This window comes from Artibeus jamaicensis, unplaced genomic scaffold (genome assembly GCF_021234435.1).
Source record: "Artibeus jamaicensis isolate MK-2021 breed Jamaican fruit bat unplaced genomic scaffold, CSHL_Jam_final contig_327, whole genome shotgun sequence".
Classification (NCBI taxonomy): domain Eukaryota; kingdom Metazoa; phylum Chordata; class Mammalia; order Chiroptera; family Phyllostomidae; genus Artibeus; species Artibeus jamaicensis.
Window position 1 is genome coordinate 3901313 of NW_026521772.1, and position 121392 is coordinate 4022704.

The 121392-nt window shown below is 45.3% G+C and overlaps 4 protein-coding genes across 14 annotated transcripts; 2 read left to right on the forward strand and 2 right to left on the reverse strand.

Annotated features, from left to right (window-relative positions):
* Positions 1-5692: 5692 nt before the first annotated feature.
* Positions 5693-54543, forward strand: FAM163A (family with sequence similarity 163 member A). Of its 6 annotated transcripts, XR_008391272.1 has the most exons (5): positions 6861-6956; positions 46338-46432; positions 51001-51115; positions 51647-52361; positions 54137-54543. XR_008391272.1 is itself a non-coding variant. In XM_053663684.1 (4 exons), exons 3-4 carry the CDS (start codon positions 51023-51025, stop codon positions 52049-52051), a joined length of 498 nt encoding a protein of 165 aa, XP_053519659.1. In that variant the 5' UTR covers positions 5693-5786; positions 46338-46432; positions 51001-51022; the 3' UTR covers positions 52052-53267. The 6 variants fall into 6 exon arrangements, 5 of the variants coding, with proteins under 5 accessions (XP_053519659.1, XP_053519657.1, XP_053519660.1 ...); XM_053663684.1 differs by lacking the exons at positions 6861-6956; positions 54137-54543 and adding an exon at positions 5693-5786 and having other exon boundaries at positions 51647-53267; XM_053663682.1 differs by lacking the exon at positions 54137-54543 and having other exon boundaries at positions 51647-53267.
* A 4196-nt stretch (positions 54544-58739) lies between these two features.
* LOC119049586 (torsin-1A-interacting protein 2) lies at positions 58740-89270 on the reverse strand. Of its 2 annotated transcripts, none has more exons than XM_037145620.2 (5): positions 89180-89270; positions 69778-69956; positions 67201-67719; positions 64584-64685; positions 58740-63887 (listed from the first exon to the last, which is right to left on the reverse strand). In XM_037145620.2, exons 2-5 carry the CDS (start codon positions 69809-69811, stop codon positions 63133-63135), a joined length of 1410 nt encoding a protein of 469 aa, XP_037001515.2. In that variant the 5' UTR covers positions 69812-69956; positions 89180-89270; the 3' UTR covers positions 58740-63132. The 2 variants fall into 2 exon arrangements, with proteins under 2 accessions (XP_037001515.2, XP_037001514.2); XM_037145619.2 differs by lacking the exon at positions 89180-89270 and adding an exon at positions 79374-79463.
* LOC119049587 (torsin-1A-interacting protein 2) lies at positions 77001-79380 on the reverse strand. Its single transcript, XM_037145621.2, has one exon. The coding sequence runs from the start codon at positions 78910-78912 to the stop codon at positions 78517-78519; it is 396 nt and encodes a 131-aa protein (XP_037001516.1). The 5' UTR covers positions 78913-79380; the 3' UTR covers positions 77001-78516.
* Positions 89271-92535: 3265 nt separating the features above from the next.
* TOR1AIP1 (torsin 1A interacting protein 1) lies at positions 92536-119697 on the forward strand. 5 transcript variants are annotated; one of them, XM_037145623.2, is made up of 12 exons: positions 92536-93025; positions 95689-95766; positions 97577-97636; positions 98719-98763; positions 107377-107418; positions 108446-108532; positions 109462-109521; positions 110222-110323; positions 112715-112756; positions 113331-113399; positions 115025-115081; positions 117239-119697. In XM_037145623.2, exons 1-12 carry the CDS (start codon positions 92536-92538, stop codon positions 118024-118026), a joined length of 1920 nt encoding a protein of 639 aa, XP_037001518.2. In that variant the 3' UTR covers positions 118027-119697. The 5 variants fall into 5 exon arrangements, with proteins under 5 accessions (XP_037001518.2, XP_037001519.2, XP_053519655.1 ...); XM_037145624.2 differs by lacking the exon at positions 110222-110323; XM_053663680.1 differs by lacking the exon at positions 109462-109521.
* The last annotated feature ends 1695 nt before the right edge of the window (positions 119698-121392 follow it).

Genomic DNA, 121392 nt, shown 5'->3' on the forward strand with positions numbered 1-121392 from the left:
AGCTGAAGAGAACTAAAAGGTTGGCTAACGGCTTAATTTTTAAACTACAATATGTTTACTATCTTGTTAAAAACATCAAAGAGCTCACAAGTTAATAAAGAATTACTGGTTTTAAGCCCAAAGAGAAGACAGAAGTACAAAGAGATGAGCCTTCCAATGGGGCCACTGGGGGGCATTTGTTGGTCCTGGTTAAAGGTCTGCAGCTGGGGTCCATGGTTCCCCAAAGTGTGGGTGCTGCTACACCACCCCCTGCTCTGGGTTGGGATCCCCTACTCCAGGGTAGGGTAAATGGGGAAGGGAGCTGTGCTTGTATTGTACCTGTAAACATCAGTATTAAAAAATAAGAAAGCGCCCTGGCTGGTGTGGCTCAGTTGGTCAGGCCTTGTCCACAACCTAAAAGGTCACCAATTTGATTCCCAGTCAGGGCGCATGCCTGGGTTGCAAGTTCAGTCCCTGGTCCAGGTCTGTACAGAAGTCAAACAGTTGTTTCTCTCTCAGTATTGATGCTTCTCTTTGCCCCTCCCTTCCCCTCTCTCTAAAAAAAAAAAAAAAAAAAAAAAAGAAGAAGAAGAAGAAAGCTCTCAAATAAATTACCTAAAACTCCATTATAGAAAACTAGAAAAAAAAGAACAAACTAAACCCAAAGCAAGAAGAAGGAAGGAATAATAAAGATTAGAGTCAAAATAAGAACAACAGAAAATAGAAACCCAATAGACAATCAGTGAAACCAAAACTGCCTCTTGGAAAAGATAACAAAATTGATAACTTTTAGCTAGACCGACCAAGGAAATAAGAGAAGATTCAAATTACTAAACTTAAGAACAAAAGAGGGCAATCCCTACCAACTGTACAGAAATAAAATAGATAAAAGAATACTATAAACAATTGTACACCAACAAATTAGACAACCTAGATAAAAAGAACCAATTCTTACAAAGACACAAACTACTAAAACTGACTCAAGAAGAAATAAAAAATCTGAACACAACTGTAGCAAGTAAAGGGATTGAACTGATAATTTCAAAACTACTCACAAAGAGAGACTTCCGCCAAGATGGAGGCAGAGGTGGATAAGCCGTGCTTTCTCTCACAACCAAGTTTAGAGACAACTAAATATTAGCAACAGAAAACAGCCAGAACACAGAAAATTGAACTTTTCGGAAGTTTGATAACAACAAATTCTTCATACTGACCGGTAAGAGGGGTGAAATCAGCAGCTGTCGGAGCGGGGTTGCACAGAAAAACTCAGTCAGACGGATTCGGGCGCGCGGGGTTGGACCTAGTAAGCGACTCAGCGAGCGACCACGGGGAAACAGTGAGGGAGCAGGAATGCAGGATGATTGTGGTCGCACTTTCGTGCGCATATAGACAAGCGAGGGAGTGGGTGGTAAGACTACGGGACTGAGCAGGAGCGGCAGCGGCAGCGGAGGGTGCCGCCATTTCCCGGCTCTGACCCCGCCTCCACATACAGCGTCATAACCCAGCGACCTGAGTGGCCCCGCCCTGGTGAACCACCTAGGGTTCTGCTCCTCACCCAGCTGTGGGAATCAGCAGAGGGGGTCGCCATTTCCCCACTCTGACCACGCCCCCACATACAGCATCACAACCCAGCAACCTGGGAGTCCAAGGCTCACTCCTCAGACTTAAAGGGCGCGAACAGACCAAAAATGGCTCAAGAAGATCTCAAAGCCCCAGAGCCTATAAATCTAACCGATGAAGAAATAGCAAAACTCTCAGACGCACAGTTTAAAACACTAGTGATCAGGATCCTCACAGAACTGGTTGATTATAGCCACAAATTAGACAAACATATGAAGGCAAAACTAATTGAAATGAATGGAATTGCACAGGAAATCAATAGCGATGAAAAGGAAACTGGGACTCAAATCAATGGAGTGGACCAGAAGAAAGCAAATAATGGACGAAGAGAAAAGAGTGAAGAAGCAAGAATTCAAAAAAATGAGGAGAGTCTTAGGAACCTCCAGGACATCTTTAAACGCTCCAACATCTGAATTATAGGGGTACCAGAAGGGGGAAAGGCACAGCCACCAGTGGAAAACTTATTTGAACAAATAATAAAGGAGAATTTCCCCAATCTGGCAAAGGAAATAGACTTCCAGGAAATCCAGGAAGCTCAGAGAGTCCCAAAAAAGTTGGACCCAAGAAGGAACACACCAAGGCACATCATAATTACATTAGCCAAGATTAAAATGAAGGAGAGAATCCTAGAAGCAGCAAGAGAAAAGGGGACAGTCACCTACAAAGGAGTCCCCAATCAGACTGTCAGCAGATTTCTCAAAAGAGACCTACCTTACAGGCAAGAATGGGCTGGAAAGAGGTATTCCAAGTCATGAAATCCAAAGACCTACAAGGAAGATTGCTCTATCCAGCAAAACTTTCATTTAGAATGGAAGGACAGATAAAGTGCTTCTCAGATAAGATCAAATTCAAGGAGTTCATCATCACCAAGCCCTTATTACATGAAACGTTAAAGGGACTTATCGAAGAAAAAGAAGTTAAAGAAACATGAACAGTGAAAGGACAACAAACTCACAGTTATTAACAACCACACCTAAAACGAAAGCAAACTAAAAGGACAGCTAGATCAGGAGTGGAAACATAGAAATGAAGATCTCGAGGAGGGTTAGCAATAGGGGAGTGGGAGGAGGAGAAGGGGAGAGAAAGTACAGAAAATAAGTAGCATAGACAGTAGATAGAAAATTGATGGGGGGGGCAAGAATAGTATGGGAAATATAAAATCTAAAGAACCTGAGACACATGGTCATAAACTAAAGGGGGGGTAATGGTGCGGACGGGGGGTAGGGTGGAGGGGAAGGAAGGGGGGAATAGAACGACTGTAATGGCATAATAAAAAAAAAAAAACGAAACAAAACAAAACAAAACTACTCACAAAGAAAAACCCAGTCCCAAATATCTAATTAATTACACTGTTTAAAGATAAATTAACCCCAATCGCTCACAAACCCTTCCATCAATAGAAGAGGGAACACTTCCCAATTCATTTTATATTGGTGTTACCAGACAAAAAGAAAACTACAGACCAATGTCTCCCATGAATACAAATGCAAAAAAATGCTTAAAAATATATTAGCAAATATTTCAAGCAATACATAAAAATAATTATATACCATAACCAAGTAGGCTTTATTCCAGGAATGCAAAGCTGGTTCAATTTTCAATTGACGTACCATATTAACAGGCTAAAAAAAACATTACATGATTATATATCCTAAAATAAAAGAAGTCAATAACAATAAAGAATTCAACAAAATTTAACACCCATATATGACAAAGACTTTCACAAAAACAGGAATAGAAGGAAAATTTTTCAACTTGATACCTACAGCTAAATTTTTTGGATTTAAGGCCATGCTGAGAGTTCTTGGATTGGCACCAACTGCATGACTCATTTTAGGAAAAAGTGAAAATTTGGACCTTATTAAAATTAAAAACTTTCTCTGCAAAGTCCATGTAAAAGGGATAAAAAGGCGAGTACAGACTGGGAGAAAATATTTTCAAACCACATATCCACAAAATGGCTAGGATCTAGAATAATGAACTCGTAAAACTCAGCAGTTAAAAAACCAAACAGTCCATGCCCTGGCTGGTGTAGCTCAGTGGACTGAGCACAGGCCTGTGAAGCAAAGGGTCATGGGTTCGATTCCCAGTCAGGGCACATGCCTGGGTTGCAGGCTGGGTCCCCAGTAGGGGACACACGAGAGGCAACCATACACAGATGTTTCTCTCCCACTCTTTCTCCTTCCCTTCCCCTCTCTCTAAAAATAAAGAAATAAAATATTTTAAAAAACCACTTCAATTAGAAAATAGTCAAAAGCACAAACAGATCATTCGTTCACCAAAGAGAACACATTAGATGGAAACAGATAAGTAAGGGGAAAGGTGTTCAACATCATCAGCCTGTAGGGGAATGGAAAGTAAAAGCACAGGGAGGTACCACTCTGCACCAAATGTACAAAATAGTGAAAGCTGGCAAGGATGTGGGTCACTTAGACACTGCTAGCGGGAATGCAAAATGGTCCAGCTACCTTGGAGAACGGGTTGGCAGTCCCTTAAACAAATAAGCAAACAACTGCCACATGATCCAGCTATTTTACTCCTGGGCATTTATCCCAGAGATATGAAACTCATGTTTACACAAAAACTCATACAGGAACATTTATAACAGGTTTATTAGTAATAGCTCAAAACTGGGGGGAGAAAACAACCAAGCGTCTTTTAATGGGTGAGTGAATGGTTAAACAAGCCATGAGATGTCTGTGCCGTCATCCAATACATAAACCTGGATGAATCTCCAAAAAAAATTGCATTGCATGGGAAAAAATCAAAAAGGTTACCTACTGCATTATTCCAATTTTAGAAATGGAAAACAGAGAAGTGGTTTCTAGGGGGAGGGGTGTCAAAGGGAAGTAGGTGGAACTATAAAAGGGAAATAAGCGGGATCCTTGTGGTGATGGAGATGCTCCGTATCTTGAGTGGGGCAGTGTCGATATCCTGGTTGCGATACTGGACTGAAGTTTTGCCAGATGTTAACAATGGGAGAAACTGGGCAAAGGGTACCTGGGATCTGCCTGTCTTATTTCTTCCCACTGCGTGTGAATCTGCAGCTGTCTCCAAATGGACATTCCGATTTTAAAAATTATTCTTGTTCAAATGATCAAGGTTCACAAGTAGGAACAGACACTTGCTGCCCATAACTGACAAAGGCATGGAGCCGGAATATACAAAGAGCTTTTCTGAGCCAAGAAAAAGTCAGACAACTCAGTGGAAAAGTAGAGGAAGGTTTGAACAGGTGCTTCACAAAACAAAATTCAAGTCGTCTATACACACATGTCAAAGGGCACCACCTTATTAGAAATTGGGGGTGTGAAATGGAGGATCACAATTTGATAACCACTATACATCTACCAGACCGATAAAAATGAAGAAGTGGGCAAAATCCTTGCCAAAATCCTTACATTTTAGCAAGGATGTGGAGCAACTGGAATTTACCACCTATCTCTGGTGGAACTGTAAAATTTGGCAGGCAATTTGCTATTATCTAATGAAGGTGTATAGGCACACCCTATAGCCCAGCAATTCTACTGCCAGACACACACCCTGAAAAGTTGGCACTTGCATACTGGGCGATAGATACAAGAACCTTATTAGCAGTATTATTTGTAATGGCCCCAACTACAGCTGCATACAACAAAAACAGATGACCTCACACACTTAACCAAGTGAAAGAGGAGGCCAGGAACAACACGCACACACACACACACACACACACACACACACACACACACACTTGTGCTAGATAGTAAAACTAAACTGTCATGTTTAGGGATGCTTACCCATTTTCTAAAACCCTAAAGCTATAGAAGTGGTAATTACTATGAAGTGAGGCTTGCTATGAAGTGGTACTGCAAAGCGGTTGCTTTAGAGGGAAGGGAAGGACTGTTTGAGGAAATTGGGGGCAGGGGAGGCCCTGGGGTGGTGGCGATGACCTGGGTGCTGATCACCCAGTTTTGGTTCCTGATGTTGGGCGAGGCTGGCTGCACATGAGTCTCGTCTTCACTTTCCATGTGACACACCTCTTCGTGTTTCGGTTTTGTCTTTGAGAAGAAATGAAGCGAAGGAGGAATTGGGTGTGAAGTTGGGCTGAGTGAAGAGAGGCAGCACATGCAAATCCGAGGTCGCAGTGAAAAACCTGTGATGACACCTGTGATGACGGAGAGGAAACAAGTGGAGCATGGAAGCCACCGGTAAACCTGCTGCAATGGCGAGGGGGCGGGTAGCTTGCCTCCGGGTGGTTGCTTTGTTTTTTTTTTTTTAAACGAGCAAACATGCAAACAAACGGTGCCTTAGGAATAACACGGGTTGCTCCAAGTGCTCCATTTTGGACTTCCTCTACTTTACAAGTTGGGCCTGGGCTGAGGGACCGAGGTTTTGTTTTACTTTGTGTTGTTTTGTATTTATTGGCACATTAGACCATTGACTTGCAACCAACCTGCCGACTCTCCGGGGTACGAGAAGGAAAACATCTGGTGTGAACACAGCTCTTTGTCTGAGCATTGCCCTGGGACACCCCGTTTCTCCCCCCTACGCCCCTGCCCTCAGTCCAGCTGGGGTTGGAGGGCCGGCGCGGGCAGGGAAAAGTCCCCCACGGAGATGCTTTGGAAGTGCCCAACAGCCACAGCTTCCTTCCACCTCGTCCGGTGCTGTTCTCCAAGCAGACGGAGGTCAGAAATTGTCGTTAGGGGTATAGAACAGAAGCCACCGGCAGACTTAAAATATTGTGAAGGGCTGATTTTAGACAAGAAATCCAGAGCGCCGTTACCTGGCGGTGGGGGCAGGGAAGGGCTCCAATTCTCCTTTCCCGCCAGATCTCGCACCCCAGCTCCGATGACACACGGTCTGCCTCGCCACGAGGACGGGCTGCCCCTCAATGGCGGGGACAGCAGGTGGCATTGGGCTTCTGGGGACGCGCAGGCCGGACACAGGAGAATATGTGAGCCTTCCCAGGCAAAGTCCGGAGGGGACAGCGACATACCCTGGTCCTTGTGCTTGCGGGGCTTCCCGTGCGGGACCGACCCCTGTCCCAGGCGTTCGCAGGGCGCCTGACTCCGAGTTTCTTGGGCAGAACGGCAGTGGAGCTGAAGGAAGGCTCTTCCGAGGCACCAGCCCGCGCCGCGGTTGCATCTCTTCCCCTCGCCCTCTCTCGTGGGCAGTTCTCCCAGGACCGGGGCCAGCGCCAATCAGGTCGCTCGGCGCTCGCCCCCAGCACCGGCCACCTGGAGGGGCGATGAGGTTCTCGGGCCGCGCGCGCGGCCGGGACTCGGGACTCGGGGACTCCAAGCGCCACCGCAGCCCCGGGAAGGACGCGAGCGCAGACCCGGCGGGAGCCGCGGCCGGCGCAGAGCCGCTCAGCCTCGGTAACGGGCTGGGGTGCTCCTAGGCCCCCGGGCTCCGCAAAGGGAGGAAAAGGAGGGAGGGGCGGGCCGAGGGTGCCGTGGGGCACCAGGCTCCCTGCGTGCGTGGATGTGCCCGGCCAGGGCGTACTTTTGAGGGCGGCTCTGCACCGAGTAAGCGCCTCGCCTGCCGCCTCCCACCGCGCATCTCGCTCAGGACTTTAGCGCCGGCGGGCGGGGGCGCCACTGCGGGGGCTCTCCCACTTCGCGCCAGCAAGCCACTGGCTCTGAGGGGCGCGCCTGTGCTGGGGGAGGTGGGCGAGTCTGGCCTGGAGGCCAGGCTGCAGGTTGCGATGTCCCCGCCTCCCGGCAAGACTCTCCGAGTCCCTGCCCCGGAGCGCGCGGTAATCTCTTGCCTCCACCCCGCCTTGCGGATCTGCCCAGCGGCGCCTTCCTCCTGCCGGGCCCCACACGGACGTGGCTGCTGCGCCTCGGTGCCCACGACCACCCGAGGACAATGCAGTGGCCGGAGCGCGATCTCCGGGCGCGCGTGAGTGAGGGGCGCGGGGACCCTCATCAGTCTGGGCGGCCAGTTTGGTCCGAACGTGTGGTTACCTCTGGACCCACCTGGCCACCGCAGCTCGGTTTGCGGGTGATTTTCCTAAAGTTGTGCACAATAAGGAGGGAGGGGGTGCATGGGCGGGGTGGGGTCCGCATCTCTGCCTGTGTGTGGGGGTCCAGAGCAGAGACAGCGGGCGCATCCTCCTGAAGCCCCAGAGCTGGCGGCGCGCAACCCCATCCGGTGGGGCCGATTTGGCCAGCGGGGGTCACAGCACCGACCACAGCAAAAATCGCTTCTCAGTGGCCTTGGAGGAGGATTTGACCCAAGTAGAGAGTCCAGGGAGCGAGCAGAAAGCACTGGAATCAGCCTCATGTTCTGCTGCTCGCGTCCCCTTCACCCCAAATCTGGCCCTGATGGGGCGAAGTAAGTGGGGGGCTCCCGCAGGCCGCCCGCAGGGGTGGCTTCCTGCGTCCCCCAAAGCAGCGAGAGAGGAAGGGGTGGCGATGTCTTCTCCATCAGCGCCCTTGGGCAGCATACACCACCGATGTTTTTCTGCCACATTCGGGCATTCCTTTTCCCTGGGTGGGTTTGTGGGGACCTGGAAGTCTGCTTTTCTAGCAACTTTGGGGTATTGGGGCAGGTATGCAGTCCGGAGTCTGGGCCTGCCGGCCGTCAGTCAGCTAAAATGCTTTCTCCTGTCCCCAGCCCTGGCCCACGCTCAAGGCCTGGCTGGAGGGCAAGATCTGGGAGGAGGAGGAGGAGGAGGAAGAGGGCCGCATCGGCAGGGCTCAGGGCTCCCGAAGAGGCTGCCAGCTGTAACTGGCAGGGGCTGACTTCCCTCCGCTACCTCCTCCAATGTCAAACCCAGACTCGCAGTTTATGCGGGGGCGTGAGAGACAGTGATGGGGGGCCTTGAGACCCCACAGGGTCACTCTGCCAGAGATTCGCTGGGACTCGGTCTTCTGTGGGACAGGCACTTGTTCTGGGTGCTGGTCAACTTCCCCTGAGTACATTCAGATGCTGCCCCTTTCCTCCAAGGGGAAGACAGAGCAAATGAATAGTCTCTGAAAATGCTTATACTTTCTCAGCTCTCCCTCCTGGGTTCCAGCTCCCATCCCTGAGAGGACCTAATGCAGCATATTATAGAGGTGGGGGGTCATGTGGGCACCCAGGCAGGAACTACAGTGTGCTCCCGAGGTTCAGTCGGGACATGGGCTGGGTCAGCAAGCGTAGCTTCTGCTCTCACATATGGCTATGGCTGTGACTTGTACATCCTGGGGGAGAAAATGAGACAGGACCAGGTGTGAGTGGGAAAAGCCTCTGAAGTCCTTTGGGGTGTGTGTGTGGGGGGGGCACATGCATGCATCGAAACCTTAGTTTCGGGCATCACTGGTATTCCTACCAGACCTAGAAATCTGTGTTTTGTGATCTCGTGGAAAATTGTGCTTGGGAAAGGCTTTGGTGCTGGTGCTAATGAAGGCAAGTCCCTCCCTCAGGTTTTGCCCAAGGATTCCTGTCTCGTCTCCAGCTTGCCCATCTGTAATTGGACATGAGAGAGCTCTGCTTAGTACAGAGAGCGCCTCTGCCTGAGTCAAACATCACCTGGAAACGGGAGATCCTGGCGCAGGCTCACCCGGCACCCCAGGCACAGGGAGGGGTTTCTGGGAGAGCTCCTGCGAGCTTGGGAAGGGTGCTGGGGCAGATCAAAGGATGAGCCGGGCATCCTCTGGGTAACTTCTTACAAGAGAATGATTTGGCCTTGGCTTGGTTCCCCCCAGGTCTTGCCCATTGTGGAAAGTGCCCTGAGGTTTAGGATCTGGCCTGATGCTTATTTACACTAAAGACAGGTGCTGCCACGTATTAAGTGCCTTCTAAGTGCCAGACACAAGGCTTTGTGAAGTCAGTATTATTATCCCCGTATATCACATGAAGAGACTGAGTTTGGGAGAGGTTAAGTAACTTGCTAAGATCATTAAGTTGAGCTTGGAATGCAGACCTCTCTGGTTCCAAAGTCTCAGCTCCTTCCACAGAGCTGCTTCTATCCTCCCATGAAGAACAGACACACAGGCAGTAGCTGGAAATCCAGAGCCGTTGTGAATGAGATTTGTGATTTGTAGGCACAAGGCATGTCTGTGACCCCACTAGACTTCAGGAATCATGCTGGCCTAGGAAATGAACGCTCTTCATTCCCCGTTGGGCTCAGGGGTTTAATCCACACCCAGAGCTCAGTTCCCTCACACGGAGAATACTACTTCTGTAACACTCACTTACCAAACTTTCCTGTACTGCTGGTGTGAGAATAAATTGGTACAGCTTCTCTGGAGGGCATCCTAGAGACACCTCTCAAAATTTGAAATGCCCGTGCTATTGACCCAGGGGTTCTGATTTCAAGAATTTAACTTGCTGTTATGCTTGCCTGGGGGCATAAAGACACACGTACAGTTAGTATTGTCTGAGCTGCGGAAGGACAAATTGCATGTTCAGCACCAAGGGGCTAGTCAAGTAGCTGCTGGTGCTTCCAGATAGTCACATACTGTCCTATTCACCCATAAAAAAAAGGAGCAGGAGAAACTGACTCTGAAACTGGCATGGCACAATTTCCAAGGTCCATGGCTAAGTAGAAAACACGCGTGGAGCATGTATAACGTGCTGCTGTTCGTGGAGGAGGAAGGAGAGTTCCAAGCTGTTTGCTTGTCAGTGTGAGTAACTATGTACACAAGACCGAGTCGTATCTGTTGCCTCCAGGGAAAGTGGACCCGTAAACCCTTCGTATCTTTCCAATTTCAAACCACATGATTACATTAACTAGTTTGAAAAATCCTCTCCTTGCTCTGTGCCTGACGCTTCTCTTGAGCTCCTCTCCAGCTAGATGGTGTGCAGTCACCCCTACCCCAAACTGCTTGAGCGGTTCCCACCGGAATAAAAGCCAAAGCGCTGTGTGACCGCTCAGGACCCATAGTATCCAGCCATCCAAAATCCCTTTCAATATGCAGGCTCAGAAAGCCGGGTGGAGGGGGTGTTCTTAGACCTCTCTGTAGACAAGATCTGCTCCTCCAGCTTTGAAAGCAAGATGGAGAAATGGAAACCACCCCTGTTTTTATTGCCCTAATGTTCCCTGTGCAGGCTGAGCCTCAGGGGCTGGAGGGTGTCAGTAAGGGCACAAGAGGAGCACTGCGGTTGGGCACCTGACAGGGCGGAAGGTGTGTTGGAAGCTTCATTTCTAGTGTTGTGTTTGGGCAGAAAGAGAGATACACTTGAAAGAAAAGGTTTGGAAATCATTCTGGGGTCGAGGGCTCTATTGCCCCCGAGGAGGAGCGAAGGTTATTTATGTGAATTGTCATGCCATCAATCAGTGGGTCCCTGAATGCCCCTTTGGGTGCTTTTCATGAGCACAGATGCCGGGCTCAGGTGTCTGACCCTCCCCCCTCCTCAAGGATTCCCTTCTGTTGATCATTCATCCTGGAGACCAAGGGGATGGAGGCAGGTGTCAGGCACTGCTGTCCCGCCCTCAGGTAGGACAGGCTGTTCTGGAGCAGAAGCAGTGGAGGAAAGGCTTGCTTCCAGCCACATGCCATGGGGCTCCCCCTCACTGCTAGGTGGTTAGCTTTTGGGGGGAGGGTTCTCTGTTGCACTTATTTTGCTAAGCCCTCTGCCTGCATTATGTCATTTAATCTCTAGATCGGGTAGGTGGGGGAGCCCAGGCTCATTGCCATCCAGCAACAACGCCTTTCTGCTCTCCCTTCAGTGACTCTTCTGTCCCCTGCACATTAACCTGCAGCAAGGCATGGTGGCATCACACAGATGCTCACAGACTCGGCTGGGGTATAGCAGCACATGGCCGAGTATTTTGTGCTTTGGTGGATGATCTGGGACCTTGGCATTCCAGTAAGTTTGCACAAGGCATGGTCCAGGGACAGAGCAGTCAGCCTCCTGGGTTTGGATTTCCGTCTCTCTCTGCCTCTGTCTCTGTCTCTGGGTGTGTGTTGAGGGCTGGGCTGAACGGACTGCGTGTGGGGTGATTCCCCGGGGTTGGAGAGAGGGAAGGAGCGGTTGCCTCTGTGCTGATGAGGCCCTGTATCTGCACCCCAGGAGCAGGGTGAGCAGGGTGGTCCACGAGCCCCAGATCTATGCTGGGAGTCTCTCTGCTGTTGGGGAAAAACAGCCTGAGAGCGGAGCTCAGTGCAAACCTTTCTCCTCCCACGCAGCTCACCCGCTGGGGTTCACCTCTGACTCCCATTCTGCTTCAAAAAGAAACAACTTGGATATTTTCCCCCAAATAAATTCTGGAGCACACGAGGCAGCTGCTTGTTCTGCACGCTGCTGTTGCCCACAGCAGCGAAAGCAAAGACGCTAGACCTGGCTCTCGGCTCCAGCTGCCATAACGAGCCAGGAGCAGGGAGGCCAGATGCCCCAGCTATTTTTTGTTAGAGTCAACTTATGACACAGAAAGTGTTTACATACTGTACTGGTAGGGAGTGATTGGTGTAACCACTTCTATTTGGAAAATAATCTGTTGTTCCAAGCACTGGGTGGGCAGAAAGACACACACAACAGCACGGCCCTGAGTTGCCCAGAGGCAGGGTGGGGGAGGACCGTTCACAGGGCCTGCAGGGCTCTGCAGAGAACAGGAAACGCTGGGTGGAGGTACCAGCAACGTGCTGGCTCGTGCGGAGGGGCTAAGGTGAATCAAAGGCTGCCCCTGGTAGATTAGTAAGGTCCTATTGGAGGAGGTGAGTTTCTTAATTGGGCCTTGAAGGTTAAGTAGCATTTTGATAGACAAACTCAGTAGAAGTGGCTAAGAGAACAGCTTGGGCAAAGGTACAGGGTTACAATAGAATAGAAAGTATTATAATGGAGTAATATAAAAGTAAATTAATATCAGTAAATGCCATTACTTACCCAACTTCTGCCACAGACATAATACATGGTATTTTTAGATACCGTATTTCACTGTGTATAATATGCTCCCATGTACAGTGTGCGCCCATGTTCCTGGCCCAAACTTTCAGGAAAAAAATCTTTTGTTTTAATTTTTTAACTCAGTTTCTTTAATCTATTTATATTTAGAAATAAAACCGATTATCATATTCCAGGGTATTATTTTGCATGTAGATATCATTGTTGCTTTCTAGAGTTACACTTTTCATGCATAAGCAGAAATACAGGAATTAAAAACATTTGTGTAGACACAGAATTAGTACTGCCCATGTATAATGCCCATCCTTATTTTTCCCTCAAAAATGTGGGCAAAGAGTGCACATTATACACAGCAAAATATGGTACTTACAGAATGAAACTGTTTATATCCCCATAAAATAGTCAATCACTATGATTGTTTTGGGTGGTAAAATCAACGGGGCTTCGTCATAGATGAGATATTAAAAACAAAGTCCACAAGTATAAGACCCATAACTAAAAGTTTATAGCAGATTCATTTTGCTTTAAAAAAAAACCACAACAGATGGTATTTGCCAGATGTAAAATCAGCATTTCTGTGTATGAAACCACTGTGTCACCATGAGTGTTCCAGTGGGACAGCAGCAGAGCACTGGGGACGAGGACTCAGTTCACCTCACCACTTTATGCACGTTTGTTCGCCCATTCGTTCACTCCTGCATTCAACACCCATGACCCGTGCATCTGGGCCAAGTGCTCAGCTGAGCAGGGACAGACCACAGGGGAAGCCACGCTTCCCGCGTCGTCCAGCACCTCAGGCTGACCTCAGAGAGAGGGCGGCCAGGTTCCAGACCACTGCAAAAAGTGAATGTTGCAATAAAGCGAGTCACATACAGCAGTTTTGTTTATACTATAATGTAGTCTATTAAATGTGCAATACCACATATCTAAAAAGTTTACATACTTTTAAGTAAAAACTATTGCTAAAAATGCTAACCATCATCTGAGCCTTCAGTGAGTTGTAATAGTTTCATTGGTAGATGGCTTCACCATAGCAACACCGCCCTAGCACTGATCACAGATCAGCATTCCAGATATAATAATAATGAAAAAGTTTGAAATATCATGAGAAGGACCAAAATGTGACATAGAGACATGGAGTGAGCAAATGCTGCTGGAAAATTGGTGCCAATAGACTCACTCAACACAGTTGTCACAAACCTCCCGTTTGTAAAAGTCGTGGTATCTGTGAAGGCCCATAAAACCGGTATCCCAGCACCTGGAAGAGCTCATGAAAGGTGACAAATGCCACAATGAAAACAGGGACAAAGGGCTGTGGGGAAACGTAGTATGTGTTCAATAAATGCTGGTTGCTAAAATAAAGAATCAACATGATGAACAGCACCAGACACCCCCAAGAGAATAAACCAGAGAACAAGAAATCATTTCTCTGGGTTTGGCCAGTAAGTATTAACTACTTTTGTTCATATCCTGAAATCCCTGGGAATTGTGGCATTCTCTGGAAAACACTGTGAAATATTTACATATTAAAATGGCCAATTAGATGATCATTTTGAAATCAGAGTGCACCTGATGCTAGATTCCAACCCAGGCACTAAGTTTTAAGGAAGAAAAATATATGGAACAAAAGGTTTCAAGTGAGAACATTGTGTCAGCTCGTTTTTCTAGGAACTGGGGAAGGTCTGCCAAGATTCTGTTTTGGTGCAGGAAACCGTCCGCCCAGCTGAAAGAGCGCCAGGATTCCCCAGGAGGACAGTCCCAGTGTTCTGAAGGTGGTGATGATTTGGGCAAGGATGACTTCAGAGCAGTAATGAGGCCAAAAGCAGCTAGAGTTGGGCTGAAACATAAGGATCGAGTTTTCAAGATGTCAACACATATTTATTGCATGTCACGGGGGACACAAGGTTGAGGGGGGAAAAAAACCAAAACATTCAGAGCCCCTGTTCTCATGGGGCTTGAAGTCATTCAGCGGAAATGAATTCATCACAAAGTAAATGCAAAGTGACCCTGTGGGAGAAGCTATGAAACAGGTTCTTGGCATGGGAAGGATGCGTAAGGAGAGGCCCGGGGCTGTTTGGGGAGGACTCGGGAAGGCGTCCTGAAGACCCCTGGCTGAGCCAAAACCTGAGGAATGAGTAGGAGCTAAGGAGGTGAGGGGAGCTGGGAGCTGGGGGAGGAGGGTCCAGGCAAAGGCCATGGCTAGAGAGAACGTGGCATGTTGAGGTACCCAAAGGCCAGTGGACTGGGGTTCAGAGAGACAGAGGAGGAAATACCAGGTGAGCAGGAGAGGTAGGCAGGAGTTAGGGCCTGCAATCTGATCGGCCACACTGGGAATGTAGACGCTGATTTTAAAGCCATGGGGAGTCACTGACGTACTAGGCTGGAGGGTGAGGGTCAGAGTTTTCCATTTCAGGAGGATCACCCTGACTGTCTAGTGTGGACATTATATTTGAGGTGGTCAAGACTACACCCAGGGAGACCTAGTAGGAGACTTTTGAAGTAGTATGGGTGACAGTGGTTTAGAAGGGGACGTTTATAGTGGAGATAGAAGTAGATTTGGAAGGTTTAGAATATAAAATGGACAGGAAGCAATGGTTTGGATGTGTGAATTGAGTGTGAAAGTAAAAAAAAAATTTTTTTAAATTTATTGATTTGAGAAAGAAGGAAAAACATCAACTTTGTTGTTCCACCTATTGATGCATTCATTGATTAATTCTTGTATGTACCCTGACCAAGGATCAAACCTGCAACTTTGGCATATTGGGACGACGCTCTAACTGACTGAGCTACCCAGCCGGGGCCTTGGGTGGGAAGTTTTGAGGATGAGTCTAGGCTTCCAGCTTTGTAGCAGTGAGCGGCGCTGCCATTTCCTGAGACAGGAAGCAGTGAGAGAAGACCAGACTTCGGGATAAGCATCCTGAGTTTAACCTCAGCCACACTGTGCTTGAGCAGCCTTTGAGCCATCCAAGTCAGGTGCTGAGTGTTCCAGGTGGACAGGTAAGCAGGATTTTGGAGGAGAGGGCCAGGTGGACAGGCAAGCGGGAGTTGGGAGGAGGGGGCTGGCAGAGACAGGCCTCAGTAAGTCACCAACACCAGGCAAAATGGACTCCCTGGGATGGATGACGCTGCCCAGGGAAGAGGGGGGAGGGAGGCTCAGAAGAGAGGCCTGGATGGACTTGCAGTACAGGAGGAGAGGCCTGAAAAGAGCACAGAGAAGGACGGTCCTGGGAGAGAGAAAAAAAACACACAGAAGGTGGAAATAGCATGGAAACCAAGGACAGAGTATATGATAAAAGAAGAGAAAACGTGGCTTCTACCGAGAAGTCAGTTAAAATAAAGACTGATAGAAGCCCCTGGGAAGAAGACAGAAGGACGGGGGTGACTCAGGCAAGCGCCTCAGTGATGCAAGGGGCCCGCAGACTGCAGGTGGGGGAGACAGGAGTGTAGGAAGTGGGTCTTGCCCGTGTGAGTAAGCCTCACCAGAGGTTTGGCTGTGATGGGTATAGTTAAGGTGGCTTCATGATGCTGTTTTTCTTTTTAATCCTCATCTGAGAACATGTTTTTTCATTGCCTTTAGGGAGAGAGAGATAGAGAAATATCGATGTGAGAGAAAGACATTGGTCGGTTGCCTTCTTGTACACACTTTGACTGGGGATTGAACCCAGAACCAGGGTATATGCCCTGACTGGGAATCGAACCTATGACCTTTTAGGCTGCGGAATAATGCTCCCACCAACTGATCCACAATGGCCAGGGCTGGTTTCATTACGTTTTAACGGGAGATTGAGCACATGTAAATACCAGTGGAAAAGATCTAGTTGAATGGAAAAGTTATAGGTTAAAGGAAGGATAATTCATAATGTAAGGAGGGTGTTGCCTTCGAAGGAAGGGTGGGTGTCTGAGAGACAGGATGGAGGAAGGAGTTTGTGTAATAGGGGTGATGAGGACAGTGAAGGGAAAGAGGGAAGAAAGTGGAGAAAGGTGATGCTATTGGACCACTTATTGGCTATGTGACATTGAGCCCATTTTCGTACCTGTAACATGGGATAGTGACGATGTTGCCTACTCCACAGAGCTGTGCCTGGCCCATAGCGAGTGATCAGCAAATGCAGGCTGCCGTTTTCATTTCCGTCCTCACCATCAGCGCAGTGCTGCATGCAGAGTAGATTTTGGTGTGAGACAGTCGTCAGAACTCCCAGACTGTGAGTACCTAAGAAGTGGATGGACGTCTCCCCATCTACACTGGTCTCGTGTCCCATCGCTGAAGCACCGATCTCTTTCTTCTCTAAGCACTTGGAAGCTTTTCCAATACTTAAAGCTGAGGGATTTGTACATGGTGCTTAGCCAGGGCAGATTCTATTAAGGGATTTAATCATTCGGGCAGGGCACTGGGCCAGGGTGAAGAGAGAAGAGGTTCAATTAATTCAAGAGCCCAATCTCTTCTGACCTATTCATATACAGAGGACATTCATTTCTTTATTCCTTTCAAATGCCTATTGAAGCCAACTTTGGGCCAGGCCCGCACCCGGGCTGAGATACAGAGATGAAGAGGAATGGTTCCTGCCTTCAGATATTAATCTGGTCATATAAAAATTGTTACGATTGCATCACGTGCTGGGAACACAGGAGAAAGAGGCTCTAGGGTGTGCAGACTGGGCAAGGCAGGTGTCCCAGAGCGGGTAGTGTTTGAGCTGGGCTGTGAGGATGAACTTCTCCGCAGACAAGGGGAGCTCCCTGGGCATTCTAGGCAGAGGGGGCCAGAAAGCTCAAGAGATGGCAGGGGAAAATGAAACTACACATGATCCAGTAATGTCAGAACAGGAAGTGTCCAGTTATGAAGACGAGATGAGAGACTAGACAGCAGAGTGACTGGCGAGGGACCTTGACTTGACCCTGTAGGAGGTGTGCAGCCACCGCAGATTTTTGAAGAGAGCAGAGTGACTGGTCAGGAGACGGTGGTGCTAGCGAAGGTGAGGGCTGACCAGAGACCATTTCTAGGGATGTGGGTCCAAGGTTTGGCCATGGGGGGGGCATGAACGAAGTGAAAGTAAAGCCACTGGCTGGCACTGAGGAGGGCATGGATATTGGGGGTATGGTGATAGAGAAGTCACCGTGGTGCACGTCAAAACTTTTTGGGTGATGGCAGAACCTTAGATGCAGGGGAGGCGATTGCTAGAGTCCTCGGTGAGGGAGAGTCAGCGACAGGGCAAGGTTCAGAATGAAGAATAATCGAGTAGCAGGGACTTCAAAGGAATAAGGATTTTCACAAGATAATGAAAATAAAACACCCCCCTCCTCTAATTCTGGAAAGCAGAACAGATTCATGAAAGTTTTGAACAGTTGCCTCTTATTTCCAAGGTCAGGCAGCCACCACAAAGCAGGTAGGACAGATTTCCAAGATTCCAGACCATCCAGTACTGCTTGAGGACACCATATGACAGGTGGGTGCCAACAGAGTCAATATCTCAGACAGCAGCTGAGTCCTTGTGGTGATTCCACCATCCCTGATTTTGTCCTGGGCACAGTCCCTTCCCCAGGCCCCTTAGAGAACTACTTCCAACCTCTTTGCCGGGGTCTTAATGTTACTGAGCACATCCTCTCGCTATGGCAAAGGAGGCAGACAAACGGCATCTTTCATCTCAGAGAGACGCTCGTTCAGCATCACTCTTCTCCTAGCAGGTGGGTTTCTTTGTGGACCCACTTTATGGGGCATCGACTCTACACTCAGTGCTGTGCTGGGCACACTGGAGGGTTCAGAAAAATACTAGACATGTCCATGCCCTCGAAGATCTCATAGTCTAATCAGAAGAGCTAGAATAGAATACCTGGAATAGTAAGAGTCAATAAATACCTTCCATGGTTTAAGGTAGGTGGTTCGGTACCGTCAGGGAAGGAGGTAAATGCAGGGCTACAGGAGGAAATGCACTCTGGGGGAAGAGCAGGTACAATGATGGATTCTGTTTGGGACCATTGGAACTGTAGGCTCCCATGGGATAGTTTAGTGTACAGCGTCTGGGGCCACTTGGCAGTATAATTCTGAAGCCCAAAAAGAGTTCGGCCCAGATATATAGCTTTGGGAATCACCCATAAACAGGGGGAATGCCTGAGGCAGGCAAGCCGGGCAAGGGTGGAACCCTGGGAAGGACTCACGTCTGTTAGGGGAGTGGTCTGGAAAGAGACACAGGGGCGAGTCAGGGCAGCCTGAGTCAGACCAGGAGAAGCAGCATTGTGAATGGTTGAAGAGGAAAGAAAGTTAAGGATCAAGAGCTTCACGTAGGAGTGAATAGTCAACAGCAGATGGTTTCGGACGGGCAATACGGTGTCATTGAGGACCTTCGTCTCAGTTACAGAGTCACGGGTGGGAGTTGGAAATGAGATTTCAGTGAGCTAAGAATGAATGAGTTGTGAAAAAATAGAGAAGCAAGTATACACAAGCGTCTGAGAGAGAGGCTTTGCTGCAAAGGGGCTGAGAAATGCTGCCGTGGCCGGGTGACTGCGAGGGTGTGCGGACGGCAAGTGTGGGCTTTCGGTCCCAGCAGCTTCGCTGGGAGGAAGGAGAGAGGCAGTTGGGGTGGTAGCTACAGGGACGTGTGAGGAGAGATGATATGAAGAGTGATGGTAGGAGTTTTAAGATTTTATTTATTTATTTTTACAAAGAGGAGAGGGAGGAAAAAAGAGGTGGAGAGAAACATCAATATGTGAGAGAAACATTCACTGACTGCCTCTTGCACGCCCCCAGCTGGGGACCTGGCCCACATCCCAGGCATGTGCCCTGACCAGGAATTGAACCAGCGACCTTTCAGTTCATAGGCTGATGCTCAGTCCACTGAGCCACACCAGCCAGGCCAATAGGTTGTTTTTAAGAGCAGAAGAAACTTGATTGTGTCCATGGGCTGAGGAGATAGAGCTGCAAGTGGGAGGTACAGGCCGAGAGTATCCAATGGAGCCTGGACTGCAAGCGGAGGGATCAGGTAGGGCCACGGCAGGAGGCTGGACTGACCAGGAGGAGGACTCTTTCTTTAGCCTTTAGGCCTGGAGCGAAGAGGGTGAAGTTTGGGGTCATCCTAGACAAGATTCTGGGTTAGGCTAGGGATGGGGGCAGGGAGATCAAGTCGTTCACTCCAACCCCAGGGGTTGCCCCAGCATCTCCCTTAGGGCACCCAGGCTTCCCCGCAGTCTGGCAACCGAGGGTGTAATGCCTGGTACAGTGGGGCCTCTTCTCTCCGGTTCCAGGGCTATGGTGGGCTTAGTTCCCACTGTCGTGACATGCCCTACCAGTTCTTAAACAGTTGTAAGAACACCCCTGCGTTCTCACCTATTTTTTTATTCAGTGACATATAAGGCTTACTGGGGGGTCAGATACTGGGCCGGGTGCTGGAGACAGGACGGCGAAAAGGCAGGCAAGTCCCCTGCCCCTGTGGAGCCTCTGGGCTCATGTTCCTCAGTCCAGTCCCCCCGGACATCTTGGGCCTGCTCGTTCTTTCTTGTGAGAGGCTGTGCTGTGCTTTCTAGGATGTTTCGCAGCATCCCTGGCCTCTACTCATGAGATGCTAGCAACACCACCCCCGCCCCCATTGTGACAACCAAAAACATGTCCCGTCATTGCCAAGTGTTCCCTTGGTGGACAAAATCACCCCTCCCCAGGGAGAGGATAAAAAGTGTTACCAAATAAATGGTCACAAAAGTAAAAGTAAAATTCCCAAGTATGAAGAGGCTCTGAATAAAAACAAGCAGGTGCCATGACAAAGAATGAAAGGAGCCTTACTTTGGGTATGATCATGAAGCAAGGCCCCATGGGTAAAAGGACACTTAAACAAAGGCCCGAGGTACGAGAAGGAGCCAGTCACGGGGCTGAACTTCCTGGCCAGAGAAAGTTCCCAGGGCAAGAAAGGGGGCTCTGCAGTTGGAAGAACAGAAAGAAAGGCCATTGGCTGGGGCCAAAGGGAAAAGTGCTGTAAGCTGAGATGGGAGAGGCAGGCATTCTAACGGTACTCCAAATATTTGTGCCGTGTTTTCAGTAGGAATGAGATATGCGTGGATTGTTTGAAGAAAATCGTCCTCTGCTGAGTGGCAGTCGGTTGGGAAATGATTATGGTGGTTCGGGCAAGAGACGGAGGTGGCAGGGAAGGTCGAGGGATGTGGATGAGCCGGGGACTTGCCTCCGTGTTCCTGATGCCTGGCGTGTTTTGGTGATACCCGAGCACTGATTCTGGGACCACTTTTACTTTATTCAGTAGCATTTATTGGGCTCCCAGGGTATGCCTGGTGTGTAAGACACTGCCCCATGCAGCTCCAAGTCTGGGAGGGAGAGAGACAACGAACAGCATCACATGGAGGTGTGTGATTCTCCAAGTGTGAGATGTTATAGAAGCCTGTGGAAAGGGTGCTAACTAGCCTGGGGGAAGGAATAGAGTCTGTGAAAAGTGGAGGAGGTGGCACCTATGCTGAGTTATTGCAAATTCAGTTAACCAGTGACGTGCAGCAGAAGGGGCATGCCAGGCTGGCCCAACCCTGTACAGACCTGGTGAACCCGGCGAGGGCCAACAGCACAGCAGGGCAGAAGCCTACGACACCCCAGACAGGGACAGGTGAGAGGAGGCCCGAGGGGTTGGCAAGGGCCAGATCATGACAGCAGATGCAACCTTTGGGTCTCAAGGGGCAAGTGACAGTGTGGCGGAAACAGGGGTATATGAGAGGTGTGGGGTCTCCAAGTTCCTAGTCTAGTCTCTTCCGGTGCATCCCTCCTTTGGCCACCACAGGTTCTCTCTGAAGTCTGGGACTGCCCAGGACCGCTGAGTGTCCCCACCATGGCTCCTGAGGGCCCTCACCCCACCCCACTCCTGGCGCACCAAGCACTTACATTCATAAGCCCAGTGCTCATTCCCCCGCGCTGGGCTCTCACCACTGCTGCTCCCTGAGCCCTGAAAGGAAGTCCCCAAAAGAGAAATCGCAAGACTGTTCTCACAGTCAAAATAACTGCTATCCACTGAAGTGCTGAAAAATAGGGGATTTTTTTAGTCAACCAGCAGCTACTCTCAATAGTGTAGAAACACATTTTACGTGAAAAGGTATTCGTGATCTGTTGTTAAATTATAAAGCAGCGTGTACACAGTATAACCCCTGTAAGTACTTGTATGTGTCTCAGAGCAAAACAGAATGTTAATGGTGCTTATCGGCAAGTGGGCAGAGTTACCAGGGGATTTTCGTTTTATCCTCTGACTTCTGTACTCTCACAATTTTCTAATGCACAATTATTACTTTTATGACAAGAAACAAGCAGCAAACAAAGCCGCTTGAGGCATCTATCTGGTTCCCCCACCCCCAGTGACTGACCCTGGGCTCCTTGTAGACACCGTAGCGTTTTCTCCAGGACTGCAAGCGAGACTAATTCATTAAGTGCTTTCAGCCCCGAAGATGACAGGAGCCAGGAAAGCATCAAGTCTGGTTACTACGACAGCTGGTAGCCTTGATGTCTGTGCGTTTATTTATTAGCGGGACTTGGTGTTCCATCTTCCCCCAAGCTCCAGGACCTTCCCAGTGGACTGGGATAGAGATCACATTCTCAACCTGGTATAGCCCATCAGTCAGCATCAAGTCAGGGCCGGCTGACCAGAGGATTAAAACAACCTTGACCAAGGCCGCAGAATGAGCTTGAAGGACTGGGGTCGGTGAGGTGTTAGGTGAACAGAGGGCTTAGGACCAAACTAGATTCTAGGGTCACTTTCTTTAAGTTAACAATTGCTGAATGCCCTTTTCCTGCCAAGCATTGAAGTATTGTTCTTCACATGCTTTTTCTCCATTTACACTTCCCAACAGTTCTGTGAGGGATTATTCCCATTTTAGAGCTGTGGAAACTGAGGCTCAGAGAGTGTGAATAACTAGTCAGTAGCAGCGCTTAGGTTTTAACGTGGCTGTTTCTCCACTGAACGCTGCCTCCCTATTTAATGGACACTGCTTTAAGTCGGGGGATTTTATGGGTGAATATCCTATTGATTTTTGGCTTGGAAGTTGCACAGCATGGAGAAGGTGCCATTTGCTATTGTTAAGTGGATGGATGGAGGGATGGGAATGAGTGGATGAATGAATGAAGAAAATGATGACTTTTAAAGATCACATAATCATATAAAGGCAGAGGGGTAATCGCATTAGTGACTGATCTCATAGATAATTGCTACAGATGGATGTGATCAGGACTCAATAGCTCTGTCTGTTCCCCATCCAAGGTTAACAAGTATGTGCCTTTAGTGGAAGTCAACACCAGGTGAGTCATTTTTTTAAAAAGATTTCATTTATTTTTAGAGAGAGGGGAAGGAAGGGAGAAAGAGAGGGAGAGAAACATCCATGTGCAATTGATTGTCTCTCATATGCCCCCAGTTACAGACCTGGCCTGCAACCCAGGCATGTGCCCTGACTGGGAATCGAACCAGCGACCTTTCAGTTCACAGGCCAGTGCTCTATCCAATAAGCCACACCAGCCAGGGCTAGAGAGGCACGTTTTGAGTGCCAGAGAAAACTGGGATCATGCTAGGTATGGGGCTCAGTCAGCCCTTGCAGCTCAGATGGAGAAGCGGTATCAGTCCTTCCTGTGCACAGAGCTGGGTAGGTGTTCTTTCCTTTTGCAAACTGGTTCCCAGGTGTCCTAGCGCTTTGCCTGCAGCGCTTCATCCTCTGGGTCTAGGGACAGACACAGAGCAGGAAGGAAGCCCACACAGTGCGCTTCTGGGGCCACTTGTGAGGGAAGCGCTTTGTTATTTTTTTTTCAAGTTTGTATCAAACCGGCAGCCATTTCTTGGCTCCAATGAAAAGATGCTTTTCTCCATGTGTGCGCTGTCTGCTTTAGGAATGCTCAAGGTTGGTTATGGGGTCAGTGAGTACAAAGGGAGGGACGCTTTGGTGCTCATTTCTTATCTCCTTACCTTCCTGGCTGGGCTAGAGCTCACATCATCCTTTTCCCAGCTCTGTGTTAATCAGCCAGCAACAGGAAGGAAATCCGCTGTGTCCAGGCTGCTGTATCCAGGCCGCTGCGGGAGCCTGGAAGAGAAATATCTGGAACAGCATGCTGGCGCTTGTCTCCCAGGAGCTCACAGCTGCCTCGGAGAGAGAATGGGCGTCAGCGCTAGATTACAGGGCAGTGCCGTAGGTGTGACCGTGAAAAACCCAGGAGCAAAGGGGCTGCGGGACACTGGCCTGGCCAGTTTCCTCTTCTGAAAAATGAAGGTTGTTGGGTTGGACTCTGCTTTTTCCTATTTGCCTTCTGCTCTAAGAACGTGTAGTTCTTCCATCACTAGTCTAATGAAGTTCATCAGGGAAGGCCGGAAGGAGCTGACTTCTTCTGAGAAAGGGCACTGGACCCTCGGGAGAACTGCATCTCTGCCTAGGAGCAGATTCGTGGGCCCTGGCAGTAGGCTGTAGCAAGTCCCATTTTACAGATGTGGAAACCGAGGGCCAGGCCCCTCTCCCCGAATGGCAGGGAAATTCTAATGCAGCCTTCGCTGTCTGAGAAGAGGCGCTTTCCCAGAGGCCTAGCCAGGTGTGTGGAGGAGTCAGGCTCCCTCTCCTTGACCTTCCCCCAGACTTTGCCCTTGGTGCTTCCTTTGCCAGCCCATCCAGTTTGGTTTGGGGAACTTCTTTTAAAAATTATTTCTAAGAGATCACACGCATACACACTGAGTGAGCTCTTTGTATTTTATTTGGGAAATCATAAATGGCTCTCAGGCTAAATGAAACCTGAACCAATCAAAGAACTTCCCAAGGGCCTCCAAAGAAACAAGAGTCACAGAGCTGGTGGGAAACTGAGCTGATGGAGACACATGTGGGTGCAGGGTGACCCTGACAAGGGAAACACTGGCCGGTGTTTTTATCTGCCTCTGTGTGTTAGGACATCAGTGCTGTCTTGTGCACCATCGGCAGGCTCCTGATTATTCTCATAACATCAGGGCAGAAGGGGGAGAAGAGAGTGAGGTGTATAAAAGTCTTCACATTTGAGGTGTAGGGAGACGCAGCCACACACGGAGAACGAGCATTGGTTAAAGTCCCATGGGCAGGTTTTGGGCTCCTCCAACTGGAAGCAATTGTCCGCACTCTGATTCAGTCCTCCAACAGCTCAAATTCTATGAGCGCAAAGACTCCCTTTTACATTTCATTCCCTTCCTTTCTGTTTCTCTTCTGTGCAAAGCAAGGTGTCAGGTATTGGTAGGGCAACAAACTTTCCCAAGATTTTCCCCAGCTCCCACATCGAAAGTCACATCCAGGGCGCCCTCCGAGTTCCAGGCAACCCAGGATGGTTGGTCACCCTGATGGCATGCCATAGCTTCGAGAGAAACCCCTATTGGGGGAGAGTGTTCCCTTCTGAGGTGGTCTCACATGGTAATTGAGAGTATGGGCTCTGGGTACCTGGCCAGGGTGCATGCAGATCCTGGCTCTGGTCCCCATCCATGCCAGACCCTGGGGCAAGTCAGTTGAGCTTCTGGGCCTCAGTTGCCTCATCTGTACAGTTGGGATAATGCTAATCTCTACCTCAAGAGATGTCAGTGTGAAATCATACAAATCAACACATGTAAAGCACTTTTATTTAGAACAGTGCCTGTCTCATAATGAGAACTCAGTACATGTTATGTACAATTGTCATTTTGTCAGCTTGTGCCTGTGACAAAGATCATAGACTTTCGGAACTGATGGGACGTCTTCATGGATGACATCTCAGTGCCCCCAGATTTAAAGCACTTCACACATCACAGCGACACTCCCTTCCATGCCCCTCTCCTGCCCCCTTTTTCTTCCCCCAATGGTGGTAACTGTTGCAGCTGGTGGAGGTTTGTTGAAACGGCCTCAGAAGGGACGCCGCTTCACCTGGAGGCAGGACAGGTCAGGTGTGACGTCTAAGCACCTCTCAGACTTGACTGTACTCACAAATCACCTGGAGATCTTGTTCGATGTGGGACCTGATTCAGCAGGTCTGGGTGGGACCCAGGATTCTGCATTTCTAACAAGCTCCTCAGTGACATCCGTGCTGCCTCTCCAGGGACTGTGCACTCTGACAGCAAGGCCACACCAAGGGACAGCCTGTGTGAGTCTGAGCGGAAGCTCTGAAACCCAGATCCAGCTGAAGTTCCTCAGATTAGAGCATCAGCGCCGGAGGCAGGGTGGGAGCTGCTCAGGGAGCTGGAGGAGAGCGGCCAGGCCCTGGTGCTAGGCGGTGCTGGGATCTCGTTGAGGAGCGCTGCAGCTTGTTTCAGCTACCAGAGCTGGTCCAGGACGAGCGCTTCAGTCATCCCCTTCTCGCCCACTTGTGTCCATGGATTTGCTCTCTTGAATGGTAGGCAGAGGAGCACAGTGCTCCACCCGGCCCAGGGGTCACACATGGTGAGTGCAGAGCCCAGCGGGAGACTGCGGAAAGGTTCAGAACTGCTGGCGGGAGGAACTGCTGGTCCCAAAGCTGGGCCTCCAGTCTCCCCACGCCAAACGGCCCCAGAACGACCTGGCCTGGGAGAGATCTACTACTTCCTCGGCCACTCAGAACGCGGGCTGTCTCTGCTTTGAGTGGATGAACCCAACTCTCCCAAACTAACAACCTGAGTCCCAAAATAAGCATAAGCAGTGGAGCCCTCACACTCAAGGCACCTTTACTCCTCTGTAGAAGCCCTGAACTGTGGGGTCCCCTTGCCATCCCTCTCCCTGGCAGCGGAGTGATACTACTACCCTCGAGCGCAGGCACAGCGAGTGTGCTCTCCACTCTCTGGCCTGTGCAAGTGCCAGAAACCGCGGGAGAGGTCAGAGACGGAGCTGGACCACCGATACTGCCTGCTGCTGCCTGCGTTCCCTTCGGCCAGGCTTGTGCTAATTTGAAAAATGGCTTATGGTAACGAGTGCCGAGAGCCCTCTGTAGACCCCAGTGCGGCCCGGGGAGAGCTTGGAGCTCGCAGCCTCTCCAGTCTACGCCCCTCCACATCCGTGCTCTGCAGCTCTGCAGCCGTACACTGTCAACCCCCCACACGTCTGCCCGGTGTACTGCACATTTGTAGCTGTCACTTCAGATTGCCCCTGCATGGTTGCTCCCTGCCAACTGGGCCTTCTCCTTTCTTCCCAGAATGTTCCCCAAGGACAGCCCGGGAGTGATAAAGCCTTCCACTTTCTTTTGTACTCGGTGAACCCCTGCCCCAGCCCCCAACCCCTTCCTTGCAGAGCCTGCCCAGCTCCCTGGCGCCCCCCTCTCTGTGGCGCCCGCAGGGGACGCAGCCTCCTGCTTCCCAATGGATTCGGCAGCAGCTGAGGTTCCAAATACAGCTGCCGGTCCCAGCCCGTTCCCCTGAAGGAGAGTAATGGTGTTCTGATGCACCTCCCAACAAGATCAGAGTAACGGCACCCCAGAACTGTGCCATGTCCCTGCAATTCCTACAGCCAGAACGGACCTCGGAGGCCGTTTGTCATCTGTTTGATTGTGATGAAAAACAACGTAACATTGCCGTTAACATGCAGTTCAGTGGTTTTCAGTGGACTCACATGGCTGTGCCACAGATCTCTAGAACTCTCCATCTTGCAACAGTGAAGTTCTTACCCACTCACTAGGATTTCCCCTCCCTCCCCCCAGCCCTTGGCAACCACCTACTTCACGTTTCTGTGATTTTGACTACTTTAGATACTTCATCTGGGTGTACTCGTTCGCTGTTTGTCCTTTAGCGACTGGCCTATTGTGCTTAAGCATATGTATGTCTTCGAGGTTCTGTCAGGTCGTGTTCCATGACAAGATTCCCTTTTAAAGGCTGCATAATATTCCACTGTGTGTGTATACCACCTTTTCTTTATTTGTTCATCGCTTGATGGACATTTGAGTTGCTTCTGCAGTTTTTTTAACCCCTTATTTCGCATCTGGTCACCCACATTAGTGAAGTGACTGGCCCCAGACCACAGAGCCAAGCAGACCCCTGCTCGTCCAGGATGTTTATTGCTGTCTCCTGGGCTCTGGCAGGAGCAATCGGGGGCTCTGGTCTGACCTGAGGGTACTGGGATGGGCCCGCCTAGATGTCTGCAGGCGGAGAGGCAGGGAGTGGCATCCAGGCAGGTCCTGGGGACCATCTGCCTGGGAGCACATCGCACTCCGGGTCGGGTGTGGTCAGATGTCCTGCGTGGGTGCACACTGAATTTTTTATATTAGGGAATTGTTGTTAGTTTTTTTGAGGTGTGCCAGTGGTATTATGGTATATGTTTTTAAAAGAACTGCTTTTAGAAATGCATACCCAAATGTTCATAAGTTACATGTGTGATGTCTACAATGTGCTTCCAAATAATCGGTAGAAAGTGTGGAGGAAACATGGCTGGGGACTCATCATCCCATCCTCTCTACTTTCTGTGTTTTATATTTATCATAATAAAGAAGTTTTAACTGAAAAAACTTTCAAGCTTACATCTGGGTAGGGCCACACTTTGTTTTGTTAGGATTAGGGTCAGTTGGCTATAACAACTTTTAACAAGTGGCTTAAACAAGATAGAAATCTATTCTTCTGTCACGTAAAAGAAGTCTGGCCATGGGCAGTGCGGGGCAGTACAGCAGCTCCACAGTGTCATCAGGAGCCCAAGGTTCTGGTTTCTCTTTCAACCCCTAGAGCATGGCTCTCAGTCATCCAATTCACCTCAAGGTCCAGAATGGCTGCTGGAACTCTAGCCATCACATCCTACTACACCAGGAAGAAAAGCAGAGGAGCCAATAGGAGGACTCTTCTGTCTGAGTCAGCTCACTTTCAGCATCCTTCCCAAGAAATCAAATAACACTTCTACTTAAATCCAGTTGGTCAGAATTTGGTGATGTGGCCACATGAGATTCGAGGGAATCTGAGAAATAATAGTTTTTTGGGGGGTGGCAAAATGCCCAGCTAAAAACTGAGGTTCTCTCAAAACACTACATCCCATACTATTTAATTTATGTAACATTCTCGAAATGGCAAATTAGAGATATGGGTAACAGATGACTGGGTGCCAGGGTTGTGGGGGGGACAGCGGTGGTCATGGCTATCAGAGGGTAGCCCTGGGGTCCTCAGGAAGGGGCTTTTCTGTATCCTGACCATGGTGGTGTTCACACGAGTCTCCCCCGTGATACAGTTGCACAGGACTAAATTCACATATGCAAACACACAGGCACTCCTGTAAAACGGGTGAGAACCAGGTGTCACTGGAAGCGGGGTTCTGGTGGAACACTGCAGGGTAGTGTCCCAACGTGTGACCACTGGGGGAACCCGGGGGAAGGGTCTCATGGGAATCCCTATTGCTTCTTATGAGCTGCATGTTAATCTACAGTCTTCTCAAAGGACTGAAGAGACAAAAATGAAACAGGGTCCTATAGCTAATGAGGAAGGGGAGATGTAATAAGTAGTCTGTGTCATAAACCTAACTCTCTGCTGTAAACCATCCAAGCCTCTCAGTGTGAGCGAAACTCCAGCTTAAGCAGTAGGGTACCTCCCAGGTGGCCTATACTTGCCCATGGAGGGAAGGAAAAACATTCTCCCTGAACTCCCAGGTTCAAGAGCTGGCTCTGTGAAATGAACTGACAACAGGCAGATGAAGCAAGAGAAAAGGTGTACGCGTTTACTCATTTTTAGTATTCTGGGCACCAGAGGGGGGAAAGTAAATACCCCAAAAGGCAGTGACATGTAAGAGTTTATATATCATCTTAATAAGGGGAGGGGAGGAGGAATGTCGGAACTTAGGGTAAAGTAAGTGATTTTTAGGAAAGACGAATGGTCCCTTAGAAGAGCAGGTAGGAGGTATGATCATTTGTGACAATGTTTGGCTGCGTGTGACATCGACTTTTCATCTCCTCTGTGATGGGAGTCAGTCCCCCCTGGGTGATGGATGACACTCTTGAGAAGGGACTTGTGACCACTGAGTTCCCTTAGGCCCACGAGGGGAGTTCAGAGACAGCCCCCTCCACACATTTGACGTTTTTCAAGTGCCTTCAGCTCAAAGTAGTAAACAGACCAAAATGATGTATTTTAGGGGGGTGTGTCCTGAACTCCTTCCCCAGGCTGATGTTATTCCCATGAAAGCATAAACTTCTGCAGGGCCCAGACCCAAGGTGTGTCCTGCACTTACGAGGCATTTACATCCTCAGCTATATGGTGTTCAATGGAGCCAATGAAACAGATCATTTCTACCCCCCAGAAGCTTCAATTCCGACAAAGTGCCAACACCTTAGCAATGTCCCCACACCAACAGAGAATGAAAATGGGTCTTTGTCCAGTCGGAAGGGGCAGTGAGCACAGAGGGCCTTTTGGATCCGTAGTGGCTGCAGTGCCTACACGAGAGGCAGAAGGACTGAAGCATGCTGAAATGACTTCTAAAGAATCTGGCCAGGCATCTCCCTCCGTGTTCTGGTGCTCTTTCCTCAAGGCATTGCCCAGCAGCAGCTGCTGTTTCTCAGCCCAGGGCTGCTTTGCTGAACTTGACTGTGCCCCCTTGGGGAGGAAGCGACCTGCCTGGCAGGAGTTCTGCTCCAGGTATCCTCCCAGAGGCTGTTCTGAGCGGCCCCAAGGACCCCAGGGACGGGGCTGAGTGGGCTGTGAGGGAAGGAGGGTAGTGAGGGCCTGGAGCAGAGCCTCGCCCATGGGCAAAGGCCCCTTGGTGGCAGAAAGATCCTGAAGAGAGAGAGGGGGGCAGGGAGAGAAAGAACAAGGGGTTCAGGCACAGACCTGGGAGAGTGAGCAGTGGCCCGGAGTCAGGTAGAACCAGCACAAAAGGACCTGGAAAGAGAACATGGGAGCCCCCTGGCAGGAGGCCATCAGCCAGGCCTAATGGCCTGGGAGTGGCCTTCTGGGCTACTGGTCAGGGCTCTCAACTCTGAGTTCATGAACTCCCAGGGGTGTCCTGGGATGGGCCCTTGGGGGTCCCACGAGTCCCCTGAACCACGGGCAGATTCAGTGAGGATGGTTTTATTTTTCAGGGGGAGTGTTCACGGCTTATGTCTCACCAGGGTCCATAAACCCCTAAAAGCTGAGAATGATGCCCGATGATACAGAGAGGGGGCTCCGGGGAGAAGTGGGGAGGGAGTTACAGGCAAAGGGCCAGAGTGAAAAAGCCTGTGGAAACGAACTTAGCTGTGGCTTGTGGGCTGAGCTGGTACCAGTAGCACTGATTGTCCCAGTTCCTGGTGGGGTTCGATGTCCTGACCTGCCCTCAGTCAGGGCGGAGGTCAAGGTGGAGGTCATGGCCAGGGTAGCCAGGACAGCTCGTTTCTACTCCCAGGTCCTGGAGCAGCCCTGCTCCATGCTGTCTCCTACTGGTGTAATCCTTTACTTCAGTTCAGTGAATCCTTCAAGCTCAGAACCCCCAGGCCTGTCTGCTCTACGGGGAGATACTCCCATAAGCCCCTGCATACTTGTCATTGTGGCTGGGGTCCGCACTTCCCTCTTCAGGGACCCCTGCCTGGCTTGTCTACAGTTGAAGCTCCAATAGTAGGCTTGCTCGGTGCTGGGCACATAATGGACACTCGATATTCAGTAAATATCAACCAGATGAATGGAGGGATGGATGGATGGATTGATGAATGGAGGGGTAGATGGATGAATTGATGGAGGGATGGATGGAGAGATGAATGGATGGATTGATAGATGGAGGGATAGATGGATAAATTGATGGAGGGATGGATGGATGAAAATGTGAAAGAGCATGTTGTCTTATGTGTGAACACATGACACCCAGGGAATATTTTGAGGCCCCTCAGAAAAGCAGCTGAGGCCGACCTTCAATCTAGCAGGGAAGAACAGAAGAAAGAGGAGTCTGACTTTGTATCTCCATTGAGGTTAAGTCTAATTCCACCCACAAGATACATTCTGTGGGGTCCTCAGCAGGAAGGATTTATTCTCATTAATTCTTTGCTATAAATTCAAAAGCAGGTGAGGCCCAAGGAATAGATGGGGATGAAGGGCAGTAGGGAAATAGTTACACATTCAGGTGAGTTAAATAGGTAAGTCAGGGACTGAAAATTATAGGGCCCACACCCATCGGGGGTCTAGTCAGCATTCCCAGAGTACTTATTGTGGGCCTGGCGCTGAAGAGAGAAAAGCAGTGTGAGTCCCAGGCAGGAACCACATGCGAGGAAAGCAACCTGCCTCTTTCCCACCCAACATTCCCTCGTGGCTGCAGACCCTGCGCTGTGCCCTGTAAGGAGGAATGTGTGTGTCGGTGCAGACGGAGCTCCTTCGTTCTCATGAGGGTGTCAGCTCTACCCTCTGCTTGGCTGACTGTCACATTGTGACACAGCCTGTAATCGACAGAGTTGGTGATTTGCCCTCCAAGCTTTTCTGTTTAATGTATTGAATTGAAATAACATAAAATAACCATCTTAAAGTGCTCAATTCAGCAGCATTTAGTACATTCACAGCGTGGCGCCATCACTACCTCCCTCCCTCTCGTCCCAAACATTTCCATCACTCCAAACAAAACCCCACACCTGCCCCGCAGGTTCTCCCCAGTCTGCATTCTGTCCCTATGAAGTGACCTAGTTCAGCGATCTCACATAAATGGAAGCATGTAATATGTGACCTCTTGTGTCTGGCTTCTTTCACTTAACACCACGTTGTTGAAGTTCCTCCATGGTGCAGAACGTTTGAAAATGTCATTCCTGTTTACGGGTGAAGAACATTCCATTGTATGTATATGCCACCAGTTTTCATCCATTCGTCCACGAATGAACGTTTGGTCTGTGTCTGCCTTCGGCTGTGGCGAGTGGAACTTCTGTGAACACAGCTGTGCGTGTACTTGTTTAAGGACCTGTTTTCAGTCCTTCTGCATGTGTTCTTACTGATGGAAACCTTCTCAGTTTCTGCCCCCAGATGTAAACATGAACTTAAATTCTACTGGCAAATGCTTGTCAAAAGGTCAGTCAAGAGAAATATTACTTACGACAGGTTGCTAAACTTCAGTATTTTGATGCAAAACCCTTGTGTCACGCAGCTGACCCCAAACTCGAATATGTGAGATGGAAAAGCAGAGATGCTCTGGGCGAGGTGCATGAGAAGCCTGGGAAGCCAGCCCCCCACCATACTACCACCCCACTCTGCCAGCCCCCTAACACTCCTCCGCCCGAGAGCTGTGCATGTGGACGCTCTGACCCTCTAGCACACGCCCTGTCGGAGAGTTGTACTTGAGCGTGAGCTCCTCGGGCTGCCCAGGAGACACAATAAGAAGCTGCCTTTTTATGTTGGTGATGACGCAGTAGCTAACAACCTTCCTCTGCAGATCTCAGCCTCTCTTTGAAGGGGACCCTCAGGAGAATCCTTGCAAGGCCTGGTGCAAAGCAAGCCTGAGCTCCTCCTAAACCGTGACTCGTTCCAGCTGACCATACTTCCCTTTTCGCTTTGGTTGCTGCACAGCCCAGAGTCGGATTTGGAGCCCACGTGCCGCCGTTCTGTACACCAACGTTACGGCCGGGCCCCCACTGCCATGCTGCTCTCCATGCCATCTTTATCTATTTAATTTGTTTCCTACTGAATTAAAAAAATTTTGGAAGCACCTAAAATCTTCTGTGGGTTGAGGTGACATCTAAAGAACCACTTTCTCACCCTGGCAGCCATGACTACCCATGTCTGCCCCCCATGAACTCTGAGCACAGAACCCCAGCTGGCCCAGGGAAGGTCATGGGTGGCCAGAGCCGCCGCCTCATACCCCACTGGCCGTGGCTACAAGAAGGAGATGCCCCCCAGGACAGATCAGGTAAAGGGGGGAGGGCCCAAGGTCTTATATATCCATTATCAATTTCAATTTAACTGACCCTGAGCACCTACCTGTGAAGAGCACTTTATAAAAGTAAAAGGCAACGTAAGGATGATTTCAGGCCTCCTGGAATTCTAGAGAGTGAGACAGTGTGTGCCTAAAGGGCTGTGGTTAGTACCTAGCCCTGTGGTTAGTGGAGTGGATGATCACATGCCCCAGGAAGACATTTCTCATGCCATGAAATCCGAAAAAAAAAAAAAAAAATAAGGCCTTGATCCATGTTTTCTATCCAACAGGAAGGACAGTAGCATATTCCAAACAGGGTTGTACAGTTAACATAAAGTCGTGTGTGTGTGTGTGTGTGTGTGTGTGTGTGTGTTAGTAGGTACCAAGGGTCTCGCAGCAGAGTCTGGTACCACCCACTCCCCTGGTAACACTGTCCTTTCAAATACTTCAGGGACTAACAGACCAGCCAGCTGGACACACAGACACACACTTGATGCCTGTATGTCTCAGGCTCCAGGCTAGAATTATAGAGCTTAGGAAAGAGATTCATAGGCAGAGATAAGACCCATCCAGGGAGGCAAGGAATATTAGGCTTTCATCTTTATCTCTGAGATAAAACCTAAATATTTCCATAGAGACTCCCGTATTGAAAAATGATAGAAAGTATTAACAGTGACTGTCCTGGGCTGTGAACTGGGTGGTTTTTAGTCTCCTTAGATTAAAAAAAATCTTTATTAATGCTTATGTTATTAAAAAAGAAGTCAATAAAAGTTATATCAAAATAAGCATTTAGAATATTATATACTGTCGATAGTATGCTGGGGACCCCTAGGCTCTGACCCAGGTACTGGTGGCAGAAGTAGAAAAAGGAGGTTGGATCAGAGCATTTTAGAAGAGGGACTCAGGGATGAAGCAGCCCCAGAAGAGCCCAGGTGCCCCCCGACCTGACGATGCGCTGACCTCCCAGTACTTTAAAGAGAAAGAGAGAACTTGGTGGACTGGGGGGCAGCTCTTGGCTCGCACAGGGATGCTCACACTTGGGCATCCTCCCAAGGCCTTAAAAGCCCCCGTGGGACCTGGTTAGTGGGTCTCACAGAGAAGAAGCCCAGGCAGTGACAAGATGATGTTTCTTCAGCTAAATGAATAGACTGAAATGTTCCAGGGAACATGGTTTTGCGTTTTGGCAGCTGAGACTAAAAATGGAGTAGCAATAGGCATTCGCATTTCCTGCTTATCTGCTCCGTTGGTTTTTGCTCTCCCACTGTAGAGGAACTGATAGATTTATGTTGTTTTCAAGCGGAGGTCCCAAGGCCTCCAAAGGGATCCATGTGAATGATAAAGTGGTGATATGTTGCCATGGCCTTGGTCAGGGGCCTGGCTTCCACCGGCTGGGGGACCTTGAGAAAATTGCCTCAATAAACTGAGCCTCAGCTGATGTGTGTGTTAAATAGAATAACAGTATTGTCCCACCTTATGTCACATCACAGCATTGCTTTGAGCTTTATATTAGATGACATGACAATACTATATAAATGATAAAGGCGTGTGTGTGTGTGTGTGTGTGTGTGGAGTTGCTGGGGTAAATATTATCAATTCTTTTAAGAAAAGATATGGTTGTTTTTGCAAAGCGTACATGCCCGGAAGGATTGCCTGGCCCTGACCTGAAGTCTGACCTTGGCTCCAACCCCTGCACAGGTTCATATGGATGTTATGAGACAAGCCAGGACATATATTTAATCAAAAGAGAGCCATACAGGTGATGGGCCAAAACAGCCAGGACTAGGCAAACGTGTTTTTGTTATAGTCCAGGACCTCAGACGCGACCGTAACTAGCAGGAGAATGTAATCTGTCAACTTATAGTCACGGCTCTCTTCAGCATGAGAATCATTTACAATTTGATTATGCCCTTTGCAAGCACATGAAGGAGTTGCTGAGCTTGACTGCCTCAAGCGAAATGGAAAATTTTGAACGTAAAACATACTAATCAAAACCCAAGCGATGTTATTTACCAGTGACTATAATCAATTAGCTGGAAGGAGTGACGCAAGAACGGAGCCAGATGCAGGAGAAGGCGATTGTTCTTCCGTGCGGCAGCCGTCCATCAATGCAGGGGTGGGGACCACGCATGTGCTGGATCTGCGCTTCTTCCCCTGCGGCCCGCAGCACAAACACCACTTGGGAACCTGTCAGAAGTGCATGTTTCTCCGCCCACCCCAGACCTGCTGTATCCGAAATCCAGGGGCTGGAGCCAGCAATGCATTGTTGCGACCCCTTCCGGAGGATTCCGATACTCGCTGAAGATTTCGTGAGCCTTGTCCCACTACCTGCCCCAAAACAGTTTGCAGTAACTATCTTTGTGGTTTCTCACGTTTGCTTAAAAGGCCTTATTCTTCAGGCCAAAAATAACTGAGGTTCTTCGCACTGGTTAAACGTCTAACAGCATCTGGTTGTGTGGGCTAGACTACAGCTGTGTTCCCAGATGTAAACCAGAGACCCAGGAGTGTGCGTCTCAGCGTCTTGGGCACCTGTCAATCACAATGTGGGGCAAGAAGCAAGGAACCTGTAGTTTTTAAGCGCTTTGAGATCTCGGAAGTACAAGCATCCACTGTGCTTCATGCAAAGGTCTCTCGGTACCGAGTTAGGAAAAGAGAGTAGAGATGGGAAGGGGGGAAGCAGGAATGCAGATGACTCTTAACCCCTGTGATTTCATAGAGACAGAAAGGGGATTCATGGTCCCCCCACCCCCACCCCAGGGCAGGGGAAAATGGACAGTAACTGCCTAATGAATACAGGGTTTCTTTTGAGGTGATGAAAATATTTTGTAATTAGGTGGTGATGGTACTAAAGTCCCCCTGAATTATACTTTTAAATACTTAAATTTTGAATGTTATGTGAACTTTATGGCAACAAGTTTTTTTAAATGGTGTTTTAATGAGGAGGAGTGACTGGCCGCCTGTGTTCCCGGCTCCCATCTCTGGCCCCAGGGAGTCTGGACCAAAACAGCTGCTCAAAGAGCTCCATGTTGGCTGGCTGGCTCCTCTGAGCCCCAAGAAAGGGACTCAAGTGAGCGGGCACCTGGAAACTAGGACACGGTTGTACTGTGGTCCCCCAGGATGGCTCCCTGAGGCAAGTGTACATTTTGTGGGTGTAAACCTTCCCCCCCTAGTTAGAGATTCCACTGGGATTGTGGAGGGTCAGGTTAGAGAAAAAAAGACTCTGCATTTTGAGGGCGAGTTGGTTCCAGTTCCCTGTGATGAGCACAAATTGGTTTCTGCTGTCAGAGGCAAAGCCTTAGGAGGCCAGCTGCTGCCCCTGGGGGTGGAGAAGGCGCCTCCCAGGGCAGACTCCCGCAGCCTGCCGGTGATCTCACGGGCCTGCGAGGGGCATGCAAGCCTGGACAAGGACCAGGCCCCTCTGCTCACAGATGTAATCAGCTGTGATGCGCAGAGGTTGAAGCTGTTTTTCCAATTAGGGCTGTTAGAGGATTCTGGCAGGGCAGCAGTGGGCTTAATTTAACAAACCTAGGACTCATTGAATTAGCAAATGGAGGGGGGATGAGAAGGGCGCTAATGTGAGGGGTGCTGGGGCAGAGATGGAGGGGAGAAGGGGGTCGGTAGGCACCTGTCAGCAGGGACACGGTGAGGCCAGGCCACGCCACGCGTAGTCTGGGGGTGCTGCATTTGAAGGTCTTCTCATTTGTCGAAGGAGCTGAGCCTCCATCTTTTTTGTAAGGCTGCGTGGGAGTCTTTGCTCATGGAGACCCGGATTCTTACGGGCTATCGCCCTGCCCCTGGACAGCTTCTCATGTCTGTCCGCCTCCCTGGGGGGGGGGGGGGGGGGGGCGGGGATGCTGCAGCTACTTCTGCCTCTTCCCCTTCCTGGAACCCAGCGTTCTAGGCCCACTCCACCGGGCAGTGGTAGAGGGGGTCAGAGTGGGGGACCCAAAGCCATGTTGCTTCCAAGTGACCTGGGTAAGTCACTTTAGTCTCTCTTGACTGGTCCAAAAAACAGAGTCAATTCTGTGCTGTGGACTTAGTCCTGAGGTCGAACTATGTGCGCTGTTAAGGCAGTGCCTGGCACATAGGGGGCGCTCCTCTGCGTGACCTCCCGCACTTCTCCTTGGACTCTGCCTCCAGCATCGGCTTAAGTACCATTGACCTGGAACACCACGGGGGGTTGGAAGCGCCACCCCTGCATGGTCAAAAATCCACGTATAACCTTTGGTTGCCCACAAGACTTAAATTCTAATAATCTGCTGTAGACCAGAAGCCTTATCAATAACGAAAAGTTGATTGGCACACAATTTGTATTTTATATGTGTTAGATACTGTATGTTAAGAATAGAGCAAGCTGGAGAAGAGAAAATGTTATTAAGAAAATCATAAAGAAGAGAAAATACAGCCCTGGCTGGTGTAGCTCAGTGGATTGATTGAGCACTGACTTGTGAAAGGGTCCCTGGTTTGATTCCCAGTCAGGGCACATGCCTGGGTTGTGGGCCTGGCCCCCAATGTGGGGGGGGGGCATATGAGAAGCAACCACACATTGATATTTCTCTACCTCTCTTTCTCCTTCCCTTCCCCTCTGTCTAAAAATAAATAAATAAAATCTAAAAAAAAAAAAGAGAACATACATTTATAGTACTGTACACATGCACTGAAAACCGCCTGCATGTAAGTGGACTTGCCCAGTTCAAACTGTGCCGTTCGGGGGTCCGCTGTGCCAACATGGCCAAGCCCAGAGAAAAGACCACATGGCATCGTCCCTAGAGGGGCTGATCTTGTGAAGGCGAAAACCTTGCACTTGTGAAACAAGGAATTAGAAGGGCAAATAGACTAACGTTTGCTGTGCCTGAGAAAGAGAGAAAGATGCTCCGTCTCGGCTCTTTTATGTAGGAGATGGCCCAGAAAGGAGCCATGGGGCAGTGACAAAAGCTGGCTGCTGGGGGCTAGGGCATTCCTTCCACTCCTCTTCCTGTGGTCACTTTCTTTCTCTGACTTAAGGAGTGACTTGCATCCTCCCCATCCCTGTCCCTTCCATGCTGCCAGGCAAGCTGGCCTCTTCTGTTGCCTGGCTACCGGACAGGTGGTCCCCAAATATGGAAGAAAAAAGCTGCCTAACCTTCGAGATTGGCCACGGACGTCACTGCAGGAGGAAAAGTAAATATAGAACATCAAGAGCTAATTCACTCAGAGCCCAGACTCTCCGGCCTGTCCTTGCTGTGATTCACCAGATCAATTAAAGGCAACATAATTCAGCGTGGCAGGGAGGCTGTGAACGGAACAGGTCCAGCCTCTCCTGCTAGCCCCTCACCCCAGCCCCAAATCCCACCCCCAGCCCGGGTCCACCAGCCCTCCCCGTCCACCCCCAGGCCTCACCCAGGCCTGGGATGGATTTGCTCCTCCCTCTACTGGGACATAAGTCACCAGCGCCTGTTTCAAGGAAACCAATTAAGAAAGCATAAATTGCTGTTGACTAGAAAGGTCGCTGCACAGGCTATAAATACAGGCGTTTCTAAAGCATGTGTGGGAGTCGGTAGCACATTCCCTCCTTCACGCCCCCGTCTTCCAGCTGAGGTTTTTCTTGGACACAATGAGAGGACGCCCCATTGGGGACCCAGAAAGGCTCATCCTGCAGCCTGCCATCCGGTCTGGGGTGCAACTGGGGATCCTGGGCCTCTGGTGGGACCGCAGGCTTTATTTTGTTTCTCTTCTTAGCGAGTATTTCTTCACAATGTAGCAAAGGTGTGTGAGCTCAAGGTAAAAACTTGGAAAACACTGAAAAGCAAAATGGAGAAATAATAACATATAGTCCTGCCTTTAAAAGAATCTGTCAGCCTTTTTGGATATATTATTCCCACCCCACCCCAAGCTGCGTGGATACATAATTGTTTTTCTTTACATAAACATGCGTGAAGAGTGTCAGTTAGTGATGCTGTTTTGTAGGCTGCTTGCTCAGCAGTATTTGTGTTAATATAATTTTCCCTGGATGTTCTACATGGACCTGACGTATTTAACTTTTCCCTTGCTGTGAAGTGTTTAGATTCCTTCCAGACTGTCATTCCTATATAAAGCTGCAGTGAACGGTATTGACTGACGGTTGGCAGACAGCCATAACTACTACTTTTTAAAAAGAGTTTATTTTTTATTTTTAGAGAGAGGGGAAGGAAGGGAGAAAGAAGAGCAAAACATTAATGTGTGAGAGATCCATCCATCATTTGTCCTTGGCCTCTCTCATGCCTCTAGCTGGGGACCTGGCCTGCAACCCAGGCATGTGCCTTGACTGGGAATCGAATTGGCAACCCCTTGGTCCGTGGACCTGCACTCAGTCTACTGAGCCGGGGCAAGATGTTATGTTGTTTTAACCTAAACTGCCACTTAGCACTTCTTCACATGCCATGGAAGGCTCCAGAACAGCCAGGAGCCTAACCTGGAGTGGGTGCTCCTTCCCCCACCCTCAGCTAGGCCCTTCTGAGATCCTTCCCCTCGGGAGGGTGGCAGAGACAGCACTAGGTGTCAGGTAGATCCAGAGCCAGGCACAGAGTGGCTGGAGGGTCCCTGTCCAGGGCCCTTTCTCCAGGGCCCGGTGGATGGGCTGGCGGGGAGAGCGGGTGCCTGCGTTCCCCACTGGCACCCGGCTACCAGCTCTGCCTGCACAGTGGCTGCATGAGGCCTGCTGCCAGGAAAAGGGAGCGAGACCTCCCTGACCATCAGGAAGATGGGAGGGTGAATTAAATCAAGTCCATTAGGCGAACTTGACATCCTTTGACTTACAAAGCAGTATTATTAATAATGTGGGAAATGAGATTATTTCAGAAACATCAAGTGGTCATGAAATAAGTGGTATCGAACCCAAAGCAGAGTCGTCCAGCTCCTAGGCAATCTCTTTAGACTCGTTAGGCTCCACTTAATTTGTGGTAAATAAAGAAACTATGCAGCCGCACTCTGAGGCCTTTGAGCAAGGTGTGCTCACCCTGAACACATCTATTCTGGAGGCTTGCTTCATCTAAAGTGGACTTAAATGACAGCTCAAGGTACCTGCATACATGTGTCTATGCACTCGCTCATTCACTCATTCGGTGTTTGTAGAGCTCCTGGCACATGCCGGTCCCTGACCAGACACGTGGAATGCTGAAATGAACAGGACACGGCCCCATGCCCAAGGGCTCCCTTCCCCAGTTCTTTTGCCGTAGGATGGATCTGTAATCAGATAACTACAAAACTGAGAGCAGTGCTAGTTGAAGACACACAACACCTCTTCCAGGAGGGGAGGTGAAATCAGAAAACACTCCCTTCACAGAGGAGCTTTGCCCAGGGAGTAGGGGTGGGGTAAGAGTGAGGGCTAGTATTTCACTCTACTGAGCACTGAAAGTGCCAGGCTTTAGCCTGGGGGGAGGTTGGAGAGGGGGCAGGGGAGGCACCTGATAAGATGTGCTTTAGGGAACTTAGTCTGGTGGCAGAGAAGGACTGGAGACAGGAGGGCACTGCAGGGCCTGGGAGAGAGCCCCCTGGAGGCCGCGCTTGCTGGACCCACCGAGATCAGCTGTGCCCAAACCCAGCTCCCTGTGGGAAGTCGGTGGAAGCACAGAGCTTCCCGCCTGCAGAGATTCTGATCCTCCCCCCTCATTCTGGAATCTGGGCACCCGGATGGTAACGAAACTCCCCAGGTGATGCTGGTGCCAGCTTGGGAACCCCTGGTCCAGGTGTCCTCCAGGTCAGAGGTTCTAGAAGACAATGAGTTAATCTATAGGCTTTGTAAACAGTAAAATGCCATGCAAATATGAGCGATGTGCTTCTCAGGATTTTCCTCTGTAATTTTGTCAGCTAGCACCCGATTGCTTCTCTTGGTGCATGTCATCTGCGGCAGGTTTGACCTTCACTGTCTGACACTCCCGGGTCTGCTTCCCTGATCCTCCAGCCTCCCACCAGTCACGGCCCCCAAGGGAGGTGAAACGGGGCCACTGTGGAGCTGACCAATCCTTCCTCCTTCCCACTATCCACTCGCCTGCTCCTCTATTAGTAAACCCAAGGGGTATCCCTCTGGTTTTAAATAAGACGGTTACCCCCACACTGCACTACTAACCATTCAGAGCTCATCTCCCTCCTCCCAGAGGGGCCCCTTGACCTGAGCCTCTCAGGGAACCCCGCCTTCCATGGACTCCACTGCTCTCCTGTGCATCAAAGCCCATGAGGACCGGTACAGGCCTCTAATGGGCTGAGTTCAGATAACCTTGGTGTGTGGGGGACCAGGGGGGCGGGACTTTCCGGACAGGCGGGGGCGGTTGCAGACCCTGGCCCTGCCTCTCACCAGTTACGTGGATTTGGACAAGTAATTTACGTTTCAGAACCTCCATTTTGCCATCTCTAGTCTTAGTAACGAGACCTCCATCGCGGGGATCTGGCCGGACTGAAATGAAACGGCGCACACCAGGCACTGGGTATGCCTTGTGCGAGAACACTGAGCAATGGAGTCGCAGCTTCTGCAAAGAGACATGTCACAAAAAACGGAAGGAGCTCCAGAAGCCTGCAAAGCAGGCCGTCTGGCTCTGGACTGCCTTTCAGTGCCACACCCCGCCCTCCAGCCGGCCTCACTTACTGGGCGGTGCGCTCGCCGGCACGGAGCACTGTCTGCGGCTGGCTGGGCATTGTGTCCAGGGCTCAGCCCTTGCTGAGCTCCGCCATCTCTGAACCAGCCTCCTCAGTTAGCACATGTCACCCTCCGGTCCCTGCAGACACAGCGCTTTCTCCCTGTGCACACATCTGTCACCGGACCCCCTTCTGTGACCCCAAAGATGGCTCTGGTCAGGCATCAGATCAATTGAAAGACATGGAAATACCTGGCCCCTCCCTCTACACCTGCATTCTCAGGAAGGGGAGCTTTTCTCTCCCCTTCTACGGCCCTCCTTCTTTCTCCTCCTTCTGCCCCTTTCAGAACAGTGTTCAGTTCTCCATCTGGTTATCCAACCAGAAGGAAGTTTGCCTCGAGGTGTCCCTTAAAAGGGAACAACCAAGGATGTCCTGGGCCAGAGCTGCTAGGACTAAGAACTTAAAACTTGCAGGATTTAAGTTTACAAAGTGTGTGGGCACATTATCCTCGTCGGTCCACACGCCCACCTCGGGAGGAAGGTCAAGTCGTTCGATAATGAAGTAGCATTACCACCCACTCTTTGCAGGATGAGAACACAAACTCGAAAAGCAATGAAGAGCCCTGTCCAGGGTCACACGACCCATAGATGGCACAGACTGGGTTAGAACCCAGGACATCGGACTGCCGGGATTCCTCAAAGAGACCAGTCTGTCTTGAATTGAAAGCTCGTATTTTGGATGGTGGGAAATAACGGTGCACAGATGGCGGCAGCAGACACAGAGAGGAAGCAACAGATGATTAATAACATTCAAGAGACAAGGAAAAGGTGTCAAAGTTAATGCCGAGGTTCCAAGCCTTGGGGCAGAAGGAGCACCACCAATAGCGGGAGGAAGTGTTCGTAACTACACTGTCGTTAGTGTAGTTATGAACTACACTGACATGTTTTGAGGGACTGTTGTATGTGAGCCATTAAGAGTTTTTTATGGATTTTCTCATTAGGTCCTTCTAATTGGTCCTATGATGTAATTACTATTGTCTCTATTTTAGAGATGTTTGAGATGGAAAATGGAGGCCAAAGTGATTGTGTGATTTATCCAAGATTACAAAGCTAATACCCAGTGGAGCCAGTATTTCAACTCAGGTCTGGCTGACAGTCTTCAGAATCTACACTTGTAACCCAGCAACAAACAGCCCTTCTGACCCACCTGCACGTATGAGCCGGGGTGAGGGGAGAGTTAGCTGGGTGGGCGAGGCAGAGCCAGCCCCTGTAGCTGCCATTTCCCTTGAGGGGCCAGATTCTCCTGGGGAGATGGTGGCCTTTGGAACATCAGAGAATGAGGAGACAGAAGAGATAACATGGAAGAAAGAGGTGGAATACAAGAGAAAAATTCCCCAAAGCCCAGAAGAGTCATAAATTAGGCATGTTGTGTAGGCAACCAGCCAGGGAGAAACGAGCAGAAAACAAAACGAATCAGAATCCCCACCAGTTATTTTGTCTGTCTGTCTTCCTTTTAAGGCTGCTGTGCCCAAAATCAAATAGCCCAGCAAAGCCCCCCTAATCCCCCACTCAGCCTAGATGTCTTTGTCCCAGACAGAGGATTTTGGTCTTTAAACCGGGTTAATACATTATCTCTTGATAACATGACTGCCCCAAGGAAAGGGAAGATGCAAGGAACTTAACATCCTGGAATGTGCACAGAGAGGCCCTGCCCAGGGGCTCCTCACTCAGACCGTGTCCTCCCAGGGACCGCAAGGTTGTGCCCTCCCTTCTAGATTACACGCTTGGCCTGTGCAAACAGTCGTGAGCTGCTTCCAGGGCCTGTGCAAGCCTCTTGCGCAGTCTGTCCTTCCTCGGGGGACGCCCACTCCTGCACCTCTCCTGCTGAGAGGTAAAAACTCCCTGGGGACAGGGAATGGAGCCTGGGCATTCGGGGTGGAGTGGCCACACTCAGATGCATAAGGTCAAGTTCATTGGACTCCTCGGCATTGCATCTCAGATGCTCCACATGATCATTCATCATTAGTCTGTGCAAGTCCCCTCTCTTATTTTATTTATTTTTCTCTATTATTCTCATTCTTATTCTCATTCTCCTCCTTTCATAGTCAGCCTTCCTAACACATTTAATGCGCACTCACTTTTTGGTCTTTGTGTTTGTTTCGCTTTATTTATTGAGAGACATTTGGCACTCAACATTATGTTAGTTTTAGGGGTGCAACCTGTTGATTTGCTATGTGTCTGCTTTGTGAAGTGGTCGCCATGGTGAGTCTAGTTAACATCCAGCACCTTGTATAGTTACAAAAAATTTACTTTTCTTGTGATGAGAACTTTCAAGATCCCTCTTAGCAACTTTCAAATATATAATACAGTATTATTAACTGTGTTATGCTATGCTATGCTATAACTGTGGTTATCATGTTATGAGGGGGACCCCCAAAATAGGAATAACCTTCCAGAGGGCGGGCCGGTTGTAGTACAGGCTTCCCCTGCTAGATGAGGGTTCTAGGAACCCATCTGCATCAGTGTGCCAGCTGGCATTGTTGTGAGAGGCTGCCTTTGGCTTCAGTGAATTTTTTTGAAGGCTCTTTCAACATGTCTGCCTATTTCATGATGGGTGATTTATGAGTACACGTGCCCACACCATGCTGAATTTTCAGCAGTTTTTGGCCAAAAATGACATGACCCACCACTCCCTGCCCTCCCTATCCACTTGATCTTGCCCCGAGTGACTTTGTTTTTTTGTTCCCCTGGATAAAAAAAGTCCTCGAAGGGAAATGTTTTTCTGATGTGGAAGAGGTGAAACAGAAAACAGTGGAAGAACTAAAATGCATCAAAATAGATGAGTTCAAGGACTGTTTTGAGTGGTGGAAAAAATGTCCCAATAGGTGTATTGCATTAAATGGAGAGTACTTTGTAGGTGACTGAAGTTTAAACATGTAAGAATAAATACACAATTTTTTATAAATACATTTGGGGTCTTTTCAGTCCTCCCCTCATATACATTACTTCCCCATGACTTATCTATACATGAACGTTTGTAACTTCAGTCTCCCTTCACTTATTTCTCCCACCCCCCACGCCCTGCCTCTGGCAACCAAAAATCAATTCTCTGTGCCTGTGAGTTTGGGGTTTTGTTTGATTTTGGTATGTGTTCTTGAAAATATGAATTGATCTGTATCTTATATATTTTTTAAGATTTTATTTATTTATTTTTAGAGAGAGGGGAAGAGAGGGAGAAAGAGGAGAGAAACATCAGTGTGTGGCTGCCTCTTGTACGCCCTCTACTGGGGACCTGGCTTGCCACCCAGGCATGTGCTCTGACTGGGAATTGAACCAGCCACCCCTTGGTTGTCAGCCTGCACTCAATCCACTGAGCTACACCAACCAGGGCTGTATGCTTATATCTCAAGTTTATGGAAGCAGTATTACACCTCTCATTCTATTTTGTTGTTGTTGCCGTTTGTTTTTATCTTTGTCACTTAGCACTGTGCTAAGGCTGTGCTTGCTGCTGTGTGTCACTGGTTCCTTGCTTTCGACAGTTGTGTTCTTCTCCCAGGTGTGCACCTCCCTGGTTTTGCCTCCTCTCCCACCAGTGAGGGTCACTGAGCTTGCTTTCAATGCCCTGCCCGCCCCTGTAAACACAATGGTGAACATCTCATGGATGACCCCTCATGGGTGTGTTGAAAAATTTGGGAGACAAAGGCACTGCTCCTCAGACCTGCTCAACTCACAGGGCCACCAGTCCTTGGAGCAGGCTACTGTCTGTCCTCAGCTCTGTCCCCACAGAAGGTGCCTTTGCCGGTCCTGTTTATGGTTGGGCTCCTTCCCTGATCAGACACATGCCCAGCGGGGCCCGCCTTCCTCAGGACGATGAGCAGAGGGGGCATCAACGCCAGAGGGTGTCCCTCTGTTCCCCACTCCCCAGTCCCAGTGTGAGGCTCACACCCCCTCAATAATGCTGAGTGCATATTTAAAGGATTTTGGTCTGAAGGGACCCCCACTAACTAGCCCACACTGGGCTTCTACATGTTTCGGTTGGGTCCTGCCTCCCCATCGCCAGGAGCAGGTCATCAGGATGATCTTGCCATTTCATAATGATCTTGTCAAACTTGTTTGACCACCGTCCAGTGGCCTTGCTGGCCTGAGGGGAGTTGGGATGTGGGGGAAAGGGGAAGGAGCATGCAGCTCGGGGCACTGGGAATGGACAGGCCCAGGGAGAGCAGGGAAGGGAGTGGGAAGGGGGGGCGGGGCCACCGAGAGAGGTGTCAGCCATGCAGGCACATCTCAGTCTCGGGGGAAGGGTCAGAATTCTCCAGTGGCGCATGAGAGAGGCAGCGGCTCCCTTCCCGGAACAGACAGCAGCTCTTGCCCAGCGCCCTGCTGCTGCTCTGGGCAGAGGGCTCTGCACAGTGGCACTGAGAGAAGGGAACAGGATGAGACAGGTGGTGGCCTAGAGTCTGTCCTGGGGTTCCTAGGCAGGGGACCTCAGAAACCCTGGCAGCTGTGGAGGTCAAGAAGGAAGCCCTTTTGGGGGCGTCTGCTCCAGAGGCTTGGGGTCACCACCTGGTGCCAACGTGAGCCTGTCTGTCCTCTCAGCCTCTCCTCCAGCTCTCTCTGAACTCCCCCTCTCTTTTCCAGCAGGGACTGATGCCCTTGGCCATGACGCACCCCCAACTGCTGTCTGCTCAGGCTCGGCCTGTGTGACTGAGTCATTGCTGGCCCAGCTGTTTCACGTAAGTAATGTGAGGCTCAGGCCAACCCCTCTACCCGCCAAAGAAGGTGAGGGGTGTGGGTGGGGAGGGAGCTCCAGAGAGTCCTGGTCACAGAGGGCAGGCCCTGGGAGTGCTTAGTTGGCAGCGGGTTTGTCCTTTTTGGCTATCATCAGTCCATGAGTTGGCCACCACTGAATCCACTCTGCCCAGGCCTGCTTGGCTGTGGGAGGGCACACGGGGCCTCTTCTGTCCTTGGGGAGCTACTCAGGAGGAGGCTGCTGTGGCAGAAACCCCACGGCACTGGGCCCTGGGTCCTCACTCAGACTCTTGCTGTGTGGCACCAGGCAAACCACTTAGTGGTCAGGCTTCCCCCACCCCGTGTGTGGGGTTTTTGTACAGTACAAAGAAGGTGTTAGTTCTCTTTAGCTGCATAACAAACCACCACAAACCGAGCAGCTTAAAATGGTATACACTGATGGTCTCATAGTCCCTGTGGGCCAGGACACCAGGCGTGGCCAGCGGGGTCCACCGGTCCAGGGTCTGACATGGGGCTGCATTCAGGGTGTCCCCTGGGCTTGCATTTGCACTTGAAAGCTCCACTGGGGAAGAATCCACGGCCACTCTTGCTTATGTGATCGTACAGTTCCTTTTGGGCCATTCCATAGAAGGGCTCGACTCCTACTGTCCCGTGGACTGAAGGACAGAGGCCACCTTCAGTTCCGTGTCACATGGGCCTCCCCAGCATGGCAACTTGCTGCATCAAGACCAGCAAAGGAGAACGTGGGCCAGCGAGAGAGAAGCCAGACTCTTCTGTCACCTATTCACAGCAGTGACATCCCCTCACCTTCGCTGTGTTCTGGTGGGTGGTCGCAGGTCCCAGGTCACATCCAGCCCTGAGGGGAGGGGAGTGCACAAGCCTGACTGCCAGGGCTCATTTGGGGCCATCTTAGAGCTGGCCCGTCGTAGGAGGGGGTTCAGATGAAAGCATGCTGTAAACTGTAGAGTCATGTTCACGTGCACTGAGTTACTGTTATCATTTGCATCTCATTGCAATGAGAAAATGAGCCTATGTGAAATACTGGAGAGCCATGTAGGATGCGGGAATCCCAAGGCTAAATTGAGCCCTTAGCTCCGGGCCCTCAGGGACACGGGCAGGAGCTTGGTGAGCTCGCTGCATGCCTCTACCCGCACCTTCTTGGTTTCTGGTTGTAAGGCCAGACTTAGGCAGCCATAGAATGTCTGGGTCTGCCTTTTCCCCTCAAATAACTGTGTATGAAGGATCTTTTAGCTTACAAGGGTCCCTGGCAAGCATGAGTCTCACTTTTCACTCACAGTCGTACCTGTAAACTCAGTTTCTGGTTAACTCTCTTACAAATGAGAAAGGTGGTCAGTTTCCAAACTTGGGTGGCTGGTAAGTGGTAATTGAGCCTCAAAGGGGCCTCCAGACCGACCCCTGACTGCCTGACTGCCTGCCCTGCCCCGCCCCCGCCCCACCCCCTGCCCTTCCCAAGCTATTTCTGCTCTATAGCCTCCAAGGTGCTCAAAGAGGGGAGGCCAGGCATGGAGGGCAGAAAGGGGGAGAGCACGGTTCTCACATGGCTTCATAATTCTCTGTCTCTGAAACTGGCTGGGCACAGCCCAGGGGGGCCAGACCAGGACTTCCAGCAGAGTGGGACCCTGCTGCTTCTCCCACTACCGGTCACTCCATGGGCTCTCATCAGTGAGCAGGGGAAGATGGAGTAGTATTTTAGTGAAGGTACACAAATCCTCCCAAGGCCATGCTTTATCCAACACCAAATATTCAGCTAACCCCTGAAGCCTGGCCCACCAGGTACCTGGGCAAAGTCTGGTCTTAAAGGATGAAGCTCAAGTCTGCAGAGAGGATGTGAGCTGAGAGCTGCAACTTGCTGCCCCCTGGTGGTGGATCAGAGTCATAACCTCCAGGCCTGTGGAAGCAGTAGTGTACCCGGAGATGATTAGCAAACTTTTATCAAGTACCCGCTGCTGTGTGCAGGGCACTGTGTATAATGCAGCAGGGAGATAAGCATAAAACAAAGCTCCTAATCCCAGAGGACTCATAATTTAGTGGAGGAGTCAAGATGTTCGCATGTGAGTGTTGACAAGCGTCTTTCCAAGTCAGGGTTGGAAAAATGGCACGTGGAAAGGCATTGCGGGGGGGGGGGGGGGGGGGAGACCAAGAGAGAGAAAGAGAGAGAGAGACCCTCCTAAAAGCCCTTCCGGAGCTCCGATCATCTCCAACAGAGTTAAACCCCTTGCCTGACTTGTAGGGTCTCCAGCTTTGCCCCTCCCCCACCCTGTCTGGGCCTTTCCAAACCCCTTAGGGGTCCTGGACCCCCACGTCCTTTCCTCCTCCTGCCCTGCCCACCATGTCCACTGGACAAGCTCCTGCTCAGCTATCAGGACTCTGCTCCAGCACAGCGTCCTCACTGGTCTGTGTGTCTCCAGTTGTGTGTCCTACACCAGATCTAAGGTGTGCTAAGTGTCTTTGCATCACGAGGCTACAAGCTCCTTGAGAACCAGACCTGCCTGAGGGGCAGAGGGCTCATGTGGGGGGGACGACGGAGGGTGAGGAGGGGAAGCATGGACGGAGTTGAGCCTGCAGGGGAGTGGGGCGGGGCAAAGCTTTCGATGTTTGCTCTACAAGTCCGTGCCCTGCAGGCAGTGTGATACCAGGAAGGCTCTGGGGGAAGACAGGGGCGTTGGGGTCGATGAGAGGCTAAACGTGGGTGGGGGGTGGTGCTCAGGGACAAACCAGTGAGATCGATTCAGAAGCCATTGCACTGGGGAAGGCATGACACGCAAAGTGTCTTCACTGATGCGTGGGGAACAGAAGGCTGGGGGGAGCCAAAGAAGAATTTGAGGATTTGAATGCCTGGGCAGTTAGGGGAACATCCTGTGGCCTTGTCAGACTCTACTATGCAAACTGATCCTCTGGGACCTTGCTAAAATGCAGATTCTGACTCCTTAGGCCTGTGGCAGGGGCCCGAGATGCTGCATTTCTAACCCACCCCCGGGGGCTGCCCGGGCTGGGGTGTGAAGCCTGCTCTGTGAGCAGGTCGAGTGCATTAGAAGCAGAGCCGGGTGCGTGCTGTGCTCTAGGACTCACGGTGAGGAGCAGACGGTGTCTTTGGGTGCAGAGAAAGGTGCCCCTTCTGCCAGGCAAACACAGCAGGGTGTGTGGCTCTGTGAGCAGAGTGCAGCTCGTGGTCCTGCGCCCACTTGCCCTTTAAGTAATGAACAGCCTGCAAAGCCCTTCACAGTGGCTCAGACGGAACCACTAACAGAGGCTGGAGGTGAGGGAGCCTGTGTGCAGTGCAGCCGAAGACTTTGCCTGAGTTCAAGCTGCCTGTCTGCCCACTAGCAGCCAGAGACAGAGCCAGAGCCCCAGCTCAGGGACTTGTAGGCTCATTGCCTACTTATTGCCATCACTGTGTGATGAAGCACACAGTGAGGGGAGCACAATGAGGTGAGGTGGAGCTCAGGGACCCATTGAACACGTGGGGCCTTTTTCAGGGGTAACACCCTTCTCCCAGCGTCTCTGCCCCTTCTGTTGTCTTGCAAGTCACCATTTCCCTACTGAATGTAAGTGCTCACAATCTTTCTTCCATCCTCAAGATGCCAAGGCTCCTCCCACCCTGCTGCTCTCTTGGTACCACCATCCCTGGTCCCCATGAGCCTGGGCCACTGAGAGAGCCCATTCAGTAGCCCACAAAGGGAGTCGGCCTGAGGCCAGGCTGCCTTACACCCAGAGCTGTCCTCTGTCCCATGAGCCCACATTAGCCAGGACATGGCTCCCCAGACCCACCGCAGCCTTCCTGGAGCCAGACGGCCACCTTCCTGCTTCCTTCCACCTTCCTGCTTCCTCTGGGCTCACCTGGCCCCCATTTTCCATGAGAGTTGGAAAGAGAGGAGAGACCCCACCCCTGCCCCCAAAGGAATGTGGGTTTGAGCCGGGACAGAATTAGGCAAAACTTTTGAGATTCAGACTGTGTCCCCTTACCTGGGTCAAGGTCAGGGACCCTGGCGTTTGCATTCTGGAGGGCAGTGATCGAGAGTGCAGCATTGGGGTGAACCAGGCTGGGTGGGATCTCAGCCAAATCAATCAGAGGCTCATTCAGCTCGTGCAAAATGGGGGTGATTAAGAACCAGCCCAGGGGTTTTCAGAGGATTAACTGAGATAACCAGGGGCTTGCTTAGGGCTCAGCCTCACAGACTAAGCCAGCCACCAGCGGAAGCCATTTTTCTTTGTGTCTTAGAGCCTTGGGTGGTGGAAGGGGTACAATTTAAGCAGGGTGTGAGGAGAGGGGACAAGCAAAGGAGAAGATAATTAAAGGAGAAAGATAGCGAAAGCCCTTGAAGCTGGGCAGAAACAGAAAAGCAGCGTTACGCCTTCACTTAGCACCCTGCCTCCTCTCCATGCTCTCTGCGCCATGAGCCCCTGCAGGAGGCTGGCCCTGGACACAGCCACCCCCTGGTGTCCCAGTGCCCGGGACCCTCCAAACCTCCAGCCGCGGGAAGAGCTCCAGAAGGGCCTCCGGCCCCAACCTAATCCCCGCATCTCTCGGCAGAGTTGGATGGGGCGTCGGGCGGATGACAGCGGGAACGGTTGTGATCACGGGCGGAATCCTGGCTGCGGTCATCCTCCTCTGCATCATCGCTGTCCTGTGCTACTGTAGGCTCCAGGTCAGTCCCGGGCCGCGGCCAGCAGCCACCAGCAAACGTTGTCCCCCCTGTGGGGACGGACACTGCAGGCCACTTCGGCCCAAAGCCAGGGAATGGGGGAGGTTTCGATCAAGGGTGCTGGGGTGGGGGGCAGTCCAAAGGGAGCTCTGCAGGCCCCACAGGGCACACTCAGGGCACCCAAAGAGAACTCGCAGTGCTGTGTCTCCGGCGAGGCTGAGATTTCAGGAGTGCTGGGAAGGGCGCCACTCTGGGGAGACGGCGAAAGCTGCTCCCGGCTGCCCCTCACCCCAGCCCTGTGCTCAGTATGGTTGTCTGACCCTCCCTCCCTCCTTCCCTGCCCCCTTGCCTCACCCAGCCACCACCAAGCAGTACACTGGGAAGTAGGGGAAGAAAGAGGGAAAGTCTTGCGAGGGTGGGAATCCATACTCGTGGGGCGTGGCCTCTGGTGCTGAGTTTGCTCAAGGGGGGGCGGGGGGAGCAGCGGTGCAGTGCGGTGCCACTCAAAGGGGGCCCTCCGCACTCTCCCCCCAGTATTACTGCTGCAAGAAGAGCAGAGAGGAGGATGCAGATGAGGAGGAGGACCACGACCGGCCCACCTCCCCTGGGGCGCCCCCCTGCAATGCCTGCAGCTCCCAAGTCCTGGACGGCAGAGGCGGCCTGGCGCCTCTCACCAGCGAGCCCTGCAGCCAGCCATGCGGCGTGGCAGCCCGCCATTGTGCCACTTGCTCCCCATACAGCTCCCCTTTTTACATACAGACGGCCGACATGGTGCCCAACGGGGGCGGAGGCGAGAGGCTGTCCTTCGCTCCCACGTACTACAAGGAGGGGGGCCCCTCGTCTCTCCAACTGGCAGCACCCCAGAGTTACCCGGTGACGTGGCCCTGCTCTGGGCGTGAGGCCTTCACCAATCCAAGGGCTATTAGTACAGACGTGTGACCCTCTCCCCGCCACCGTCCCCAACGCCTACCATCACTGAGACCCCAGCCGGAGGCCTGGGGTGAGCGGCCCACCCCTCCAGCATGCCACAAGGACTGTCTCCTGCGCAGGAAGGCTCAACGGGACTGAAGCCATCACGTGCATTGACAGCCAGGGCAGGGCCTGGTCCCCTGGCCCAGAGGCGGACTGACAGGTTGAGCTGGCAGCTTTGCTGTTTCTCTGGTGGGACTTTCCTCCGGCCAGCTCACACCCCGCTTCCCTCACTGCCCCAGCTTCACCAGACTGCGAGAAGAACGGAGGCTCTGCAGAGGTCTGGAGGCCCCCAGAGTCCTTGGGGGGTGAAAGAAAGGGGGACAGGGGACAACTAGGATGCCACAGAATTTGAGAAGGAAGAGGAGAGCTAAGGGGACCCCTCCAGGACTTCCTTGCTAACACGAACCCAAAGCCAATTTACAATCTCGTTTTGTGTTTTTTGGTTGTCATGGAGACCACACAGCCCCGTAGCTGCTCAGACACACATGTGGATTCCTGAGTCCATCACAGCTCTGCCCCTTTCTTTGTGGCATGTGCTGAGTTGGCTTTAAAAGCATAAGGTGACTGCAGGGAATGCACCAAAAAGTGGCTGCCTGACCCTGTCTCCCCACGGACCCTTGCTTTGCTGTGGGAACCAGCTGCCTAGCTGAGAACCTTTTCCACGTTATGTTGCCAGGGTTCAAGTAGCTTCGTGAGGTCCTGCTGACGGCCTCCAGGGCCGCGGTCCCCCACACCAAGCAACACGCGTGGCTTCAATCCTGTGGGGGCGTGTGCATTCTCAGGTGTGCGCACACACACCTGTCACCACCCGCACACAGGCTTTGCTGCCTTTGGGAACCGCAGAGAGGGAGGGTCTCGGATGTAGCGACTAGAAAGAGCAATCTGACCCCCAGGCAGCAAGGGCAAAAGGTGATTGAGGGACCGACCCCCGCAGCAGGTACTGGATGGGCCATGACACAGGAGAGCCAGACCACCCCTCCCACCAGGGACAGCTGTCCTCCCTCCTGAGGACAAGAGGGATCTGACTTAGCAATTGGATTCAGCTTGCTGCCCCCTCTCAACTCTCAGTGGCCCCCTGCTCACCCCCCTCCATCTCCCAGTGAGGGCCTGCTCATCTCTGTCCCTTCCGAGCCCCAAGTCCAGCTCCCTCTTCCCACTGATAGCTTGGCCATGGCCTTATGCCTCCGATGTGAATGCATCCGATGAGTTTTCCAGTTGCCTGTGCAGTAAGGGGTGGCAGCACCCCCTCTAAAAGGCATAACAACCCCCTACCCACTCCTGAGTCACTGAACACTGCAGAGGGCAGGGTGGGTCAGCAGCTGGCCCCTCTGCTGAAATCTCCGTTTCGCATCTGAGAAAGAGCAGGGTGCAGTCGGGGCAGGGGGAAGAGAACCCACCACACCTCCACAGCACTCCGCTCAGGCTCCTGTCACCCTGCAGCTCAGTCTGTAATGAAGGCGCACTGGGTTGAGACTCCAAGGACCTGTCTGGTCACACTTGGGTCATCAGCTCTCAGACCAGTCTTATCTTCTCTGAGACCCCATTTTCCCCAGGAAACCGAGAGCTGGCCTGATGGACTCCGAGGGACCGTGAGTGCGCCAGGAAGCCAGGGTTAGCTGGACTGCCAGGATGTGCTCTCGTGCCCTGGCCCTGTGCTCTCGCCAACTGCACAACCCTGGGTACAGGCGTGCGTGCTGGGGGATGAAGGACAGGATTAGCACACACAGGATTAGCAGGCAAAAAACCATTTTAACTGTCCGTGAAAAGCACACGTTTGTCTGACTCTCCTGTGGGTGACCTCAAACAGTAGCATTTCTCTTATACCAGGAGGCAGCTCCAGGTGGAGGTAATGAGACCTGTCCCCGAGTCCAGAGGGACCAGCTAAGGACAGCAGCTCTGACATACCCCTGCCACAGCCTGTCCTGACTGGGCCGAGTGCACCCCAGCAGCCCTCGCCACCGCTTCCTGGCGACCCGCCCCGAGTCACCTCCAGCGAGGGCTGTCCCTCCTTCCCCCAAAACCACAGTGTCAAGGTACCTCTTGCCTTTGCAGAAATCAAGACAGCCTGGTCAAGTCATCTGCTTCTCACCCCTGATCTCTTGGGGGTCCCTACGTGAAAAGCATCTTGCTGGGCCCTGGCTGCTTACCCTTCCCAGCCTAGCACCGCATCTACCCACACATGAAAATCTGTCCAGGGCGGTGGAGAGCTGGTGGGCCCAGGCTCTCCCGCACACAGGCCCGTGTCGCTCGGGGCCCAGGCTTGAGATCGCCCATCACCCTCCCTAGAGCCTCAAGGGCCGCACCTGTGCAAGAGCCGGCTCACCTCACTCACCTGTGAGGCCCTTTCTAGCCATGGGACACTGGACACTTTACGAACTGCACCCTCCGTGGGAAGAGCGAGGCCGTTCCCAGCCCACCCTCCCCGCCAGCCCTCCACTGCTCCTGCCGCGGATTTCTCCTCCTGCATCTTTGATAACTGGGAGTCACAACCAAGTTGATGTCAATAAATGAGTTTGAAATAGAAATCCCACAGTCTTTCGTTCGTCACCTGGGGTGGGCAACTGGGCACGGATTGAAGCATGGAAACTCTTTTTCATCACCCAGAATATCCATTTTCAACACCAAAGTTGTCTACCAGCCTCCTCTCCCTTCCTGTGTCCACACCAACCGATCCCCTCCACCACATTGTCAGCTGCTCTCCCTGCCCCCATTGCCTGGGTCTGAGCTCCCACCCAGGGAAGATGTGTGGTTCGTGGGAAAGGGCTCCCGGAGGTGGCAGTGGCCCTGCCGACGATGGGGCGCCTCTCGGGGGAGCAACCCAGGCATCAGCCCCTCCTGCCCCCACTCCACCTTCGCTGTTCAGGCCTCTGGTGTCCCCACCTGTAGCTCTGGGTTCAGTCACCCCGTCCGAGGAGACCCAGAGTGTCACATGACCAGCCCCTGCATGTGGGAAGGGAGGGAAGAGACTTTGGGGACCAGATCCTCAGCCCTGACCCCGGCAGAGACCACAGGAGCAGGAGCAGTGGGTGAGGACCGGGAACCAGGAGTCAGCTTTGTGTGGAGAGTGAGGGGGAGTGGCAGAGGGGGAGGGGCAGCGTGGATCTGTGTGGGTGCCGGGGAGTGTGTATGAGAAAGAGAGAGAGAGAGAGATGCTCTCTCTCCACCTCGGGGCCACCGGGAGCCCTGCCTACAGCTGGCTGGGCAGCAGGCGGCCTGGGTTCAGCAGTCCAGCACACCCCTCTCTCCAGGGGGCCGCCCCCCACAGTCTCAGGTAAGCTACTTCCCCACGAGGTCCTTCCCCAAGGGTGGCTGGTCCCTCAGGGAAGACTCGCCCAGGCCCCAAGGGGAGCATGCAGTCCCCACACTTCCTGTCTCTCCTGTCATCGACTTTCCCCGCCACACACACACACACACACACACACACACACGCTGCCAGCAAGGGACCCCAGGCACAGCTGGCAGTTGGGGCGTAGGTGATGCAGCCCTCTCTCCCCGAGGGTCCTAGGCCTGCTCCACCCAGTGGGCAGGACCATCTGGGACTTCACAAGTGTCAGCGTCCAAAGGCTTGGTGGCTGACTCACGCTGGGCATCCATCACCTTCCCTCCAGGTCTCCTCGGAAGATCACAGGCTCATCGGCCCTGGCCACAGACACCTGGTCACCAGGAGGAACACGTGGCTTCAGTGCTGGTTGCTGCAGGTACAAGCCAGGTGCTGACTCCACCCCACCCCACGCTAATACCAATGGATCCTCCTGGGCTGGGTGTTGCCTTGGGCCAGAGGTTTCCTACCTTTGGGAATCGCATGAAGCACCGCTGCCCTGAGAGGGGGTGTGTTCTGGGTCTAATTCAACCTCCCAAAATGAAAGCAGAGGCCTGACCCTCCTGATAGCGTCCTCTGAATTCTTTCTCCAAACACAGTCCCTGACCAAAGGGGTCCAGAGTGATCAGGAGACTCCGAACCCCAGACCCCTGTGTCCTGAGGGTCTCACCAGCCCCTCACCCTTCCCTCCTTTGCCTTTGCCTCCCTCCCCGCACCCAGCCACCAGGACCCCATCTCATGGGGAGTCATGAGCTGGTGACAATGAGTGAGAAGGAACCTAAAGGAGAAAAATTAAGAATTGAGAATTTTAATTAGGGGAAAAGTGGTCATATAAAATATGCCTGAGACAGACGTTGGAAGAATACACAAAAAAACTGACAAAAAATGGTTTCCTCCTGGGAGGAAGTGGGCAGCCGATGAGATGGGAGGAGAAAGAAAGCCTTTCAGTGTCTCCCTTGTCGTATTATTTTCAATGTCTAACTTTCACATTGGTATTTTTCTCTGAGTTAAATTCCACCAAAAATGTGCCTGAGGACAGGGCGCATTCCTGACGGTCACAAGGGGTCCCCGTGTCCACCTGGGAGCAGAGCCCCGGGACGACGCCCGCAGAGGCCTCTGCTCTGACCTGGGACTGTGAGAGGCGCCGCATTGCCACAGAGCGGCCGGCTGGGGGTGTCGAGCCCCCCTAACGTGCCGCCACATTTGAGTCCTTGAAGCTTTGAGGCTGGGACCTGGCTGCCAGGGGTCCCCTCCGGGGAATCCCCACAGGCACAGGGTCCTCTGGGACACAAGCGTGACGTGGTTTTCTCCCCTTGAGGCAGAAGACTAGAGGCAGAAGACAGTAATAATTTTTTGTTATGGTAAGATGTGGATAACATAAAGTTTACAATTGTAACCATTTTGAGTTGGAATTACATGCCCAATGTCATGCAAACATCACTGCTGTTTCCAAAGCTTTTTTGTCACCCCCAACAGAAACTCTGTAAACACTTACGTTTGGATTCTTTTTAACTACTATATTTTAGTTTTATATTAAAACAAACTTATAAGGGAGGCTGCTCCTGCCAGTCCTGCCAGAAAGAGGGGGCTCTGCCATAGGGGGGGTAGGGTGATGGGGGGTCCTCTCTTCCCTCCTCCCACGAGGAGATGCCTTAAGCACAAACTGGCTTCAGGTAAACTCCAGAAATAACAGCGTTGGAATGTAGCTTTGCAGCTTATTCTGAGGGAAAGGTGAGGGGAGGCCTGAGCAGGCAGCATTTTTTAAGGTGAAAAGGAATAGGATTTGGACCAGCCAGGAGGAGCAAGACCCTCTGGGCAGGCAGAGTGGAGGCCAGGCCTCCTTGTGCCCCAGCTGGCAGCACACTCGGGGGCCCTGCCAGTCAACAGGATGCAAGCGAGGTCTCGGGCCGACACTCGTGCATCCCCAGGCAGAAGCCGTCCACCAGGGCAGCCCCGGGATTCATCTCCGCAGTGGACCTCACTGCACTGGGCATGCTCCACGGGGCAGCCACCTGTCCCCGCACGGTCCCCCAGCTGCCACAGTGAGGGAGCACTGGCTGGAGAGGAGGAAGGGGGAGGGAAAGGGGAAGGAGAGCCGACCAGCTGCAACCCAGATTGGGCACAGGAACTTCAACCAAACAGATGTTCCAACACGCACGGGGTCTGCGAGCTCAGACTGCAGGATTTGAGTGTGAATGCATGTGCATCAGGTATCCAGAAAGGGTCCATGCCTGCCCCTGCAAAGAAAAAGAAGTAAAAAAACAAACCAGGAATTTTCCCAGTCCTGCTCACCCCCCCCCAATGACTTTTCATTTACAACTCTAACCCTACACTCCAAGCTTCAACCCAAACCTGACATGTTCTTCAAACCTTTTCTGTGATTTAGTGACTTACTCCTGGGCCACCCCTAGAAGGCGCCACTCCCTTTCTGCCCCTCTGTGGAGGGTGGAACACTGGTATTTGGTGTACCCCTTATCTTCCAGGGTACACAGGCTGTCCGTGGAGGGTGGTTTCATTGCTGCCCCCTTCCAGCCCCCCGCACAGTGCTCTCTGCATAGTTTGCAGTCAGCCCACCTACAGAGAAAGGAGGCGGCAGCTGCTGCTGCAACCTGAGGTGAGTGCTTGGAAAATCCTTTGGGAAAATCCTTTGTTCTTCGTTCTCAGGCTCCTCTTATCCTTGGACTTGAGCCTATTCCACTGAAAGCTCATGTTTTAAGACATGCAAGCTCCTGAGAATTCCTATTTTTCTAAACTAAAAAAAAAAAAAAATCAGATTTCCAAAATTGAATTCAGATCTGATAGAAAACTACTCTAATGAACTATACCAATCAATTTTCTGTGTTGAGTTGAGGAGAGACTAGCAGGGACGGAAAGCCAAGGGAAGGGGTAAGAGGCTGAGACTCCTGTTCGGGTGCTGCTGCTTGGATTCTTGTTTGACAACACTCTAAGGCAGAAACTGTTGACACGCGCTGGACTCCCCCACCCCCAATGCACCAATGAGCAACAACCACATTTAAGAACACATTTTCTATCAGCACACCCCAGGTTAGGAGCAGTTCCCAAGCCTCTTCTTACAACCCCACTCTCCCTCTTACCCAAAAAGCCTCATGAAGTAGGACTAGCACCCAAAGAATGCGCAGCCCAAAGAACAGCAGCTTCTAGGCTCAGCATCTGCACTGTATGCTGTTAATTAGGGCCCCGAGGCCACCTGACCTACACACACAGCATTCCTGGCTCCTGAATCTGCCAAACGAGAGCAGTTTTTCCCACCATAGATGACCACAGGCCCATCTCTATAAACTCGCCATTTTTGGAAATAGAACAAAGAATCAGTCAACAGAGAAAAATCAAGATTTATTTTTGGTAAAACCAAACAACTGCTTTGAATAAGGCACATTCTTCAACATCCCTAAGAAACAGATGCAAAAGCAACCCCATTGGACGTCCGAGAATGCCAAGAACTTGGACCCAAATACTGGCAAAAGTCCACTTTTTTGTTAAACAGAAAATAAAAATGGCAGCTGTGTTTCAAAGTCAGTGTGCTGCTTCTTTCTCTGATGGCAGGGATGGCGAACAGATCTGCACCTCGAGTAACCTGATCAACTGGGAGCCGCTGTGACTAGCTTCCTGCTGATGAGGCTGGGGCTCAAGGGAAGGCAGGCCGGGCCTTACATCCTGCCACTCTGCCCCACCACGACGGCGGTGCTCCTGAGTCCAAAATGGTCCTTTTAATTCAGGTAAGTGCTCTTAGCTAAGGGCAAATTTCGTTTATGAGCCCCGATGAGGAAACGAGGGGAATCATTTCCCATGGCAGGAACCAATCTCTGGATTTTTAAAGACATCGAAACAAGCTGATAGAGACCATGGGTAATACTGGAAGGGAAGGCACTGAAGACTCATTTATCTTTACAGATTATTTGCAGGTTAGGGGATGCTGCTTGTATTCTCAGGCCATTTGGGTAAGGCCAGTGCTCTTTCTTAACCTACACATACATTTTTAAAGCCAGGTAGAGAAGCAAGCTGTGATAGGGCAGTTTATTAGTTAGAAATGAGTTTTAATAGTCCGGTCTCAGTCTCAGTGAGGCACACTTAGGCCACAACTTAACACCAAAACTGCCAATAAATAGGAAGAAGGCGTATTTTAAAGTCCTCTGGAGAAACTGTTTTACACGGATATTTTAGTTTAGTTCTCTCTAGAATTGGTAACACCTTTTCTGCAAATTTGTCATTATTCACAAGTGTGTGACTCTTAAGGCTCAGTATGTGATCATCTCATAGAAACCTTGAGAAAAAAATTTAAATAAACATTTTGTATTTCCTTGGGTTGTGATTAAGGGATTGGTAATCAATGATATCCTAAATTCTTATATAAAGACAAGTATGAGCAGTGGTACACAGTGTTGAAGGTGCTTTAATTTTGAAAACAAAATCACTATGACTTTTCAAATTAAAAAATAAAATATAGTATGCTCAGACTGGCAAACAAAATATTAAAATGAACACTGATATTAACTACATATTTGACTTGAAAAACAGATTTAAAAACTGCTTTTATGAAATAATATATTGAGCACTTTACAAATACGTACTGGCTTATTTTTTTAATTGTTTTATTTTCAAATGACAAAAAGTTTTCATGTTGCTATTTGAAAGTACTTCTTCACAAATAAGCTACATAAATATAAAATCATTCCCATTAAATGATAACCCTAATCAGATACAAAAATTACATTTTCTGTTCAACATTCATTTTTGAAGTCCTAGATGCCTGTATATGCCGAGTAAACATTTTGGTTGGAGACGTGCCCATATAGTTCTGGTGAAGATCACATTGCTGAATCATCACATTCATGTGTTATATTTGTTATTGTCAGTGCTCATTATGCCACCTGCCTTTAACAGATAAAAGTATAATTCAAGCAATTAAAAATTGTGAAAAGGTCAAAACCAGCTCAGCATCTAGCACTGTTCACAGGGGTCCTTAGCTGGGTAGGGGTAGAGATCACAGAATGCTGAGCTTTACCACTGTAAGCTGGGAGGCTTTCAAATGAAATTCACTCAAACTATTTGATTTAAAAAAATAGAAACAATATCATTACTACCTCTAGTGATATGAATCCCCTGGAACTTCTTTGCCAACCCTTAGAGACTAGCTGGGAAACCTAAAATTTATCCCACAGGAGCAAAACTCAAGTCCAGAGACAATTTCCCATTCCACCAGTTGCTTCTAGGATGCTGGTGTCAGTCAAAAAGTGTTTATGTTAATACATGATGTGATGAGAGCTATTCTGCGATAGTAACTAAATGGTGGTGTCTGGGTGTCACGTGCCCACAAGTTTTTGTTCTAAAGTCAAATAAAACAAAACATCTATTATAGGAATGAAAGATGAACTATTGGACACACAAAAGAAAATCTGGAAACTTGAAAAATGTGAAAATAGAAACAATCAAGTAGAAATTAACCTAAGAGTCTATTAGATATGCATTTTATTTGTTCCTTTAAGAATATAAAGTTTTATGCTTTAAAAATAATAATTTTTCCTAAGAAGACCCAGAGCTAATAATATACTGCTTCTTTTCAGTGATTTCTGAAGTAGTCGAGAGAGAACTGACAAGTTTCAGATGACTGCCCTCATCCATGGAACAGGTTTTTTTTTTAACAAAGACTGAACAGTAAAAAAGTTGTAATTTTTTGAAATTTCCTTTTCTAAATTGTATTTAAAGGAAATAATGAAACACCATGTTCAACTGAATGAAGACACAAGAGCCTTTGTTTCAACTCTGACCTGAATCACTGACATTAGACACACACAGATCACAGGGTTCCTTCGAGATCTGAGGCAGCCAGGGCAGCTGGCCCACGAAGCAGTTTTGCAAGGCACCATTGGTTTGGGTATAATGCTAGCATCTGAGATCTAGAAATGCAGGAAAAGATTCGACTATGGTATACAGATCTTTCTTCAGTTTATTTCCTCTCAGTGTATGTTGGATTGATATTCTATTCACCATGCTTTAACTTTTTATTCAGGTAGGCCTTTCCTCAACTCTGTTAGAAGGTTCCTTCATAAAAATCCCAAATGAAAGTAGTTCCTTTAGGTATGTCTCTACTTTGGTTAGAAGATTTATCTGTTTTTCCTGCAACAGATATTTTCAAATAGATTCTTCAATAAAGATACCAATATCTTCTTACCGTTTCCAAAATTCCTTGCATTCTTTAATCATATGACCTCTCTGCTCTCATACCAGCAGGGAGGCCAAAACCTAGCTGAAACATTCCAGGAGTAGTTGAAATGGCCCAGGAGCATGGTGGTAGTTTCCAGGACTGCCATGTAATGGGACAGACCCTTCATTAGGTCAAGATCATTTCCTAGAGTTCTGCTTTCAGAGCTGAAATTTAAACAAACAAGAAAATCTACTATCTTTGTAAACGCTGTCTCAATCTTTCTAATAGTCACAGAACATAGGTCCAACAATTAATATTGACCATTAGACCCTCTTGGAAATTATCTACCATTTTTGCTTTCTTTCACTAAGCATATGTCTCTTGCATTTCTTTAATTCTTAACTGAATGGTACTTCTAACTAGCAGATAAATAAATGAGGTGCATTATATAATGTTCTATTACTGCTTAACAAGTAAACTGTGGTAAAGGCATGCTAATGTACCTATGTAAATTTTACTATTCATTTGGTTATTAAATTTTTTTCCTCTTAAAGGACACTCACACTCTCATTCTAGACCATTATAAAATTCCATTCAGGGGAGAGAGAACTGATGACCAACAGAAATTAAGAAAAGCATCAGAAATATGCTAGTAGATACTACTTTAAACATTCTGCTGTTCATCTGTAGGTCTTTGACTTCTATAAAAAATGTGTCTGTGCAATAAATGTATATCGTATCTTCTTCCTACTCATAATTTTAATACATTCATTTTTTCTACCCATTTCCTGTCTTCTAAGATTGTTTCTTGCTCAATCAGGGGTTTTCAAACTCCACTATCAGCGGAACTCTCTGTTCCCACAGAATCTTATAAAGAATCCCCATGAAAGAGCTGAAGCACTGTTTTAATACAAAGGGGTCGGGGGTCTGGGTGGAACAGTAGACACAGCGTGAAAATCACTGCCCTGTACAATTCAGAAGAGCTGAGGTAAAGGTGCAGCCAATTAAAATTCCTTCATTCCCAGTGATTATAAACAATCCCCCACCATTTCCCATGAAAAAAACACACTTTTTGAGTACAGCTGCTTTTATCTCAGCTCACTAACAGAAAAAAAAAAAGCACAGTGACTTACATAAAGCATTTAGCTATTTGAATACAAATTCCCTTTTTTCATACTGTTCAAAAAGTGCAAATTAGTATAAAATGTAATCCCACCACCAGGCTATTAAAATTAGCTTTTGAAACATTTCACATATGATACAAAAATCACTCTGTAGTTACTCTGCCAAGATTGTTTTCCTGTGCAATAATTCTGCTGCTGTATTTTTAGATTAAAAAAACCCGCAGTTATATATATCATGCTATATTTCAAACCCGATTTGCTTGAAAGGCAAGGAAACAAAGTCAGGTCAGCTTTTAGCTTGGCCATGCTTAGCTTGTAAGAACTGCAAGAAGTGAAAAATAAAAGATTATTTTCCCTCCAAACAGCTCCCCTGCACTTTTCAGGCGGCGTCCTCGCGCCCGCCCCTGAGGCTCCCACGGCCTCGCGCGCAGGCGCACTGGGCTCACAGCTGGCAGCCCTGCTCCTCTATGCGCTTCACCGGTTGCACCGGCAGCACCAGGTGGGAGATGCGGCTCCACAGCCCGCTCAGCTTGTCCGAGTCCATGTGGTTGAAGGAGTGGGGCGTGTTCGAGTTGGTGAACCGCGCCCAGAGAAGATCTCTCACTTTTTCTTCCGTTTCCCTCGGGCCGACACTCGCTTCTAACGTCTCGTCCTCGAGGAGAACCGTCAGCACCAGGGCCACATCCTTGAAGGCGGCGTTCTCGTGGTCGCAGTACTTGTAGAAGATGAGGGTGGAGCCCGCGGGAAGGGACTCGAAGCGGTGCACCACGGCGGCCTTCTGGCCGTTCTCGAAGCCAGAGCTCAGCTCCATGTCAACCAGCAGCTTGACCGTGTCGCTATCCTCCGAGGTCCGCCCGGCCCCGTCGATCTGGATGGCGGAGACTTTCTGGGAGGAGGTGTAGGCGTCGGCGACGCGATGGCTGAGGCACTTCAGGGTCTCTCTTCCCTCCCGAGCTGCCGTGAAGATGATGGTGGCCGGCTCGGTGGGGTTGGAGGCGTTGAGGTGCTTCTGGAGGAACTTCCGGCCCCGCTGCCACATGAAGGAACTTTGGCCCGGAAACGCTTCCTTCAGCTGACCGAACTGGGCCAGGAAGGCCTCCAGGGCCGGGTTTCGGGACACGTGCTGGGCCGGGAAGTAGCTGTGAACCGAGTTCAGAACGACAACCATGGCAACCAGGAAGCCGAGAATGACGGGGCCTGTCGGGGAATGAAAAGGATAAACGACAGGGAGAGATCATGAGTCGGAAATCAAGCCCGCGCTGAGCTGACCGGAGGTGCCTCCTGTCGGGTTCACTGGCCGTGGTGAGTGTGTTTGGCCGAAATCCTTTGAACGTTCTGCTCTTAAAATCTACTGGATATAGCTTCCCTGCCCCACCCCCCCACCCCGGCCCATTTCTTAGCTTTAATTATTTGAAGATACAATGTCTTGGTTCAAAAGTAAAAGGTAAGTTTATGTATTTGTGGCTCAGATCTTTGTTGCTGCAATACAGGATAGAGAAATGATTCAGAAATGAACTATCAGGATAGTCTACCTTCTCAGAGCACCTACACTACCTACAACAGGCCATTTCTTGTTAAACGGTCAAGCTGTAACAACGGGGCTTGGGAGTTCATTGTCACTGAACGGGCAGTTTGGGTTCTTGTTTAGAATCGCCTTTCCTCCTGTGGCGCATGCCCATTTCGTTCAGGGTGGTGAACCACCGCCAGGACCCCCAAAGGGAAGCCCCCTAAAGCTCTACTGCTATCTTACTGCTACCTACTTTCTAACTAAAAAAAAACAAAAAAACAACAAAAAAAACCCAACACGATTAAGCTGTTAAACTCTGCAAGTCTTCTAGTATGAGGATTTCTGAATGTGAATCAACACTATACTAAGACCAGCTGGGTTCTCACCGTAGCTCAAAAAGTCCTTGTTATTAATCTTCCTGATGGCGCCCTGTGCATTCTCTTTGTTTTCTTCCAATGGGTGTGTTTCTTGTTGATGACTTTCAGCTTCTGAGGGGAAAAAAGAATGTTATTTTTGGACTGTACACTAATGAGAGTGTATATACCTTTACACTTCTTACCAAACCAAAGAATTATTTGACTGAGAGGATTTCTAGCCTTTGTAAAATTTTCTTTTGTACAAGGCTAACTTTTTTCCTGTATTTTCCTTAAAGTTCACTATTTTATTCTGCCTAGAAGAATAAAATGCAGTGCTATAAAATTCCTTTGAGGATACTGTTGCTACTTACATAATTCCTCACTGGCCCTTACTTCAGGGACAAAGAAGCAAGGATCCTAATATTGCAGCCAAACCTATCTATATAAGTCAACAAAAAATGTACAAAATTAAGAAGTGATTTAAGAACTGGCAGCTGTACACAACACTCAGCATCACAGGGCAGTGATGCTCGAATTCCGGTGCTCAAGTCTCACATGGCTCCTCGGCCCCAAGTACACAAATAACAGAGGTACTAAGTTTAGAGCTGGGAGAGATTACTGTACAGTTGCAAAATAGCTTACAAAAGCAAGTCTGAAACTCTTAGTGAAGGAGGTAGACTCAGCAGGGGCTACAAGGTTAAGAACGCTTATCAACTATATAAAAATGTAGTTGTGGGTGAGAAACCAATCTTAAAATGCAGGGTACAAAGGAGCACAGAACTTTGTAGCACTCTAAGGTATTTCGCTCGAGGGCAGGGGTGTCAAACTCATTTTCACAAGGGGCCACATCAGCCTGTGGTTGCCTTCAAGGGACCGAATGTAATTTCAACTCCTTAACTGTTAAGTAGTTATATATACACAGTCCTGAAATTATTTTGGCCCTTCGAAGGCAACCACAAGACTGATGTGGCCCCTGGTGAAAATGAGTTTGACACCCCTGCTCTAGAGTGTAGAGGTGTGCCTGACCCCAGCAAGGTACCTCACTCAACAGTGAAAGCTGAGCATTGCCCATAAACCTTCCTGGAAAAACAACTCAAATATTATATTGTATTAAGTAAAGAAATAAAATCATCTTCACTTGCAAAGGATAGTTCATTTAGTCATATCACACCAAAAAAAAAAGATTTAAAAAATATCCTATCACAGAATTTAAGGACTGAAAGGATGTTTTTAAAATATTTTTTTCACATTTTTTAAAACTGTTCAAGTACAGTTGTCTCCATTTCCCCCCATCACTGCCCCGGACTGAAAGAATCTTTAATCATCGCCCACTCTGGCCTCCCACCTTACCTATTATGGCCAAAGGTCCAAGGAAGTTAAGGGTTTTGCCCAAGGCCACACAGAGAAAATGTGGCTGAGATTAGAACAAGGTTTCTCATCTCCTAGATTAGTTCATTACATTATATTAAGTTGCTTCCCACAAATAAACTACATTTTAAAACAATATTTTCTTCCCCTCAGTGAACCTGCACACTGGTGAAATTTTCTGATGGCATTTAATGGTCTCATTAAATTATAGCTCTCATTCATTTTTTCAATTAACAGATATTCATAGAGTTGCTTCTCTGTGCCAGGTGCCACGAAACACAATGAATGAGAGAGACATAGTCCCTGCCTTCAATGAAGTTACAGACCATCCTAATGATTAATGAATGAAACATATATTTGAGATCAGTCATGGATTTATAGTGAAACATAAATTTCTAGCCCTTAGGTCCCTGAGGAACAGAGTGTCTTACATTTTATATTCCTTTGCACTGATAAATAGGCATTTCGGGCTGAGCTCTTCAGAGTCTTTGGAAAATACAAATCCACACACGCAGTCACAGAAGGTGAGAGCTACAAGAGACCAGCTGGATTCCATTTTGTTCAACTTCTTCATTCTACAGGTAGGAAACTCCAATAACAGGAAGCGAAGAGATTTGCGAAAGGCCACAGGGGGAAGACCACAGGTAGGCCTTCCTACCCAAGGGGGAAGGCCAGGCCACAACTAGAATCCATGACCCTTGAGTTCCAATAAGAACTTAGCACACTGTAAGTGGTCTCTTCATAAGGGAAGATATGATGCTTGTTCTTAATATACAAGTCGGGGGAGGGAACTAGGAATCAGCTAGAGAGAAATTAACTGATTTGCTCAAAGTCCTATAAAACTGAAATGACTGCATTAACGGTACTTACACCATAAATGTTGGTTTTTAAATTTCTCATCTCTTGATTTTTGTAGTATTTAGTTTCCCAAAATACAAAAGATTTAAAAAATTTTAAGTGAAAACATGCTCATGAGAAATAAAGGCCAGAGGTGAATTTTTTAAGTCATGTCCTTTTTTTGCCATCATACTACACTAATACAATCAGTAAATAAATGAAACCACTGTTTAAAAATGCAGTTTGTTTAATGGAGTGGAATGAGCTCGTCCAGGAGAGAAGAAACCTCATTCTAATTCCAACTCAGTCATATCTCTTTATGTGACCTTGGATGAGGCCCAAGGAAAGAGATGTTCTCTGGAAAGGACCCTGACCTCTGCTGTGTTGTCAGTAGCAGAGCAATCAATACAACACGGGACAGAAGGTCAGTGGGCACTCTCACCTGGCTCCACCAGTCGCCTCCTCAGTGTCCCCTGGCTCTCCAGCCCTGCACTGGAAGGACCAAGACTCTGGGCACCCAGGGAGTCTGCAGCAGGTGACCCCTGGGAAGCTCCGGGTCTGCCGCTCACTTCCTCAGGGAGGTCCGAGGAGCTGCTCCCTATTGGTGCATCTGCTCTTTCTGCCTCGTCACCTGGAGAACAATTGGGTTCTGGATGCAAGGGCTCTTCACCCAGACTTTCCGAAGAGAGTTGATGCTCTTGTTCGCCATCTTGAAAACTCTGGTTGGTCTCAAGTTCTGTTTCATCCTTTGGGTGTTGCGCACAATTTGTTTCATCAGGACTTTCTGATGGATCAGCTGTACCTGTACTTCCTGAACCTACTGTTTCAACCTCTTGTGGGTCTTTGTTGAGGCCAGAGGCAGGACTCAGGGTATGAGCTTCTTCAGTGGTACTTGCTGTGACCATCATCTCCTGTGCCTGAGAATTTATTGATGAGTTATTTTCCAAATCCTTTTGGGAGTCTACGGAGATAAAAATGTATCATTTAAAAAAAAAATTCCTTTTTAGTATTTTAACAAGGTACCCAAATAGTAAGTAACATTTATATAGATTTTTATGGTTTACAAGGCATTCTTCCTAAACATTATTTCTCTTGACATCCACTAAAGGAGATTAAGACAAAACAAATTTTATTATGTTAATGAATTTAAGAAATAATACTAATGTAAAACTATTCTGAATGACAGAACCAATGTTTGCTTGCATTAAAATATCCTCTTCCCTAATGAAATAATGGATCTAGGTAACTGTCATCAACAATGACTACAACCATTCCACAAAAAGCTAATGAGGAGTTTTATAATGGATGACCAGACTGACAACTGCTGAACCAGCTGATCAATATCACACAAAGAGGGAAAAATCAGCCACCATTAGCCTCCTGAGTCAGTGCAACAGGAAGTATACCACCTGGGAAGTCTTCCTGCACAACAACTGAACCTGAATCTGATCATGCTTCTAGAGCTAACTACCAGATTCCAAGAAGTGTAGGGATAGAGGAATGTATTAAATTATGCCTCAGGAATGCAATCAGTAAAATCCAGAATGTGGGACATTCCAAAGAACAAAAGACTCTGTTTGTTTAGTAACAGCAAGAAATAAAAATAAATGTCAAGAAAAGGAAAAAAAGGACAGGTGGCCTGCTGATTAAGAGAGACATCAGAGACACATCAACCAAATGCAATGTGTGGACACACTGTTTAGATCCAGTGTCAAAGAAATCAATTGTTAAAGGAATATTTATGACATAATCAGGAAAATCTGAATGCCAGATATTTGATGGTACTGAGAAATTTTTGTTCACCTTTCACAACAATAAAGGTATTGTAGTATTTTTTAAAAAGCATCCTCATCTTTTAGAGATAAGTATTCCAGTATTTATGGCTAAAATTATAGGTCTAGATAGAATTTGCTGCAGTTAAATGGTATGGGGGAAAGGAGAAGGTAGGCTAGATGAAACAGTATTACCCATATGTTGACAGCAGATAAAGCCATTTGATGGCTCCATGACATTCATTTCATCCCTCTCTCTACTTTTATGTTTGAAATTTTATGTAATAAAACTTTAGCCCTCCCGGGAAGGAACCAAAGATTCTCCCCTCTCTCCTTCCCTTCCCCTCTAAAGATAAATAAATAAAATCTTTAAAAAAAAAAAAACTTTAAAAAATTAAGCAATCTAAAAGATACATCAATTAAATACAGTGTGTAACCCTAGTGCAAAAAGAGAAAAAAAATACAACCCAACTGTGATCGAGACAACTGGGTTAGAGGTGAGTAACTCACTAGATATGTAACCAGTTAAGGAATAACTATTAAGTTTTTTTAGGTGAGATAATTCTATTTTGGTTATGTTTTTTAAATATACTTTCAAGAGAAGAAAACTGTTCACCAATAAAATAATGTAATGTCTTGGATTCACATTTAAATATTCCAAGGCAGGCCACAAGTTCCACATTATGTACATAATAGTTGAAGTTAGATGTTGAGTACATGGGGGTTCATGATCCTGTTCTTTTATGTTTTTAAAAAACATTCTTAATAAAAGATTTAAATAAATATGACATTCTTCTCTTCTGAAAATCTACTTTATATTTTGCCTATTTTGTATATATCCTCTGTATATACATATGTCACATGAATTTAAATTTCAACTTTCCCTGTAACTTGAAAATCCCCTCTAAATATATAGCACATCACTGTTTTCTTAATTTTTATAACCATCTTGATTTTTTAGATAAATAAAGACTTGTCTACAGTCTTTTTCTGAGTCATTGCATTTTTCCAATACTGTACAGGTCCCTATCAGAGTTTCTGAAACATTAATTATACTTACAACTAAAGTCTGCTATTATGGTAAATTCAATAAATGTGAAAGAATAACTATAAAAAATTAATGAGTTAAGTTAATTTCTGTTCTACTTCCATGCTTCATGAAGGCTTTAGTCAGTCTTCAGATTTTCTCTCAGCTCAGCCCTAGTTTCCTGCAGCACCAACCTCAGAGCGACACAAACTCATCTTACCCTCCGGAGGATCCCCAAGTCCTCTGTCCGCCATGTTTGTCTTCTGTCTCTTCAGACTTTGGGATATTTGTTGTTACTGTCTGGTTTTCCTTGTGAAGATGTCTTGTTTTCTCCTTATCCTAAGTCCCAACAGACTCATGCTTCCCTTGGACCCAGGAAACAAGGCATATATACAGTCACTAAAATAAAATGAAACAAAAAAAAAGTAAATGGCTTTTTATTCATACATGGGAGAAATGCCAATTTCAACTTATCTGTTTAGTATGAGTAGTGTGTCCTGTCTTAAATGATTTCTAGTGAAGAAAAAAATGTTTCCTGCCTTTCTTGAGGATCACATTCCGTATTCTAGACTACAAACAGAAAAAAACTTCAGATAATTAACTTTGAATGCCATAATCTCCTAATACATCCCCGTGTGGCTGAAAGGATAAGACCAAGTGACCAGAATCTTACAGAGAATATATGAAACTGAAGGAAAAAGTAATTCTAAGAGTAGAAATTTAAGTCACTGCTGAGTTACTCATTGCAGATGTTCTTTATGTCTTCAGTTTCTGTCCCATACACATTCCTCAGACTTTGCCTGTCCGGAGCTTATGCTTAACAGGTGACCCTGCATGGGGGCGACCTGTAAACTAAGATAATTGCCTGGTACCTGGAGTAGGAAATACACATTCGGAGTTCCATTACCGCCATCTTAGTGGTATTCTTTTGGAAAATATAGAGAAGTAACCCTTTATACAATGCCTTTTTAGGCAGTACTCAAAGAAGACTGATACATAAATTATGAACTACATATAAGAGGAATCAAAAGCAGAGGCAATTTATAAGCAATAAAAACAATTATATCATTTTATAGTCAAAATCTTATTTTTTTGTCAAAAACAATATTATCTGAAGTTACCTAGCCTTCAATATCTGTAAAAATGATTAAAGACTGCTATGAGGATTAAAAACAAAAATATATGTGATCCTCAAAAAAATTAAGAACTACCATATGATCCAGCAATTCCACTTCTGGGTGGTTGTCCAAAGAATATGAGAACACTAATTGGAAAAGATACAGGCACTCCTCTGTTCATTGCAGAATTATTTACTATAGCCATGATATGGAAACAACCTATGTGTCCATCAATGGATGAATGGATGAATGGATAGAGATGTGGTACATACACACAATGGAATACTACCCAGCCATAAAAAAGAATGAAATCCTGCTATATGCAACAACATGGCTAGACCTAAGTGAAATAAGTCAGATGGAGAAAGACAAATACTATATCATTTGACTCATACATGTAATCTAAAAAAAAATGAACAAACAAAAAACAAAACTAGCATATGCAAAGAACAGATTGTTGGTTACCAGAGGGTCATGGGGGCAATTGTATGGTGAAGAACGGTAACAAGACCGTTAGTGGTGATCACTTTGTCATGTATACAGATGTTGAATCATAATGTTGTATGTATGGAGCTTATATAATATTATACACCAAGTTTAACTCAATAAAATAACAAATATATATGAAAGAGCTTTGTAAAGTGTTACATTTTGACAGGCTAGCCTTCTTTGTATCTTTCTCAGCACAATTTTATAAAATGTAATCTTAAAAATTAAAATAGTGATCCCAAATGCCTAGCACAGTGCCTGGTATAGAGCAAGAACTCCACAGTTTAACTGAAAATAATATGAATGAACAAGTGAATGAAGAGTGGTGCCAATTATCAACAGGAAGGGAAAGGAAGAGTTAGGGACAGGCCTCCTTTCTGTAAGTATAGACCTCCAAACTATGTGACAAAAATTGGATCAGTTTGTTCCTGGTAGAAGAACTGACTGGAAAAGGGCATGAGAAAACATTTTGGGGTCAAGAAAATGTTTCATATGTTTAATTGAGGTCGTGGTTACAACTGTCATCAAATTTAAAACCTACATTTTGTTGCATGTAGAATATCCTCAATAAGCTTTATAATGGAATGTTTTCAAAATATATTAATTGGTAACAAAATGTTTTACTGTAGGTCGCAGCCAATAAATAATTTGCATGCTTCTGGCCAAAATGGAAGTGTAGCTAGATATGCTTTACCTACTCATACAACCAAAAGGATAACAACCAATTTAAAAACAAGAAACAACCAGAACTGCTAGGAAATCTAACTGTATGGAAGTCCAACAGCCAAGGAGTTAAAGAAGAAATATTCATCTAGATTGGTAGGAAGGGTAGAGATGGGAAGCCAGGGGGAGAGGAACAAAGAGAGGTGGTGGCTGGCGGACTGGGAAGTCCCACATTCATGCTCAGATAAAAACTGTGAGGAGCAACTGGGGAGCGAGACAGACCACACAGCCAAGGGTTCCAGCACCAGGAAAATACGGCATCCAAACCTCTGGCTATAAAAATGTGTGGGGGGGGGTTGCTGTGGTGGGAGAAACTGCCAGTCTCTCAGGAGAGTCTGTTGGAGGGCCCCATGGGGTCCTAGAATGTACATAAGCCCACCCACCCAAGAATCAGCACCAAGGAAGCACCAGAAAGGGCCCAATTCACCTGTGGGAAGCAGGGGGAGTGACTGAAAAGCAGGGCAAGAGCCATGCAAGCAGCACTGTTCCTTCTCTGACCCCTCCCCCACATAGAGCGCAACAATGTGGTGGGGTGTGTTGCCCTGTCCTAGTGCGTACCTAAGAATCTGCCCCTTACAACATAACAGGTGTGCCAAGACAAAGAAATTTGGCCCAAATAAAAGACCAGATCAAAATTCTGGAAAAATTACTAAGCGATGAGGAGATAGCCAAACCATCAGATGCAGGGTTCAAAATACTGGTTGGTAATCAGGATGCTCAGAGAAATGACTGAGTATGGCTGCAAAAATAAAGGAAGAAGAGAAGGCTATACAAAGTGAAATAAAGAAAAATATTCAGGGGACCAACAGTGAAGGGAAGGAAACTGGGACTCAAATCAACAATTTGAAACAAAAGGAAGACATAAACATTCAACTGGAACAAAATGAAGAAATAAGAATTTGAAAAAACAAGGGGAGGCTTAGGAACCTCTGGGACAACTTTAAACGTACCAATGTCCGAATCACAGGGGTGCCAGGAGGAGAAGAGGAAGAGCAAGAAATTGAAAACTTATTTTAAAAAATGAGAGAAAACTTCCCCAATCTGGCGAAGGAAATAGACATACAAGTCCAGGAAGATCACATTTCCAAACAAGTAGGACCCAAAGAGAGCCACACTAAAACACATCAGAATTAAAACGCCAAAGATTAAAGATGGAGAATCTTAAAAGCAGCAAGGCAGTAACCTACAAAGGAGTTTTCATAAGACTATCAGCTGATTTCTCGTAAGAAAACTTGCAGGCAAGAAAGGGCTGGAAAGAAGTATTCAAAGTCATGAAAAGCAAGGACCTGCACCCAGAATTACTCTATCCGGCAAAACTATCATTTAGAATGGAAGGGCAGATAAAGTGCCTCCCAGATAAGATCAAGTTAAAGGAGTTTATTATCACCAAACCCTTATATGAAATGTTAAAGGTACTTCTCCAAGAAAAAGATCAAAACCGAACAGTAAAATGACAACAAACTCCACTATCAACAACTGAACCTTAAAAAAACCCTAAACAAACAACTAGAACAAAAACAGAATCACAGAAATGGAGAATCACATGAAGGGTTATCAGCAGGGAGAGGGAAGGGGGAGAATGGGGAGGGGACGGTTCAGCAAATAATAAGTATAAACAGTAGGTACAAAATAGGGAGAGGCTAAGAATAGCATAGGAAATGGAGAAGCCAAAGAACTTGCATGTACGACCCATGGACATGAACTAAGCGGGGAGGAATGTTGGAGGAAATGAGGGTACTGAGCAGAGGGGAATATAGGGGAGAAAAACATGGGACAACTATAATAGCATAATCAATAAAATGTACTTCAAAAAATCTTCAAAGGAACTGCCACAGGTATTCCTATAATCTTACAAATGCTTGAGATGTCTTCCTCGCCTCAAGGCACAGGCCATTCCTGTAGCTCCTTGCATTCAGGCCCTTTGTAATGTGTCACATGTTATGCTGTGGTATCTGGGAGATCTGGAGGCCAGTACTTCAGAAGCACGTCAGTCTTTTGAATGTGTCTAATCCGTACCAGGAAGCGTCCTCATTCAGAACCTCCAGGCTGCGTAATGTAAGCAGGGCGTAGCCTCATCCTAATGGAAATGGGGATATTGGAGACTTTCTGCAGTGGTAGGAAAAACCATTCTGTACTTCTGTCCACCAGCAGACACCTTGGAAGGCATCTTTTGTAAAGATGAACTGAAGACCCTGTGTACTTCTCGTGGCAGAAAAACATTTATGTTTAAAGAAATCCTTTCAAGGTCAATGGTGAAATGTTGGTTTCCAGTGGCCAGTATGTGGAAGTAATAGATTCATTTTTCCACTAGGGAATCTTAGGCTCATCACTGGCAGTCATTTCCACTTCCCCGTGATTCTGAACACTTATCGTTTTGCTTTAACTGTCTCCAGGAGGGCCTGAGACAGGTTGGAGCAGTGAGGTTTCAATATCCTGGGACTGCCCTAAAGAGCTACACAAATTTGCCTCACTGCTTCCTCTGCAGATGTGGCTACCCTTCGTGCTCCATCTCGGACCAATGGTGGTGCTATGACAAACTGGCAGGTGTTCACTGTCAGGGGCACTGAGTGGGCTCCAACCTACATGTAAGGGTGCTCTTCAAACTGATGCATATTACATATTTTTATACATATAAAAATGGTATGAATAAAACTTGAAAGTATCCAATTCTCTTTATTGCCCTGTACAGTTTAATGCATATATAAAATTAATGAATAGAAAGGATGACATAACCTTCCACTTAGTGCTTGCTTCAAGGATGGGATTCAACTATATCTCTAAAGTATCTTAAAAGAAAAAACAGATAAATGTGGCAAAATTTTCACATGACCTGGGTACATAGGTGTTATTTTCTGCATTTTTCTGTATGTTGAATATAGTTATTTTTTAAATGAGTAATTAAAATAAAATATATTGGCTTCTGTGGGGAAAAGAATCAGAAGAAAAGTCCTGCAGTGGTCACTTTATGAGCCCTGCATTCCTGAGATACCATCCAACCACAGGCCCCCGTATGTTTTGTTACAACCAGCTGGGGGAGACAGGAAAGGAAAAGCTGCTGGGAAGTGGCAGGACCTCCCCAACCCCTGCTCCATCCTGGCCCAAGGGACCAGGCAGCAGGGGGGGAGGGGATGGAGATCCGGAGGGGACCTGGAGAAGAGGCAGGTATCAGGACGCACTGGTATCCACAACACCAAAATGCAAATATTTTAAAAAGGAGAGGGAAATGAGAAGTTCAGCAGCTGGGAAGAATGTGCGAGAATCGGATGGATATGCGAGGATGGACGGTTTAGACATAAATGCCATCAGGACAAACGTGGCAGTCAGAGTCCAACAAGCATAAGTCTTTTCTTCTAGCTTTAAAAGCTTATTTTAATGAACGATGTCATTTTAGGCTCTAGAGATAAAAAGCTGCAGATTACCTTGGCCCTCAATTATAATCCCGCGGTGGAAACAAACCCCATAAAACGTACACAATGACAATAACTGCTAATGTTTATTGAGCGCCTTCAAAGCACTGTATGTATTAATTCAGTTCCTCTTCACAACAGTCATGATATGTGGGTTATGACGATGCCTTCTCTCTTCCAGGTGAAGAAAGTGGACACAGAGGTTAACTTGCCCATGGTTGTTCAACAGTCAGCATTCGAAGACAAGCCCAGGTCAGTGGGTTGCAGGGCCTCCATGGTTCCTCTACAACAAGCTGTTTTCAAGTGACATGCCCGTCATTCCACGGAGAGCCAAGGGCTGCTAGGGGAGACTGCAGAGCGGAGGGGGTATGACTCATCTCGCTCTACAGATACCTGTGACCTGCTGATGGCCACGTACTCTTTGGGTGCCACGGAGTCCTTTGCCTGGGACTGCCTGCCTGTGGGGGATTCCTTCTTCTGTGACCAAGAGATGAATCTTCACCCGGTCACCCACAACCTAGGAAGCTTTCTCTCGAGGAGGCATTTTCTTCCCCATGTGCCCCAGCACGTTTCCATTGACCTTCCACTCCCAGGTCCGCCATCAAATACCAGGAAGCAGTTATAAAAGTCATCTTGTAAGTGTCCACCATCACATGTAAGTGGTGTTACCAACTCCTCCACCGCAGGGAGGCGCAGAGTGGTGTGGCTCACATAACCCAGGAGAGTGGTTGATCCTCCAGAGCATTTGTCATAGGAATTAATTCAAGAACATTCTTATACTTTAAAACTCATTATTCATTAACTCTGGAGTATTCTAGAATAGTCTACAATATTTTAAGCCAAGTGTTGTCTTACTGAAATGACCTAAGCTGAAAAGCTACAAAGCTTTCTAAATTTCCTCCCTTGCTCAATTTTATGAACTCTCCCACACATTATTTCTGGGAGTGAACCATATAGCAGGTAACTACATCTGAGCGCAAAGTACCCCTTTTAATGTAATATTAAAATTAGTTTTCTTATTCTTTTGTGTATACCGATACCTTACAGAACTAGAACTGTTTGTAACGAGGGCTACATTAGTGCAATCATTTTAATTAATGAGAAAAAGTGTGACTGAGTTGTAACCTGAAATATCAAGTGACCTTCAGTCTGATGGGGAATCGTGTCACCAGCAAGGTACAATAACAGTCACTACCTTGCAGCTTTATGAGCACTCAATTCCCATGCTTTTAAATCAGTAATGAAACACCATGCCTATGCTGCTGTTGTGTCTCTCCAAGTACAGCCCACAGAGCACCTGCACAGGTCTCCTAAGGCACTATTTATAAATGGAGATTCCTGGGCCCTGTGAGCAGCTCAGAAATCGTAATTTCTGTAAGGTCAAGAAATTCCCCATTTCTGACAAGCTCATCCAGGTACTGATCTCAAAATCAATGGCATAAATCTGTCTAACTTATCTTTAGTACTAAAAGGAAAGATTGGTTAAAACACAAGACTTTTCCTCTATTTTGCTGATAACTATAATTTCACATATATGGAGTGTTTCTCAGTATATATCTGAAAATATTCAGGGGACAATCATGTTGAACCTAATACCATCCTCAAAAGCAGTACCTCAAAGCACATGCTCACACTCTGGAGCAAGCTTCAGGATGGTGAAGGAGTTCTTAACCAAAGGTTGTGATAAACTACTAGACTTCACTCGGTTCAGCAGTCCACACAGTTTATTCAGCAACTTAGCAGGAGAGAACTTGCACCAGGACAGACAGAAGGCAAATAGATACAGGCAGATCTCCGGGGTACATTCTTTATACAGACTAACACATCACCTCAGGTTTCACAACAGGTGGCGGGCAGGACTTCTTACATAAAAACAGTCATTCACTCCTCCCTAAAAGTGCCCTCCTTTTCTTAGGGGAGACGGTGGGCCTCACCCAGGCACTGCTAGCCCCATTCCCCTCTGCCTGGCTTCCCAGGCCCTTTTGTGAACCAGTACCTTCTAATGAGATGTATGAAGAAATCGGTGAGGGACCTTTGAGATTTTCTTGCCAATAAGACAGGGTCTTGAAAGGAGAAACCTTTTTGCTCCCCCCTACTTCCAGCCTCTGGGACTGAAATGCCTGAAGCGGCAACAAGCCACATTCCAATCACAGAAGACACCAAGGACAAAAGCCAGTGCGATAAGGAGCCCAGAGGGGTAAACAGAAAGAACCTGGGACCTTGAGAACATTGTTGAGTTGCTACACAAGCACTGCTTAGTTATCTAGCATCTTAAGTGGAATTTTAAACTTGTTCGGTGGCCTCTGAGATGTTTTCAACCATTTCTTCCTAAGTTTCTTAACCCGAACTCTGGTTCTGAGGTTCTCAGAAACAAATAAAGGCCAGAATGTGGCTGAGTCTAGCAAGACCGTCTTAGTTTTAAGAAAGATGCCTCCCTTAGACTGCTCCTAAGGTATATGGAGCCGAGCTCAATAACTCCTTTTGTTACTTTTCCATTTCCTGGGTAGGACACTTTAAGTTCAGTCACCACAAAGACAGGACAGACTTTGTTTATCCAGAGCCAAGTCAGTGTAGATAGTGGCATTTCTGCATGTCTTTGTGTGTCCCTATCAGGTACTGCCTGGTAGAATGTGACTACTCTAAGGGACCAGGTATCAATAATGTTGATGCCACACTGAGGCCAAACTGAGGCAAGGATGAATACATGGTTATATATGAATAAATTATAGATATATATATACACACACACACACATAAAATTGCTGATTAATGAAGAAGCGGGGTTTAGAATAATGTAGTGTCTTATTAAAACACATAGTTCTTTTACCAAAATAACCTAGAATCCAGCTACAATGAAGATGCTTTGCCACAGAAGTCATCACTAGAAATATTGTTCTGGTGGACACAGGGGCATCTCCTCCAGCACTACCTTGTTGTATGTCAATGATTAGGCTGTGGGGCTTTTTAGGAGGGGTCAGCTAATTCCAAAACACAGGGAGCATGAAACAGTCTGGTTCTGGATGAACAGTCTGGCTGCAACACTGATTAAACTCATGCCGAACAAAATAGGTGTAGACCATGGTAACAGAGCCAATGATTTAAGTAGTTCCCCAAAGTAGTGACCACATGGACCAGATTTAAAAGGACTCATTTTTTTCATCTTCCTTGGGTTACTAGTACAAAACCCTCTAGACTTGCCATGATTTTAACTGGTTTAAGAAGTTACTTGCTTTGGCCAAGTTTCTTGTTTAAGGTCGTGTCGGTTCTGGTCAAAATCAACTGTAATGCAGGGTTAAAACCAGCAATTCTAGAGTCATGTATCCTTTTTCTAACCAGTGGAGGACCCAGAAGAAATGGGTGGCAAGCTTTTTCAAAGGTCCACCTGGTAAGATTTTGAGGAGCCCACTCAAGTGGGAAAGACCAAGGAAGAACAAGGCTTCTATTAGCAGGATTATCGGGATAACACTCAGGGCAATAATCAGCCCTGTTAATACGGTCCAAGAATACCTGGTAACATTCATTTTCAATAAGCTCAGTTTGGTACAACCAATGGCCCAGTTCTAAACTGGGGAACCATTGTTGTCCACAGTCGGGGCAATGGGAATTATCTGAGAACATCTCGGGCTCCAGCGGTAACAGAAAGCAGAGCAACAGTAAGAGAAAACAGTGACAAAGACACCCAAATCACGTCCTAGCACAGGTGTGGTTTAGCAATTTCTCAGTCCGACTAATACTACTTGGAGAGAGTTAAATTTGGCTTGCACCTCCGTGCAATTCTTCAAGACTTCGTTGTCTGTTTTTCACTCAATCACAACTCAGTTTCTCAGCTCAGCGACTGATCTGGTCTCTAACGTATTCAGTCACTTGCTAGGAGCACAGATCTCAGAATAGCTCCTTCTAATCCCAGCTAAATTAGTTACTTTTCCTTGTGCGTTAGTCAGCTGATGATCGCAGGCAGAGGCACTTGGCCCACTCTGCTTTGCCGGTCAGCTATTAGGTCTGCTTGGTCAGAGAGAGAAGCTGACAAGTCCAACGGCTCTTTGTGGGCGCTGGCACTCCTGCCGCTGTGATTCACGTACCCAAGTCTTAAGGTCTTGGCACTTTATATCGATGTAGGGGGTCAGGAAATGCAGGGAGAGTCCTCTTGAACGTGGATCCAGTGAGGTCTTTCTTGGAAGGACCTTACTCAGGACCCCGTCAGAGAAGTAGCTGACGCTGAGTTGGCTGGAGGGTCTGGGAATGCTTCACACACCTGTAAATGATAACACTTCAGACGACTCATAATAGGTTTTGAGTTGCTCACAATATTATTATAAACATGCACTTGGAAAGCATTTGGGTTCACACAGTGTATCTGCTGGGGGTTATGCTCATGCTTACTTGGGCACAGGAAAGGGTTTTGGTTCATTTAAGATTTGTACTAGTGTAATTTTTTTTTAAAGGACTGTTTCCTTTTTGTACTCCTTTCTACTCTGGGAATAATCAGGTCCGTATAATCATGTTTAACCTGGTAGAACTTTGAGATTTCTTGTATATCTTTTGTGAAGTGGGTGCCAACTCTGGTTCTCCCACCATGTGGGAGAATGGTAACAATGGTGTCAGCCTTTCTATAATAGACGTCCATCCACCCAGGAAAAAGCTTACAAAATTATCAAATAATATTCTTACTAGGCAACAACAGGAAGTTGGATGGAATCCTTTTGAAGGCTGAAAAAGAAACCAGGAGGGGCAAGTCTCCTTGCCCCCATCTATTCTAACAGGGCTGTGCATACTGTAGGTTTCAGAGGGCAGGTAAAGGCACAATCCAGAGCAGTTCTCAGAAAACATGCTGAGTCGGTTGGAATTTGCAGATGTTATCATCACCTTTGCAGTCCTTGATGGAATGGATGTAACAAGGAAACAAGGCAGGTAGGACATGGAACAACCAGAGAGCCACCTAGGGGGGTCCCACAGATCATCAGAGTACAAGGCATACCTTGACTTTCTCCGGTGTTGTTCTATGAATTTCGAGGCTTGATGCTGCGAGAGCGCTAAGGGACACGGGGAAGGCACGGGCGTTAAAATGGTATGAAGACGCGGCCTGTGTAGCAGAGGAAGTCACAGCCTTAGTCGTGGTAGTCAAAGCATTTTCCTTACAGGCTATCAACAGTAGCTGTACCTCTCAGGTTTTAAAATGGCAGGCTTAAAAGGCAGCTGAAGGGCAGCCTCCGACAGGGTTGCAGCATGGGGTCAGTATTTTGGTAGAAGCCCCAGATGAGGTGCAGACAGCGTCAGTGTAGAGGTGTCAGTGTGTTCCTTGAGGTTGGGTAACAATGTACAGCTGAGAGCTACCAATTCAACTCCTTAGGCAGAATACACAGATGGCGGGGTCCCTGGCTCAGTGACCTCTGTGCTGACCACAGGGCATATGGCCTTCCCTGAGGGTGTACTGACAAGAGCCATCAGAAGTTTTAGCTGTACAGGGAAATCTTGGGTGTCTAGTGAGTGGAACTTGTACACGACAAATAAACCCACATGATCGTGGGGTTTAACTTAGAAATGAGCAGTAAAGTTACATGACTGAATCTGACATTGAGAAGATACAGAATTTTTAGAGTAAAAAAATGAAAATTCAATTAATACCACAAGAGACTATTTTAATAATGAACAAGTCTGACAACAGGGGTCCTATAGACTAGACAAAAGCACCCCTCCCCCCAGACATCTCCATTGTCAGGGTCAAGTGGAAGCCCTAAACTTAGCCCCAAATGCTCAGAATAGATACTCTTACCCCAACCTTCATTTCTCCAGCTTCAAGAGTCAAGCAAGCATTAGAGCTCCAAGTGTTCCTTTATCAAAAGAACACCGGCATTCCAAAGGCTCCAGACAAGACCGCTGCACCCTGGTCCTTTAAATCATCATCTCTGGGCAGGAGTCAAAGAGGGCCCCAGAGCACTAAGGGCTCAGAGTAAAAGCCACAATGACCAGCCCCCTCACTCACTCCTTAGCCTCACATCACTGCTGGATGAGCAAAGAGGGCCTCCAAAAATGCCCCTGGTAAGATTCACAAATTCCACGCCCCCCACTCACAGCTCCACTACCAATACCTGCTTGAAAGCATCAGGACCAACAATCTCACCATACCTCTGTCTTTTTATGTCCTTACAACATGAAGCCCAGAGCTTCCTAGTCACAGTTCACCTGTTTCTCTAATCCCCGTAACTCTAACAGCAGTGAAATAACATCTCCTCCCCTTGTTTTGATATTTTTTCCTATAAAACATGTCCTGTTTTGATGTATTAACTATCTCAGTTATTAGCCCCTACTGAAATATTAACTTCCTAAGATTAGCACTTTTTGTCTATTTACTGCTGTGCATGCCCAAGTAAATACTTCCTGAATGAATAAATAGCATCCTGAATCCTCAGACCCTAACAACAAGAGCATAAACTGGTGTACCTACTTTGGAATTAATTTGGTGTTATCTAGCAAAGCCAAAGATGTCATTTCTCAGAATTCAGTACTTCTACTCTACGCTTTTATACTCCAGAGAAATGTGCATTGAAAAACATGAATAAAAACATTTATTCATGGTAGTACTGTGTATAAGCCCAAATGTCCATGAACAGCAGGATGGATAAATAAATGGAAGCACCACCATACAGTGGAATACTGTACATGGAGACACAGATGAGACTCAAGAATAGAACATCGAGCTGAAAGAAAGAAAGAATCCATACACATGCATTCCATTTACGTAAAGTTTCAATATACTGTTTAAAGTTAAAAAGAAAGAGATAAGCACAAGGATAATTATTACCTTTAAGTGGAGAGGGAAGGGGATGCAATGGAGAGGACAATTTTTTCCCCACTGAATCATAAATTCTAATAGGTTACATAACCTCTATTCAATCTTTTATAATTTAAAAAGAGTGAGAATAGCAACAGGCTAGAAAAAGAGATTAACAGGCAAAACCCAACTCTCACCTGTGAACAAGGAGAGCAGCTGCAGTCCTCTGCCCAGAGGACAAGGGGGTGGTGGGCAAGTGATACAGTGATGCAAAGAGGAGCCTTATGGGAGGGTCTGCATCTTTGTTTTTCTCATAAAATTGTGAGCAACTGCCTTCATAGGAGTAAAGTAAAACAGGCCTACCCAATGCTGCTGTGGGAAAGACAGTTCATCTTGGCATCCTCCATCGAGGCACACATCTGCAGAGGGGATATCTCACAGGGTACCATCCAGGAAGAGACGGCCCAGAGAACCTCACCTGGCCAGGTATTCAACAATAATCCTGCCTGTGGCATAATACTTAGCGACAACAGCTAACATTCAAATGAAGTATCACTATCTATTCAAAGCACTTTACATGTATTACCTCACATAATCCTTACAATAATCCATCTGAAGAAACAGAGAGGTTGAGCAACTTGCCCAAGATCACACAGGTCATAAAGAAATCGGTATTTGAGTCCAGGCAGATGCTTCTGGAGCCTGTACTCTTCGCCACTACAAAATACCACCTTTCTGAAGCAGTGACTATTGAGCTTAAAAAGTCTTCCTAAACTATTTGCAAAGTTAAAAGAATACTCTTCAATTGTGTATCTATACTGATTGAGGTGGATGTGGGGGAAATAATCTCTCATAATTTTTCACTTCCACACAAAAAGATTGAGGATAGATTTCAGGGAGTCCCGAACCTCCTGAAATTACGTATAATTTTTTTATGTACACATATGCATTTTTTTTCCCCAGGAAAGAGAGTACTATGTACTTGTAGACTCCCAAAGGAATCTGAAATGGCTCAGAACCATTAGGTGCTTCCATCCTCAACTCTATTAAGTGAAAAGCAGCTGATTTGAGGCAAGTATATGATTATGATCATAAGACTTGTAGAAATGCTGAAAACATCTATAACTGCCATTACTCTTGATTATTAAACATAATTGTTTAAATTATTAAAGAAACCACTGTGTACCAGGCCCAATGTAAAGTTCTATGGATATAGAGAGAAGAATCTTACAGGACTTCTAGTTGACCAGGGTGTCCAGACTGGAAGCAATTTTAGGTAAAAGCTGAGGGTTTTTACGTGAATATAAAAAGACTGGAGAGATCTTAGGGAATTTAGGAAGGCCCACCCAAGAAGCTATGGAATGCCTTTATTTTCAAACAAACCTAACCAACAACAGTGGGCAAAAATCAAAAGTTTAAAGGGTTTTCCTACTGCACAAATACTACACAAAAGAAAAACTCAAACCAGATTTTTCTGTGAGAACTAACGTAAATTTAAGATTCTTCCTGAAACTTTATTAGAAGATTAGAAAAATAGTACTTTAACACCAAAGTGGAAAATGCAGTTTTATTTAATCCATTGAAATTTACATACACTAACGATGGCAGCTTAATACATATTAAATAATTTACCTCCTTTAATATTCTGATTATATTTCATTCTTTGCTATTTCTTAAACAGACATTAGTAAGCAAATTGAAATCTACCCTTGATAGACCAACACTAACCCCTTATTGTTCTTGGCGGTAGGATAATGTAAGTTTCGGAATGAGTCAGGATTGGTGATTTCTCCAAGAAAACTGTATCCCTTACACTTCAGTTCAGCCAACTCCTCATAAGCTATATAAAATCAAAGACAGGCACACAGAAAGAACTTAAGTGCTTTAAACAATCCTGAATTCCCATTTTAAATATTTTCTTCCATAGGAAGGCTAATTGATAATCAAAAGTTGATTTTTTTTTCTGGTACAAGACAGTTTTTCTAAATTTCAAAACCTCTAAAGTGAAGTTTTTTGAGTTTCATATTTCACAACTAGTTTGGAATTTAGATGATGGGGGATTAAGGGATATGAAAAAAGGAATCACTCATCTTTTAAAATTCATATAAACTAAATTCTATGTCAAAATATATTATGAAAATGAACACTCCTGAAAACAAGCCTTCGGCCTAAGTGCTGTGAAGCACCGCTACCAACGGGGCTGAGTCCTGCGGGCGGGAGAAGGCTCCGGATGACAGTCTCCAGCAGCATCTAGTACACAGGCTGTTCGCTCTTACCAAGGACAGACAAGCCAAAGGGAAAAATATGACCCTGGCTTAGGCAACAGCTGCAGAATGTTCTCCTCTCGCCCCAGGAACTGACAAAACAGGTGTGTGCACGCATTGCTAGCATACCACAGAGGGGAATACTGGCTTCGAAATGCTTTCGTGTACTGCCATCTGCCTTGCCCTAAAGGCCTGACAGTCCAGAGTTCAAATTCTGTCTACAGTTTCGATTTAAAACATGGGCTGCTAAACCTTTCATTAATATGCAGCTTAAAACAGGGAGACCTAATAACAAGCTTAGGTTTTTCTGTACATGTACCAGCTCTTTGTGTCTGTGTTTAAAGCTAGTTTCTAAGTCTTGCCCACTTCCTCTCACTATGTCCACTGTTACAATATGCCAGTATTATTATTTTCACCGTTTTCCAGATGCTGTATATATTTTCTGAGTACAGAGTCTTCCTTCCCTTCTTAAGTCCTCCCAGCTCCCTTGACTTGGATCTTGGGTCTAGGTTGACCAGTAGAGGCAAAAAGCAGTGCACAAAGGATCAACGAATCTGCTAAGATTTCCCACAGTGGGAAGCCTTCCATTCCCCCAACCACCTTTAGTGTCTACATCATTCCAACACATTTTTATTGAACGTTGTAGTTTGAACTACAGTCATGAGCCACGTAATGATGTTCAGGTCAACGACGGACTGCGCACAGGACCACATATAGGCCTGTGGTCCCATAAGGTTGTAATAGAGCTGAAAAGTCCCTGTCACCCACTGAAGCCCAAAACATTAGTCCTGTGTTTGTGGTGATGCTGGTGTAAACAAACCAACTGTACCGCCAATTGTATAGAAGTAAAGCACAGTTATATACAGTACATAACAGTATGTTACCGGTTTGTGTGTTTACTATACTACACTTTTTAATCTTTATTTCAGAGTGCACTCTTTCTACATATAAAGAAATGTTTGCTGTAACACATCTCATCTTTACTAAGACTCTTGATTGCATCATGATTTATTGTGCTTGATTTAACCTCAGGCTGTTTAGTGCAGAAACATGCTACACAAGCTTTGCAGCATAGAAGTAACAGGCCATATACACCATGTAGCCTAGGTGTGCTGTGGCTGTATCGTGTAGGTTCCTATAAGTGTTCTCTGTGAGGTCCACATGACAAAATCGCCTAATGGTGTACCGCTCAGAATGTGTCCCTGTCATTAAGAGGCACATGACTGTAATTTCAAAGGTGGCAAAAATATGCAGGGTTCCCCTATACCTTTATCCAGTTTCTCCTAAAGTCAACACATTTCATAAAATTTCAGTACCATTATAAAAACACAAGAAAGTAACACTGGTACAATGGTATAACTAACTAAACTACAAACTATTCAAATTTTATCTGTTTCTCCACTAATGTCCTGCTTTTGTTCCAGGGTCCAACCCCACATTCCATTTGGTTGTTAATTCCCGAGTCTGCAAGGTGAGTTTCTCCAACTTTACCTGTCTTCGGTGGCCTTCCCTGGGGTGTGCGACCTCGACACGTTTGAAAGCCCTGACCAGTTATTTGGTAGAACATCCCTCAATCTGGGTTTGTATAATGTTTCCTCATGATCAGAAACAAGAGGTTATGCATTTTTGACAAGAATACCACCACAGAAATGACGACGCATCCTTCTAACTGCAACTTCTGGCTGGGTTCCTGGCGCCCACTAGGGATGTGAACCTCAATAGGCTGCTGACATGGTATCGCCAACTCTTAAGTTACATTTTTCCTTTCTACCTAATAATTATCTTGGGGACATACTTTGGAGACTAAGCAAATATCCTGATTTTCCTCAAACTTTCACCCACTAGCCTTACAGGTGGATTTGTCCACAGTGATTACTACAGTATTGTTTGCCTAATAGTGAGTTACAGTATTGTTTGCCTAATGGTGAGTTTCTATTTCCTGCTTTCCATGTTTATTCATTGGAATTCTTCTGTAAGAAAGAGTTATGCCTTCTCCTCTATTTATTTAATCCACTATGTTAGCCTAGACTTGTGGATACTTATTTTACTTTATTCTATACATTAAAATCCCCCACTATCATTTTCATCTTGTTGCTCAATTTGTTCCAGCAAACCCCCAAACTTTTTGTGAGCATTTCCTTAGTTTCAAGCACCACAAGGTGCTCCAGTCTGACCTCGTGTTTTCTCTGCCTCAAGCCCTGGAATCAACTACTCTAAAAAAATCCTGCCTCCTTTCGTGGGAGGGTTCTGTTTAAAAACTTCGAGCAGGGCACTTACTGCGCTGTGGTCTCACCGTTGGGCCCACAGCTCAGACAGCCGCCACCAATGGTGGCTTCTTTATTAAACTCATCAGCTGGAAACCACAAGCATCACTTGTGAGCTGGTTAGAAGTACAAGTTCTTGGGCCCCACCCCAGACCCACTAGACCAGAATCTTTGAAGGTCTGGTGCAGGAATTTGCATTTTAACAGGTTAACAGACTCACCAGGTGATTTACAAAATGCTGTTTTAAGGAGGAAAAGCTAGTTTTCCTTCACTATAAACCCTACAGTTACTATGTGTATCCCTCATAAAAAAAGTGAAAAATGAGTTTTCATGACTTGGGTATAAATCATATTTTTACTGCCACAACTAATAAAACTATAGGTGAATGCCTCATTTGTTAAGATACTAAACACTCCCCTATTCTTATTTTCCTATTATGTTTTTAAATGTGGTGGCCACAGTAGTAGTTACAAGGTACAAATCCCGTCACTTTCACAGAAAGAGGTTGTAAGTCAGCGCCGGTCGACTCCTGCCTGTATGTGTGGCCTAAGGACTGCACAAATACGAGCCCCTCGCAGCACTGTCCTCCCAGGTCGGGCTGCCTGGGCCTGGCTCACCTGCTCCAGCAGTGGCCCACGGAGCGCTTCTCTCTGCCTCACTCTCTTTCCCCGCCCCCAGACGCAAGGAAGGACTGTGCCTGGGTGGAACCGGCACTGCGAAGGTCGCACTGCGAAGGTCGGAGGGAAAGGGTGGCACTTACAGCTACGGGGCACAAAAGAAGCCTTCAGGAGCTTTTACTACTCTTTGAATTTTTAAATAAAAGTACAACTAGAGGCTTTGTTTTTTTGGAATGGGGAAAGCAGGGAAAACTGTGCCACAGGAAAGTCCTGTCCTATCTTCTCTAGTAGGTTAGAATAAAGTACAGGACCAGAGAGCTCTATTTATATAAGTAAAACAAAACCCTCAGAAGTTAACAAACCAATGTTTTAAATATGACTTTTCATAAGATTGTTACAAAAAAAAATATGTTATGAGGTCAGCTATACCTATGTCATAGGTCAGGTATACCTATGGTCAAAGGCTAAGGGAAATTAAAAAATTAAAACAATTTCATCTGTTGAGGTAGTGGAATTACAGGTACATTCTCTTCCATACTATTTTATAAAAATAATGTGCCAACAACTCCTTTAATATAATAGTAGTAAAGAGCAAAGTAGCCCAATTAGTAATATCTTCCATTTATTGAGTCTATGCTATCCCTCTTAGGATTCCAAATAACCCTGCCTATCTCCACTATACAGATGAGGAAATGGACTCGGGGAGAAAGCAGCCTGCCCAGGTCACACAGTTGATAGAACAGGACTTCAACTCAGCTGTGACTCCAAAGTCTAAGCACATAATCAATGCTTCAGAGAAATGTGAATTCCCAAAGAATACAGTATAAAATAACCTCTTAGGCAAAAAATAAGTTATATATACAAGACACAATACATTATTAAAATACCCTATAATCCTTAAATAGTTACCTAAATTCTTGTTACTTTATTTGTGAATTACAGAAACTCTTGGCCTAGTAGTACCGTCTCTACGCTAGGAGGGAAACCGAGTGAAATAGCACTGGAATGAGTCACTCATGGTTTCGTGATTCCCTATCAGCAAAACTGGTTATCGAGTTATGGACTCTGCATTCAGTGTAATAAACACTGCTGGGAAGAGGCGTTCAAAGTTTTCATAGCAAGTGTCAATTTCTAATCCACACAAAGGTTTTCAAGAACATTTTTAGTTCTTCTACCATAAAGTTCCTTTTTAAATTCAATGATTTTCCACTAGCCATTCATATTCCACACATGTGCTTAATTGCCACAGCCCTAATTCTTAAAAAAAAAAAAAGAAAAGATAAAAGGATCTGTCATATAGATCCAAAATAAAATGTTTTAAAACCTAAAGAGAGTTAAAACGGAAAGCAAAACCAGTAGGTTGCATCAGGGTAAGACAATTCATTTCGGCATTTGAGTATGAAGACTAACAATTACGCGCTACTGGTAGAAAAGGAGGTGCTAAACACTTTCTTGAAGGAGAGAAAAAGAGGGTGAACTTTTCCATCGGCTACGAAATACAACTGGGAAGACAAATTGTAAGCAAAATGGTGATTGTAGGGTCTTACTAGAACTTCAAACTTTGCCCTTTTTAGTGCCATTAAGATTACAAAAAGTGAGTGGGGGGTTACTGTCATCTAATAAGAATTAAGAAGACAAAAAACGGGATCTTGTTAGATACGGAAGTAAAGGGAGTAACCGCCCTGCACAGGTACATTTCCCGTTTACACTTTGAACCTCATGGGAATTCTGCTTCTCGTTTCAAAGTCCAAACCAAACATTTAACCCCACCTCGCCCTTTGTAATATTTATAAAATTGTTTCTCTTTCTCTTTTTACTCCAAAACAAAAATACCCCCTACCTGCTTCGTTTTGAGGTTTTTGTGGTAGGCGGGTGGGGGTGGGGAGAAACTGTTTCTGAAAGATTTTTCAAAAAGATATCAAATCAAATATTAAAACATGAAAAAGTTGTATACAGATTTTATGTACTTACAAATTCCAGTGGAGTTTGAAATCGACCACGGTCAATGTCAAGGGAGCACTCCCACCGATCTGATCCACGAAACCAGGAGGTACCCTCTCGGACGCCGGCCGAAGAGAATGTCGCCCAGTCTCTGTCCACGTGACGATGACCTCTGCTGGGAGGGGAGGCGCCCGAGGAATGCTGGGACTAGTAGTCGCTCTGCCCCGCCCCCTCGGTTTACACCCGCCCCCTACCCCCCTTCTCCACTGCCCAGTGAGCCGCCGGCGCCAGGCAGTGGTGAGTCCACCCAACAGAAGTACACGCCTGCCCGCATTCTTGTGCTGCTGTGTGACAGACAGGAAAGACGGGCATCTCTGCAATATGACCCTAACTCTTATAATGACCCCTAATTCATAGGCTGAAAGAACCCATGGAGCCGACACATCGAGAGGCACTACCCAATGATAGGGGCCAGCACCAGTCAAACGACTTGAACCTGGCCTCTACAGTTACGAGGTGCGTGTGGTCAAACTCAGTTTGCTCCTATCCAGTGGGGTTGTTGTGAGTAAAAGAGATTATGTACTAACCGTGTCTGCTAAGTGATAGTGGTTGATGAATAAAAACAGCTACTATATGGATCTATTAATTTTATAAATGTGAAACCTGAAAAATGGAAAGGACGTATTAATGCAGTCATTTAATCTGAATTATAGTTTTTGTGTATCTCTTTCCTAATACCCTAGGGATAAAGAATACAGCCATTAATTTAATTCATGTAGTTATTAAACATCTGTTATGTGCCAACATAGATGTTTAATAACTATATGAATTAATGAGTACAGGGGTGGGTAAAAGTAGGTTTGAATTCAACCACACCAGAAGGCAGTAGAGCTAACCCCACTGAACAGGTCACTGAAATTCAGGTTTGTCTACTGATTTTCAAAAACTACAAGAATGTATAAATAATGAATGTGGGCAATTTGAGCACTTACAAGACTGTACCTAAGTGCAGTGTGCCATTATGACATTCTTTTGAGTTAATAAAGCTATTGTAATAATCATAACCTAAATGCCTTCCCATAAAAACAGAAAACCTACTTTTGCACACCCCTGTATATTGTTATAACCATTCTTTCCTTACCTGTCTTCTTCTTTGATTCAGTGAATTACTCTATTATTTCAAATTCCCAAAGCAAATGCCTAACATCCAGAGCTCATGTCTCCTGTTGGCGACCCAGCAATTCCTTTATAATACTGGCAAAGAGTCTGCTGTCTCTGTAATGCCACCTGTTTTGGACACACCTGTAGCTCGGTAAACATCCCCGGCAGAACATGTGATTGGCCTAGCATTACCTCACAGTTATGATGAAAGGTGGTATTTGAGAGGGTTGCTAGGTGAGGGGGGCAGGTATGGCAGAGCTAGGGTTCTGTATTCCTGTTACTTAGATGAAATGGGGAAAATCCTAAACAAATATTTGTTAAAGTTACCATGCCTCTGATTTTACTTTTGATTCCAATGATTCATTTCTTTGGGAAGCTATTCCTAAGCTTTACAAGCATTTTTAATGATGAAATAACACATGTACTGATTAGTTGATAATACGTAGAACCTCTTGTCTCTTCTTTTTGATATGTTCCCCCAACCCAAGTTTTACAAATTTATATCCAAAAGTCACCTGTCCTGGTAAATGTATTCAAGAGGCTTTTAATATATGCATTGATATTCATAATAGAATGTTATATATTAATATCATAGTTTTATATCCTTTAATAATTATATTACAGTGCTTATACTATTATATCATAATGAGTAATATAATAGGCACCTTATAGAGAAAGCATTACTTAAAACAAATAAATTTTCCAAACTACATGTTTTCCAAACATATATCTAACCCAGCCTGACAAGGGAGACTATCCTTTTAATTTTCCCTTAAAAGGTTTCTCTTCTTCCTTTTTTTTTTTTAAAGTAGCCTCTTCTCAATGTGCCTGTTCCTCCAGTTTCTTTGGCTACATTGTACATAGTAAACTAAACTAAACAAACTAAAACCTAGAGCATGCAATTCCTTGTGTAGGTGGCCAAATATATGGCCTATCAATGAAAACACAGAACCTGTTAAGATTTCATTAAATTGAAATTTGTGCTGTTAGAACAGTTGCTCAAAAGCACTCTACAATGATTTAAAATACTTGATAGAAAATACCTTCAAAACTTGGAAATCATTCTAATTTGCATCCAAATTATAATTTTTAAAATCTTTTCGTAAGAATCGATTATAAAAGATTAAGTGTATGTATATTCTGAAGGTAACAATCGGTATTCAGACTTGACACTAAATTCCCCTTCAATGTAAACTAGGTTAGATATTTGCAGGTTTTCTGCATCTGTAAGTATGGTATATGGGTATGAAACAAAGAGTGCTTTTATTCATGCCTTCTTATTCAGCAAACTAAACGCAGGAAACCCTAAATCAAATGCAGTATATCAAGTCATGCCCAGAAACAAAGTAAAAATAACGGATCACAACTTAAAACTACAACTATCTTTAATTAATCAATGTATTTGTTCATTTCTTTGTCCATAACAGCAATAAGGTTCTGGAAGAGTGATGATGGAATACAGCGTTCATACAAAAGCCAGGAATGACCACTTTTGCCATGCGCACGTTTCGCAAGTGTAAAGCCACCCGAGTATGCCTGCCGTTTCGACTGTATACACTCTCAACAGGTGACTTAGAATTTAACTGCTCTCCTAAGGAGCCTGAAACCAAAATGTTCTCCAAGAAAAGATGACACCTGCAAAAGTACCGTTATCATCATCCCTCCTGCCGGGAACATTTTCAGCCTTGGCTGAAACCCTTAGGAGCAGGTTTCAGGTAAACTGCGCCACAGTCCGGGGACGAGGACCGAAACCTCTCCGCCCCCGTCATCCTCCGCCCCTCCAGACACTTGGCACTGGGAGCCAGGCACGGGCGTCTCCGGCGTGCAGGCAACAGTTGCCATGAGCAGCTGGGTTCAGGACACGCAATTTGCCCAGCCAGCTGTCCCTTCCCCGCTGTCCCCTCCCTCCCTCTCCCAAAGCCGAAGACGACGACGCCTTCCTCCCTCTTCTCCTCCTCTTTGGTGCCTTCAGCCAGGAGGCGGGAGTGACCCTCAGCAGCTGACCCAGCGCAGACACTGCCTCTCCTACAGCTCTCGGACACACCATGGTCCCAGAGGCCGGTTTGCAGCACAGCAGCGACGACGGCGGCGGCAACACCAGCGATTCTCAACTGCCCCCCTGACCACCGCTCAGAACCCCGAAAAGCCATCGCTACCAACGGTTAGTGACTGTACTGCCCCCGCCAAAATCATCTTCGTGATAAACTCAAGCTGCGACAACAACTATGGCGGGCGAGGGGCGGAGGGCGGAGCCGGTGATAGGATGGGGCGCGTACGTCACACCTAGGCCCCCCCTGCGGGAGGCAAGGCGCCGGCTCGCCCCTCAAAATGGCGGCGGCAGTGACGCGCCTGCGTACGAAGTTGCGTCGCCGTGGCGCCAAGGCCGGCGGGAAGTGAGGTTTTCGGAAGAGCCGCCGGAAGTGTACGGTGGCTCGGAACCCGAAGTGGCCAAAGTCAAGTCCCCGACGGGGAAACGAGTCCAGATGGAAGAGTTCCGGTCCCATTCTGTAAAAGAGGAAGTGAGGGAAAGCGCCTATAATCTTCGTTCTCGGCAGCGGAGGCAGCCGCAGCTCCAGGAAGTGGGCGAGATGAAGACGCGAAGGGCTGCCCTCCTTGAGCAGCAGCATTCACAACAACCTTTGCAACAGCCATCACCGGTTATGGCCCGGAGAGGGTTACGGGACTCTCAGTCCTCGGAAGATGAGAATAACGGAGGTAACGCTCCCGCAATCCCCGTAGCGAGCACAGCTAGCGGCTTTCCCCGCCAGCTCATCCCTGCCGGGGTTCGGGTGGCTCCTTGGTCCGGATGGGTGTACGTCCCCTGGTCGTGTCCACCTCGACCACAGGTGGGAGAAAGGCTCAGGCGGGAGGACTGGAAAGGCAGTCGTGCGGAGCAATGAGCAGAGCCTGGGGGCTACGGGAGCTCTGCGCATCCCCGGGCATCCGTTAACGGGGTGTCAGGATTGCCTCTTCCTGCAGGGACGGCGAGTTAGGCGGCAGGCAGTTTCATTTCGCTTTACTCTGTTCTGCAACACTTTCTGCTAAAGCCACTTCCATTTCCTCCTTTGATTCTCAGGGGCTAACGTTCTCTGTGAATTATGATTCTTATCCAGCCTTCCAGCCTTTTCCCGTCACTATCCACGTGGGGAGAGAGAGGAAATTTGTGAGTGGGTGTTTTGCGGGATAGTGTAGTTGGCGAACTGACTTGAGACCCCACCCAAATACATACACTGAAATGGGGTGTCAGTTATCCTGAACTTGAAGCCCCCAGTGCCTGATAGACTTGGGCTGATTGCTCTTTCTCAACTGTGGTGGTCTGTGCCAAGAATTCGCCACAATGGGGGCCCGCGGTGTAATCCCAGGGGTTAAGGAGCCCTACAAATCAAGACTCTTAATTCTCATCTAAATGGGCCAAAAGTGTACTGACAAAGTGAGTGTATAGTTTTGCGTGAGTCACAGGTGAATCAACTCCCTTAATCAGTCCTCTCCCACCTTGCCCCCTAGTCCCCAATCTAACCGACACAGTGATGTTTCCTGTCAGTTGCCAGTAAGGCACCTGTGAGGTAAGAGCCAGGGAATTTGAATCACAATGGGATTACAAAAACCGTCGATGGCTACGAACCTGAACACGAATTTTCGGCTTAGAGTTGAGTAATACACTGCATATTTGCTGACACATTTGAAGACGCATTGACTTTGGAAATTTTATATTAAAGATATGTAAGTTACTATAGGGTGTAGTCACCCAAGACAGTTACTTGTGTGGAAAATAATACAATAACTAATATATAAGAATGAACTCTGTTTTGCATATTCACATCCGTAAATCTACTCTTGCCACACCCTGTAAGTTTTTTTAAATTATGTTTTATTGATTATGCTATTATAGTTGTCCTGATTTTTCCCCCTTTGCCCTCCTCCACCCAATACCCCCCACTCCCTCAGGAAATGCCCCCACCATTTTCAAGTCTGTGAGTCATGGGTATTGGTTTCCATTTCCTATACTGTATGTTACATCCCCATGGCTGTTCTGTAACTACGTATTTGTACTTCTTAATCCCCTCACCTCTTCACTAATTCCCCACCCCCCCTCCATCTGGCAACCGTCAAAACACTGTCTATATCCATGATTCTATCTTTGTTTTTGCTTTCTTTAGTTTGTATTTTAGATTCAATTGTTGACAGATTTGTATTTTTTGCCATTCTGTTGTTCATAGTTTTTATCTTCTTTTTCTTAAATAATGGTTTGGTGATGATAAACTCCTTTAGTTGTTGGGGTTTTTTGTTTTGTTTTGTTTTGTTTTGTTTTGTTTTGTTTGTCTGGGAAGGTCTTTATCTGACCTTCGATTCTAAATGATAGTTTTGCTGGTTAGACCATTCTTAGTGGTAGGTCCCTGCTCTTCATGACTTTGCGTATTCCTTGCCTATCCCTTCTAGCCTGCAACATTTCTTTTCAGAAATCAGCTGACAGTCTCATGGGAACTCCCCTGTGGGTAACTAACTGCTTTTCTCTTGCTGCTCTTAAAATTCTCTCTTTAACCTTTGGCATTTTAATTATGATGTGTCTTGGAGGCCTCACTCTCTAGTTTTATTTCCTAAGATTATAACATTTCTGACTTGTCATATATATTTGAAGGAACATGTTATACTTGAGTACTTATGTTAATTCTGTGTCTCCTTCAGTATCTGGAAGAATGCTCTGCACATATTTTTAACAGTAAATATGTTAAATTGTACTGACTCACAGAGCCTACTGCAGTCAGTGTAAGTTAATTTTTTAACACATAAAGGATTTACCTCTATTTTAATATATCTAGAAGGATCTAAACATTTTTTACTCTTCTGCTTTCTTTCACATCATTTGTGACACTCTAGCCCAGTGATTTTCAACCTTTTTGATTTCATGGCACACATAAACTTATTACCAAAATTCTGCAGCACATTTTTTGCCAATCCGATTTAAAGAATAGGTATAATTTTGATTCATTCGCACCAGATGGCTGTTGTTGTGTTGGCTGTTATCATTTTTTATTTGACATTCTAAGGGAAAAGAGGTCAGTGCCTCTGATTAAATAGTCAAGTATTGCATGTTTCAAAAATCCTTGCAGCTCACCAGTTGAAAATCGCTGCTCTGGCCCATGTTTTAGATTTTCTAAAGTAGTATATATACTCTTGTTGTAAAGCATGAGTGAGGAGTAGTTTATTTTTTTTGTGTTGACTAGTACTGACTAGTTCAATTTGTAAGTTTTGATAAACCTAATTTCACATTTCTAAAGAAATTCATTACTTGCATTTCTGCTCATACATTGCTGTTAATGCATATAATCTTTACCAGATTATACATCTGAATTTTAACAACTGTTGTGTTTATCCTATAGAGAATGAACCGTCTCCACAAACCATCCTAAGCCAAACAGTCTCAAAGAACACTTTGACGAGAACACAGGAGACTACAGGTGAGGCGGCGATTTGATGCTTTTCCTTACCTGCCAACTTTTTTTATGTATAGATAATAGCCTGGTTCGTCAAGAGTCCCAAATCGTACTATAGTCAGAGTTTTAGTGAATGTTCATAATAAGTATTTTATTGAACTAAGCAGTATGTCAAGAAAAGACAGTATGTACTTAAGTAGCTAAGTATTAGCCCCTTCATAGATGTTAAGTCAGTCACAGAACTGTCACAAAGTCCTATCATTGTCCCCAAGTACCTCACTGTCACTCTCCCGTGTAATAATTAGCTACCCAGTGATTCAGGTGGGTAAACTGCCTCATCTGCCTTTCATGTGACATGGATTAAATGGTCTGCATAGTAAAATCATGACACAGTATGGTCAGTTTTGTCAGTTTGATCCTGCATTTCATCAGATCTAAGACATCATCATCTTAAGACACACCAGCATTCGTTTTATGTGCCACCGGGAAGGAAGAAAGGCTGCTAATCTGTAACATACCATCAATTGTGTGCCGCATCCCAGCGTCAGAAATGTGAACGTATTACTGAAAGTATTTGCATCTTGGTATCAGTATAACATGGAAGTACATTCGATAATCTAAATTTTAAAAACTTAACTGCTTGGGAAAGCAGGGGAAAGAATTCACTTCAGTTATTAATGCTTAGTATATTTTGTTTTAGTTCCATTTATTTGTTTGCTTTTTGTTCTTGTTGATATTAGGAGAATCCCATAACAGATGATTATAGTTTTTGAAACTGATCATCCCTGGATTTTTTTTTTTAACCCAAATCCTGACTTATTTTCTTACCCATTACTTCTAAGGAGATTATGCTTTAGAGTTTCAACTGTTCTGTTCTCAATTTAGAACAAAATATATCTGGCTCAAGTTCAGTTCCCTTTATGTTTAATACCTTGAATAGCCTAGATTGTGCTAGAATTTTAAACTAGCATAGAAGTTGCTTTGAGTAATCACTGCTATATTCAGAGTTTCCAGGCCATTTGGAAAAAATATATTCTTGAAATTTTATTTATAGTAGATTTAATTGCATGTCCTTTATTCCTGGAGAAGCAATAATTTCTCATTTTTTAAATTTATAAAAATGGTGGAATTAAGTGAATTGATGTACCAAAGATGTTGAGTACGAGCCTATAGACCATTTAAAAAATATTATGTAGTAGAATGCCTTGAACAGTCTTTTCCAGTTCACATTAGGTCTGCATTTAAGGACTGATAATGAGGTGCATGGCTGCATAATCTGTGGAAAGATCCCTGGATGTTGGTTGAGTTACCCACCCTTAGTCTCAGGCTTTATCTGTGTGAGTTACTGTGCCTTACTCACAAGGCCCCTGCAGAAATAATACAGTACATGCAGAATTACTTTGTACACATAAAACTTAGAGATACAAGGGTTTTTTTCCTTTTCATAGCACTTTACAAAAGATGTGAAATTAATAAAATTTTGCTTAAACATATCTTTTTCTCCAGAAGCTTATGCTGTAGTTGAAAATGGAAAAGACAAAACATTTCTCAGTGTAGATGACACTTTGATGGAACCCATGCATTGATTCGCAGGACTATTTGATAGTACACTGTGCGTACAATCTAACTAGAAATCAGGTTAGTGCACCTTTGCTAGATTAGAGGTGCTCAGGGTTCTCTCACTGTAAAAGGTCTCTACTTCACAAGTGTATCCTTATACTTAACATAATGGAAAGCTCAGAGAAACCTTTTTTTAAATTAATAGATGATTGTATAAATCTAATATACTGAGGATCTTATTTTATATATTTTTTAATGTTTCCCCCCATATTAGTGATGAGTGAAGATATTTCAGTCAGCCTGTGTAGACCCTCTCTGAGAAGTGCAAGATCTGGTAAGAAGTTATTTCGTTTGTTGGTTTCATGTTTTTATAAATACAGTTTTGTTCCTGTGTAAGTAGTCTGCGTATTCCTGTAGTTCAAATTCAGCGTGAAATGTACCATGAAAAGGCTCCCGTGCCCTCTCTGCTTTACCCACCCAGTCTCGTCAGAGGCAGTCAGTTGTCAGTTTTTTGGGGTATTCTTCCAGAGACATTTTATGGAGATACAAGGAAATTCACGTATAAATGATCTTTTTTTTTTAATACAGATTTTAGCCCCATAAATATTTTTTGCACCTTTTTAAAAGATTTTATTTATTTATTTTTAGAGAGAGGGAGGGAAAGAAACACTGATGTGTAAGAAAAACATTAATTGGTCGCCTCTCGCACACCCACAACTGGGGTCCCTGGCCCACAACCCAGATGTGGGCCCCAACTGGCAATTGGGGCCTTTCGGTTTGCAGGACGATGCCCAACCTTCTGAGCCACACCAGTCAGGGCTGTACCTTTATAATGTTTGTTTTTATTTTTACTTAATATATATTGTGATATTTTCATATAAGTATAGAAGGGGCTGCCTTCCTGGTCCTTTGTAAGAATTGTTTTTTGTATGTTGCTGTGATTCTTTTTTGTTAGCATGATACTTTTAAACTAGGGTCAGGGACTTTTTATTTTTCCCAGTATAAGGCTAATAAAAAGTTCAATACTGAGGCTTTGTGGCTCAGGGCAATGAAATTTCTCTGCCTCAGTTACCTTTGTTGTTGTCTAAAACCTTGAAAGGGTGTTACCCTTAAACTATTTCATGACGACCAGAAAACTAGTAAAGTCATTCCAAATAGTCTTCTACTTCCTTTTCAGAGTTTTTTGGCCCATAAGTGGGCTTTATTATGGGAATGAAAAAGGAAACTTATTTCCACGTTAGATTTCTACCTCGCAGTCATATTCTATAAGAAAAAATTAGGTGATTTTTTAAAAATGACTACCAAGTGTTATAACGATAAAGATCTGTTAAGGTTTTGATGATGAGCCTGTGGTTAAGAACTATATGATGCATTTCCTTTGAAGCTCTAATCGTTTTCTCCCTATCTGTCTTGCAGATTCAGCGTACAAAACAAATGGAAATACTGAAATGAGTGAATTAGGTTTGTCAATTTCTCATTTTTCTAGGTTCTTTTTGAGGATTCTGATAATCAGTAGAATACAGTATACCCTTTTGGTCACTGGCTTGAGAATAGCACTTTGCTCATTATCTGGGTGTGTGGAGCACTGTCCCAATGACCAAGGCCTTAGTTTGTAATGCTGCTGTTAAAATGTATGTGAGAACAAGTGCATTTTAGTTTTATTTAGCCTTTGTTAAAGTTACATGGTTGAGAGAAAGGAGATAACAACTTACCAATTAAGGTTTTTCTTGAATTTTAAAGTGAATTTGAGGTGTTTTTCATAGTAAGTTCGGAGTCCTTTGCCATGTTTGTTGACCTGGTTTAAATTCTCTTCAGTGGTAGGCGAGGTTTGGTGGTTTTTTGTTTTTTGGGGTTTTTTTTGCATAGGACATGAAATACCAAGGTCTGTGGCTTTAAGTGAATCTACATTGATTGTGGTTGGACTTAGTTTTAAGTTAAAGTTCTTTTCTAAATTTGGAGATGAGGCAGATGGAGGGAAGCTTCATTTTTCCTTATAAATAGTTGCAGCTCTTTTTAAATTTATCTTTCACGTAAGCTCAGGCTAATTTCTCTAGAGACTTCAGGATTTACAGTGTCTGGGTCCTGAAAATGATTCGTGCAGTACGTAGCTACCATGTGTACTTTTATCATCTCCAGAGTTTCTCAAGTGCTATATTTGCAAACTGAAAAAAAAAAAGAGCTTATAAGTCAGACTCTTTTTTTAAAACTTTTATTTTTTTAACTAGAGATTCGTGGGATGTGTTGGTGTGAGGAGGTTTTTTTTTTTCTTTTATGAATTTATTGGGGTGATTTAGTCAGGCCCTTCATTGGAAGAGAACTTGGAGATAAAATAATTCTGCACTTTTACTTTCTATGCTAGAGTTAGAAATCATTTTTATTAGGATATTAGAATAAAAATTAACTTTAAATCAAGTGTTTTCCAGTTCAAAGGAAATTTTTGTGACATTAATATGGAGAATAGAATATATCAAATGGCTGTTTGTGATGTTTAAATACTAGTAATATCCCCAAACTGTTCTTCAGTCTCCTCTGCCTGCTGTCTCTCTCACTCTCACTCAAAACTATGGTTGGCATTAAAAATTTTGCAGGTACCGTTCTTAAAGGTATCTGTACCAGGAGTCAGCAAACCATAGATTCTGAGTAAAATCTGACCTACAGTCCTGTTTTTTCTTACAGCCTATGAGCTAAAAAAGAAAAAGATCATTACATTTTGTGAAATACTTATTTCTCATATATATCTATAAAAACTGAAAAAAGAGGGTTTTTTTTTTATATAGAGAACTTACATAGCTCAGGAACCTAAAATATTTGTTGTTTGGCCCTATATGGAAATAGATTGGTATAAATATGTTGATTTATACCAATGGGAGGAATAAAGACAGCGTATCACCCAAATTGTCATTGGTTGGTTCTAAGAGTAAATTCCAGGAGGTACGTACTAGACATGGATTTACTGTGACACTCCGTGGTAGGTTGTACTGGCAGCACAGGAAGACAGGCGACACCGTGGCTCCTGTGTTCTAGCTAGTCTTCTCCTTGAGAAAGCATGACAACCTCCTTTATGAAATCTTGTACCTTTGCCCCCTAGAGAAAACACCAGGTAAGCCAAGTTTTATTTGCTTGGGTGGCCTTCACTCCCCACACCAGCACATCCCACAAATCTCTAGGAATAGGAATGTTTATATAGTAGTAGAAATATACCTGGAACTTTGTGTTTTCCTTAAAGACTGCGGTCATACAAAAAAGAAGGTGAACAAAGTGTTATCATTAGTGGTTTCACCAGAGGAGGTGGCTGTAAGTGATCTCTTGTAGTACCTTTTTCTAACTGGTTGAGGAGGTTGGAAAAGTGACAACTTACATTTCATTATTGCCACGTGTCTACAAATTTGTCAAAGCCACAACTTTTATAATTTCCTAAAATAACTTTTTTAAATTAAGGGTAGTATTGCTCCAAGTGGGATTTTAATGTATGAACATAGGGAAGCTATCTATCTACACACACACATACACACACACACACACAAAGTGTGAGGCAAAAGTAGCTTTACAATTGTATGTGAAATACAGATTTTATTCTTGTATTATTTATTAATTATTGTATTATTTTCTATATGAGCAACCAACCATAAAGGTACTTTTGCCCCACCCTGCATATATTTTGTGTGTGTCCATAGGTATTTTTTATTTAATGTTTTAAACTTGTGCATATAACAGCCAAGAAGTTTAAAATAGAGGAAGCTGAATAACAAAAGAAGGAAATGAAATTAAAACTAATGTGGTCATAGATGCTGCTGATTCATTATCAGATTGCATGTAAATATTTTGCAGTTTAGGTTAAAAAGATGAAAACAAATGGAATTTTTAAAACTTTGTATGAAATCTAATTGTTAAGCACTAATTTCAGATGATTTTTTCTTAAGTTACTAAGTAATGTTTTTTAATTGGAATCTGAGAAATATGACCTAAAAGCCTTAACTGAAAAGCTTTTGTTCACCAATCCTAAAATCTATTCATTCATTAAAACAAACTTTTTTTTAGAGAGAGAGAGGAAGGAGGAGAAAGAGAAACATCAATTGTTTCACTTAGTTTTGTATTCGTTGATTGATTTTTGTGTGTGCCCTGACCAGGGATTGCAACCTTGGCGCATCAGGGTGATGCTGTAACCAACTGAGCTACCCAGCCAGGGCAACGTTTATTTTTAACCACCTGCCATGTCAGTGACTGGCCCAAATACTAGAACCAGAAATATTGAACCCCCCAAAAGTACAAAAATTATTTTAAATTAATTAATGTAATTGATCAACATCAGCAAGCTAATGAAAAATTACATGGTTAATGGACAAGTGCAGGGAAAGCATTTAACAGACTCTAACACCTGTCCATTATAAAAACTCTCAATAAACTAGAAATAGAAGGGAACTCTCCCAGCTTGATTAAACTACAAAAAACCTTACAGCTAACATACTTAGTGGTGAGAAACGGAAAGCTCTGTAACATTAGGTACAAGGCAAGGATGTCCTCACCACTCCTTTTTAGCATTGTGCTGGAAGTTCAAGCTAATGCAATAAGACATGAAAAGGAAATAGAAGGTATACTGATTGGGAAGGAAGAAATAGTAAAACTGTCTCTTCACAGATTCCATTTCTCTGGTGATCATCTATGTAGCAAATCCAAAAGAGTGGACAAGAAACTGCTGAAAATAATAAGTAATTTTAGTAAGGTTGTAGGATAACAAGGTTAATATGCAAAAGTAAATCATTTTTTTTCTATATACTAATAATGAGCAAAGGGAGTCTTTTTAAATTTAATCTTTATTGTATTTTTTTCATTGCCATTTAGTTCCCTTATACTTTCCTCCCACCAGCAATCACTACATTGTTGTTCGTGTCCATGAGTCCTGTTACCTTTTTGCTCAATCCCTCCACTCCCTCACTTACCCTGCACTGGCTGTCACCCTGCTCTCCACCTATGAGTCTGTCCCCATTTTCCTTGTTAGTTCGGTTTATTCATTAGATTCCACATATGAGTGAAGTGTTACGGTATTTGTCTTTCTCTGACTGGCTCCTTTCACTTAGCATAATGTTCTAAGGTCCATCCACACTGTCACAAAGGGTAATTTTTAATTTTTTTTTTTGCTGCTGAGTAGTATTGTATTGTGTGAATGTCCGGTAGCTGCTTTATCAACTCATCTACTGATGGACACTTGTGCTGCTTCCATATCTTGGTGATTGTAAATAATGCTGCAGTGAACATGGGGTGCTTATGTTCTTTCAAATTAATGTTTTGGGTTCCTTCTGGTATATTCCTAGAAGGGGGATCACTGGGTCAAACGGCAGATCCATTTTTTATTTTTTGAGGTATCTCCATACTGCTTTCCACAGTGGCTACACCAGTCTGCATTCCCACCAGTAGTGCAGAATGGTTCCCCTTTCTCCACATCCTCTCCAGCCCTTGTTTGCTGATTTATTGATGCCATTCCAACAGGTGTGGGATGGTATCTCTTTGTGGTTTTAATTTGCATTTCTCTGATGATTAGTGACGTTGAGCATCTTTTCATATGTCGGCCATCTGTATGTCCTCCTTGGTAAAGTGTCTACTTAGGTCCTTTGCCCATTTTTTAATTGGGTTGTTCGATGTGGAGTTTGTTAAGTTCTTTATAAATTTTGGATATTAACCCCTTATCAGATGTATTGGCAAATGTGTTTTCCCATTCTGTGCATTGTGTTTTCATTTTGTGGATGGTTTCCTCTGCTGTGCAAAAACTTATGTGTTTTTTTGTTTTTGTTTTGTTTTTTTTTGTTTTTAAGATTTTATTTTATTCTTAGAGGGGAAGGGAGGGAGAAAGAGAGGGAGAGAAATACCAATGTGTGCAAGATACACCGGTTGTGTCTCACGTGCCCCTAGCTGGTGACCTAGCCTGCAGCCTAGGCATGTGCCCTGACTGGAAATCGAACAGGTGACCTTTCAGTTCACGGACTGGCACTCAATCCACTGAGCCACAGGAGCCAGGGCCAAAACCTTTTTAGTTTGATGTAGTTCCATTTGTTAATTTTTTCTTTTGTTTCCCTCTCCCGGGGAGACATATCTGCTAAAATATTGCTGCAAGTATTGTCCGAGATTTTGCTGCCCATGTCTTCCAGGATTTTTATGGTTTCAGGTCTAACATTAAATCTTTGATCCACTTTGAATTTATTCTTGTGCGTGGTGTGAGAAGTTGGTCTAGTTTCATTTTTCTGCACATAGCTCCAATTTTTCCAACACCAATTATTGAAGAAAATATTTTGAGCCCATTTTATGTGTTTGCTTCCTCTTTTGTTTGTTGGGGGTTTTTGATTACTCCTTCAATTTCACTGTGTGTAATCTCTCTATTCAGCTTCTCTGAATCTTCCTGGTATAGTTTTGGAAGATTGTATGTTTTTAAGAATTTATCCTTTCATCCAAGTTGTCCAGTTTGTTGGCATATAGTTATTCATAATATTTCCTTACAATCCTTTGTATTTCTTTGGTGTCAGTTGTTATTTCTCCTCTTTCATTTCTGATTTTATTTATTCTCTCTTTTTTTTTTTTTTCTTGTGAGTCTGGTTAAAGGTCTATCTTGTTTATCTTTTCAAAGAACCAGCTCTTCGATTCACTGATCTTTTTGTATTGCTTTTTTAGACTCTATTTTATTTATTTCTGTTCTGATCTTTATTATGTTCTTCCTTTAACTCACTGTGGGCTTTGTTTGTTGCCCTTTTTCAGGTTCCTTTTAATTGTGAAGTTAGATTGTTTATTTTAGCTTTTCTTGTTTTTTGAGATAGGCCTGTAATCTATGAATTTCCTTTTAGAATTGCTTTCCTTGTGTCCCACAGATTTTAGATTGCTGGGTCCTCATTTTCATTTGTTTCAAGGTATCTTTTTATTTCTTCCTTGATCTTGCTGACCCACTCATTGTTTAACAACATGTTATTTAGTTCCATGTCTCTGCATGTTTTTTCAGTGTTCTTATGGTTGATTTCTAGTTTCATAGCATTGTGATCAGAGAAAATGCTTGGTATGATTTTAGCCTTATTAAATTTATTGAGACTTGTTTTATGTCCTAACATGTGGTCTATCTTAGAAAATGTTCTGTGTGCAGTTGAAAAGTACATATATTTTGCTGCTTTGGGGCGAAATGCTCTGAAGATAGCAATGAAATCCACTTGATCTAGTGTGTTGTTTAAGGCCACTGTTGCCCTGTCGATTTCTGTCTGGAAGATCTATCCATTGATGTCAGTGGGGTGTTAAAATTTCCAACTATGACTGTATTTCTGGAGATCTCATCTCTTCACAGGTAAATGTTGTCTGGGTTCCTTTCCAGCTCTGGTGCTGTGGGAGCCCAGCTTGGGATTCAGACCCCAGCTGCTGAAATATCCCTCTACAACTTCAGCTGCCACAGCTGTGGCAGCCCAGCCAGACCTCTTGTGCCTCCTCCACACTCCCTACCAGTCTCCTTGCTGTGAAGTGTTGTTTTGTTTTGTTTTGTTTTGTTTGTCTTTCCTTGGTTATAAGGCTTCTCTCAGCTAGTGTTCCTTTGGTTATTCAGGATAATTTCTCTACAATGTAGTTGTAAGTTCAGGTTGGTCCTGGGAGGAGGTTAGAATAGCTTCCATGTGCTCCTTTGTCATTGACTAATCCTCTAGAGACACGTGAAATTGCAAACGAAACACAATTACTGTCAGCATTCCCCCAATTGAAATACTTACATAAATCTAATAAAAGGTGTTCAAGATTTGAGAAAAACTACAAAACCAATTAATGAAATCAAAGAACTACTAAATAAATGGAGGAGATATTCCCTTTTCATGGATAGAAAGACTTAATATTATCAAGATGTCATTTCTTTCCAACTGAATCTATAGGCTCAATGCAATTCCAGTCAAAATCCTGGCAAGTTATTTTGTGACTATTGACAATCTCGCTCTAAAGTTTCCGTGGAGAGACCGAAGACCTGGAACGGCCAGCACAATGTTGAACGTGAAGGCAAAGTGGGCGGACAGTGCTCGGGACTCACTGGAAAGTGGTGGAGACGGTGCAGTGTTGTCAAAAGAATGGGCACAGAGATCAGTGAACAGAATAACGCGCCCACAGACAGGCCCGCGTGCAGTCGGCTGGTTTTTTTGACCGAGGAGCAAAGACAATATAATAGAGCAAGGAATCCTTTCAACAAATGGTGCTGGAACAACAGGACATCCATGTGCCAAAAAAAAAAAGAATGTAGACACAGACCTTGTACCCTTCACAAAAATTATCTCAGAACATGGGGAGGAGAGGCGGGGGAGGCAGATAACTATACTAGAACAATAAAAAAATAAAAATTAGAACAGATTACAGGTCCAAATGCAAGGACAAAACTATAAAACTACAAGATAACAGGAAAAAACCTAGACGACCTTGGGTATAATGGTGACTTTTTTCTATACACCAAAGGTAAAGTCATAAAAGAAACCAATAATAAGCTAAACTTTGTCCAAAACTTCTGCTCTGTAAAAGACATCTGATAAAGGACTATTATCTGCAATATAGAAAGACCTCTTAAAGCTCAACAATAGGAAAACAGTTTGATTTTAAAATGGCCCTAAGGGCTGAAACAGACACCTCGCCAAAGAAAATACACAGATGGCAAAAATCCATGTGAATATATGTGTATAAAAAGCTACTTCACGTGACATCAGGAAAATGCAATTTAAAACAGGAATGACATATCACTGAGTACGCATTAAAATGCCCAGAATGCAGAGCACTGGCAAGGCTAAACGCTGGCGAGAATGTGGAAGAAGGAACTCATATTTATTGCTGGTGGGAGTGCCGCGTGGTGCAACCACTCTGAAGGAGGCTTTCCAGCCTCTTAGAAAACTAAGCGTATTCTTACTATATGGTCCAGCAGTCTCATTCCCGATACATACCCAGGAAAGTTGAAAAGATGTCCTCACAAAAACCTGCACGTAGATATTTATAGCAGCATAATTCATAATTGCCAAAACTTGGAAGCAGCCAAGATATCCTTCAGCAGATGAACGGATAAACATATTGCTATGTCCACACAATGGCATATTATTCAGTGCTGAAAAGAAATAAGCCGTGAAAGCACATGGAGGACCCTTAAATGCACATTACTAAGTGGAAGAAACTAATCTGAAAAGGATACAAACTTTTGATTTCAGCTACATGATGTTCCAGGAAAGGCTAAACTATTGAGATAGTCCTTAAAAGATCAGTGGTTGCCAAAGGTTTCGAGGGTGGGGAAGGAATGAAGAAATGAAGCACAGGATTTTTAGGGCAGTGAAAATAAGCTGTGGTATCATAGTGATGGATACCTGTCCTTACACACTTGTCTGAATGCATAGATCAGCACCAGCAAGAGTGAACCTGTGAGATAGTGATTTGTTAACGCATGTTCATCAGTTTTAACAGATGGACCATTCTGGTGGGGATGCTGATAGGCAGATCGGAGGTGTGGGAGCAGAGAGCACATGGGACATGTCCATTCAATTTTCCTGCGAACCTTAAGTTGCTCTAAAAAGTAGTCTTAACTAAAAAAAATTGTTTTGCGTGCTTACACTGTGCAGCTATGAACAAGACTGAGGGAGTAGTAAAAAGGTAGTAGACCGGAAATCAGAAGAGCCAGTATTAGGTCCATCCTTAATCACTCGTTAGTCCTGACACCCTTAGACAATTCATGGGGTTGAGCCATAATCTAAAAAGTGTATTTATTGCCTTATGGGTTTGGGAAGCAGATAACAGACGTGTTTTGTTTTTCTTCACTAGCACCTAAAGGGACTGATATAGTTATCAACATAGAACTTAATGTCGCGCACACAGGTTACACTGTAGAGTACAAATAGACCTGTGGGTGAAGGAAAAACGAGCTTTCTGATTTTAGTGTGTATTAGCCCTATTTCCGAAAGCCTGGAGGGAGATATTAGTCCCTTTCTTGATTTAGCTAAAGTATAGTTTAGTGTGTCTTTATCTTCGCTTACCCTAATGTAGGTGCTCTTACTGTATACCTAAGCTTCAGCCTTTGATGTTACATCCATGTTTGCTTTTCTCATCTAGAAGCCACCAGTGTCCAACAGAAGTCCAGTTTCTCTGAAGAAGGTATTTTCTTTTAAAATGTCTTACAGTATAGTCTACTTTTTTGTTAATGCTATAAGCAATTTTGATGGATACTTAAGAGAACAGAAAATAGTGTCATTTTCCTTCAAAAAATATTCATGCATATCTGAACTGTCCCGTGGACAGATGAAACACTGTAGAATGAACGTTGATAGCCTTTATGTGCATTTTAAGTGTCTGTTGTCTGAGTTAATAATTTTAAGCAAAGCTAGTATTTTCGGTTTCTGACATGTGCCGGCTCTTGATTATTTTTATTAAGAGTTTTCCAAACTCTCATAATGAGTCTGCGTTTGAATAGTACGGTAAAATTTAGTCCGTTTTCAGGCCTACCATATCTGAAATTGGTCACTTGCGGGCTGAGATGTTTGTGTACCAGCATCTGTATAATCTTCACAGACACACGCACAAACACAGACACGTATGCGTACATGCACTCGTCTTCGAGTTTATGCACTAATAAGGCAAAATCAATGAGGTAAAGACTTTCCACTACTTAATACTCATTTTTTTAACTTTATTTCAAAGCCGCAGAATATAATCTTATAGATATTACTGTGAATGTTTGTTTGGAATATAATTATATACCTTAGAAAACATAAAATAAATGAGCTTAATTTTAGCTTATTTAAAACCTTATGACAGAATAGTAAACATAATAAAGCATAATTGTATATATGATCATTAAAAGGATTCATTTTAGTCCTGGCTGGTGTGGCTTAGTGGATTGAGCATTGGCCTGGAAACCAAACGGTCACTGTTTGATTCCCAGTCAGGTCACATGCCTGGGCTGCAGGCCGGGTTCCCCGGTGTGGGGTGCATGAGAGGCAGTGACAGACACATTGATGTTTCTCACCCTCTGTCCCCCTCTCTCCCAAAATAAATAAATAAATGCATTTTTCCAAAAAGATTCATTTGAATGTCGCATTGCTTGTTTTTGTTTTTTAATGCAGATCTTTAGATAGAGCATTAGAATAAGGAGTTTACTGGCATATCCTTGATTTCTTTTCAGGGGACACTGAAGAAGATGATGAAGACAGCTGTGACAGCACCCACCCCACTGTTAAGGTCAGCTCCACGGACTCTGTTGCCTCCAGAGGTAATGTTGCTTTATACACATACGATGCTTGTGTTAGGAGCTGTCTTTTTAGCCACAATATAAAGGTGTCCTGTGAATTTGCTTTTTTAGAATATACTTCAAAATATTTTATTAAAACCTTTAAAGTTGTATACTTTTATTTTTTTTAATTTAATTTATTTATTTTTAGAGGGGGAAGGGAAAGAGAAAGAGAGGTAGAGAAATGTCAATGTGCGGTTGCCTCTCTTGCCCCCTACTGGGATGTATACTTTACAAGTTGTATACTTTAAATATTTATTAAAATTACTGATTTCAGCCCTGGCTGGTGTAGCTCAGTGGATTGAGGGCAGGCCTGGGAACCAAAGGATCATGGTTCAATTCCCAGTCAGGGCACATGCCCGGGTTGCAGGCCAGTTCCCAGCAGGGGATGCACAAGAAGCAGCCATACATTGATATTTCTCTCCCTGTCTCCTTCCCTTCTTCTTTAAAAAATAAATTTTTAAAAAATAAATTTTTTAAAAATTACTGATTTCACTTATACATCTGACTAGTAATATAATGTAATATAGTACCTAAATACATAAGTCACTTTTTAGCCTGATTTGATGTTAATGGAATACAATATTTTTGTGCTCACAAGAAGAGTTCTTTGTAATTAAAAAAAAATTTGATAGGAAAATTGATCACATTGGCATTAGTACTCACTACACTATCAGGAGTGTTACTTAGATTTTCGCGAACTTTAATATGCGTAGATGGCTACTTTTATCTCTGGGTTGTTCAAGTTGTCAGTTGGGGTTTACCTGAATATTCTTACTCTTTTGATTACTCCTCTTTCTCTTGTAAAATGTATATTTTTTAACTTTTTTATTGTTGTTCAAGTACAGTTTTCTAAAATGTGTATTTAAAAGGTCAGGTATGCTGTGTATCGCACTCTGTGTGTTGTTTAGTTTTAGATCAAACCAGCAGATCCGGTCCACATTCTGAACCACAGTGGCAGCCACCACAGAGTGAGTAAGGCCGTGTCTTACAGTCACGGAGGCCCACCTGTGGGCGTGGGCGATGCAGTTCTCGTGTTTAAAAGATCCTCTTTTGCCAGTTTAATGTAAAAGGTTGAAAAAGGGCTATGGTGAATGTTTAAAAGCCTCATTCTGCATCTTAAATTTGCTTGAGTTCATTATCTCTATATTCAACATTGAATTTAAATTTAAAAAAGATAAAAGAAAAAAACTTCTTTCAATGATTTGTTGAATATTCTTCCTTGCAATATAAATTTGTTGATTATTTTAAATTAACTAATGTAGTAGTTTGAGTCTACTTAGATAGACATTCTAATAAGGATATAAAGTTTTATAAGCACTATAACTTTAACTCTTGCAAAAGTTTGGAATAAAGAAGGTAAAAATAAGGTATGGTAAAAAGTGGTAAGCTAGGTAGTAGGTATATAAAAGTTTTACAGACTTGCTTACAACTTTGTAAATTTTCATAATAAAATCAAATACTGGGAAGTAACGTGCCAAAAAGCTATTAATGATTTGTTTAGGATAGTAGAATCATTAGCAACGTTTTTCTTTTGTTTTTTTCTGTGTTTTGCAGATTATTTGCAATTAATATGTATTTCCTTTAGGTTAAACAGGAATGATACTGTCTTCACAGTTTTGTCCTTTATTTTTTTATCCTCAACCATGGACATGTTTTCATTGCTTTTAGAGGGAGAGGAAGGGGGAGAGAGAAACATCGATGCCAGAGAGAAGCATCGATTGGTTGTGCCCACACCTGGACTGGGGATCGGGGATCGAACCCGCAACCTATGTATGTGCCCTGGCCAGGGATGGAACCCGCGACCCTTCGGTTATAGCATGACACTCCGACCAGCTGAGCCGCACCGGCCCAGGGTCTTTTTTCACAGTTTTAAATCCAGTCCCAGGCTTTGAGTTATTAATAGATAAAAAATATCCTTGTATATATAAAATCTTCAAGGACTAGTTTTCCTTTCACATCACCTTTTTGAAAACATGAGATTCTTTTAAAAGAAAAAGTGTTGGGAAATCTGTTCTCTTTTTGTTTCATTTTGTTTTGTTTTTGTTGCTTAGCTAATTTTAATAACATAAAACCCCTATACTTGATAGAATTGTTACGCAAAACACATAAATGAATACTCTGTTCTTTTAGTAATACAAAATAAATAAGCAAGACATGAAAGTTTATTTATTTACTTTTAGAGACAGGGGAAGGGGATGAGAAAGAGAGATACATCTATCAATTGCCTCGCGCACACACACACCCCACCGGGGGCCTGGTGGACACCCCACGCATGTGCCCTGGCTGAGAATTGAACCAGTGACTTGCTGGTTCATAGGCTGGCACTCAACCCACTGAGCCATACCAGCCAGGGATAAATGAAAAAAAAATTTTTTAAACAAATTTTTGCTTCCCATATCAAGGGAAATTATCATTTGACCAATAGTCAAGTTTATTGAACAAATTTTAAATAATTATAAAATATTTCACTTTTCCCAACTTCAAGGTTTATTTTGTCCCAAATTTTGCATGTAGCTGAACTTTCAGATCTGCTAACACCTGTTGAATTGACTCCACTCTGAATTCTAAGGTGTTGGTCTCTTCTTAGAAATTTTTCTTTGCTTCTAACATTCCTTGCGTTCCTTCTTGACAATGACTAATGAAGGCATCACCAATTTGATAAGATGAGATTAAGCAGTCGTCATCTGCAAGCATGGTGTCCTCACAGGCGACTTTTAAATTTTGGAGTTGTTTCTGTTTTACACCTATTTCTTCCTTCAACTCTGTGATTCTACTTGTATTCTGTGCAAATGTGTTTATCTTTTGTTGGTTTTCAAAAGTAACATTGACATCTCCTGTAGCCACCCTCTTCATGATGGCTGCCGGCTGGGGGACTGTGGGAAATGTTTTATAATCACCATGTTCATGGAATTGCACTTTACACATACATTTATATTAGTTTTCAGTAGGCTCTAGGTTCATGACTTAAAAACTGAGAGGTAACAAAATGAATAAGCTGATGAAACAAAAAGCATTTGTGAAAAAGATACTGTGAATCAACTTAAATATTTGCCCTTTGTTATTCTAAATCTTTGATTTTGGGAGTTCTGAAATGTATCTTCCTATATAAATCATGCTACACTCATGCATTGGAATACTGTTTAGCCATGAAAAATGAGTTAATTCTGTATACTCATGAACATAGGTGATCAACATATGTTTCCTTGAATCTAAGATACCATTGATTTTGGGCATCACCGAGAAAGGAGAAATATCCAGTGAAACTGTGACATACGGTTGATTGTGTAGCCCTAAATCTGAGGGGTTTTTTAGAAAGAACTTTCTAGAATCAATGAACAGAAATATAAAAAATTATGTGTATTTTTTTAAAAAGCACTTTGTTAGTATAGACAAGACAAATCTGGAACAATGTATATCTTTTGTTCACCATGATATTTATACATGTAATGTTTTACACATAGTAAGCACTTAATAGATATTAATGAGTTTTTAAGTTATACCTTTTTTAAAGGTGTAATTTCTTTTATAGGTAGCATATATTGCATTTGTGTTCAGAAAAAAATTAGGTTGAAAATAAATTTACATCAGTGGGTAAAAGTAACTCATTTCTTCAGGACAGATTTGGAAATCTACCTGTTAGAATTGTGATTCCGTTTTCTAGTTCCATTGTATCACTTGACAGTTGTCCTTAAAACAACCCCAGAACATGTGTCTTTTATTTCCTAACTGTGCGGTGTCCAATATCTGCCTCTGTAACACACAGTGTTACACGTAGGTGCCAGGGTTTATGTATCAGCCCTACTACTTCGAGATGTAAAATTGGGCAAGCTATCAATTTAAGTTTCCTTATTCGTACAATAGGAATTATAGTGGTATTCACCACATAAAGTGAGAGAATTACGGGAAATTGCACTGACCTGGTAAACATTCAGCACAGCTCATCATCATTTTGATGGTATTGACCATACAGCTGACCTCTGCTTACCCAATTCTGAACAGTGTGAGGTTTAGAAGAGGGGAAACAATTATGTATTGTGTATGTTTGGGAATGAGGCAAGAAAGGGTTTTGGTTTTGTTTCTTTGATTTATAATATCTATAGTAAACAAGCAAAACATCTATTTCCAAGTATTCTCTGACCTTATCTCGGTTTTCTGTTTCAGGTCGAGACTTCACAGCTCTGGATAAGCCACATTTTGTGCTAAGTAAGTGGCTGGTGGGTGGTTCTTGATTAGTCACCCAATTCTAACCTGTCTTACTCTGCCAACAAAAGGTACTAACAGGATTTTAAGTCACTTTATTCTCTTTGCCTTTTAATTCACCACACATTGGTACTACATGTGGTAGTTACTCAGTGGTGTGGAAATATGTTCAGAACTATTTTACTGAAAGTAATTTATTTGCAAGAGTAAATGGTCAGCTTTTTCATCTTAAATAACATTGAAATCAAGTTCAAGTGTTCCTGAATGCAGTCATTCTCACAGACCACAGCAAAGGACTTGTACAGATGTGTTTCTTAGGTGATTATACAGGAGTGGGTAAAAGTAGGTTTACGGTTGTGAGTACATGAAACAGTTTGTTCTTGTGTTATTAATTACTTATTATATTACTTAATATTATTATCACTAACCTACTTTTGCTCACCCTTGTATATTTATTTGCTACCTATTTTGCTGGGAAGTCTTTCATCCTCTCAGATGTAGTTTTATTTAACACTGGAGTATGGTATACATTTTCAAAATATGTTAAATTATACTTTGATACACGTATTTGTTTCAGGCCGGGCACATAAAAAATCCTCTCTGGACTGGGTTGAACAAACTCCCCAGATAAGGACAAGAGTACAAAGTAAGTTGCTAAATCTCTGCCCACTATTGAAATCATTTTATTTGCTGTTTTTCTTGACTATTTAATGTACAAAACATTGAGTTCTTCAGATAAGCATATAGATTGTGATTTTGTTAGAAAGGGGAAGCTATGATTACTAGTTCAGCTGTTTCTATCTGCTTGGACTGGCAGGAGATGAACTAGGGGTGCAGTGTTCGGAGCGGGGTGAGCAAGCCAGTGGGGGCGGGCCCAGGCTTGACAGGTTGTCCGTCCTCTGCACCGGCAGCGCAGTCCGTGTGACATGACGGGCGTCTGCTCCTCGGACGCTCCCTGTTTCTGTTTGTAGCAGACTTTGTTTACTTTTACATAAATAAACTTGGAACAGCTTTACATATTCATTATTTTAAGTAATAAAGGCAGAAATCCACAAATTGTATTTTTATGTTTAGGTTTAGGATGGATTAGAAGTCACTGAATTTAAGAACTACCATAAATAGATGTGATAAAAAAATCATACTTTGAATTCAGTGTCCATCATAATTTCTGTAGCAATGGGTTTATATTAAACCTTGACTGTAAAAAAAAAACAAAAAAAAAAACACTTCACCTCTCTGCCTTCTGAGCCCTCTCTCTTCCACGTTAAAAATCTGTGGCCAAGCCGAGAAGGATGGAGGGGAAAGGAAAAGAGCTGTGATAGTCTTTAATTAGTTTCCTGAAGTAATGGTTGAAGAAGAGATTTGATGAAATTGTGAGAAAATTATTTTTGAAACCTGTTGTTTAACCACAAACCTAAGATGGATTCACTTGTCTATTACCAGAAATGATGAAACATTTTGTAATGTAGCTTTTATTTATTTCATTTAATTCTTTTCAGTTGCAGGTGACATTTAATGTTTTATTAGTTTCAGGCGTACGACCCAGTGGTTAGATGTTTATGTAACTTACAGAGCGATCCCTCCCTCCTAAGTCCAGTGCCCACCTGACACCACACAGAGTTACTGCGACACTATTGATGATGTTTCCTCCACTGCACTTCACACCCGGGGCTGTAACTGCCAGCCTGCACTTCTCAGTCCCTGCACCATTTTCACCCAGCCCCCACTGATGCAGCTGTTTAAAACTATTGATAATCGAAGTGGTCAGAAGCACCAGGAAACTTCTGAATCAGTCTTGAGCTAGAAAACAGGGTTAAGATTGAGCTCTACTCTCGAGCGCCTCACCGAGGTGGCTGCACATCCACAGCCCGAGAGTCCTCCGCTGCCTCTTTGCAGCATCATCGCCGGTCAGGTGTCGCGTGTGTCACTGTTTCAGGAAGAGTGTTTCCCGTCATGACAGTTGTGCTTATTTTTTTCATCTTTTTAACTTCACAACTCCTGTGCAGTAATTCAGGGCAGATACTTCAAGGCTTGCTCACGAAGCGAGTGCGTTCAGTGTGCTTGGTGCTAGACCACTACACGCAGTTGGGGATTGTGAGGGAGACAGGGCTGTCTCAGGGCTGCCACGGTAATAACGGGTGCTTCTGCTGCTTTCTGCTCCTGGCTGAGCTCCGCCTTTTTTCTCCTGGTGGAATTGGTATTTTCTTTTTCTGTTGGAAAGAACTTCACGTTGTGAAGCAAATTGATAGTCTTTATTTCTCCTGTTATTAGATAACAGCATTCAGAAATCAAAGCTTGGAAACCAGCTTCCATCGCCCTTCAGCCAACGTAAGTTTGTTTCGTTTTTATTGAGTCTCTAAAACTGGTGATCTGTGATTGTTGTTGTTTTTTTCAGCAAAATAACTTAATGCTATTTGAAGAATTGTATTTTAAGCACTTCAGCAGAACAAGTATATATTTTACTAGCAGTGAAATTCTTTAAGGATAAACTATATGAAATGATGTCTGGTTTTCCCCTTCGTTTTATTGTCCATGAGACTGAAAGTAAAAGTTAATAACTGAAGTTACTAATACTATTAACTGGGTGGACTTTGCTGAGTCAAAAAAAAAATGTCCTCACAGAGCATACATAATGGTATTACCTTTGGTTCTAAAGTCCACAGTGCTGTATTTGAATTAGATTGGACCACTTACCTTCTTTATAGCATTGGGGGAAAATGTTATTTTCTAAGCCTGTTTATTATTCTGAGTGAGTACTAAGAAAATAACAGTGATTCTCAGACTTTTTGGTCTCAGTAACACTTTCCACTAGTGAAATTAATCTTGAAAAAAATACGGAGTTATATATATTCATATTTACCTAAAATTAAAATTGAAAAATTTTCCTTGTAATATTACTTTATTTGTACATAATTTAGTAAGAAGATTGATGGGTTGTTTATTTTTTCTAATCTCTTTAATGCCTGGCTTAATAAAATGGAGCTAGATTCTTATAACCGCTTCTGCATTTAGTCTCTTATAGTATATTATTTTGACTGAAGTATCCACAGAAAATACAGCTTTATAAAGAAACGTAGAATTTTAATGGTTTCAGATAAGTGTGGATATTCTTATTTTGACACTCTCCACACTCAGCAAGTGTTAGTTTCTAAATGTTACTAGAAACTTGACATCTGAAACCACGTCGGTGAACTTTTTGTGTTCTCCAAAATTTATTGGTCATTGTCATACTTTGGATAGAATGTCATGCACTGGCCACTTGGAAAATATTGATTCACTAAGTTATGTAGTCCTTCTGAATGTCGAGACATTTGTAATACAGTGTAAAAAAGATTATATTTGTTAGTACCACCACCAAGCCCAAGACAAAAGTCTTTTTTTTTTTTAAAGATTTTTATTTATTTATCTTTTAGAGGGGAAGGGAAGGAGAGAGGGAGAGAAATATCAATGTATGGTTGCTTTTCGTGCGTCCCCTGCTGGGAATTGGCCTGCAGGGAACTGGCCTGCAGGGAACTGGCCTGCAACCCAGGAATGTGCCCTGACTGGGAATCGAACCGCGATTGTCTGGTTTGCAGGCCCGTGCTCAATACAAGACAAAAGTCTTTAAGAATTGTGAGCTTTCAGACTGACAGTGGCAGATGCAATATTCCCACAATCCTGATTTTCACTGGAAACCTTGAATTTCATAATTGGCAACAAGTATTGTCAGTTGTCAGGATCGCTTTATTTTCAAGAATGTCTATCAGATACGCAAGTCTGGCTAACCGTAGTTTGTCACTTGTTTCAATTAAAAACCCCACGAAAAGGCACTAACTAGTTCAGCTCACAGCTCAGTCGCACAGACTTCCTTTCCCGAGACCCCCGCAGTGCTGGGCCCTTCGTCAGAAGTGCTCTTGCATGTGCTTCTCGTTTCTTCACACAGAATATTGAGATTTGTACTCCAGGGATGAGCTTTAATAAGAAATAATTTCATATCAATTTCAACTGCTTTATGAAGGACATTCTTAAGTGAAACTGGTAACCCCGAGTGCATGGCCGTGAAGGGTGCAGATACCCTGCCAGCAGTGTGGCGCCCCGCCCTGTGATTCATTCCGAGGCATCACTCGTGTCTCACGGTGATCTGTTTTACTTTCCCCTCTAAGACCTTTTATCATTTCGGCATTGAGGAGACATATGCGTTTTATACACGTAACTTAAAAACCATAGATAGGAGATTTTTGTAAAAGCATAATAAATTTTATTTTTTCATTTAAATTTTTTTATTTTTTAATTACAGTTCATACACAGTGTTGTTTTAGTTTCAGGGGTAACCCAAAATTATTTATTTAAGAAAGTAAATTATCAGCTCCTTTCTTTAAATTCCTCTTTTGTCTAGTGGTTATAAAGCTTACTATTGGTTGTGCAAGTCACTTGCCCTTGAATCTAATATTTGTGTCTGTATCTTGCCCTTATATTTGTATCTGTCATTTCTTTTTGCCTAAGCAGATGTGACTAGACAGCCCAAAAATGCGTCTGTCACCAAGTGGAAATGGTGGTGGTGGCTGATACCTCTCCTTGTTCTTGTCCTTGGGTATCGGTGGTACATTATCCCTCCCGAGGTAGAAACCGCCGCTGTTCAAGAGTTCCAGAACCAGATGAAACAACTTATGAGTAAGTACCAAGGTCAAGACGAGAAGCTGTGGAGAAGGAGCCTAACATTCCTGGAGAAGCATCTCAACAGCTCCCAGCCGCGGCCTCAGCCTGCCATCTTGCTGCTCACTGCTGCCCGCGATGCTGAAGAAGCGCTCAAGTGTCTGAGCGAGCAGATTGCCGACGCCTACTCGTCCCACCACAGTGTCCCTGCCATCCGGATCGATGGGACAGGCAGAGCTGCTCAGGACAGCGATGCCGTGAAACTGGAGATGGACACGAAACTGAGCAACGGGTTCCAGAACGGCCACAACGCAGCGGTGGTGCACCGCTTCGAGTCCCTGCCCGCGGGCTCCACTCTGATCTTCTACAAGTACTGCGACCACGAGAACGCCGCCTTCAAGGACGTAGCCTTAGTCCTGACTGTCCTGTTGGAGGAGGAGACACTTCAAACCAGTCTAAGCCTAAAGGAAGTTGAAGAAAAAGTGAGGGATTTCCTGAAAGTCAAGTTCACCAACTCCAACACACCCCATTCCTACAAACATATGGACCCAGACAAACTGAGTGGGCTCTGGAGCCGGATCTCCCACTTGGTCCTGCCTGTACAACCTGAAAATGCCCTGAGAAGGGGCATCTGCTTATAAGGGGTGACAAGCGAGGTCATGTCTCAAGGTCTGAGAGTTTTTCAGACTTTCTAACCAGAGGCGGAATTCAGAGCTCTTTTTGAAAGAACTAGTTTCTTTTTAAAGGAAGTTAAGTTCTTATGTAAACACAGAACATCTAAATCATTTATCCAATCTATTACCTGTCATTTGAAAGAAACATTTCCCTATTTCCATTGAGATTTGTATTACTGGTGTTTGAGAACTGTGAGTTATATGCAGTCTCTTAGAAGACTGATTAGATTCTTGGTTGAGTCATCATTAGTGTTGTATGCCTAGTAAAAAAGACTAGACAATTCTTCCTGCACATCCCCCCAATTTTTCATTGTAGACTTTATACAGTTCATTGAGTTATTGTAAGGCAGTTCCCTAAATGCAACTGGGGGTTTTCCCACTTTTTTTTTTTTTTTTGTCATTTAGGTGGGAGTTCCTTAGTTTCTGCTTATAGGAACAAAAGGAATGAAAGGTCATCTGAGTGTGTGTTTGGGTTGGTTTTTTTCCTTTGTTTTTGGAGGGTGGGGAGAAGGAGGCAAAGGAAAAGAGAATTTGTGGAATGGGGAAGGAAAGGGGGGAAAAGTAAGTCTTTAAGATGAAATGTTAAAATAAGCCTTGGAGACTTAAATTAGTCAAACACAGTTATCTGAACTCCACTCTCAGTGACTTCTGTTGGGATTTGTTTTTCATGTGTTCTTTTTTAACCTTTTCAGAAATGTTTGGGCCTCCCAAACATTTCGAAGCATGTCTATCACACGGTGTTAAGCATGCTTGTTCATTTGAGTGTTAAGGGCAGGTAACTCAGAGCAGTTTATTTTGGATATGTTTTGAAGCTTTTTTTTTTTTTTTTAAGACATGTAGTTTCTGGGGAAGGGGGTGGGGGAGGCGTATAATTTCAGGAATTGGTAAACTCTTTGTTAACCAGCTTTCCTGGCCTATTGAAGGATTTAATCTGTGTGTCTGCTTGTTGCCATCTAAACCCTTCAGTGACACTCCAGGAACAAATACTGTATAAAGATTTTTCTATGCACTTGATACATTTTATTAAGAGTGCCTCAAGCCAAAAAAGAAAGTGAACTTTACTATATATGAAGAATGTTAAAACGTACTATTGTACATTGCCATACTATGGAATTTCAGTTGTAACTTTGCATCTATAACAGCTTTCTCATCTAGCAACTGCTTTGGTTTTCTTAGAATCTTAAAATTCTAGAGTCACCTGGTATTTTTTTAATTATCAACAAACCCTTTAGATGAAAATATTGTTTTTTGAAATACAGAGCAAGTCATTAGCTTCACCATTTACCTTTTGAGCCTCTCATGACTGTAGTAGAGTGTGGTCTAATTTCTTCCTGCTAGGACCACCTGTCCTACACCCCTTACTAAACTTACACCCCTTACTATAATTTGTTCCCATCAGAAGTTGGATCGCCTGATTTCTAGAGGATTCTAAAATAAAGAGTTTTGGGAAAGGCTTATTTTATACCTATATATTATATGGAGAAACAAATGTTTTTAATAAATGTTTCACTGACCAAAATAATTTTAAAGTAATTAATTTTACTTACCTTTCAGTAAAAATAAGTGTAGCAGCTGATCTGTAAATGACTTTAAAGGCTATTTTAGTAATTTAAATAAATTTACTTTTCTTAGTTTGTACTTTCCTGTATGTTTTGTAAACTTAATGATTCATAAACTTTTTCAAATTAATCCGAGAGTTTTCTTTGCACTTGGCTAGGAGAAACAAAGGGCCCCTTCACAAGTACATTAGTTAGAAGTATAATCACCATGATTTTGTATTTCATCCAGGGATTTTGAGTTGTCTCTAAAATGGAATGAATGTAGGCATTCCTGATTTAACAAAAGATTTTGTAGCAGTGTTTCTGAAATTTTTAATTCTCACCTCCCTAAAGAGCCCTTGTCAATGTATTTTTTCTAATCATCTACCCCCATGAAAGTAATACCACGTATATTCTATATATCTCCTCTGGGATCATAGTATATTTTTGTGCTTTGTACAGATGGAGAGGAATATTATTTTGCCCCCATTGAGAATGCATGCTCAAGAGCATCCGTGTTTTAAGATCATTGTTACCTAAAATATTCTATTTTCTGTTTATCATTCGTTTACAAGGGAAAATTTAATGTCATTGGCTTGCAAATAGGGACTAGGGTTTTTAGAAACTAGTCACATTGTGACTTTGCATGGCAATATTAGCCCAGGGAAACCCACAGTACAATACTGGTCATATGAATTTCTAGAAACTTAATTCACTTCCCTTTTAATGACTTCCTTGTATGTAAAGAAGTTTTGTAAACCTTCAGTCCTCAAAACAAAGATGGAAGTAACTCGCTTTTCATTCTGTGAGAACTACAGAAAGGGTTTGCATGGATCATGCCTAAGAGATAAAGCCGTTTCCCTGTGATCTTGTGTCTTTGGAAAGTGGCCTTTGTGTTGGCAGCGTAAGGAGGCATTTCTCACTAAATGCATAAAGGGACTGTTCTGCCATGTTGACCCCATCAAGGTCATAAAGCAAAATCTTACAGTGTGACAATTCTGCTGTCATCAGCCACCTGGAATGAAGACGTGAGCCCTGAGTCTGGGAAACCAAAGTGAGCAAGCTGCCATTGACCGGGAAAAGGAAGGTATTGAGTAGGAGCTCTCTTTGGCCTAGATTCAGAGAAGTGTCCCGACATGCTCGCGATAGGAAAAACACAGCCTGTCACCTGAGCATAAGAAGGGGAAACCCCTCACAGTCTATCAATTATAGTCTTCCCTTTTGCACATACTTGGAACCTGCTGGAGTGCTTCATGTCCTGCCCTCTGCCTTCCCCCAATCTCGTGCTCTGCTAATTCTTGTACCTTAAGGCCTTCGTTTTTTAGACGACGGCACTGAAACCGTCCCCACCCATGATACTGGTCTCACTGCCTTGTCTCCACTCCCTCGTTCATCCGGCACCACGGACGGCAGGCCACTCACAACCACATCCTCACGCCTCTCGAGAGCAGGAGTGTCACTGATACACGCACACTGACAATCCCACTGAGTGCTCACATATTTCTTGAATACAAATTGCACACCCTATCTAAGGAGCTAGAATAGGTCATTTGTATCTTTCAGTGTTTTACTTGCTGTTTTTCCTGTTACTCCTAAACCTTTCTCTAAAGCTTTTATGACTGTTTCGTCCTGGAGTCAGAATTGCTTCTCGTAACTTAAGACAAAGGGGATCAACCCGTGCGGTACAAGGAAATTAGTCCTTTTCCAGCAAAGCAAGTGAGGATCCTACGTGAGAGGTCCTTGAGGGGAAGGGGGATGTTCAGAGACAAACCTGGGAGGCCCTGAGTTTTCTCCA

Coding starts and splice junctions, on each gene's coding strand:
- FAM163A (XM_053663684.1), top strand. CDS start 51,023: ATGACAGCGGGAACGGTTGTGATCACGGGCGGAATCCTGGCTGCGGTC. Junction 51,116..51,646: donor TGTGCTACTGTAGGCTCCAG/GTCAGTCCCGGG, acceptor CTCTCCCCCCAG/TATTACTGCTGCAAGAAGAG.
- TOR1AIP1 (XM_037145623.2), top strand. CDS start 92,536: ATGGCGGGCGAGGGGCGGAGGGCGGAGCCGGTGATAGGATGGGGCGCG. Junction 109,522..110,221: donor ACAGTGGCAGCCACCACAGA/GTGAGTAAGGCC, acceptor CATTGCTTTTAG/AGGGAGAGGAAGGGGGAGAG. Junction 112,757..113,330: donor TAAGCCACATTTTGTGCTAA/GTAAGTGGCTGG, acceptor TATTTGTTTCAG/GCCGGGCACATAAAAAATCC.
- LOC119049587 (XM_037145621.2), bottom strand. CDS start 78,912: ATGTTCTCAGATAATTCCCATTGCCCCGACTGTGGACAACAATGGTTC.
- LOC119049586 (XM_037145620.2), bottom strand. CDS start 69,811: ATGGCGGACAGAGGACTTGGGGATCCTCCGGAGG. Junction 64,686..67,200: donor GAGGCGACTGGTGGAGCCAG/GTGAGAGTGCCC, acceptor TTTTCCCCTCAG/AAGCTGAAAGTCATCAACAA. Junction 63,888..64,583: donor CAAGGACTTTTTGAGCTACG/GTGAGAACCCAG, acceptor ATTCCCCGACAG/GCCCCGTCATTCTCGGCTTC.